The sequence below is a fragment of the Lemur catta genome, chromosome 2 (genome assembly GCF_020740605.2).
Source record: "Lemur catta isolate mLemCat1 chromosome 2, mLemCat1.pri, whole genome shotgun sequence".
Taxonomy (NCBI): Eukaryota; Metazoa; Chordata; class Mammalia; order Primates; family Lemuridae; genus Lemur; species Lemur catta.
Genome location: NC_059129.1, coordinates 81,839,153 through 81,969,321, shown reverse-complemented (window position 1 = coordinate 81,969,321; position 130,169 = coordinate 81,839,153). Strand labels below are relative to the sequence as shown.

Genomic DNA, 130,169 nt, shown 5'->3' with positions numbered 1-130,169 from the left:
ACCATCTTTTTTTGTTGTTTTTTTGGCACCAGCCTCTTATCTTTCTGCTTCCTGGTATTATGAACATACATTGACGAACAAGAGGACAATAGGCCAGTACTCTAAGAATGATGAAACAAAAGAATAAAGACCACTGATGGTATCACTGAGATGCCAAACTGCCATGATGCCATCTACTTCTGGGTTTATTAAGTCAACAATAAATATCCTTATGATTTGAGCTACTCTTAGTTGGGCTTTGTTACTTGTGGCTAAAAACATTCCTAACCAATATACAGGGAAATAGAAATAGATGGAAGACTGGGAGGAAAGAAATATATAAAGTTTACAAGCTAGCTCGAGTTCTGTAAATTAGCAGAGTTGTGTGAATATGGGGACATAATAAATAGCATTTAATGATGAGGTCACTACCGACTCTGTGTGTTTCATGTTAATCTATGGTTTAGGTTTCTGAATACCTCCCTGCCTGTGAGACAAAGCAAATTAATCCCTCCTTTGCCTTGAAGCTATATAGAATAGATGTGTGAGGAAAATAAAAGGTACCAATGAGATTTTCTATTTTTTTATAGATACCAGTGAAGCCATTTTTAAAAACCCCTTCGTTTAGTAAACTGTGGTTCCTAGCACTTTTGTAAGAAGACCTGCATCCTGACAATTCCCAATTCCACCTGTAGCAAATCATTTCTGAAAGTAAACCATGCATCCTCCTTATTACTCAGCAGGTGTGGCCGCTGTAGAGTTGGAAAGACACCTTAATCTCCTTTCCTTAGGAGAGCCGCGTGAGCGTGATGCACCCAGTGGCTGACGCAGATCACAGGGAAGAAATTCAGGAACTAGGGGTGAAAGTCACTTGCCAGAATTCTCCCAGTAAATGAGAAATGACACAGGAGTAGACCATCCCAAATTTCCATTCTTCACCCAAACTCTCTAAATGATGCTACTTATCTGTGTATCTATCTATACATAAAAACAGCTACAGAAATAAAAGTTTCCTGAATTACTATCTTAGATGAGTTTCAAGAGCTATAAAGTTTTGAATTAGAACACAGTGAAAAATGAGACTGAATGCCTGGGTTGGCTTTAATAGGTTGAGTCCATTTCCAAAAGAAACGGATAAAAGGATCCAAGCCCAGGTCTGGTGATCACAGATGTGGAAGATGGCAGTTATTTAGCAAGATGTTTCCCCAGGTTCGTGGCACAGTTTTGGTTTACTTATACCCTAAATCCTGTTTTATTATGTCTCTTAACTTTCTGGGGATGAGATGATTTTGCGGTTCGTGGTTGAAATCCACAGGACTAACAGAAAACCTCCCTGCTATTCTCTGCCGGAGTCCTGCTTCCCTTCCAGGTCTCAGCACTTCCCTGCCCAGACACACTGGCACAACTTTCCAGATCTGCGTTTTGACTATGCACATGCTTGAGCATTTATCTTTGACCCATCAAAGGCCAGGCAACAAAGTCCATACGCATAATATCCACGTGGCCGGACTCTGAGGACCTGTTTGCTGCTTTCTCTCAGCACATTGGTAGGTCCAGGACCACGCGGACAGGCACTGGAGCAGCTGGCGAGTTGCGCACTGCAAATGCCAGGGACCTAGTGCCTCTGTGTCCGGCCAGCTCTCGCCTCTTTTGTTCATGCCTCCCTCCAGTGCTCTGCTCGTTGGAAATGCCTCAGAAGTGCCCAGCCTCACACACGAGTTAAGCAAGCACAGTCCTCACCTTCAGGGGACCTACGAGGCGCTCAGTCGGATGAAGCGATCAGAGCTGGTGAAACAGGCCTACACGGCACAATCGCACAAACCCTGGACAGATGCATCAAACGTGTACTAGACTGGTGAGTCACTTTTTAACCCCAACCCAAAAAAACTTGGCATGGAATGGACCAATTTTAAGGTGATATGAGAAAAAAATACATAACATTTGGCAGCGACATAAAGTGATTCCCTCTAATTTATATATTCCATGAATTGGTAGCAGAAGCAAAGCTATTGAGCATTAGCCAGATTACAGACTATTTCTAGCGTCTCTTTTTAGTCTAAACGGGGGTAGGACAACATTGGGCAGTGTTTCCCAAAATGTGGGCTGAGAGGCCTTTTTCCCAGAATCTTTAGGGAGAGGGGGAGCTTATTTAAAACACAACGAATCAGAATCTCAGGGGGCTGGAAATACTGGGAGTTTGTATTTCAACCGGACCCCCAGATGCCTGTTACGTGTTCTCAAACTTGAGACCCACGGATGTAGGGAATATGGAATTTTACTAGCATCATCCATGTTTCTCCAATGTGCCTGGAACCCTGAGGCTCTTGTTAAACAGAGTCCCAGCCTGCACCCCCCCTTGAGATGCAGGTTCAATAGGTCTGAGTCAGGTCTCTGGAATCTGTATGTTTCACAAAACCCCCAGGCAATTGTTGTGACAGGGGCAAGCTTGGGGAATTCTGATAGGAGATGATTGCTTAAGGCACATCGCAGTTACACTCTGTAACAGTAAAGCTGACATACATTTATCGAGTTCTTACTACTGAACATTCTGCTGAATGTTTTACCATGTCAGCTCACCCCAAAACAATCTTATGAAGTAGGTGGCATTATGATCCCTGTTTTATGGAGTAGGAAAATGAGACCTAGCAAAATTAACCCAACGTCACACATCTAGCAAACAGTAAAGACAGAATTTGAACTCAAGTTATAGGATTCTAAGATCCCTGCTCTTCCCCATGGGACTAGCCTGTCTCTTTATATGCCAGACAAATGCCAGAACGGAGTGATTCCACCTGAGGTTTTCTGCTATATTTGTAACTGTGAGATTTACTTCTCCATGGTTTTGCAACTTTTGGAACCAAGACTTAATACTCCCAGTCATAAAATCTATTCCTCTTTGTTTTACAAAGTGTTTTTCTGACCCAAGCCTTATTTTTAAGTTTTTATTTAAAAAACTTGTCTTTCTGATGTTTATATTATATTAATAATACAAAATTCACTTCTTTATGAGAAAATAACACTGGAAGTTCCTACATCATTAGCTTGTCCTTCAGTGACCTTGTTGACTCTGCTTCTATGTCATAGCACAGAACTCAGAATTATTACTGCCAAGAGGCTGGAGTGGATGTCACAAATCTCCCTCTGAGCAGGTGGAACAAAGTAGCTTTGGCCTTAGGTGTTCCTGGTGATTTTTTAAAAAAAACTTTGTCTATTATTCATACATAAATTCTGAGTCATGAACTAATTTTGAAATTTGTCAAAGACAGTTTTTAAAAACAATGTTCAGAAATCTGTTTTCTGTGCACACATATTGCCTGGGATTGTGGAGCATCAAAAATGGGTTGTGTCAGGGTTAGAGAGGGACATGAAGAGGTCGGGGGCTGGGGAGGGAAGAGAGGAAGTTGCTTTTATCCCAAATTAATGGACATTATGTGTCATTTTTTTCCTTAGTCAAATTCAAAGGTAGGAAGAGGAATTTGATGGTAGTTAAAATTAACAGGCACACTAAGCCTGATTTGGAGAGTGGTCATCTTCCTGAAGGGTTATTTAGTGCTTGGCAGTCCCTGAGCAACCCAGCCCAAATGGACAGAAAAAAAAAGTTAGCAATTGTTCATAAAAAATAATTGCCTTTTCATAATCAAATGAAACAGTGCTCTAGTTATTGAGAATGCTTAATCTACAACTCAGACCTGAAACCTTCAGAGTTCTCTTTTTCCTTAACAAAAAATTTGTAACAACAGCTTCACTGAGGTATAAGTGACATAGAGTAAATGTCACATATTGAATGTGTACAATTTTGTAAGTTTTGGCAAAGCCATACAACCATGAAACCATCACCACAATCAAAATGGTAACTAAGCATCACCAGCAAAAACTTCCTTGTGTTTTCCTTCGTCCCAGCCCACGCCCCCCCACTCCCTGTCAACCCCTGATCTGCTGTCTCTCACTGCAGATTAGTTTGCATTTTCCAGCATTTTATGTAAGTGGAATCATACAGCATGCACTCTTTTTTTTGTCTAGCTTCTTTTTCACTCAACAAAATTAGTTTGCATTTCAATCCATGTTGTTATGTTTATTGATAGTTAATTCCTTTTTATTGTTGAATAGTAGTCCATTGTATGGATATACCAAATTGTTTATCCATTCATCTGTTGACAGACATTTTGGTTGTTTCCAGTTTGTAGTCATTATGAATAAAGTTGCTATGAACATTTGTTTATAAGTCTTCGTGTAGATGTATACTTTCGTTTCTCTTGGGCAAGTATCTAGGAGAGAGGAATGGTGGGGTCAGGTGATAGATGCATGTTTTTATTTTTAAGAAACTGCCAAACTATCTTCCAAAATGGTTGTACCGGTTTATATCCCTAGCAGCAGTGTACGAGAGTCCTGCTTCCTCCACATCCCTGCCAACACCTGGTGTGGTCAGGCTTTTTAATTTTAGCCATACTAATAGATGCATAGTGACAACTAATTGTAGTTCTCATTTGCATTTCCCTAATGATTTATGATGTTGAGCATCTTTTCATGTGCTTATGTGTCATCCACATATCTTCTTTGGTGAAAAATTTATTCTAATTGCCCATTTTTTTAGTTGTGTGTTTGTTTTCTTAATTTTTTGAGATTTGAAAAGTCTTTTTACATTCCAAATACAAGTTCTTTACCAATTATGTGATTTTCAAATAGTTCTTCTCAGCCTACAGCTTTTCTTTTTATTCTGAAGCCTGTTGATTAGAGAACGCAGATCTGCCAGGAGCCTGGGTGTCAAATACCCAGTGCTACAAATGTCCAGCCCCATGTGTGAGGTGCCAGAGGGAGCCACAGGACCTCTCGTGGCTGCAACTCGATGCCTCGACATGGTCTCAGGATCAAGATGTAGGGTGGGATGGGGCAGGTTGTGGAAGGAGAGATAGGAAGGGCATCTGCTAGAAACAGGCATGGGGTGAGAGGTCTTCTCCTGTTATCTTATTTCATTCTTACACTCAGCCCTAAGAATTCAGCTCTGGTTACCCTGATTTTACAGCAACTTCCCTGAGCTTACAGAGCCTACAAGTAGCAAGCCTTAAAATTAAGCTATGTCATGGATGAATCTCACAAACCACAATGAAGGAAAGACTCCAGAGTCAAAAGAATACACAGGGCATGTTTCCATTTACTTAAATACAAAAACAGGCAAAACTCAGCTGTGCTATTAGAGATCCAAGTGGTGGGTAATGGTTGGAAGGGAGCATGGGGGTTCCTGGGGAACATAATCGATTGCTAATGGTCTCTACGTTGTCACTACACATGGGTAACTGAGGCACAGTCAGTGTTTGCCAGCTGATGGATTGCTGTTTATGTTATCCATTGGCAAATGTGGCAGTTCTAGGGTCTTCTCAAATGGTGGTTGATGACCAGCCATTTTTATTTTTATTTTTTTTTTATTTCAGAATTTTACAGGGGTACAAACACTTTGGTTACATCTATTACCTTTGCACCACCCAAGTCAGAGCTACAAGAGTGCCCAACCCCCAGACATCATGCACCATACCCATTAGGCATGAATTTACCCATCTCCTCTTCCCCTCTCCCACCTGCCCGATGCCCTATGAATGTTACTTCCGCATGTGCACATAAGTGTTGATCAATTAGTACCAATATAATGGTGAGTACATGTGGTGCTTGTTTTTCCATTCTTGTGATACTTCACTTAGAAAAATGAGCTCCAGCTCCATCCAGGATAGTACAAAAGGTATTAATTCACCATTTTTTAAATGGCTGAGTAGTACTTCATGGTATACATATGCCGCATTTAATAATCCACTCATGTATTGATGGGCACTTGTGTTGTTTCCATATCTTTGCAATTTTGAATTGTGCTGCTAAGAACATCCCAATGCAGATATCTTTTTTATAGAATGTCTGTTTTTTGTTGTTCGATAAATATCCAGTAGTGGAATTGCTGGATCAAATGGTAGTTCTGCTTTGAGTTCTTTGAGGTATCTCCATATTAATTGCTAGCTTAGTTACTGGCATTTTCCTATGTGCACAAAACATGGTGGTTAAAGCATGTGAAAGTTATCTATTTTAAGATATTTCTTCTGCAATGACTGGGCCAGCCCTATCTCTGGGACATAATAGTTCCATGAAATTTCTTAGGCTTCCAGGTGCTTATTTAAGATAATTTTTCTTTTATTCCAACTCTGAAGAAGAACATTATCCTCATTAACAGCTCATAGGAAATGAAACACATCTAAACTCCAGGTACTATGGTTTAAACAGGAAAAAGAGAGGTTTGCAACTGATCCAATTAGAAGTGATTTGAAGCCTCAGCCATAATGATGAGACTAACTCAAATGTATGATAATTACCCGTGTCTATTGAACAAACTGCAGCCATAGGCTATGGGCTTTCAGGAGACAAACCCTCTCAAATCAGTGTCTGAACAGAGTTTACACCAGACAGAAAAGATTTATTGATCCTTTTAGGCAGAGTGACTTTTCCCAACTACACATGATCTGCAATGTAATCCAGACACATTGATTCCCAGTCTGAACTTATTTTTTCTACCTTCCTCTATTTTGTTCCTGTGAGTAATTTCCATTTGTAGAGTATGCTCTTCTCAGCCTTCTTCTGATCAGCTTTGATATTTATATATAGGTGGAAGGATACCCCGCAAAAGTTGTGTTTGAATGGCAGTTGTTTTACTTGTCCTAGATGTGGAAATTTTTCTTCTCTGGGCAGGATGGTCTGTCTCAAGATGCAGCCAGATTTACCCTCCTCCCTCCACCTCCAGTACTTGGGTCCAGAGAGCTGCTCACTGGGGCAGGCAGGTGCTGGGGGAAGAGGCTCCAAGTCCCTTCTCCCCACCTGGAGTCTGAAGGTGTCTAAATGTCAGCTAAGCCATGATGAATTTTACATTTATTTATTAAACATTTATAAAGAGCTTACCATGTGCCAGGCACCATTCTAATCTCTTATTTAATTTTTTTTTTTTTTTTGAGACAGAGTGTCGCTTTGTTGCCCGAGCTAGAGTGAGTGCCATGGCATCAGCCTAGCTCACAGCAACCTCAAACTCCTGGGCTTAAGCGATCCTACTGCCTCAGCCTCCCGGGTAGCTGGGACTACAGGCATGCGCCACCATGCCTGGCTAATTTTTTCTATATGTATTTTAGTTGGCCAGATAATTTCTTTCTATTTTTAGTAGAGATGGGGTCTCGCTCTTGCTCAGGCTGGTCTCGAACTCCTGACCTTGAGCGATCCACCTGCCTCGGCCTCCCAGAGTGCTAGGATTACAGGCATGAGCCACTGCGCTCGGCCATTCTAATCTCTTTAGAAAGACTCACTCATGGACTTCTTATAAAAACCCTGTGAGGGTAATACTGTTATGTTCCCTACCATAGAGAGGAGGGAATGAAAGCACTGACAGGTTAAAAAACTTGCCCAAAGTCATCCTGCTAGGAGGTGGTAGAGCCAGACCAGGCAGTAGCCTCCTGAGTCCACTCCCTTAATCCTTATCCTGTGCTGGTTCCAAGAAAAGCCCAACATGGGATAATGGGCTGTGTCAGTACTTGTGGAAAGCCAGACAGGAGCAGACGGCACTCAGAAGTCCAGGCTAAAAGACGGCATAAAGAAAGTCTGTGGGGAGGTATGGAAGGGCTCAGGCCATCAGGCCAGCCCATGTGTGGGTCAGAAAGGAGGCTGTGAACCTGTAGTGGGTGCCTGACAGTGCACACACATTCAAGCCTCATCCTTGTTTCTAATTTTTTATATAATATGCATATGGCTAAACCTGATCTTTTATTAAAGAATCCATTCACTCATCCATTTGCTCATTTATTCACTTATCTATTCATCATTTATCTGGGCAATCAGTCAGTTATTCAACAAACATTTACTGAGTGTGTTATATATGTCAGGAACTTTGCTGAATGCCAGCGGTGAAAACTTCAATAAACCACAGGTCACACACTAACACATTTAAGATTTAATAACACCTCTAAATGAAATTACTACTTCCTTCTGAGAAGCCTAGTGAATAATTTACATTTAGACTTGTTTAAAAATGAAAGCTAACAAATTGTGAGCTAGAAAGGAATAAAGTTACCCATGGACCAGTAGTAATCCACATTCAGTGTGGAACTTGACCCTGAACTTGACCCTGTTTTAATAGAATATGTCCATTTGTCCCCATTGCTACACTAATATTAAAAATAAAGAAAGGATAATAGGAGGTGAAAATATAAGTTTTGACTTCAAATTCACTAAAAAATTTAAAAAACTATAGATACTATTGAACCATACCAAACTCCAAATCAACATTATTGCTCAAGCAATTGTTCTTTTATGATAAGGTATACATTAAATTTTATTTCATTATCAGAGTATAGCTTTTTAATAAACAAGGTAAATATCAAAAAGACAGAAAGATCACAAATTAACAATCTAATGTCACATTTCAAGGAACCAGAAGAGGAAGAGCAAACCAAACCCAAAGCCAGCATTAGAAAAGAAATAACAAAGCTCAGAGCAGAACTAAATGAAATGGAAAATAAAACAAGACAACAAAACCCCACAAAGGATCAATAAAACAATAAGTTGGTTCTTTGAAAAGATAAACAAAATTGATAGACCACTAGCCAGATTAAACAGAAATAGAAGGGAAAGGACTCAAATAACCTCAATCAGAAATGAAAAAGGAGACATTACAACTGATACCACAGAAATACAAAATATCATCCATGAATACTACAAAAATCTCTACTCTCACAAACTAGAAAACATAGAGGAAACAGATAAATTCCTGGAAACATACAACTGCAATCAGGAAGAAACAAAAATCCTGAATAGAGCAATAACACGCAGCAAAATTGAAGCAGTAATAAAAATCTCCCAACAAAAAAACGCACCCGACCAGACAGATTCACAGCCAAATTCTACCAGACCCACAAAGAAGAACTGGTACCTATCCTACAGAAATTATTCCATAATATTAAGAAGGAGGGACTCTCTCTAACTCATTCTATGAAGCCAGTATCACCTTGATACCAAAGCCAGGAAAGGACACAACAAAAAAAGAAAACTACAGATCAATATACCTTATGAATATAGATATAAAAATTCTCAACATAATACTAGCAAACCAAATTCAACAGCACATCAAAGAGTTAATTCACCACGATTAAGTGGGTTTCATCCCAGGATGCAAGGATGGTTCATCATACGTAAATCAATAAACATGATTCACCATGTAAGCAGAAGCAAAAACAAAAACTATATGATCATTTCAATAGATGCAGCAAAGCATTTGATATAATTCAGTGCCCTTAGGGAAAAACATTCCCTCTAAGACCTGGAACAAGACAAGGATGCCCACTGTAACTACTTCTATTCAACATAGTACTGGAAGTCCTACCCTGAGAAATCAGGCAAGAAAAAGAAATAAAAGGCATCCAAGTCAGGAAAGAGGAGGTCAAACTATCCCTGTTTGCCAACAATATGATCTTATATCTTCAAAAGCCTAAAGACTCCACCAAAAGACTCCTAGAGTTGATATATAAATTCAGTAAAGTCTCAGGTTACAAAATCAATGTACACAAATCAGTAGCATTTCTATATACTAATAACAGTCAAGCTGAGAGTCAAATCAAGAACTCAATACCATTTATAATAGCTACAAAGAAAATCAAATACCTAGGAATATATTAATACATAACCAAGGAGCTAAAAGATCTCTACAAGGCGAACTACAAAACACTAAAGAAAGAAATCATAGATGACACAAACAAATGGAAAACATCCAATGCTCATAGATTGGAAGAATCCATATTGTTAAGCTGCCCATACTGCCCAAAGTGATTTACAGATTCAACTCAGTTTCCAGAATACCAATGTCATTTTTCACATGCCTAGAAAAAAATAATCCTAAACTTCATGTGGAATCAAAAAAGAGCCCAAATAGCCAAAGCATCATAAGCAAAGAGAACAAATTTGGAGGCATCACATTATCTGATTTCAAATTATACTACAAGGTGATGGTAACCAAAACAGCATGATTCATTCTATTCAACATAGTCCTGGAAGTCCTAGCCAGAGCAATCAGGCAAGAGAAAGAAATAAAGGGCATTCAAATCAGGAAAGAACAGGTCAAATTATCCCTTTTTTGCTGATGATACGACATTGTATCTAGAAAATCCTAATTATGCCACCAAAAGACTCTTAGAATTGATAAATAAATTCATTAGTCTCAGGTTACAAAATCAATGTACATAAATCAATAGCATTTCTATATACTAATTACAATCAAGCTGACAATCAAATCAAAGACTAAATACCATTCACAATAGCTACAAAGAAAATAAAATACTTAGGAATATATTTAACCAAGGAGGTGAAAGTTCTCTACAAGGAGAATTACTAAACACCGATGAAAGAAATTGCAGATGACACAAACACATGGAAAAAACATCTATGCTCATGGATTGGTAGTGGGCAGTTTCCATCAAGGCACCAGTTAAATAATTAGGTAAGTTAGGATTTACTTTTGATCAGTGATTTTCAAATATTTTGGTCTCAAGACTCTATTACAACTCAAAAATTATTGAGGACCCTAAAAAGCTTTTGTTTATATGGATTATATTTATCAATACTTATCAAATTAAAAATGAAACCTAAAATTTTAAAAAATGTTTAAAATTTTGATTTTAAATTTTTTTAAAATTTAAAATATTGATTCCAAAATAACACCAAGCCCATTCATGTTAATATAAATAATATATATTTATGAAAAATATGTTTCTAAAACAAAAACATTTAGTGACAAGAGTGGGATTATTTTACAGTTTGCATATCTCTTTACTATCTAGCTTAAGGACGACAGTAGAATTCTCAAATTTGTTTCTGCATTCAATCTGTTGCAATATGCTATTTTGGCTGAAAAAACTCAAACTTCACAGATACATATAGTTGGAAAGGAGAGGAGTATTTAAGTAGCTTTTGAATACCTGTGGATAGCCTTCTTTGATATAATACCAAATTTCAACAGTAAAGGTAAGCTGCATTGTGGAATCTGAAATGGTAATAAACTTTTTGTACTCCTTGTAACACTAAAATCCACTGCTCTGTCTTGCACGTTGAATAATTTTTACCCACACATATTTTTTATAAGATCACATATTGCTAATATCAGTTCATTAAGTTGTGTAGATCTTCTAAATATTGATAAAAATATTGTATAAATTAATTAAATAAAATTATCATATTTATATCAATTAATTATTAAATATAATTATTCATTATTATATTTATTATAAATAAAAATTGTATGATATTCAAAAAATCACATTTATTAATATCCATAAACCTCATAAAAATGTCTTCAAGCATTGGGAAGGTGTCAAATTCACAGTGGAAGATAAATTTCCCAAAATTCCAATCTCTTTAAAGTTAAAACTTTACCATTAGCACAAAATACAAAATCAGTGAAATTAGCAAAAAAAAAATGTTAGTCCTGGCAGTGACAGGCTACATTGTTAATTTTCCAGAAAATTTCTGCCAAATACACAAATCTGAATAACCATAGTTTGTATATTAGTTGTTCACTCAGATAAAAATGATGTTCTGTAAATAAAGTAGCTAGCTCAGTTTGCATCTCAAATTGAGTTTCCTAAGACAACCATCTTCCTTTGGTATGCAGCAGAAGTGATTTTCACCGAGTCACCGTGATATGGGAAAGTCATGCTGCTGAGATGTCTTTTACTTATGTTGCATCCAGCAGGCATTCAGCAGTATTTGATTACAAAATGTAAAAGTTCTCTCAGTTACTGTTTATGCTCCTCTGGTCAATGCTAGAAGATGTTGCAGACAGTTTTCATTTCTAGTTCAAAAAGTTGTCACAAATCATTTTTGTCATTTAAAGAGCTTGACAAGTCCATCAGTAAAATATTCAATTTTTCTTCTTCAAACTGTGAGTCATTGCCCTCAAATTTGGCCACAACTTAATTGACACTTTATAGCATCTGCAAATTTTTTGTTGCATAAGACCCAATATGGCAAAATATTAACATTTAAAATGTGAGGGAAACATAGCTCTTGTCATTTGTTTCATTTGCAGTTTTGCATGGTTGCTTTGGAGAGTCAGAGAATTCTCTGTTATGTCAGTTTTCATGTTTTTAAGCATCTTTAGACATGAATAGTGCAACTGTGGGTTGAGAAAGCAAATTTTCTAATCTCCCCTTTTTATACCAATAATCTTCCTTAAATATAAGAAAAAATATTATCATTTATTTTACAGTAAAATATTATTAAACTCTAAAGTAAGTTCTCGATAAAAATTTAAAATACAGACATGTTCAATAAAATTTTTAAATTACAAAATTGCATGTATAATATAATCTTACATATACAAAATTATGTGTGTATATAAACAAAGAAAATCTATGTTATAATGGTCACTGACTTGTTAATGGTGATCATCTCTGAGTGGTGGGATTTTAGTCATTTTTGCCTTTTTCAGTAAACTTTGTGTATTGGCTAATTATATATGGTGTTTTAAAAGCTATTTTCCTTGTTTGTGGAAGGGAGGGAACCCTGTTCCCAATGGTCAACATGTCACTCTGCAAACCCCTTGGGAATGTTATAACTTCCCTGATGCATGCTGCTTTGTCATGTCATGTGCTAAGGATAAGTGGGACGAGTCAGATGATTTGATGAGTTTGTCTGGAAGTGATTTGCGAGAAAGAACTTGTCCATGCTAATCAGAGCCCACAGATGTGGATTTGAATGCCAAAACATGAATATTTTAATTTAATTCACCAAGAGAACTATAACTGTCAAAGCCCACTGGATTATTGACTCATTCTCTTCCAAATCACAGAGCTGAATTGAGAAAACAAATTATAGAGTTACAGAAGGCCAGAATTGGAATGGAATTTAGAGATCATCTGGCCTACTGTTGTCGTATTACAGATAAGAAAATTGGGCTCCCAGAAGAAGGAGTATGTCTTCCAGGGCACCTGGAAATTTAAAACCAAGTCCAGGTGTGTGTGTGTGTGTGTGTGTGTGTGTGTGTGTGTGTATGTGTGTGTGTTGAGGAACAGTGCCATTTGGGAGCCTTGACTTGGCAGCCCTAGAGAAACAGTAGCCCATCTCTTACTCTCCAGCTCTGTCTTATCAATGTCACCAAAACTATCTGTGAGACTATTGTCACAGTTTCTAAGATGGCTGCTTATCCTGGTTTAATTATATTTTACTCTATAGACTTCCTGTATCCTTCAGAGGCGCCACCTCATTCTTACAAACATATACTATCTAAGTCTTAAGGCAGAAGGAGCAGCAGTGTAGGCTGTGGCCATGCTTACCAGTATCGACTGCAGACTAAATCTTACTTCTAGATTCCAGGGTTCAGTCTCTGTTGGATAGGTCAGATAATTATTTTATGGTCAGTATTTGCATAGAATAATATTATGGCTGGCTTTTTATGGTTTTATGGCTGGCTTTCAGAAAAAGTAGTTCTGGCTTTTATGACCTGCCTTGGGGAAGAGGGATTCTGGTTTTTATATAAGTTTTACATATAAGTTTCTGTTTTTGTGCTCCTGTTTACTTGATGTTTTATTTATTATTTTTTTTAATTTCAGAATATTACAGGGGTGCAAATGTTTTGGTTACATGAATTACTTTTGTAACGCTTGAGTGAAAGTTATAAGTCACCCAGACACTGTACATGGTACCTGTTAGGTGTGATTTCACCCAACCCCGCCTTCCCCCTCCCACCTGCATGATTTCTGTTGAGTTTTACTTCCATCTGTGCACATGTGTGCTGATCAGTTAGTTCCAATTTAATAGTGAGTACATGTGGTGTTTGTTTTTCCATTCCTGTAATACTTCACTTTGGAGGATGGTATCCAGTTCCATGCAGATTGTTATAAAAGAATTCATTTTTTATGGCTGAGTAGTACTCCATGATGTACAGATACCGCATTTTATTAATCCACTCATGAACTGATGGGCACTTGGGTTGATTCCATATCTTTGTGGTTGTGAATTGTGCTGCAATAAACATTCTAGTGCAAATGTCTTCTTGATAAAATGACTTTTTTTTTCCCATCGGGTAAATACCCAGTAGTGGGATTGCTAGATCAAATGGCAGGTCTGCTTTTAGTTCTCTGAGGAATCGCCATACTGTTTTCCACAGAGGTTGCACTAGTTTTCTGGTGTGGATGCAGAGAGAAAGGAACACTTATACACTGTTGGTGGGATGTTTTATTTATTCTAATTTACTGACACTTATTTTTGTTTAGGTGTGTCTACGTTTTTACCTAATTAAGACCCTTAAAGTTAAACATATGGGTATTTTTGTTGATAACTCAGAAGATTTAGCTATTATCATTAGATGACCAACAATATTAAATTTACCTTATCAAAAATCATACAAAAACAGGTCATTTTGTTTTTGGCTGGGTTTATAGTTTTATAACCTTTGTGTCAAACCCTGACACCTTAAGAAAATAAAAATGTCCAGTAAAACCCAGGCAAAAAATGTATACTGACAATTTGAAAACATTTTTTCTTACTTTACTTATAATATTTTTTTTCTTTTTAATAACCCAGCTTATTTACCAAGGATTACTAAATTCACGTGAACTAGAAAAGCACTTGGGTTTGTTTAATTTATTTATGAGTGCTCCGTTATTTATAAGCCAGTCTGGAACCATGTAGGCACAACACACAACACATGGATGTACACAAAACATATCTAAACATATACGCTCACATGCACACAAAGTTCCAATAGCTTTACCTCTGAACTCTAGCTATGAGATAGTAATATAAACTCACTGGTTTGCAAATGACAACTGGATCCAAATTTCTTTTTACAAAACTGGAACTTGTTCACATGGCTAAATTTTAGTTGCCCTGATAGGTAACCTAATTACACCTGTGGATCAAAGTTTTGGGTAAAGCAGTTTTCATGTCAGTTTAATTTTAAAAAACCTCTTTTATCTTTTTGTCCTTCAGTTTAAAATGAGTTTTCAGTGTTTACATAGCTAGAACTGGCTGCAAGATCTCCAAGTAGCCTTCAATTAGTGATACCATAAACACTGAATTTATCTCAACATCAGTAGAAAAAGTTAGCAGGTTCAGAGTAGATAGAAAACAGAGAGCTTAAGAGACTCAGCATTTTAATTTTATAGCGGCAGGTCGACCACTTAAGCTCTGAATTTTCCTTGATGTAACTTGCCCTGTAGTTAAAACTTGTACACAAGAATTGGGCATAACCAGCTGGAGTCCTAGAAAACCTGTCATGCCTTTGAACCTTTCCATTCAGGGGTGGGGAACCTGCGGTCTGGGAGCCACATGTGGCCTTCTGGATCCTTGAATACAGCCTTTTGACTGAATCCAAATTTTACACAACAAATACTTTTAATAAATGGATTTGTTCTGCGAAGTTTGGATTTGGTCAAGGGGCCACACCTGGGGATCTGAAGGGTCACATGGGGCCTTGAGCCTGCAGGTTCCCCACCTGTGGGTCAGAGTGTGCTGATTGTGGGCAAGACTCCACAGTGTTTCAGCACTGAGTCTCTCCCACCCTCTTACATGTCTCAGTTTCTCTCTTTGGGGGTCGACTACTCCAAGAGAGCTTAAAATACCAAGTGATCAGCTCTTATATGTGTTTCCTAGATGAGGCTTCTTTTAATTAATTTTTGTTGGGGGTTCCCTATTGGACCACTTCATGCCACGGGAAATCATCCCAGACACTCCCACTCAGGACCCTGGTCACCCAGGGACGCCTTTCAGCTGGAAGAAGTAACGCCCTTTCTCTCTGGAGCTGAAGAACTCAGCTTGTCATTTATCTATGACACTGTGACAAGGACAATTCAGTTTCCTCTTTCACAAATATGCAGGAAAGCCAATTGAGATTAATTTTGGGAAGAAGAGGCAATGGAGAAGACCCTTTAGAATGCACCTCCAAATCAAAATTAGGATCCCAAACAACAACTTCCTAGGAAAATAACCAACAGCTCAGAATAAACTAGGACCATCAACCAAGAATGAGAGGTCCAGGTCTCAGAAGGACTTACCAGTTCTGCCCAAGGAGAAGCTTGGTGTCAGGGGCCCAAAGGGGCCATGCCGGTACCTGGCACTGGCACTGAGTTCTGGCTACTCCTTTGGGGGGTCCTGAGTCTTCTCTGAGCCCTAAGTCTGGGCGCCATCTTGTTAACAAAAAAGAACCCTCATACCTGGATCTTCTGACTCCCGAGCCCATGCTCTGTTCCTTACCCGGATCTCATAAACCTCTCTTCACCTCAGCTGTGAGAGAGTAGGGGGAGGAAAGGAAATCTCACCCTTTAAGCTGTGATGCAATAAGTAGGTGCCTCAGTGAGTGGGAAGCACAAAGTCAGAGCACAGAGTCAAGAGCAGGATCAGCATAAGAAAAAGCCTCAGAATAAGCTTCTGTAAAATAATTTAAAGAGGCTTATTCTGAGCCAAGTATGAGTGACCATGGCCCAGAGCTACGCCAGGAAGCCTTGAGCAAGTGGGCTTGCTGTGGTTGGGTTACAGTTTGTTCTTATACATTTTAGGAAGACAGGAATTACACATAAAGTCATAAATCAATACATGGAAAACATACATTGGTTTGGCCCAAAAAGGCAGGACATCTCAAAGTAGGGGATTGCAGGTTATAGGTGGGTTAAAGATTCTTTGATTTGTAATTGGTTAAAGAAATGAAGCTTTGTCTAAAGGCTTGGAATGTTTTGAGTTAAGATAAGGAAGTCTGTTAATCAGAGACAAGTCACCCGATATACTCACACTCACTACATCTGCTGGGTAAATTGAAGATCTGCAGGTGTGTTTTAAGCTTTGTCTTGCGTAGCCTTAGGCATATTAATGGGTTACAAAGGATGTCTCCAAGAAGGGAGAGGTGCATGATGAGGCATGTCTGACCTCCCTTCCCGTGGCCAGCAACTCAGCTTGAGGGTATTTCTGAGGTCTCCTTGTCCAAGAGGGGGTCCATTCACCTGGCTGGGGGCTTAAGATTTTGTTTTAGTTTGTAACATAGACCTTTTAAAATGTACTATCTGCCTTCTAGATGTAAGCACCTTGAGGACACGGACCACCTCTACATCTTCACAGAACAGACACTCATATTAATTGCAGAGCTAGAGACATAGGGAAGTAGAACAATTTCTCAAGGTCACTGAGCAGCATGAGAATAAACTTTAGTGGGGAAAAAGGCTGAGTCCTGCTGTAATTATCTGGCCCCTGCCTACTCCTGCACGCTGCCCTCTGGGGCTCCCTCATCCCACCTGCACATTCAGGCTGCCCCTGCTCTGGCCTCAGCTGAGGAGATATAACAGATACAAGATCAGTGTATTAGCTCAGCCCAAGTTCTTCTGATTGCTGACCCTGCTCTTGCCTTGGACTGACTTCGTGCTCCCCGCAACTGAGGCCCCCCACTTGTTGCACCACAGCTTAAAGGGCTGGATTTCTCCACCCCCCCCATGCCCCTCCCCCACTCCCTCACAGCTGAAGTGAAGAGAGGTTTATGAGAGCTGGGTGGGGAACAGAGCATGGGCTCAGGAGTCAGAAGATCCGGGCATGAGTCCTGAATGCTCACCAGCTGAGGAACTTGGTTAATTCTGCAACTTCCCCGAGCATCTATTTCCCCACCTGCAGAGTGAGAATTATTAATGCAATGCAACTGATAGGGTTTAGCGAGGAATTAGTCATTTCTAAGTTTGGATCCCCATGGGCTTCTCAATTGCAGCACGGCTGCCCCAGAAACACTTTGGATGAGGGACTTGGTCCCAGTACACCAACCTTTTTCAACTAGAGCCAGATTAAGATTTTTATATAAACTGATGTAGAAATTATGTAACACCACATTCATGTATTTCCTAGGGCAATGACTTTGAAGCTATTCTGTTGAAAGAACGCTCAGGTCCCCTCCTTTGCTTCCCCAAGCACAGAGTGGGTCAGCTGGCCGGTAAGGCAGCATGGCCTTCTGGCTTTTGTGTCCTGAGGCCTGGATTTTTCTTGGCTGGATCAGCTTAGACCCCCATCCCTGACCACCCAGGTCTGGCTCAACTGGTGTTCCCTTCTAGAAATGACAAGGTAGGAGAAAAGGTCAGAAAATGTCATGGTCCAGATAGGGAAAGATCTTATCCCCACATCAGTCATTCAAGAGCATGTGCAGGTGCGAGTCAGGCAGGTGAGATGGGAACAGATGGCTCACTCTCAGAGTGGCTCTGGTGGAATGAGGTGGCACTGTTCTCCCTTCAGGGGAGATCTGAAACTTGGGCATGCATCTTCTGTGCTGGAAGGACCACCAGCTGTTCCAATTAAAAAAAGGTATGCTTCACCACTCATTCTCCCTCTCGTCTCCTGCCTCCTTTCTCATGACTCGAGCATTTCAGCAGATAGGAACACTAGCTCCTCTGGGCACCTGGCCTCATTGCCTTGTACAGCCCCACCAATCCCTTCTCCCTTCTGGCCTGGACTCCTCCCCAACCACATCCACTCTGAAAGAGCTTTCTCATAACCTTGGCTCAAGTCTAACCTAACCTTGATAACCTAAGCTTCAATTCTTTCTCCGGGATCCTGTTACAATTCTTGCATGCTGAGTGAGGGATTCTCTCTCATAGCATTCTTTGCATATTTCTAACGCAGCATTTATTATTATGCACCATCGTTGTTGGTCTACTTATTTGTATGCCTCACTACACTGGGAGCTTCTTCATGAATATAAAAAATTCCACTACACTGAGGGATGGAAGGATCAGCCCAGAGTGGGCTCAGAAGTCATCAGAAATTCTGAGTCACCAAAGCAACCAAAAATTGGTTGGTGACAAGAAAAGATGCATATAAACAAGCTTTTCCAAATACTTCTTTATCACTTGGGTACTTGCAGATGCTGGGGGCAGGGAAACCCATGCCATTTGTGTAGGTCTTAACTACATGTGGGTAGGGGCCCATCAGCTAGGCAAAGTGCCATGTGCTAAAAGAACTCAGCCCATGGACTGTGACTTAGAAATAAATGATATAGTCAGTGCTTTCTTATTTTCTTCTCCCTTGCCTGCCATGCTGTGATTTAGCATTAATGAGCTCTGCAGTGAATCACGGCATTTAAAAAAAGTAGAAGATTCCTTTTCTTTTGCCTCTAAGGTTGCATCGAAATTTGTTATGCAATAAAAATAACATTAACGTTCTCTGAAAACGTTCCTTTAGAACATACCTTCTAGGGCTTTTCAAATAGCTCAAAGGAAGAGTTTCAAAACTTTTCCTTTAAAGAACAACTCGAGTCTAGCACTTTTCGGAGGAAATGCCAGCCTCAATTTGTCTTGGCTTAATTTCATTTCAAGAATAGTACACTTTCTTCTTTCTCCTCTCGAGCTCTGCTCCCTAGTCCCAGGAAGAAAAGCAATTATAGTGAAGCAGCCACAGTTAGTAGATAATAAAGGTAAGAGCAAAAGTAATGAAATTGAAAACAAAAATACATTAGAGAGGACTGACAAAACCAGACACTCAGTCTTTTAAAAATGTTAATAAAATAACTAAAACTTTGAAAGGAGAGAGAGAACAGTGAATGAAAAAATGGTCTTAACTGCAATACAGAAAGAATACCAAAAACAGGAAGATACTTTGAAGAATTTTTGACAGTAAATTAGAAAAGTTAAATGAAATAAACCATTTTTTGAGGGTAAATATGTTAGCAAAACTAATTCAAATAAAAAAATCACAGAACCAAGTAGACTTATTCATTAAAATATCAAAGACAATCAGGAATTTAAAAATTTGCCTCTGGGGTCATGGGGTGGGTGGGTCATGAAAGTTTTACAAGTGAAATCTACCATTATTAAAGGAACAGATTCCTCCCATTGTAGGAAGTATGCCTTGAAATAAAAAAAAAGACAAAGAATTACCCACTCCAAAGCACACGTTTTACGATTGGTATTTCTTTGATATTAAAACCATGTTAGAATGATGAAAGAATGAAAATAAAATGCCAATTTCATTTATGACCAAAAAAGAAAAACTCCTACAGAAAATATTAGCAAATAAAATTCAATGATTAAAAAATAATAATTATTATTATGACCCAACTGGGTTTATCCTAAGTATACAAGTATGAGTTAAGTTTAGAAAAATCTATCAATTTTATTTATATGTATATTTTGCCTATTATCACATTAGCTGATTAAAAGAGAAAACTCATAAGATCATCTCAGTAGATGAAGAAAAAAACATTTTTTAAAAAATTGTTGATTCAGAAAACACAGCACATTTCTTTGCAAATTTAGAATAGAAGGACATTTCCTCAACTCAAAAGTTTTAACACAATAGCAAAATCATACTTAATAGAGAAAATAAAATAAGAAAAACATATTTGATAAAAATCAACACTATCAATAATTAAACTCTTTGCAAACCAGAAATAAATATGAACTTCCCTAAACTGATAAAATTTGTAAAACCACAGCAAATATCCTACTTAATGGTGAAACATTAGAGGCATTCCTTTAAAATTAAGAATTAAGAAAAAGATAAGGATTTTTCCATTTTTATTCTTTTTTATTTTTCTTTTGGTCAACCTCTAGTATAAGAAGAGAGAAAAAGAAAATTATAGGTATGAAAATTTTAAAGAAAGAAAGTAAACCATAATTATTCATAGATAGTATCATTATCTAAATAGAAAACTCAAGACAAAGATAGAACAATTATTAGAATTAGTAATTGAAGTCAGAATGTATACTGGAAATAAAATAAATATATCTTATTTATATGATGTAAACATAATCCAAAAATCAGTTTAATTTTCATATACACAAAAAATCAATTAGATTCCTACATAAAAAAACATGCACATACATATATTTTTAAAGCATATTATATTCAATAGCAACAAACTATAAGGTACTAGAAATAAAAATCTAATGAAAAGGTATATATCTTTATGAAGGAAATTTTAAAACTTTATTGCAAGACATTAAAAAAGTTTTAGGTAAGTAGAGACATATACCATGTTCAAGAATAACAAGAATAAATATTGTAAAGATGTTAATTTCCCCCCCATAAGCTATAAAGCCAACATAATTCAGGTAATCCCAACAATATTTCTCATAAAATTTGATGACTTTGTCTTAAAATTTAAATAAAAGAGCAAAGAACAAGAATAGAAGAGACAATTTTGAGCAACTTTAGGGTGAGGATTCCCATCCTAGTTGCTACACCGACTTTCCTAGAACTAAAAGAACCAAGTGAGGTAGCACAGCGGCAGGGTCCGACAAGGGGATCAGTGAGCGGAATGGGGAACCCAGGCATGGATGCATCATGTATGAAATAAAGATATCTGCATTCGAACGTTTATAGCAGCACCATTCACAATTGTAGAGATGTGGAAACAACCCAAGTGCCCATCAATACATGAGTGGATTAATAAAATGTGGCATATGTAAACCATGGAGTATTCCTCAGCCATAAAAAAAGGTGAACTACCTCTTGTATTATCCTGGATGGAGCTAGAGCCCATTCTTCTAAGTGAAGTATCACAAGAATGGAAAAACAAGCACCGCATGTACTCACCATCAAATTGGTACTAATTTGTCAACACTTATGTGCACACATGGGAAGTAACATTCATTGGCTGTTGGGCAGGTGGGAAGGGGGAGGAAGGGATGGGTAAATTCTATACCTAATGGGTGCGGTGTGCACTGTCTGAGGGATGGGCACGCTTGTAGCTCTGTCATGGGCGGTGCAAAGGCGATTTATGTAACCAAAGCATTTGTATTCCCATAATACTCTGAAATAAAAAAATTAAAATTAAAAAAAAAAACCTGACATGTATCAGAAGTGGCTTTGCAAATCAGAAAAAAAGACAAAGTAGCCCAGTGATTTTCATATTTTGTTTTACCAACAACCCACAGTAAGAAATGCATTTTAGGCCAGATGCGGTGACTCAGACCTGTAATCCCAGCACTCTGGGAGGCTGAGGCAGGAGGATTGCTTGAGCCCAGGAGGTCAAGACCAGCCTGAGCAACATAGCAAGACTCCATCTCTACAAAGCATAGAAAAATCATTCAGACTTGGTGGTGCATGACTCTAGTCCCAGCTACTCAGGAGGCTGAAGCAGGAGGATTACTTGAGCCCAGGAATTTGAGGTTGTGGTGAGCTACGATGAGGCCACTGCATTGTAGCCAGGGTACAGAGTGAGACTCTGTCTCAAAAAAAAAAAAAAAGTGAAAAAACAAGCAATAGGCCAGGATAAAATATTGCAACTCATATAAATTCAGAATTTTAAAATTCCTATAAATCAAGAAGAAACAGATAACGAAATAGAAAAATAGTCAAAAATAGACAAAAACATGCACAATTTACATCAGAGAAATATAAATGGCAAAAGAAAAAAAGGGAAGGAGGCGAGTGGGAGATGTTCCATCTCACTTCCTTTAGATGTACTGGCCAGGGCTCAGTCTGGAAAGCAACATTCACACCCAGTCGTTCATTACAGGAAATTTAATACTGAGGCTTTGGAAACCTCAAAGGTAAGGCAACCAAGAAATGTAACTGCGGGACCCCCTATGCTGCAAAGAAAAGAGAAGAGATGGAGATGTTTCCCGAATCCAGGGCCGGGACTGCCCAGTGGGCACTGAGTGGAGAAGGTGCCATCCTGCAGGAGTTGGAGCCACGACAGGGGCTGTACAGTGGGTGCTGGGACCTGGAGGAAGGGGCTGTCAGTGGGAGCTAGAGCCATGGAGGAGGTAAAGTACTGCCGGAGACCCCACCTGAAGCAGTCTGGGTGGGGAGACAGACTTGGCTTCTCCCCTGCAATCTCCCATCAGTGCTTCCCATTAGATGAACATAAACAGAAGTCAGTGGGCAAAGGACCCAGACATGTATCTGCAGGGATTGGCTCCCTCCAGCATAGACGAGGGGAAGGGCAGAGCAGGGATCTCAGAGCAAAGAGGCAAATGCCCAACCCATCAGGGGACTGCAAATTAGAGCTACACTGAGATCATGTCATATCCATTAGATCTGGAATATTTATAAAGTCAAATAAAAAAATGCATTTGAAGGATACGGTTTGATAAGGGCTTTCATACACTGGCAGTGAGCAGGTAAACAGACATAACCGATTGTGAAAGTAGGATTCTTTTCTTCCTAGTAACATGCACACACCCTCTGTCACTAAGACATTCTACTGTTGGGTATAAATCCCAGAGAAATCTCACATATACGCACAAGGTGACATGTTCAAGAATATTACTATTTGGAGATGATAAAAAATTGGAAACAATTCAAATGGCCATCAGTAGGAAAACTGATTTTTTTAAAAAATGTTCTATATTCTTACAATCATGGAATAAATACTATATCATAGTTAAAATGAATCAACTAGTGCTACATGTATTAACATGGATTAATCCCTCAAACCATGCCATTAAAACAAAGCAAGTAGCAGAAGACCATACGCAATATCATTCATATAAAGTTTAAAACCATAAAAGACAATTCTGCATCTTGCATGGAGAGATTGTCCTATACATAGTGAAAGTGTAAAGACATGCATGGGAATGATACACAGAGTTTAAGGTAGTGGTAATCCTGGGAGTGGTTTAGAGGGAGTTTGGGTGTAGAGGGATCCCAAGAGTCTTCAACAATATTTTATGTATTTGGTTTCTCAAGCTGGGTGGGTGATACTTGCCTTTTCATTACATTTTCTACATTTTCCCATGTCTGAAGTAGTTGATTTTTATTCAAAAGCAAGGGCTTGCATCAAATTACTTTATTACCCAACTAAAAATATCAATCCTAATGTTTGTCAAAACTCTGAAATGCGTTTATAAGAACTCATAACACACAGCTGGTGTAAGAGATAATGATTCATAAATTGTCCTTTCATTAATCATTCCTTGTTTCTGAATTTACAAATAACTTGAAAGTTTTCCTACAAAAAGCTCAGCTTCTTTGTTTCATCAAACTTACAAAAAGCCAGAACATGTTGAGATAGTATTAGTGGCTAACATTTATTAAGCAACTACTCCATGCCAGACACTAACTGTCCCCATTGTACATAGGAGAACAACATGGTACCGAGACATTAAGTTAATTTCCCAAAGCCACACAGTTAATAGGGAACACGACTGGCTCCAGAGCCCTCTCAAAACTCTCTCTTCCGCCCCTCCCAGAACAGCTTTTATTTTTCTGTCTCACTTCCAAGTGATTTTTAAACAAGTATGGATAAAATAAGAGTGTTCTGACAGCATCTGGACCTGCCCATGATGTGGAGCTTTCTAATTCCATAGACTGGAAGACACAATTGAGTGCTTACTTGGGAGAAGTGAGACTTATCAGGACACCTGGCCCAGAGGCCCTGATCCAGCTCTTACCAGCTGTGTGACCTTGGGCAAATTAATCAGACTGGCTGTATATACCACTTTATGACTTGTGATTTAGCCTCATTAAGCCTCATCAGCAAAATAGAGATAATACCACCTACCTCATCAGATTTGTCTGAGTGAGTTTAATTAAGGCATGTAAAAAGCCCTTGCAGCTGGGCACAATAGCTCACACCTGTAATCCCTGCACTTTGGGAGGCTGAGGTGGGCAGATCGCCTCAGGCCAAGAATTTGAGATCAGCCTAGGCAACATAACAAGACCCCATTTCTACAAACAATTTTTTAAAAAATTAGCCAGGCATGGTGGTGTGCCCCTGTAGTCCTAGCTACTCGGGAGGCTGAGGCAGGAGGATCACCCGAGCCCAGGAGTTTGAGGTTGCTGTGATCTGTGTTCACACCACTGCACTCCGGCCTAGGTGACAGAGCGATACCCTGTCTCTTAAAAAACAAACAAACAAAAAGCTCTCGTACAGTGCCTGGCCCATACCTTCTCTGACACTGCTACCCACTTAGAAGAGCCAATAGTGCCCCTCTCTCCACAACACCATGTTCAGCCACCTCACTTTGAAACCGGCTGTGATGCAAGTATTTACCCACAGAAATCGGCAAACTCTACAGATCAGGTCTTTTTGGGGGGAGGGGGAGTTCTGTTGTTAAACATTTACCAGCACACCACTGAAGGGATATTGGAAGGGGCTTTTCTAATTGAAAAGTACCATATAAATATGAGCCACTATTATTTAAGATTTCAAGGCCGGCCAAGAGAACAGAAAGTAGAAACTTTAGGAGTGAAAACACCTCCCGCAAGAATGTGGCTGTCCTTCTCACAGAACACCTTGCCCACAAATTTAAGGCCTTCCCCTGAAGCCCAAGTTCTCTTTCTTGAATTTCAGTTATTCACACATTGACTTCACAGTTGTCGCCTATACTATTATTTATTTCACATTTTTATTTTGGTCAAATCTAAATCAACTTACATCTCTAAGTGTATTCTTGCCTTAAGCACTAATAACTATGAAAGCACATGTAAGATTTGTCACAAATTGGAAGAAAATATTCACAAAACATATTTGGCAAAGAACTTGTATCCAGAACATATAAAGAACACTTACAACTAAACTGGAAGAAAACAACCCAATTAAAAAATGGACAAAAGATTTAAACAGCCTACAAAAGATAATACACCAGTGGCCAATGAGCATGTGGAAATGCATTCAACATTGTAGACATCGGACAAGTACAAATTAAAACCACGATAAGAAGAGCTTTGCTCTTCCTCCTGAATCTTTGGAATGATATTCCTCTTTTTCCTACATTTCTGCAGTATTCTAGGGTAAATCCTATTTTTGGATTTTTAAAATTTATTAATACTTAGTTTTGCATGAGGAGTAACCTTGCCCAGATATGGTGCTTATCAACAGTCATGGTATATGAATGGTCCTTGGCCCATTGCCTATTTGGATGATGGTCTAATTTCTTCTCAGATTTATACCTAGATGGTTCACGTGCACAACTCCTAACTTAATTCCCAGTGTTTATATGGGTTTCTTCTAGCACAGATGATCTAAGATTTTCCCTGAAGCCTGCTTTTCTGACACTGAAAAAAACTGAACATGTGAATATTCTAAGTCCTAACACTTACTGCTAACAAGACCCTTCCTGTTCCTGCTCCCCCCACTTTACTATGGGAACCACACCTTCTCGGATGCTTGTTGCCACTGATGGTCCCTCACTGGTTCGTACACAATTATTTTTGGGGCCTTAACAATCTTTAGGTGTAGAGCGAAGTACTAGTGGGTAAGAGAGAGACAGAACTGTGATTGCCTCAAAAAAATCTCAAAAAAAAAAAGAGTAAAATAGCCAAGTTTTCTCTTAGAAACAATCCTGTATGGTTTGAACCCTGAGGGAAGTAGTATTGTGGACACTTGATTGCATCTTACAGCCCGGTTCTCTAAGATTTTTAGTTGGAGAAAATTCTTCTTAAAGTCTTGTAATAGTTTGATTAGCAGAGATAGTTTTAATCCACTTCACCCCAAAGATATTTAGATGAGAAATACAAAAAGGCTAAAGATCAGATGACATTTTATTTATTTTTATTATGCATTTACATTATTTCACATCCTCAGAATAATACTAATTCAACCACTGCTAATATTAATACCACTGAAATAGTTTTAAAAAGTTCGCATATATTCTCCCCATTCTCTTCCTTTTTTTAACAGTTATATCTCCATGTCAGAGCATATATCTATATTTTTTCATTTCTAACCCCCATTTAGTCTTAGTTTTACAAGGTTAATGTTCACCACCAATCCTCATATCAGTTTCTTTAGTCTTTCTTGTTGTCTAAAGCATGTTCTTTTGTAGATTCTTTTGAAAAGGCTTCTGAAAACAGTATTTCTTCAATTCTTGCATTCAATAATAGTTCATGACTTTATATTTACACGTAAGTTTTATTGGATGTAAAATCCTTGGCTCACATGTTTTTCCTTGAGGATCTTAAATATGTACACCACTTTCTTATGTCATAAGGCAATGCTGTTGAAAAGTGCAGTGTGAAATAAAATTTTCTTTCCCTTTTAGGTCATAACTTTTTGTCTAGATGACTAACAGCATTTGCTTTTTATTTAAGGTTCAATAATTTTACTGAAATTTATCTTGGTGTTGGTTTTTTTGAGTGAATATTCTCAGGTGTGCTCTTTCAGCATTCATTTTTTTGGTTAATTTCAGGAAGATTTCTCTTGAAGTATAGTTTTTAGTACTTCTTTTCCCTTTTATTTTCATCTTCAAGGACTATTATTTATATGTTGGATATTCTTTACCTATCTTCAATATTTACTACTTCCTCTAGAATTCTTTTTATTTTTACAGAATGAATTTTTACAGGATGAAAAACGATTACATCCTTTTCACTCTTTTTAATATTTACTCTTGTGTTTTAGTTTAGTCTTAATATCTGAAAATATTTTACATCTTTATTGAGATATAGTCACATACCATACAATTCCCCCACTTACAGTGTACAATTCAATGGATTTAAGTATATTCATAGCTATGTGCAACCATAACCAGTCAACTTTAGAACATTTTCACCGCTTCAAGAACCTCCCCATACCCTTTAGTTACCGTCCCCTACTCCTGTACCTGCTAAACAACCATTAGTTACTTTCTGTCTCTATAGATTCCCCTGTTCTAGACATTTCATATGAGTTGGATCTTATATGTGGTATTTTGTAACTCCTTTCATTCAGCATAATGTTTTCAAGGTTTATGCATGTTGTAGCATGTATCAGTACTTTTATTCCTTTTTATGGCTCAATAATATTCTATTGTATGGATGTACATTTTGTTTATCCATATATCCATTGATGAGCATTTGGGATTGCTTCCACCTTTTGACTTTATGAATAATGCTGTACCCAAGGTAACACCTCCATTCCATGAGTTGCATAAGAAGGGAACTTTAACCAAGAAAGTAAACTCATTTTTGAATTTTAGGTAGATCACTCTGCCACTCTGTTTTGAGGTCTGCCAAATTGGCAACCCTGGATGAAGATGACTTCACAATAGAACCAAAGTTGAAAGATACCAGGAGACTGGGGCTGGCTGAGATTTCACTTTTCCTTTATAACCTATTTACCACAATTCTACATATTGTAGACCATAGAGAGTCTGGTTCATGTCTAAAGGTGGGGATCAGAGCTATCAACAGACCCAGCCCCAATCTGGTTCAGGACAAGCTTACATGGCTGAGAAGATGGATCATAGAGGAGGCTGTAGCCAAGCCTTTGCCAACATAATGAAGCAGAATATTCTGGTGTGTGAAAGCTCCTCTCATGTTCTATGGTCTTAAGGTAAAAATTGAGGGCCCATAGCAATATCTAGACAAAACCTTATTGTTTTACCTTGGACAAATTTCTCTGTTCTTTTTTATAGATTGTGGTAGACAAAATGGCCCCCAAAAGATGTGAACACCCTAATGCCTGCTATAACCATTGAATACATTATATTACATGGCAAAAAGGAACTCTGCAGTTGTAAGTAAGATTACAGATCTTAAAATAGGGAGATTACCCTGGATATCTGAGTGGGTCCAATCTAGCTACATGGGATTGTAAAAGCAGTGAACTTTCTCTGGCTGGGGCAAGAAAGACATGGCAGAAGGAGAGTTCGGAGAGATTCGAAGCATGAGAGGGATGTGATCCACCACATAGAAAGCATGACAAGGAATATGGGCAGTTTCTAGAAACTGTTAGTCCCCAGCCAACAGTCAGCATGGAAATGGGGAACTCAGTCCTATAATCGCAAGGAAGTGAATTCTACCAACAACCTAAATGAGGCTGGAAGAACTCTTATCTAGAGTCTCTTCCCCCTACAGCCTCCAGAAAAGAGCCCAGACCAGCTGCAAACTTGATTTCAGTCTTGAGAGGCCTTCAGCCAAGAACCCAGTTGAGCCACATTGTGCCCAGACTTCTGAGCCGTGGAACTGTGAGATAATAAATGGGCATTTTAAGCCACTAAGTATGTGGTAATTAATATATACACAAATCTTTTTTAAAAAAGCAAGCAGAATTTCTAAGCAAAAGTGACTTTGAGCATAATTCTCTTTTCTCATTGCAAATAAGTGACGTAGCAGTCTTTGAGTTCTTTGCTCAAGAATAATAGTTACACAGTCTATACTTCCATCTGTGCCCCACAGTATATCGTTGTATTCAATGAGGCTCTATTTAGAGTTTTTCCCTCCAAGTCCTTCTAGAACACACCGGAATGGAGAATGGATTTCAGTGAGAACAAGACTGCAACAGAAAGATCAATTGTTAGGCTACTGTACTAATCCAGTTGAGGGGTGATAGGGCAGGGTTAACTGGGGTAGAAAAAAGCCAGAATGGAGAGGGAGACGTTGATGTTGATTCCTAATGGCCTCAGAAGGACTTACCAGGTGGAAGGCAGAACTAGTGAATCAGACTGAGAATTCCAAGGGGAAGAATAGATTTGGGAAAAGGTGATCATGATGACAGTTTAGTTGGGGACATGTTGAGTCTGAGGGGCTTGTGGAACATCCAGGTGGTGTCCAGAAGGTAAATGGATATTGAAAACAGAGGCTCAGCTGATTCTCAAATTAGAGACTGCAATTTGGGCATTATTAATATGAAGCTGATAAAATCATGTGAATGGAGATTACTCAGAAGATGTTATGGGTTTGCTTTAAAATATAATAAAAGGAGGAATGAGGAAGAGAGGAGGAGAGAGGAGATTCTTTTTGCTTGAGGTAACTAGAAAAAGATTGAAGAGAAAAAAAGAAGGGGCTAGAAAAGGTAAGAAAAATATTGGCTAAGGTAGAGTTAAATGATATATTACTAATGAACTACAACAAACAAACAAACAAACAAACAAAAACGGTGGTAGGAAGGCAGGAAGCTAGAGAAAGTTCCTCTTAGCCCCCAGTGGGCACTGCCATCCCAGGAAAGCTAGATTCCTGTCCTGGTGAATGGTGACAGTGGAACTGGCTAAGGAAGAGGTAGGCACAGGAAAAGGTGACAGTGTTCAACCAGCCTTTTGCACATAGGGAGCTTCACAAGCTGGGCATTTGTAATCTGGGGAATATGTTAAAATTGTGTTCCTCTTGAGCACGTCTTCCATTCAGTGAAGACTTAGCTATTTACAAAAGCATTTACAGGGAAATTAGAGACTCTTTCCATTCCCTATTTCTGTGAAAACCTTGCTGCAGTATTGAGTAAGACTGAAAAATCCAAGTTAGCTTATCCAGTAGCTACCTATGCATTCAACACAGTTTCCTCATGAAAAGCTCACAATGACTTTTCTTGATGCCCTCTGCTGAATCCAATCTGTGAAAGTATTTGAAGGTTGCACACAGCAGCAGGGAGAAAGAAAAAGTTGTCCGTACAACAGAGCCTAGGAGGGCTCCCTGCCAAACTACCAGCTGTGGAGAAAGCAGCCAGCCAGGGAAAGAACCATTTAGGACAGAATGTTCCTCATTTGCCCAGCTGGTCTAGATGGGCTCAAAAAGAATTAAAATTCAACCTATTCCAAAGCACCAATAATAATTTTAGGCCATGGGACTAGATGCTAGTTTCATTCTCTTTCCTGAGTCCTTTGTTTTTGGCTAAGAATCAAAATAGCTGTCAAGGTTCTCTTACGCTCTCTAACACACCCAGTCCAAAGGTGCAAGTTTGAAGTGTGTCCAGAATCTTTTATTGCTGTTTTTAAAATCCCCCTTAAGATATTGACCCAATATTGTTGCATCCAACCACATTTCTACCACGAGGATTAAAAGTACTTAAGTATAAATAATTTTATTCTACTCTGCATCAATGCCACACACACACACACACACACACAGATGTCTGGATCACTTAATAATTTATAACATTCCATGTTTTAATATTAATAACAAGGACATAAATGATCATTTCCTGAGTTAACAGTGCAATGTAAAATTCAATCTGTATTGCTAATAAGACATTTTACAGCATAGAAACGTGATCCAAGTGATCATTTACTTTATCATGTCATAAAACACAAGTGCTTATTGTAGAACAGTTATACAATTTAAATGGTAAGGAAAGTTTTGATTCATAACAAAGAATTCTGTATGTATTTGTTGCCATGATTGACTTTCCAGGGTAAATATCAGTAGTAAAATAAGTTATGGTACAAAAAAAAGCCAAGAAGTTATCTATAGTGAAGGAACACTTGATTTCATTTAAGAAACTGAATCCTGACTTCTAGTTAACCTTTTATTATATACAAAAATGTTCTCTTAAAAAACCCCTAAGCAATCACAAATTTACATAAACTAGTTGAATAAAAGACAATGATAGTTCTTCGTTATGCTGTAAAACTATGGATCTCATCTTTGGAAAAGTTAAGATCATGCAGCAACCTGTAAAACAAAAAGTACATGTTTCTTAGGGAAAATGTTAAAAATAAAAAAATAAGATCAAAGTTTACTATTATAACCATACTACTTTTTCATTTTCTCCACTTAGTATGTTTTTTTAAAAAACACAATTATCACTTCTTAAAAATTGACACTAATTCCTAAATATCAAACATCTAATCAATGTTCAAATTTTCAATTTTCTCATAAATGCCATAATTTTTAAATAGTTTGAATTAAGATCCAATTGAAGTCTATTCATTGCAATTGGCTGGTAAGTCTTTTAGGTATCTTTTGATCTATAAGATCCCCCTCCATTTCCTTCGACCCCCCCTTGCTCATGCTCTTTCTCTCTGTTCTGCAATTTATTTGTTGACAAAAATCAGATTTCCATCTGTCGAGTCTCTCACAGTCCTCATTTTGCTGCATCCCTGTGGTATTCTTTAATAATATGTTCCTATGTCCTCTTATTTCCCTAACTTAATAACTGGATCTAGAGGCCTGATCAGATACAAGTTCAAATCTTTTTGACAAGACTATTTCATAGGTATTGTTCTTCCATCAGGAGGCACGTAACAGTTGCCTCTCTCTCTGGATGCTAGCAACCACTGATAATCTATGTATGGATCCATTAGTTCATTAGGCACTGAAATTGGTGATATTCTATTTCTATCCTTTTTTTGCTAATCAGCTGAATTCTATAAAGAAAAACTTCTGCTCATTTATTATGTGGTTATCCAGTAGTATGGCTCATGTAGAAAAGGCAGAATAAATGCTTGATTTTTTTCCCCCTTTACACACCAGTTTTTAAAGTAAGGAGTTGAGTCCCCTAGCATTCTGTTTTCTTTCTCCTCCACTGAACAGAAAAGGCAGACATAATGCTTAAGTATAATTCAATTTGGAAAACACTATAATAACCATTTATTTAGTACTTACTATATTATTTATCTGTAGTCACTGTGCTAAGCACTTCATATGGTTAAGTATTACTATTTATTCCTTCTTAAAGGTGAGTGCATTCAGCTTAGAAAGGTTAAGTAACTGGCTGTAGGATACCCAGTAAATGATTGTAAGATGCTTATAAGTGGTAGAGCTGGGATTCAAACCCCAACCGGCAGCTTCCAGAGCACACCCACATACTCACACGAAGGGCCAGTGTGGCACAGGAGTTAGGAAGCCAGTTGGGTGCAGCAGTCAAGCCTCCCACCATCTGAGCCCATCCTACCTTTCCAGCCACACATCCTGTCTCTCCCAGCAAGAGGCTTCCCTCCAGCCAAACCAGTCTGGTCTTTAGAATACCTGCACCCACAATGCATCTGCTCTCTCTGCCTGGGCCACCCCCTCCACCTCTCTCTTGACCACGCAAAGCACAGGTCTTTTCTGACCATGCAGTTGCTGTCACTCTAATACATACACCCTTGGTAAAGTAACTTGTCTCTCCCTGAATTTCCTTTAACACCTTGTTTTTATCTCTAGTGAGAATATTTATGATGTTCTGAGTCATATTTTAGTTACCAGTATGAGCATTTGTTTCTACCACTGGACAGTGTGGGCTTTAAAAGCAGAGACGGTTTTATTCATCTCTGTACTAAAGTAGATATTTAGTGGATAAAAGAACCATTATTGCCAAGTAATTATAAGCTGTTTATCTATATATTTTTTAAAAAATAGGTTTCTGAGTCTTTCTCTGTTATCACAGCATACAAATGGACAAATGTTCACCAACTATGGAGAGTATGTTTGGGATGATTATACTCATAGCATAACCTAACCTATGTAGTAGACATGAGACTGATTTTGGAAGCCCCTAGGAGTCGGCATCCCAAAGAAAGAGTCATTTTTCAGAACAGCAAATACTGTGATATATTAAGAGACTCCTGTAATTGCCAATTAAGGAAAATACATGACATCCATTAAGATGGTGAGGACAAGGAAACCAAAGAAATGAATCCTAACTGAAAGTTACAAGGGCAGCTGCTATGAATTGCAAGTACTGATTTGAAAAAAGTTACATCTCAAAAGGCACCTCTGTGCAGCATGTTCAAGAGTAATAGTAGGCATCCCTGTGTAATGATTAATAATACTCCTGAGCAATTCTGGATAAGCCAGCCAGTACAGCATTAAAGGATTCACTATGAGGTAAAACTGAGAAAAGAATATACAGGTTATAAATTTTTTAAAAATGCAAAAAAATATTCTAATCATTTAAAAGTATACTACATACAATCTATAAAGTACTCATTGAGATACTTCTAAAATAGTAGTGTCAATACAGCAGAAGACAGGATAGCTCTTAGCCTTTTTTTCCTAAAAATTATTTTATATTCAAATCATATCATTACTCTTCACTGTAATTTGAAGTTTTGCTTGAGTTTTAAAAAAGTTTAAATAGAAGAAACTTTAAAAAATTTTTTTGAAGTTGAGAGCTTAACTAGCAAAACATTCTTCTGAAAGTATTAAAATCTAGAAATAAATTTAATTAAAACACATTTAAAATATGACATGAAGAGAAATATTTTTTAGTGCCTTTAATTTATTGATTGGGAGTCAATCCTTTGCATAATTAAAAATAAAAAAACAAGATATAAAATTATTTAGAAAATGTTAGGGTTAGTCACACACTAAATAAGAAAAAACAGGGTATTTAAAGCAGCCATATTTTAAAATCATCTAGAAACCCAACTGTGGCTTTACTTAACCAAATATATTAAAGTATCATTTTAGAGTTAAATCACATCAAGGGGAATTTCAAATAGGATGGCCACTGCCATTGATTTTTCATTACTCAGGCTTCAATTATTAGTCTTACCTTATTTATGTTCTAGTTTCTCCTTTTTTGTCGTGCTACCTGGCTTTTGATCACATATTTATTATCTACTAACTTTCACCAAGTTGCAGAGAATGAAGATCGAAAGCTATAATGAGATGATATTACTTATTAATTTTTTTAATAACTATATATTATAAAGCTTTGGTGGAAGAAGAGATTGAGCCTAATGTCCAAAATAAGACTGTGACACCAATCTTGTGAAAGTATCACACTGCCAGCCATTAGCAGAGAACACTGACTACTGGCTGTATCTTACTTTTGTGTTCATATCTAACACTAGGCACAATCCTGGACTCCAACCCTTCACCTGTACGAAGATTAAACACTTTGCTACTTCCTTCCTTAAACTGTAACAGATTATTAAAGTAGAAGTTCATATGAATAAGAAGAACTGAGAGATAAATCAATTGTTCTTTATGAAGGATCTTTACTTCACAGTGTTAGGCATTCTGTTTCCTACCACACTGCCACTCACTTTACTCCTTGTTCTGTAAACGGCGTTGGCCCACAAATGCAGATGAAGACTTTGGATTTATCCAAACTTCTTTTCAAAAATTCAGAAAGAAGAGCTGATGAAATGTGTCCCCGTTTGCCAGTCCATTCAGAAGTAGGTGCTGAGAGAACAAATTCAACATCAAATCTACAGGGAAAAAAAACAGTTTTTAAAGTCTATTATTAACATGAAAACACTCCGCACAAAAGAACAATTTAATATGTAAAGATTGATATAAGTGCTAGAAAACCACTGGAATAGATTGTAAGATTTAACAAAAACATACAGGTAAATTCATATTTACTAAGGATTGGCTTTTGCTATAGAAAAGGAAAGTAATTTGCCATTTTTTTATTGAACTCATTAGAAAGAGAGCTCCAAGAGATCTCAGAGAACTCCACGTTTCTATTAATAATCTGCTCATATAAATCAGAGTAAAAAGCAATTACCCGTGACACATGCATTTTAACCTCTCCAGTGAGTTCCAGACCCTCATAACCAGTTTGACCTGAGAAGCCTATTTGACTTCTCAATGTTGCTATCTCAAAGATCCTAAACCTCAACTGTGATCTCCATGCCCCACACCTGACATTATCTCTGTGAATGGCACCATAGTCCACTTGGCTGCATGATCCAGAAGCCTGGGATTTACTCCCGAACCTCTCTCTGCCTTACCTTCCAGCTCCTAACTCTCTGGCTACTTCTTTCAGCCTTCACTGCCACAACACTGCCTGGTCTCTTTCTTCTTCTGTGGTGCTTCCACCACCCTCACGCCTCAGTTCTTAGCTCAAGCATCATTTCCACAGGAAAGCACAGTGGCCCCACCAGTCTAGGGCCCTTTGTTTTACGTGTTGTAGAAATGTTTTCCTCTTCCTTTTCTTCACAGCCCTTACTTCATTCAGGTTGTAAATATGTGGTCACCAAGATTATTTTATTGTCTGCTTTCCCCAATAGACTAAAAATTCCATGAGAGCAGGGACCATGTCTGCTTTGCCTATCACAGTATTACTAGTGGCCAACACACAAGAGGCACTCAAATACTATGGAATGAACAGATGAAAGTAAAAGAAAGGGTGCAGAATTAAAATGGGAAAGAAGAACGTCAAACGTCTAACAATGTTAACTACAGACTGTTTCTTCTTACAGGCTTTGTAGTCTATTACGTAAATTGCTTGTGAAAAGCCACAGCAAATTCAAAATTCTATGTTGCATCTGCTCTGTTTGCTCCATTTTAGCAAACATGATTACTTCTTACTATTAATATATTCAATAGCATCAGACCAAATGCATTTCTACATGTTCCAGTGAGCAATTGAGGTATTTTCTGAAGAATAGCAGGAATTGGTTACACATTAATCTAAATCTTAAGAAAAGCTGAATTGAACAGTTTCTCTTGTGAGGGGATGAGGGACCAAACATGAGAACAGAAACAAGACGTGGCTGGCATGGCTGTCCTCACATCACTGCGCCTCCGCTGGGGGAAGGTTCCCAAGAATTGAGAAGCCTGGCACACGCAGCACAGACCAAGTAAGAGCACCAGCCGGGGCTGGGGAACCAGCTCCAGCTCTGCACACAGACCCCAGCCTCTAGGTCTTACTGGTCCATTGTAGAACGAGGTCGGGGAACTGCATAATCTCTTATAATTGTAATATTCTATGGTTTCATATTCAAAACACCTACAGAATTATGTCTTATTTCTCACCTTCAAGGTTCCCATTTGGTATTAGCAGCAATTCTAATCTTCTCTGTACAAAATAGCCTCCCCAAATATATTCACTAAGTTGTTTTCCTTCCTAGCACTTAAAATTCAGACGAGTTTTAGGTAATTACAGGATGTGATATTTGCTTTCTGCTCCATGAGAGAAGGGTCCTTGTCTGTCTTGTTCAACACTGTATCCAGGCCTGGCTCAATGTAAATGCACAAAAAATATTTGTTGAATAAAGAAATTTATTTACAAAGAAGCCATGTTGGCTAAAAATAAAAAATTATACCTAGAAGAACAAAGCCATGTGCTGGCATCTATGAAATTACAGGTAAAAATGTATATGCCTGGGCATGGTGCCACATGCCTGTAGTCCCAGTTACTTGGAAGGCTGAGGTGGGAGGGTCCTTTGAAACCAAGAATTCGACACTGCCATGAGCTATGATCAAGCCACTGTACTCCAGCCTGGGTGACAAAGCAAGACCTCATCTCTTAAAAAAAAAAGGTATAAGAATCCGTAAGTTCATTTTTCTAGGAAGAATTTCCATAATCTTTCATCAGACTATCAAAGAGGATCCAAAAGCAGCTACAAAACCACTATTTTAACAAATTTCCAAATATGTGTAAATATTTGGATATATGATAGAAATTGCCCTGTTAAATTATAAGAAAAAAAAGATAGTCTCCTGTGACTCTATTTCCAAAGAGCCTATCACTGGAATAAAATTGCTAAGATAGTAAATTAATGCTGAAGTCCTTGTAAGCTTAAATAAATACCTACTGATAATTTTCCTATACTGGGATGCTTAAAAAAAAAAGCCTCATCAGTGACATATTTTCTGCAGGTATCTACTACGTAGTGATAAATAACTGAGATAAATAACTGGTATAAATTTCTCATGCATTTTGCAACTTATTCATATAATAGTCACTTGATTATAATTCTAAGTACTCAACAGAAAAAGTGAACAGGTAGCATGACTACAATTTAAGGAGAGTATAAAGAAGCTGCTATCCTGTTTATCTCCTTCACAGGAAGAGAAAAGAACTTAAACTGGTGCAGAAGCAATCCCAAGTTAAGACTCAAGAAGGATTTCTTACAATATACCAAAATATAGATGATTCTTGTGGAATTTTCTCTCCTGGGTTTTTATGATGAAGGACAACTTCTTGTCTGAAATAATTACAATACTGAGTTGCTAGAGGCACGAGGAGGCAATTAGTAAACATCCTGGAATTCCTCCATAATTTCAAAAGTATCAGAAGGAACTAGGACTCTTAAAAACGTTACCTGAAAATAAATTCAGATAACCTATAAAATGCAAAGCAACATGAGAGAGACAGAGAGAGAGAGAGAGAAAGAAAACAGACCTGCTTTTGATAAATGCCTATGTGGTAAAAAATGCCAATGAAAGTAAGTTTGTCAGAAATTTTAGTTTAAAGTAGACTGATAGTGATCTGAGATAAAATGTCTTGAACTACACATGTATCCATTAAGTCTGAATCACATGCAGAGTCTGTAGTCATCTAACAACTTATTCCCTCCTCCTCCAGCCAATCAGTTTCCACAACCTATCTCCTCCATGTTTCTAGCACATGCCCCTAACCACCCCATTGTTACTGCCACAACTCTAGATCAGGCCCTTATATGTCCTGTCTAAAATAAACACTAACAGCCTTAGCCTTTCATCTATCCGACACACCACTACCGTATAGTTCTCCTAAAAACCCAGATCCAATCTTGTAATTTCTTTGCTTAAAGAGCTTCCGTGATTGCTCATTGCCTACAGATTAGTATTTCACAATACTTGGGACCCCAGTTTCCCTGGTTTTTCTAGCTAAAGAATAATACTTGGAACTGCCAGAAAACTTGCTATTTGCTCATGGGAAAAGCAGCTCACAAAACTAGGGGTTAAATTAGATAAAATATACATAATTACAGAAACATTTTTCAAAATGAAATCTGATGAGACACTGGAATGCCCCCAAGGTGTTAGTAATTTTCCCATGAAAACAGGCTAACCTATCAAATAAGTTTAGGACATAATGGGTTTAAAAAAATTAAACACATTTCTCCAGAATTTCTGAAAGTCTTGAAAATGCTAAGTTTAGAGCAAATTTTCAAGAAGGTATATATTGTTTCCCAAACTTATTCAATCATAGAGCCATTGGGGGGAACACAAACATTTCACGGAGTACATTCCAAGAAACACACACCATTTGAGGAACATCTCCTGGGAACAGAAAGTAGTATAAAGGTCCAGATTAGGGCTCTGCATATCTGTGTGAATCAGAGGCTGGGGGAAAAAGGGGTTTCAGGTACACTGTTCAATTTATTTATGCTTCTGGAATCATCGGTTTTTGTTCCTTAAATGGAACGGATTCACTGCTAGTCCCAATACTGACACCAGAGTACAGAAATGTCATCTATTGAGCCTGTCAGTACTAAAGGGACATGAGCTGCAGAGTGCCCTGGGCCTTCCCACGTCCATTTAATACATATTTACTTAGCACATGAATTAATTCAAGGCCTTCCATTATCTGATTTTAGCCTACCCTGTTTCTTTGACTGTAAAACAAGAAGATTAGAAACAATCACCATTAAGATTCCTTCTAATAATGATATAAGGTTTAATAGGTTTTTCTTTACAGTTATTTCACATTGTTCTCCTTCATACACTATATTTATTTCAACAAAACGGCTCTGCTCTGTCACTAAAACACGAAAACATCCTGGCCCTCATGTCTTTGTTCATGCAATCCCACTACCCAAATTTCTTTTCCTATTCATAGAAATACTAATGTGTTTCCCAAAGCCCAACTCAAAAGTCTCTTCTTCCACGAAGCTCTGATATCCTACCTTCACAAACATGGAATTACTCTTTCTTCTCCCGGGACTTCTATGACATGTTATTTGTTTCTCTCAAGGCACAGACTCTACAGTTATCGATGTACTTCAGAACTTCTCCACCACTAGGATAGTCTTACTTATTTTGTACCTTTCCCCAATCTCAAGCACATTATGCAACTAGTGAGCACACAAACGCTTAAAGTAATACAAATGATTCTCTATCTTCTGTTGGTGTGTATAACTGGATAAATAATTTCCTTTCCTTTGTGACCTGTTCCCTTGCTGCCTGGAATCTTTTTCTTTTTCTTTCTCTTTTTCTCATTCTCCAACTACTATCCTCCCCATCCTTCTTATGGAAAAATAATGACACTAATAATGTCAAATGTGTTGGGTACAATATTCCGTACTAGGTACTTTATCTTTCAGAGGCTATTTGTCAAAATGTATCAACAGCCTTAGAACACTCTGGCCTAGTGATCCCTCAGATGAATTTTTACATTGTTAGAGAGAACAACTTCTAGTCATTATGTCAAATAGTAGGGGACTTGTTAAATAAATTATGGTATACCAATGTGACTGAATACAATGCAGTTATTAAAAATCATAGTATATTCTAGGGTTTCTTAACTGGTACCACTGGTATTTTGGGCTTGATAATTCTTTGTTGTGGGGAGCTGTCCTCTGCATTGTAGGATGTTTAGCAGCATTCCTGGTCTCTACCAACTAGGTGTCAGTAGCACTCCTCCCCCAGTTGTAACAATCAAAAATGTCTCCGGACATAAATGGCCCTGGGGTGGTAGGGCTGCTCCAGGCTGAAAACCACCAGCTGAAAATGTTCTGCATATACATAGAAGACACACAATACACTAAGTAGAAAATACAGTTATAAAAAGTATAGTCAGAATGACGACATTAGATTAAAACTAAAAAAAACAATAAAGTGTGTGTTTATGTTTGCTAATGGAAAGATACAGACCATAATGTTAATAATTGGTCTTTGGGTGATAGGATTATGGGTGATTTTCTTCCTTTCACTTTTTCTACACTTTTCTATATAAATATGTATTAATTTTATAAATAGAAGGGAAAAATCAACAAATGCTATTTATAAAAAGAATGTACCACTTGCTCTACTAAAATAAGGTTAATTGCCATAAAAATGACTGCTTTGAAAGGGAAGAAAAAATACTTATTATATTTATATATTAAAAAAGGTTTTCTAGAAGTCAACCTCCTTGTGAAACTGTACCACTCCTCACAACTAGCTCTGCAATAGCAGAGAACTCACAGAGCCAGTGCATTCTACTGATGGGGGGCAGGGGGCAATGTGCAAGACTGAGTCAACTGAGCCTCATAACACTGCTCACATATTTGAGAGAAGGACAAGTGAAATTTAACTTGGATTTCAGTTTTACATAGCATTTAGTTAAATCCATTACTGCACATATTTGCCTTCTGTTTTCTCTCAATTTTTTGTACAAAAAAAAAAAAACCTGTAAGATCTTGCTAGACTTGGAATGCTGTGAATTGAATCCCAACTGCTGGAATTAACAGCCAAGTGTAATAACACGTTTAGATATAATTCAGGTAAGCTAACTTTTTTTCTGTTCGAATTTCCTACTTAATGACATGAAAATTAGACTGAAAGAGAAAGAGAAATATCCTAAAAATTATTTATGAAGTACCTATATTTATACAATTGTATTGAGTGTGGCAATAAAGGAAAATAGAGACACATTCCCTGAACTGCATGAGAAAATAAGCCAACACAGTATCTTCCTACTGTTGTACTCCCATCAATAGGCGCATAGTAGATGCTCACATATATTTCATGAATGAATGAATGAATGTCTGTTACAAACATGTTAATTCTGGACTAGACTAGCTCATGGATCCCCATACCAAAATGATTCTATGATGTAGGTATTGATGTCTGTTTTATTTTTCGTTTGTTGAGATACGGTCTCATTTTGTTGCCGCTGGGGCTGGAGTGCAATGGCATGATCATAGGTCACTGCAGCCTCTGACTCCTGGGCTCAAGCAATCCTTCCTTCTGCCTCAGCCTCCCAAGTAGCTGGGACTACAGGCACACACCACCATGCCAGGCTAATTTTTCTACATTTTGTAGAGACAGGGGTCTTGCTCTTGCTTAGGCTGGTCTCGAACTCCTGGCCTCAAGTGATCCTCCTGCCTCAGCCTCCAAAAGTGCTAGGATTACAGGAATGAGCCACCGTGCCTGGCTAATGTCTCTGTTTTATAGATGGAAAAACTGAGGCTCAGTTGGATCAAGTTACTTGCCCAAGGTTACAAGGTTAAAAAGATTCCATTATACAATGTTATTTCAAAGAATTTCATTTGCTAATGATATTATCCAGATAACTCTGAGGACAAGCACAGCATACTTGCTGAAAATGAATATATTAGAACATATACCAGCCTCAGTATCCATCCTTATTATCCCTCCTTGTTCCACAAAGGATTAAGTGGAAGGCTAAGATCTACTTCTATAGAGAATAGGATATTTCACTTGTTTTAACTACTAAATTTTAGAATCTTTTTTATATTCACAATTCAATAATACTTTAACTAAGGAAATGTGTCCAGGCAATACATTTTGTCAACAGAAACTTTATTACTAAAACTAGAAGTGACATAGGGGAGTCAAGATGTAGAAAAGGGTGATTTAATATATTAACAAATTAATAGCCTTAAATGCTAACTAAAATACAGCTGTAACTAATTAAATTAACATATTAAATCTGAACTTCTACTTTCCTCTTATGTATGTTTTTACTGAATAATACTACCCAACCCATCAATAAGCCTTTAACTAGAGTTTGTTTATTTCTATGTAAAGCCTCTAAGTAAAATTTCTGACAAATGTTCCAAAGGCATCTATACAAGCAAGGAGTTTTTGTTTTCCAGCAAGAGCCTGACCTGACTCACTCAAAAAAGGCTATGAGTCCTTGGGGATCGTAAATCACACAATGCTAGAAGGCAGTGTCAACAGAGAACCTTGAGCAAGGAGAGCAAAGTCTCCAGAAAGAGGAAGGAGAAGGTTAGGGAGGAGGGGACAGAGCACACATGAGCCAGCAAGGACAGCAAGAAGAGGAAGAGAAAAGGGAGGATAAAGGGAGGCTGAAGTTGGAACACTATCACTTCTCTCAGCAAGCTGGAGAGTATCACTCACCTGGCGAGTGCTCTTAGACCCAGGCATCCAGAAGTGAAAAAAAAGGGGCCTTTCCTCATCCTCAAAACTCCAGCCTACGCAATTCCACCAACCCAAATTATGTAGACCAAAGCAAAACAAAACAAAAAACACAGTTGACTTTGTTAAAAGACACTTTTATGTTCAGAGGCTGTCATCACATTCCTTTCTACCAATTAAACTGTAAATCAAGTTTAACTCCTATTAATAGACTGAAAGCACAATGTCTATTAAGATAATAATAAATTTCTTTTAAAAATTTTATAAAATTTCTTTTATAAGGGAACTATCTTAAAGAATATCTTTGTCAGAAAACCACCAGAAATAATATATTTTTTAAAACCTAGCTAAAAAAAAGCCTATGTCTGCTTAAAGTCTTTTAAATGTTTGTTTAGGAAAACAGAAGCTCTCACAGATAAGACAGAAAACAAACACATGTATACAGAGGTCCTCTATAACTAAGATTCAAATATATAAGGGAGGGCTTCATAGTTTCCAAAGCATTTACATTATCTTCTGCAAATCTCACAATAGCTCTATGAAGTAGGAAAGATGTCATTATATAATTTGAAGATAAAGAGACAGGCCCATAGAACTAGTAATTTTTGAATAAAGTTGCAGACTAGCGAGGAGTAGAATGGCAACTAGAATTTAGGTCTTTAGGTTTCTTGATAAATGCTTCCAATTTTCTACTTTGAAAATTGGTCTAAAAGATACTTGAAAACGTACGAATTTGTATTTCTTCAAATTATTCTCTAAATTGACATACAACTACCTAAGTATAGTAAATATTCTTAGGTTTCTGTTTTTAATATGTAAAGAAGAGTAAATAATTCAAGGATGAGTAAGTTAAGGGGAGGATGATGGGAAGCAACAGAGGAAAAAGAACTGGAAAAGACCAGAGCCTTACCTTATTATGGATATTCAGAAAATACTCAGAAGAACCTAGAGCCCCTGAAACAACTAACTGAGTTCTAAGGGCTTGACCTCGAAATTTTAAAAGGCCTGGAATTTCACTTATACCATACTATCATCAACAAATATTTACTTCACATATTTTGTGCAACTTATAAAGTCCTGATATTCTTACAAACAGCTTTTAAAGATTACAGAAATGCTTTAGAAAGTATAATAGCTTGTCCAATTCACTCCCCTTGTAAAAACTTTGTTCTGAACTTTCTACTGCTTTCAAATGTTTTTAGGGGAGATGGAGCATATGTTCATTTAAATTATCTTCTTATTTCAGTTGACTATGCTGGACTCTTTTTTGAATAAAATACATTTTTACTTTGCTATATTTTCTGCCTCATTATGCTACTGAGTTCAGCTTGACTAGAAAATTTTTTTTATTGTCTATACCAGCATTTCCCAAAGTATATACTGAGGACCACTAATGACAGGGCTATTAATAAGTGTTAATGCAAACAAACAAAAATAAAGAGTATCCTGCTAAACAATGCATAAGAAATCCCTCTCTTGGAAAGTCACAATGGATATTAGCATATTAAAGGCTCTAAGAAATCCTGCATGAACCATGGTTAATTTTGCTTAATTCATCCTCACCAAATTTACTTTATCTGTCCCTCTTTACACAAGAAAATCTTGGTTTGCCAAACTGGCTACACTGGACCATTTTCAATGAAACCCAACTCAGTATAAATTATATAACATGATCATAAAGCCCAATATACATTTTATTTATACATATATGAGGTTATCTAGATGTTATTGGATAGTATTTCTTTGAAGGAGGGGAGCATTAACATTATTTACATTAAATAATTATTAATTAGTTTATTTTTTCCTTGAAGGAGCTTCCTGGTCAATTCAAGCTCCAACCAAAGAAGATAAGGCCTAGACTTACTAGATAGGTATAAATATGTAAATGCAGAGCTAATACCAGTTTAATACCTTTCATCTTTAAATGCTAATTTCTCCAATTGGCTTCTCCAAATTATATCATCCTCTGTTTTATTGAAGAACATCAGCTTCACTTTCCTTAAAAGAAAAAAAAAACTCAGAAAAAACTAATTAATAACATTTAAAATATACACAAATGGAAAGTCTAAAGTGAACTAGGGTGAATGTTTTAGTGCCAAGTAGATAACCAAAAGTATCAAAAACTGAAATGAGATAAGAACCAAGTTAATAAAATAGCTAGGACTGGAGGAGGCAAGTAAAAAATGATTAATGAGGGAATGAGAACATGTCTATTAAGGTCCACAAGTAATCAATTTAGAATATCTTACACTAATATAACAGCCTCAAAAAGGATAGTAATTAGAGATAAAATTACATACCTGAGACTAGGTATACTAGTCAAAGCATAATTCAGTATTTTAACCATTGGTGTGAAGCCTGTTCCAGCTGCCAACAAAAAGAGATCTTCTAATTCTTGTAAGATGGATATTTTAAAATTGCCCTCAGGACTGCTTACAGAAACAAAATCTCCTAAACAACGAAATATAAACTAAATCAGAAAAATGAAACAAAACACCCAGCAGGGAAACTAGGAGGCTAAAAGTAGCTGAATTTAGAAGATTGATGAGTAACAAGATGAATACTTAACTTGCAGACTATGTATCAGTCTTTATGATACGTGAGGAGTTTTAGGGGTAATCATTATGCCACTAAGTATGTCTGGATTGCACCATTATAATCAAATTAATAATGAGGTTTTATGACATCATTTCCCACTGTTATTTTCCCAAATCACCTGAAGTGTGAAATTTACAAACTACTACAAAGTATTTATCCACAAATTATCAATAAGGAATTGATTGCTAAGTTAAATTATAAGTACCTCAAAAGCAGAGTCTATATGTACATGTCTTGCATGATAAAGTGTAGAGAATAGATATTCACTATTTACATCTGATTATTAACCACAGTGACAGTATTAGTAGGCAAGAAAATTGAAATAGAAATGTATTCTAAAATCTCATGCTGGTAAATGTGATGACTTCTCCTCCATAAAATTTTTGAAAAGGTCTATCAATTAAAACAAGAAGGATTGTTTTGAGTTTAATTCCTATAAAAACAAAGCAAGATCAGAAACAGTCAACTGTACTCAGAGCATGCCACTTTCCAATCTAGAATCAACACAGTGGAAAATCAGTGCCCATTTTCTACAGTGCATACAATCACCAGTGCCCATTTTCTGCAGTTGATACAATCACCATGTATCACTAAGAAAACTGCCTTTAGGACTAGATTCAGAAACTTCCAATGTGATTTTAAAAATGAAAAATAAAGGTGTCTGTAATTTTAAAATGATTTCAAATATTCAATTTTATTATTATTATTACGTTTTTAGAAACACGGTCTCACTCTGTCACCTAGGCTGGAGTGCAGGGGCATGATAATATCTTACAGTAACCCTGAACTCCTGGGCTCAAGTGATCCTCCCGCCTCAGTTTCCCAAAGTGCTGAGATTACGTGTGTGCACCACTGCGCCTGGCTCATCTAGTTTATTTTAGAATGTTTGGATGCTCACAACTTTACCTTTGTTTTCCATTGCAGGATAGTAAGAATCTTGCAGTAACTGATGAATTCAGTATTTGAAAGTAATAGAAACTCCTTGTTATAGCTTGAAAGGGATCATAAGATCAGATTGTCCTTAGGAAAAATCCAGATAGATGGCTGGTTACTAAAGAAGCCTCACAGGATGGGATGGTATTAACTTGGTGCCTTTTATCGATAGTTCAGTCCTTTCAATGTTACAAAATTGATTAGACTCAGGCAGGGTGACTGATGCTAATCAAATTCACAAGAGATTAAAGTACACATGCCAGAATGGCAATTGATTTACAGCTGGGGTTATATGTATCTAGTGACCAGAACATTACATGTCCTATCCAGGGTATCTTATTCCTAGTATCAGAACATGTGAAAGGTCAAATTAATCATATAAAAGTTGCCTGATGAACATGGGATTGACACAAGGAGGTGGACAGTTGTATGGGGGCATTCATTTAGGCCATGATGAGGCTGCCTGAGTTATCACCACCATGCAAGTGCACAACTCTCTAAGTGACACAGTATTTGTGCCACATCTCATTTCTGCCTGCGTAAAGTTGAAATAATACTTCATCTTATTATTTGGGCTTTCCTTTTCCATGCTCTAAGCTCTCTCTACCCTCCTATGTTCACAAAATCTCTATAAACAGGTTATAATACATATTTCACTTACTGTATTACAATCATGTGTCAGTCCTTTCTTCACAAGGTGATAGTCACCTTCACTAGATTTGTAGGTATTTCAAAATATTGCAGATTCACATTCATATACAATACTTTGGTTTATGTAACTGAGGACGACTAATCACATCTACTATGTGCTGATTTCTAAGCTTAACTTTTAGAAAGTAACATAATTTTCTTTATTTTCAAATTTTAGTGATCCACTTCACTGGTACCTCAATGAACTGCTAATGCTGCCTTAGAATAAGAACACTTTTGTCATTAGGTAAAAAGCAGTGAAAATGAAATACAGAAAAAGGGGAAAAGGAAAGAAGAGGCATCTTTCAATCTTAACAGATCTCACTATAGTTCTTTATTCATACTTTCAAAGTACATTTACTGACAGCCTATTATGTGCCAACTGCCATGCAAGGCATTGCAAATACAAAGATAAGACAATTTCTGCCCTTAAACCCAAAGTCTTATAAAGAAGGAACCTATTTATTATTATAGTAGAGCTATGAACAAAGTGTTAGCTATTGGGGGGGTTCAGGGAGGAGGGAGGTTTTATAAAGGAAGTAATATTTTGTTTGGGTTTTTTAAAAAAGGCACTTGACAGGTAGAAAAAGGGTTCATGGGCATCCTAGGTGAGGCAACTCCATGTACCAATGAATGAGGATGACAAACTTGTGGGACTGTGAGTGGCACAAGTATTTTTGTATAGCAAGAGATGAAGCTGGGGAGATCATCAAAGTCTTTGTAGACTACACAGTACAGGTAATGGGGACCCATCAGAGGTTTCAAAGCTGCAGAGCAACATGATAGAATCTATTCTCAGGACAGTCTGGGGAGAAAGAACTGGAAAATGCAGATAGAGAAAGATGCCAGTTAGAGTCAACTGTAAGAGACCAGTTAGAGGCCAAGAAAGAAATGATAAAGGTTTGCTTTAAGAGAGTGACAGAAGGGATGGGGAATAAAGATTAAAAAGTCACTGAGAGGTAGACTCAACAGAACTTAGTGGCTAACTGGATTGGGACAGAGAAAACGGGAAGAATCAAGGATGACTCAAGTCTCCAGATTGGGTCAAGGTTGAACAGTGATGCTGCAAATAACGAAGACAGGTAATATGGAGTATGGATAGGTTGCGTGAGACAAAGAGAAGATGATTTTGAGTCATGTTGAGTTTAAGATATTTGATAGACTACCACATGGAGATAAGTAACTAGAAGGCAGTTTGATACAATCTAGAGCACAAATGAGGTTTAAAAAATGTAAAATACTAACCAATCCGAAGATGATCAAGCTCTGGTGTGAAGAGTCCAGCAGGATAGATTTTGATCAAAAAGTAGATGTATTTATTGTTGGGAAGAACTGGTTCTTTGAACTCTGGGAGTAAGGAATAAGATACAGGTGTATATGGCTTTACTATTTCTGTACCTAGAAAAAAATCACAACAAAGAAATTAAATTCTAAAAGCCTAAGAAGCTCTTAATAAAGATGAAACATAAAAATTTTACATTATTAGTATGCATTTAAAACTATATACCTAATATGTATATAATTCTAACTATATGTTCTACATGTATATAGTATATATAAGCATATATACTTATGTAAACATATATGTAAAAATATATATGCTGAAATAATTTTAACAAATCAATACTTTACCCATAATATAAACAACCTTCTTTTATTAAATGTAGTCTAATCTAATAGGGATATATGGTTGTTTCTTTGTTTTTGTGGGTTTTTTTTTTTTTTTTTTTGAGACAGGGTCTTGCTCTGTTGCCCAGGCTAGAGGTGCAGTGGCAGCATCATAGCTCACTGCAGCCTCACACTCCTGGGCTCAAGCAATCCTCCTGCTTTAGCCTCCCAAGTAGCTGGAACTACAGGCACGTACCATCACGCCTGGCTAATTTTTTCTTTTTTCTTTTTCTTTTTTGAGACAGAGTCTCGCTCTGTTGCCCGGGCTAGAGTGAGTGCCGTGGAGTCAGCCTAGCTCACAGCAACCTCAGACTCCTGGGCTCAAGCGATCCTCCTGCCTCAGCCTCCCGAGTAGCTGGGACTACAGGCATGCGCCACCATGCCCAGCTAATTTTTTCTATGTATATTTTTGGTTGGCCAGATAATTTCTTTCTATTTTTAGTAGAGATGGGGTCTCGCTCTTGCTCAGGCTGGTCTCGAACTCCTGATCTCGAGCTATCCACCCGCCTCGGCCTCCCAGAGTGCTAGGATTACAGGCATGAGCCACCACACCCAGCCTAATTTTTTCTATTTTTTGTAGAGATGGGGTCTTGCTCTTGCTCAAGCTAGTCTTCAACTTCTGACCTCAAGCAATCCTCCTGCCTCAGCCTTCCAAAATGCCAGAATTACAGGAATGAGTCACTGTGCCCAGTCAGGACATATGTTAATAATTTTAGTCAACCATCTATTCTATCAGCACATAAACCACAATGGGCTACAACAAAAAGGGCATCAAAGGTTTACCATGGAGATACCTAAAGGTATTAACATAATTTTAATTATATGCCAAATTTTTAATATGGCTACTGATGACCAATGGGATCATTTGGGGGAGAGAAAGGGAGGAATTTCACTTTTTACTTTATATATTTTTAATTGTTTTAATGTTTTAACATATATATTACTTTGGTAACTGAATGAAAAGAATGTTAATCCAACTACTTCTATAAATATTATTTTTAAAAAGGGTAAAATAAATAAGAATTCATGTTATATTTTTAGCTAGTCAAATTCCAAAGAGAAGAGTCATTACCCATTTAAAAAATCAAAATTTTATTAATGGCCCCTTGATGTATACAAAATTAAACTATATGTAAATTAAAATACATTGGCAATAACAGCATAGGGGAAGATATCAGATATTGAATGGTAACCTGCCACTAGTGATAAGACAGATAAAAACTTAATAGTGCCATCATAGCATACTATATCTACCAAATCCTAGCTGGTAGCCTATAAAGACTGATTGCTGGAAACACTGTGACTAACATGAGAATTTTATCTTTTGCAGCTTCAAAAGGCCAAGAAAATGCTGGACATCAATAAGAAGAGTATTTAAAACAAGTGAGGCAATTTTAGGATGAAAATGAGGGGGAAAGAATTCACATTTATACATTTATAGAGTTTCTAATACTGGTAGCATATATAAGAAAATCATTTATAATCAACTACTCATTTTGAATTTTTATAAATTCAACTTCATAAATAATACAGTACTAAGTAGCTAATAAGAGAGGCTAGTATGAGCTTCTAGCAGTTGTCTTCATGGAGGACCATTTGTGTACTCCCTCACCTCTTTCCTTTAAGGTTGTATTAGTAGTAAATTACAACGTTAGTGGAACCATCTCTCTAAGTAGCAGCAATTTCTTTGTTCCATACACTAATGTGGCACAGCTATAGTTCCAACACGTAGGAAGCACTGCATCCACAAACCTAGATTCTAGCTACACTAAATCTAGCTGCCCGGAAACATTTATTAATAACTTAAATGGTTGCTTCTGAAAGAGATTAGTATTGATTTTCAACTGTTTATAAAAGAAGAAAATGTTTCCCCAAAGCCTCTGTTTTCCTTACCTGTAACAGTTAGCTTGAGGTAAACATGGTGCCCAATGGGCACCTGAAGATGAGTGCTTGGTGGCAGCATCACACAGAAAAGCTTCGTATCATGAGTGACGTCTTCCTTGGAAATCAACTGGCACTTTCTGTAGTACAAATCTAAAAAGTGATTCATTCTCTTTTTGATACATAAATTAATAAGAATACTAGATCACCTAGAGAGAGCACATACTCACCTTCTGCTCTCTAGAGAGCTTCAATTTCACTAAAATGCCTACACATTTAAAAAATTCATCAATATTATGATTAATTTTTTTGCTTTGTTTCCTGAGACATCTATTATCTAAGACCTATAAATCCTTCTATAATTTGAAAAATGAACTTTATGAGTGTTATTTCTTCATTTGCTATTAAAGCACATTAAAACCATTACATTCTAGAAAAATAAATCTATTTCTTCTTAAATTCACTTTTTAAATAATTCCATTTCTTAAGTCTTATATTTATGAAATTAAATTATACATGTGAAAAATATTTGATAATGAACAAATTTACATTCTAAAGTCTTTTCTTACACAATGAAAAAGTCCTGAAGCTTTAATTTTTAAGGTTTAACAATATTAGTACTATTAAGCAATTTGAGAAATATTTCTTTGATAAATGCAAAAAATATATACATTCTTGTGTCTGTGTATATGTGGTATATATATGAATTATAGAATGCTTTTAACTGTCAAAAATTATTGAAACAAAAAATAAACTTTTATGTTTAAAGGTATAAGTTTTAGTATCTGGAAAATTAAGTGAAAAACTGAAGATGCTAGATTTGTTGTACTAATATATAAATAAATAAAATCAAGTATTTCTATAAATACTGGAAATATTTGAAATTAATACTCCAAGCTCAGAAAATATTATTTGTATAGAAAGCAAAATAATACCATTTAGATTAGAAGAACTTATTATAGAAGTTCTGAGAGAATATTTTCACTTAAAAATTCTCTTTTGGACATAAACAGCATACCAGAGTAGACTGACGATATTCATTTTTTTCATTATTTCCTCTCTCATAAAACAGTATTTACAGAGATATAAAGGAATTAACCCTGATAATGTATTTCTCATCCTAATTATGCTGGTTTTCTTCAACCTAAAAATATTTAAGTGGGTGCAGAAAGATTTACTCCAGATCTTAGAAAGTGAAAGCCCAACAGCTAACAACACTTAGTGAAAAACTGAAATTCACATATAATCCTAAGAAACCATTTTGGCCACAGTTGAATCCAACTTCTCTTCTCCCTTTTGTACACCAAAGATCTCAGTCACTCAATTTTCCACCTGCTACCTTGGCAGCTCAGTAAGTACATAAGTGTAGAGTATACCGCTTTACATAAAAACCTGGGGGCATCACTTCAGGTCACCTCACTCTGGTGCTAAGACATAGGCTTGGACCAGATTATGGCTAAGAACACCACCCTAAAGTTATCACGGAAGGCCTAACCTGCACTGGACCAACCAAAGGGCCAAACGACATAGGCCCACCCACAAGGAGAAATGAAGGTAGAAATGATCTCCTTATTCCTTTCTTTGGAAACTTTCTGGAACTCACGGTGAGAATGCAATCAGAGACCTCTATACAATATATGTCTAAATATTTTAAAGTTATAAATCAGACACACAGTTGTCAAATAAAGTATGTTCTATGCTGTACCTTGAAATATATACTTCATACTGTCCTAGAAGGCTAAGTTCAAATTCAGGATTCTTAAACTCAAGAGTATCACACAGTGAGACAGCAGAAGATCCCCACTGCCAATCCCTTGTGTTCTCATCCTCGGCTCTGCTGGACACTGAGTGGGGCAGAGCAGCTCCCCCTCTTGCCCAAGTCTAAGGGCCACAGTGTTTTTCTCTAATCAAATCTAGTGCATGTCATCCTGAGAACTTTACTGCTGGATGAAAATGTTCACCTTCTGACTTGACAATTTCTACTTCAGAATTTGCCAGAAAGGATTGCTACAGTTAAATATCTCTCCAACTCTACATAAAACACAAGGAAATACTGGCTTACGGTGATTTACTGATTTACCCTGTTAGAGAGTTGACACAGCATTCCTATTATCTAACATCACTGACATAATTTCAATCTTTTACTGATAAAAGGCTGACATAATTTCAAGAGAACATTCTAACTGTAGGTTCTAAACGTTTTAAGAAATATTTAAGAAAGTTTTCATCGTTCAATTGCACTGAGAAGAAAGACAGCAGAGACAGATGAGAACTGTGGCTTATGAGGAAAAAGATGCGGAAAGCAGATGCTACTGACTGCACTTCTGTCTGGACAATGCCATTATTTAAACGTTAGGCTTTTGGCTTTGTAAGCACAGATAGTTATATAAGAAAATGAGAAATTGAAAATAAATATAAGATGGTGAAACAAAAACATAAAGCAGAAACATTTCTGCCCCAAATGCCTAACTTCTTTTAATAAAATGCATATAATTAATATTGAGATACACAGGTTAACACTGAAAAACGGAGGGTTATATAATTTGGGCATAGTTTTTTCTTAAAGTTAAAAAGAAACTGTATTTTCCCCTTTTAAAAAAATAGAATTTCACAATGCTAAAATAGAAAACACAGGCAAAGTCTCCAATGGGAGACAGAAAGAGAAGACTGGACTAGGAGTCCACATTGCCCTTAATCAGGGATTTCTTCTGGCATTTAGTATACCTTTGAAGTACTTAGGTACTTTTATTTTCCCTGCTAGAAACAGAGGCTTACAGAAGTTAAAAAGCTTGCTCAAGTTCACAGGGCAGCTGGAAAAGACGTGGGATAGAGAAAAAAATTATTAGGGTTTCTTGTCCTAACTCAGTAGGCCTTGTTTAAAAAGTTTGAGAATCATGTTCTAGACTAATACATTATTCTTTAGTGTCCTCCTACTTATTTTAAGCATGTCACTCCAAGCACAAATATTTATAGATTATCCTTCCATCCTTTATAACTCCCTACTGACTATTTAATGTTCAAATTAAGGAACCAGCCATTCAGCAAGTCAAGATTCCTCCCAGGTACAGTTCTTCCTCACTATTCCCATTCTTTACTGTTCTGATACCTTTTCTGAGCATTCTTTACTACTTTCAGTTACCTAAATATCATTTATTTATCTCCTAATTTACAATCTACTTTTTCTCATTTATTCCTGCAAGAACTTCCTAAACCAACCAGGACAACCAATTGGTGAGACTACACAACTAAAAATGCAATCTATGGAAAAGAAACAACCCAAAACATCTACAATATTTAAAAATATATAAACATAAATATTTAGATATGACCACAAAGAAAAAAACCCACAATTTACAGCTTTTCAATTCAATAGACATTCCATTTAGAATTTGTCACAGTTCATACAGCAGGAGCCAGGCTGATTTAACCTTGCTAGCTGTCTGTTTCTTCCAAACAGTGGTCTTGATGAGCAGTCAACTTGACTGCAGGGATGATGTTCAGAACACTTGAAAATAAACTTTTAAAGCACTTTAAAAATGTTTATTAACCTTATGACTGATAAAATAACTCAAACTCATAAAGTCATTAGAATAGCTTCTTGTACCAAAGAAACAAAATTTGAGTTATATACCTTTAAAAATACTACATAACAGCATGTATTTTGTTGTTTTTAAAAATTATTCAGCATTTTCACTAATTTTGATAAAGTTTCCACTTAATTTCTAGTAGTATATTTTTATTAACCACACTTATATATATGAATAAGAATATATTCACAACTATTAAACAGTAGGGATGACAAATATCTATGGGTTCATATCTACTTATATATTTGGATAAAACATGATGAAGCAGAATGCTCAAAAATTAAGAATTTTCCATATATGATTTTTAAATTATTATTAATTTTTCTTTTTTTGAGATAGGGTCTTGATCTGTTCCCTGGGCTAAAGTGCAGTGGTGTCATCAGAGCTCACTGCAGCCTCCAACTCCTGGGCTCAAGCAATCCTCCTGCCTCACAGCCTTCCAAGTAGCTGGGACCACAGGTACATACACTTACACTCAGCTAATTTTTTTATCTTTTGTAGAGATGGGTCTCGCTATTGCCCAGGCTTGTCTCGAACTTCTGGGCTCAAGTGATCTTCCTGCCTTGGCCTCCCAAAGTGCTAGGATCACAGGTGTGAGCCACCAAGCCCAGCTAAATTAGTATTATTAAATTGACAATAAAGTATAGATTCCTTTTTGTTTTAATTATTATTGTTAAAAATACTCCTAAAGTGTATTAAGAAGTTTTACCACTTCAAGTAGACTGATGTAAACTGAATCTTTCTTTCAAAGTAAGGATTTTGAGTTAAACACTAGCCTTAAACTAAGAGAAAGGCAGCTCTTTCTCCAAGCCTAGGTTCAACGGGGCCTTTAGAGAACAAAACCATTTGGCAAGATTGTCACTAAGTTTAAACACTTCTATGCCTATCAGCTTTCCTCTCATGTTCCAGAACTAAATAATTCAGCCAACACTGTATACTGAAGAGCTAGATCACTTCAGTTCTAAATTTTCAAACTTCTCCTATTATATCTTTTAATACAGTAAATAATTTTTTACTCAATTATAGACTGTCCCATATATTTTGTGTTTATTCAGATTTCATATTCAGGCCATTCTGATAGAAATGAAAATAGGATAGTAAGATGCAAAGCACCTTACAGTTACTGTGCAAGCAACAACTTTACACCTGCTGGGCAGAAGAAGCAATTCGAGGAGAAAACAAAGCACAGTGAAGTTTTTACTTGCTATGCACAATATTTCTTCATTTCTAATCATTTTGAATGCTTATTTAAGGCAGCCAAGAAACATGGATGCACAGGCAAGGGTTGAGAAGAGGTGAGGGTGGTTCTTTCTACACCTGCAAGAGGATCTGCTCATTGTGAGGGCAAGCAGCTTACCCTCATGAAAGTCTGAACCAAACGACTGCTTATAGTGTGTTGACAAGCAAATTTACAAGCACAGACAATACTCCAGCATGTGTGTGTGTGTGTGTGTGTGTGTGTGTGTGTGTGTGTGTGTTTGCATGCTCCCACACACAGTGTCAGTTGCTAAGAAGCCCTGATGAAAGTACAGGTCAAACTATGTGAAAATGCCATTTTTCTAGGTAGAAAAACTGTTAAATATCAGCAATTTCATATACTTCCACTTGAATTTAAAAGATAGTTACAAAGCATATACACATCCATCTATATATAATGTATATATTTTTTTTAATTGAAAGGCCTATATACAGGCACACCTCATTTTATTGTGCTTTGTAGATACCACATTTTTTACAAATCGAAGGTGTGTAGCAACTCTGTGTTGAGTAAGTCTGTCAGTACCAGTTTTCCAACACCATGTGCTTATTTCGTGTCTCTGTGTCACATTTTAGTAATTCTTGCAATATTTCAAACTATTTCATTATTATTATAATATCTGTTAGGGTAATCCTTGATCGATGATCTTTGATGTTACTATTGTAATTGTCTTGGGGCATCATGACCTCACCCATGTAACATAGCAAACATAACCGATAAATGTTGTATTCTGACTGCTCCACCAACAGTTATTCCTCCATCTGTTTCCCCCTCCTCACACTTATTCCCTGAAACACAATATTGAAATCAGGCCAATTAATAACCCTACAATGGCCTCTTAAGTGTTCAAGAAAAAAAAAAAAGGCAGCGTTGCACATCTCTCACTATGAATCAAAAGCTAGGAATGACTAAGCTTAGCAAGGAAGGCATGTCAAAAGCTAAGCCTCTTGTACCAAACAACCAAGTTGTGAATGCAAAGGAAAAGTTCTTGAAGGAAATTAGAAGTGATACTCCAGTGAACACATTAATAATAAGAAAGGAAACAGACTACTGCTAATATGGAGAAAGTTTCAGTGATCGATAGAAGATCAAACCAGCTACATTTCCTTAAGCCAAAGTGTGATCCACAGCAAGGCCCTTACTCTCTGTAATTCTGTGAAGGCTGAGAGAGAGGTAAAGAAGCTGCAAAAGAGAAATTTGGCACTAGCAGAGATTGGTTCCTCAGGTTTAAGGAAAGAAGCTACCTCCAATAACATAGAAATACAGGTGAAGCAGCAAGTGCTGATGGAGAAGCTATAGCAGGTTACCCAGAAGACCTAGCTAAGATCATTGATGAAGGTGGCTACACTAAACAACAGATTTTCAATGTAAATCTTCTACTGAAGACTGAATACATCTTCTATTGTAAGAAGATGCTATCTAGGACTTGAATAGCTAAAGAGAAGTCAATGCCTGACTTCAAAGTTTCAAAGGACAGGTTGACTTTCCTGTTAGTGGTTAATGTAGCTGGTGACTTAAAGTTGAAGCCAATGCCCATTTACCATTTTGAAAATCCTAGGGCCCTTAAGAATTATGCTGTATCTATCCTGCCTATACTCTATAAAAGAAAAAACAAAGCAAAGATGACAGCACATTTGTTTTCTTTTTTAAGCCTACTGTTGAGACCGACTGCTTAGAAAAAAGGATTCCATTCAAAATGCTACTGCTCATTGACAATGCACCTGGTCACCCAAGAACTCTGATGGAGATGTACAAGGAGATGTTTCCTACTTGCTAGCACAACATTCATTCTGCAGCCCATGGATCAAGGAGTAATTTTGACTTTCAAGTCTTATTATTTAAGAAATAATTTTGTAGGCTATAGCTACCATAGATAGGGATTCTTCTGATGGATCCGGGCAAAGAAAATCGAAAACCTTCTGGAAACAATTCACCATTCTAGATGCCATTAAGAACATTTGTGATCCATAGGAGGAGGTCAAAATATCAACAATAACAGGAGTTTAGAAGTTGATTCCAACCCCTGGATGACTTTGAGAGGTTCAAGACTTCAGTGCAGAAAGTAACTGTAGATGTGGTGGAAATAGCAAGAGAACTAGATTTAGAGGTGGAGCCTGATGACGTGACTGAATTGCTGCGAGCTCATGATAAAACTTGAATGCATGTGGAGTTGCTTCTTATGGATGATGAGCAAAGAACATGGTTTCTTGAGATGGAATCTATTCCTGGCGAAGATGCTGTGAACATTGTTGAGATGAAACAAAGGATTTAAAATATTACATAAAGTTAGTTGATAAAATAGTGGCAAGGATTGAGAGGACTGACTCCAATTTTGAAAGTTCTATGGGTAAAATGCTATCAAACAGCACTACATATTACAAATAAATCTTTTGTGAAAGGAAGGGTCAATCGATGTGGCAAACTCCATTGTTGTCATATTTTAAGAAACTATCACAGCCAACCCATTCTTCACCAACCACAACCCTAATCAGTCAGCAGCCACCAACATCAAGGCAAGATCTGCCACCAAAAAGATTACTACTCACTGAAGGGTCAGATAGATAATCATTAGCACTTTTTTTCTCCTACGTTCGACTTTCCCATCATTACCATTTTTTATCAATAAAGCATTTTTTTAATTAAGGTGTGTACATTGTATTTTTAGACATAATATTATTGCACACTTAGTAGACTACAGTATAGTACAAGTGTAACTTTTATATGCACTGGGAAACCAAAATATTTGTGTGACTTGCTTTATTGTATACTCGTTTTATTGAGGTGGTCTGTAACCAAACCTGCAATGTTTCCAAGATATGTCTGTAAATGGCTGTTCACATATCAAAATTGTGACACAATTTTTTAAAAAATCTTGTTTCTCAAGGCTAATTTACTAGGATGTTTGCTGACAAATCTTCAAAACGAACTTTGGTGATCAAAGTCTCCATAATAAAGGTAGTAGTACTTAAAATAAAACATTAATGTTAGGTTGGGTATAGAAATAGCAATCCAATTATCTATCAATTTCTGACCCTTAATAGGCAAAGTTCCTCAGCCATCTCTCTCTCTCTCTCTCTCTCTCTCTCTCTCTCCCCCTTTTTCTCTCACTTACACACACACACATACACACACACTGCTACACACTCATAATCTTCATCTTTGGGGAGAAAAAATTAATTGGAACCAACAATTTATTCCATTCATATAATTTAAAATATTACATATTACATTTGAAGGTAAAAATGAAATAGCTTCACTTCTCTGACTGATGTTCTTTACTATGAGTCTTTCATGTGAGTGTATTCTAGATTTGACATGAGAAGACATTGTATTAAAAGTTTTTAACTTACTAAGTTTATTTTCAAACTAAAATTCTTTTAGCAAAGAAACATCAGTAAGATGAAGCCAGCATGCTATACCAAAGAAGTCAGTAATTTTAGCAATACATATTGAAAACCTAGGAACCACATGATGGGCTGTAAACGTTTGAGCTTACTGATAGCCAGTTAATTACAATGCTTTGATGATGTAAGTATTCAGCTTTGCTACTGAATAAAATAACCTACAGTTTTTGTTATGATTTAAGGGAGCTAAGGAGAAAGAAAAAATTATCTTTGTTGATTCATTCAAATACACAAAAGTATCTCCTAAACTGAGTCATTTTCAAAATGTAGAAAACCTACTTCACTGAAAAATACATCCATGGCTACAATTTCACACGAGAAAGTGAACGTTTTCTTTCTTCTTCTTTTTTTTAATAGTGGTTCAAGACTTGAGGAGAAATTTATAGCAGGAATAAAAGAGTTCATGGAAACTCTGAGGAAATTACCGAGAAGAATACCTGAATGATGTCATTCTAACTAGTACTTACAAATGGAGGTCAGCCTTGGGTTTCAGTATCATTTATTTCTTGGCCTTGGCTTTTATCTGGTTTGCTATTTTTCAATCACTAGCTAAGTCAGATAATTTCGGGGCAAGAGATTTCACTCTAATGTTGTTACTTCTTTTCATTTTCATTGTCCCTTTCCTATTCTTTTCTGACCTGCTAGATCACGCTATTCCTCTATGTCCTTTCTCCCTAATACCACAAAAATCAGACTTCCTCCTCCAGTAAAATTAATCTATCTGAACTTTCCTACACACCACTTAAATTTTTCTTTCTCTACAATCTGCAAAATGCCTGGCACAATATGTAGCCAGTAACAATATTTAGCTCTACCCACAAAGTCCTTCACAGTTTTTATTTTTATTTTTTTGAAAGCCATAGACCTCACTTTCAAAACATTGCTTGAAATTCACTTCCTTCAGGGAGTCATTCAGGATCAAATTCATCTGTGTCTATTCACTTGGGGCTACTTCAAAATATGTTCAGTTTGTACTATATAACTTGTCCTTGTTGGCCTGTTTCTTAATAAAAGTTTGCTTCAATCTCATATTTGCATATTTTCTCTCTTCCACTTGGGAAAATAACTTCTCATGCTCGTTGTTTCATACCACAGTGCATAAAATAGCCTTCTACACACAATGTGTACTCAAAATGACTGCAATGCACTTTTCTGAAAATTATCTATAAACATATTTTCATAATTCTGAAATAGTAAGAAATACATATTGGTTTCTGCCCTTAGTTCCTGACACAGAACTCCTAATACCTTTGTATACAGGGACACTAAGAGAATCTTTTGTTCTAATACTTGGTCTTCAACCCTGATTCTGGACACAGAGCTCCTAAAACCTTTTGTAATTTCCTAACAGGAGTATCTGACACAAAACTCTTCAATCCCTTCAATTTCCTAGGTGATAGGAGCATATTTTGTTCTAATGAGACTGTTGATAGGCTCCTGGATGGACTCAGGATGGGGTCTGGTTGCCAGGGAAACCAACCATGTGATTAGAGGATTCGAACCTTCAACTTCATACCTAGACATCCAGGGAGGGGAGACAGGCGGGTTGAAGGTTGAGCTGATCACCAATGGCCAAGGATATAATTAATCATACCTTTGTAATGAAGCTTCCATAAAAACCCAATAGGACAGGGTTCGAAGAGCTTCCAGAAAGCTGAACACACAGAGGTGCTGGGAAGGTGGCACACACATAGAGGGCAAAGAAGCTCCACACCCCTTTTCACATACCTTGCCCTGTGCATCTCTTCCATCTGGCTATGCATTAGTATTCTTTGTAATATCCTTTATGAAAATGGATAAACGTAAGTGTTCCCCTGAATTCTGTGAGCCATCCTAGCAAATTTTTGAGCCCAAGGAGGGGGCTGTGACAACCCGATTTATAGGTGGTTGGTCAGAAGCACAGGTCACAACCTGGAGCTGGTAACTGTCGTATGAAGTAGGGGGCAGTCTTGTGGGACCGAGCCCTTAACCTCTGGTGTCTGCACTGAACTCCAGTTAGCATCAAACCTGAGTTAAACTGTAGAACACCCAGTTGGTGTCACTGTAGAATTGGCTGGTGGTAGGTAGAAATCTACACATTTTGGAAACCAGAAGTATTCTGTGTTGAGTGGTGAGAGTAGGAAAAAGTTTGGCTTTTTTTATGTCACGCAATAATTTTAAGTATTTATAATAATTTTAAATATTTCAAGCTGATAAACTTAATACATGCAAGTTAGTTCCTTCCGAATCCCCTAAAATAGCAGCAAAGAATTTTTGTGTCTCTGTGTGTATGTGTTTCATTATTTTTTAAGGTATAAGCCCACAAATAAATAAAGAATGAAAATCAGACACAAAAGCAATAAACTTTGGGAGCTGACAAGGCAAAGAGATGACTCAGCAGACTCAAGAAAGCTGAATTCTAAGCTAGAAGTGTAGAAAGCCAAAAACCAACACACTTTTACTACAAAATCCCTTTAACACTCAGAAACTCGCAGGACCAAGTACCTCTGCAATCAGAGTCAACATGAAGCTAAAACCACTTTCTGGATGAAAGTTCATTTAAGAAGCTTGGATGTCCCGCCACCCCCCTGAAATCCTCCCCTACTTACCACAGCCACGTGACCGACACTCTTCCATTCTGGCAAAATATCAGAAGTTTGCTCTCCAGAGATGGTAAAACAAAAAGTCTCTGGATTGGGTCTATGTTATGACTGAACTGTATTCCCTCCCCAAATTCACATGTTGAAGTTGTAACCCCCAGTACCTTAGAATGTGGCTGTATTTGGAGATGGGGTCTTTTAAAAGATAGTTGAGACTTCAGAAGAGACCAACCCTGCTGATACCTTGATCTTGGACTTCTAGCTTTCAGAACTGTGAGAAAACAAGTTTCTGTTGTTAAGCCACCCAGTCTGTAGTAGTTTGTTATGGCAGCCCTAGCAAATTAACACAGTATTCTAAGCAATGGGGGTGGGAGGAAAGAAAGAAAAAGAAAAGAAATTAAGTGATGTTTATAGATACCCCAGCCATCTTTCCCCACATGGCTTCTGAAATGCTAGGTGAGAGGTAGGAGATCGTTCTCTAGAGACTCTGACAAAATACTGGTATTGAACTTTTCCCAGAGAAACAATCCAGCCATATAATCAATATAACTGATGACAAGCCACAGCCACATGTATAGTTTCCAATCAGCTTTTAGAACCCTACCCTGAAATATGAGCAGATAGTCAAGGATCAGCAAACATTCAAAGCGCATTTAATACATAAAAGACACCAAAAGAAACAAACAACAACAAACTTGGAACACACAGAGGTTACACAGGAAGAAGAAAACTCTAAAACATTTTCAGTACTTCTTGACAAGATAAGAGAAGCTAATAAGAATGGGATGCTAAAACAAAGGAATAGAAATCAAAAGAGTTCTTAGAAGTTAAAAATATGAGTAAAAATAAGTAATTCAATAGAAGAGCTAGAAGACATAGCTAAAGAAATCTCCCAAAAAGAAAAGGACAAAACCGAAAATAACAGAAAAGGTAAGATAGAGGACTGGTTAAGGAGATTAAATATAAGACTGCTTCTAGAGAGCAAAAACAGACCAGGGAAGTGAAGAAAAATCAATAATATTTCTGAGAACTGAAGGTTATAAGTTACGATATTGAAAAGATTAGCACTAAGAAGGAACACCCAGCATGAAGGATGAAAACAGACCCACATTATGGTGTATCATTGTAAATTTCAAAACACTAGGAACAAGGAGAATATCCTCCTAATTTCCAAAGAGAAAATATAAGATGTGTTCACTTTGTGAAATTTCATCAAGTAGAACACTTATATTATGCTCTCTTTTCTATATATACGTTAAACTTAGATTTAAAAAAAGCTAAAAGTACAGAAGGAAATGAATGGTATCATCTTTTAGGAGTAAACTGAGACAGTGGTTTACTTAAGCAGAAAAATAGTAAGCATGTTTTCCTTCATAGGAAAAAAAAATCAAATGTGCATACAAGGCATAAACTTAAAACTTGTACTTGCATCTTTCATAAAAGAGGATCTGAGGAGTCAATGGTTGGTCAACATTCTAAACACAAGTAGCCTTCTCTATTCAAACTATCATTACCTAATGACATTTTTTTGCCTAAACATTAGACAGTAGAGTCTGAAATTTAACTTCTAATTAAAAGGAAAAATTAAAAGGAAAAAAAAGGAGACACAATAGACACAATGTTCCTCTCAAACTTTCTAGAAGGAGATACAAGGACCCTTCAGCTAGTTCCAAAGCAGCCTTTCAAACTCTGGTACAATTGTATAACTAATACAACAATTTCATGAGCATGAAATTAATGTAATAAAATAACAGCACAGCATACCTGTATCTTTTCTTGGAATAAATGAATTATGATTCTCCAGGGGATGACCAAGACATTTCCAAGAAGTATTCTCTTTTTTCTTCAGGACAATCTCTATTTTCCCTACATTCTCAACAACCTGCACTGAAAACAAGATAAATTTCATTTGTATTCACTGATATTAAACATAAGACTTTATTTTAAAATCAATATTTCTCAAATAGTCCAAATGTCCTAACCCATTATGAATGATACCAATCATTAATGGGATAAATAAGATTTTGTTCATATATTCATCACAACTATTTATGCCTATATGGTATTAAATACAGTTCAATTTATTTTAGATTCAGATTAACTTCTCTCAAACTAATTTATCAAGGGCCAAATTAATATATATTGCTAGTTTTCATACAGGCTCAAATATAATCACAGCAACTAATTAACACACAGCTAAAAAAAATAGGGCTGAGATATACAATTTAGTCAGAAGCAAATTTAATTTACCCTGTTTTAACAGTTCTTAGTTGGAATCTAAGGGGTTCCTATGAGTAAATTCAGTGGACCAATTCTGAGCCTAATAAACACAAGAATAGCCTCAGGCAAACGAGTCCCTAGTAAATAGAGTGAATTAATAAAGTGTATGGGAATCTTTGATAATTAGAAACTTTTTGGATTATCTTTTTATTTTTTAAATGATTAAAGTAGTTTAGAATATATGGGTATAATACAAAATAGAGACTTCTATACACACTAATTTAAATTTTATAAATTGAAAATGCTTTTAAAGACCCAAAGCATATTTCATTTTTCTTTAGAAACAATGTATCTGCTCTCTCTTACTGTAAACACAGAACTCAATAACAATTTACAACTTTTTAAGATAAATAGGTCAAATGAATTCAATTCAATGAGCATTGACTCCGATTTGAAGCTTAACCATGGTCCTGACTTCGAACAGCTTAATTTATACAATTTAACAATTTATACAATTTACAATTTCTAAATACAAGATGATATAAGGAAAAGGGAAGACACTGAACCAGTGTCATATATCTGAAGGCACTTGAAAACACAAAACGACCATTCTATGATGAGTCTTCTATTGTTAAACAGCTGTGTAGAATCCACACTGCCAAGTTTATATGCAGCAATACTCATAATTTAGTATGCCCTGTCAATATTAAACAATTTTCAATATATACATGTAAGAAAAATTCTTCCGCTCTAGTATATTTCTACAAGCTACATGTCAGGAATAGGTCAGAGCTGAGGAAGGAAGGAAGAATGGAAAGCAGACAGGAATTTTTTTTTTAAGGAAAAAATAAGAAAGGGTAAAGAGATGAAAGGAACAAAGGAAAAGGAAAAAACCTGAAACCAGAGGGAGGAGTATATTTAAAAATTAATGTATTTATTTATATACAAAACATCACACCTTTGTTTTGCAACATAAAAATAAACATATGAAAAATAAGACAAATGCTGATTTTTCTTTTTTTCTCTGTGTATGTATGTGTACGTATGTACACACATAATTTTTGTCTTTTGGAAGCTTACCAGAAAAATCTTCCTGAACCTCATGGCTTAGCCCTGGGATAAAAAAATATATTTAGTTAAAATCCAACTTCAATTCATACACAGTTTATAGTTTATAAGATCATTTAAATGGTTCTCTTATGCATTATTTCAAATCCCTCAAAACAAGTAAAATGCATTCTGAGAGACCAAAGAAAAGAAATTGTACACAATCAAAATGGAGAATTAAATTATTTATCATAAATATGTATTTATTCAATTCTTCCATTTCTCTCCCTATTAACTGAACAGTAAACACTCAGTTGCCCACAGTGGCTAACCGACATTAGTCCAAGCATGGCCCCAGATTGACATTCTTACAAATCAAGAAAGAAGCAGGCTAAGGAGAGAGGCAGACCTGAAACATGCATGCCCCAGGGTGTGTGCATGTGCATATGTGAACAGAGGCCAGGCCTGGGGCAAGCTTAGTTTTTCTTTTCCTATTGTTCTCCAAAGCTGAATACTCATTCGGTTATTAAAAAAAAAAATTATTGAGCATCTATGTGTGACAGGCACTTTTATAGGTATTACAGATATAACAGTTAATGAGAAAGAAAAATCTTTGCCCTTAAGGAACTTACATTCTAGAAGAGGGAGATGTAAGAAATATTTTTACAAATGTCTGCTCTAAATTTCACTATGTTCAAATGGTTATCTGGAATTTACAATTTTGCATTATTTTAGTCCTTCCAATGCAATAGTGGCAACCAAGAGTTTCATATTTTTGACTGTGGAATTTTTGTTTGATTTTTCATATATGTGCTAGTGTAGAGTACCCCAGTTTCCCCCACTTTTTTCTCTGTCCTGACCAAAACATACAAAGTTGGTCTTTAGTCACGAAGGGACAGGCAGCTGAGGGATACAATACAAATTTGCAGGCCAGGCTGCTTTGCTGTAGCCCCTGACTTTTCATGGCAGAGTTAGCAACAGGCCAGTGTTATGGGCCACCTAGTGGTGGGTGCTCAGGAGCACCTACAGGACTCTGAAGACTTATTTATAGGTGGCAAGTACAAGACACTTACCAAAGCTGGGCCAACGAACCTTTTATATTATTGATTTTGATTGCAACTAATTACTTAAATTTGGAAAGGTGAGGTCATACTGCCATTTGCTAGCACTTTTATTAGCATAAAGAAATAACAGAGAAAAATGATCAAAAATGACAACAGATAAAATATTGTAGTTACCTAGACTGTAGACCAAATTATTGTTACATTTAAAGGAAACTGGAGCTGTTTCCATTAATAAAAATAAAATACTCACCTATATGTATAAAATATGAACAATCCTTGATAATTGTTTCTGCTCTAAAGGAATCATCCTGATGATCAACTATTATTGACTCTAAATTGATATCCTTAAACAGAAAGCAAAAACAGAAAGATTAGAAAGTAAATCTTTTCCCCAAACATCTATAACTATACTTTTAAGATGATCTGTGGAAGTTTATATGGAGCTTACTTACTGAATCCCCAAGTTAAATAAATTTTACTCCTGTTTTTTTCTCTCATATAACCCAGTTCTTCTCCTTCAAAACACATATCACAATTTTAATTACTCCATATCTGTCTCTGTTTAGTATCTATCTTACCCACTAGTCTCTAAACTCTAAGCTTAAGGGACTATCTTTAGTCCCTTAAGCTTAGTTGCTTGGCATCTAGTAGGTGCTCAAAAAATATTTGTTGAATAAGCAATGTGGGAAAAAATATTAGAATCAAACCAGAAACCAAGATATCTGTGTTCATTTTCATCTTTACACTATAGTGAGATGCTGGTTACACAACTTCTTGACCTTAGCTTATCAAAAAAATCAATTCACTAACACATTTTCAGATGTCTCTAATTTCTACATAGCCTTGGTAAAAAGTATTTTGGTATCTATCATTTCTACCATATCCTAACATATTATTCCATGTGGAAACCTTCCCCCTTCCTTAGCCATCCATCCTCTGTGCCCCACTGATATTACCAGTGGAGTGGACTCTGACCTCCCTAGGCCGTGTTCCTGGTTCTGGACTGCATAACAAGGAGACAACAGCAAGAGTGGGTGGGAAGTGGGACAAGCAGTGCCTCTGGCCCTCTTAGCTATATCAGGCAGAGGCTGGTCACCTCTGTCAAATGGCCAAATCACGCTGCAAGAGTCAGAGGAACCTACTGGCTCAGATGGTTCTGCTACTATAGAAGTAGCATAAATTCTTAAAAATACCTAGCTGCCAGAACTTGTGTTTAAACCTACATGGTTCCTCAAAGTACAGGAACCTGCAAGATGTGTTTAGAGACGTTGTGAGTTGTCTGCTTGTTTATGGATTTCTCAGCTGGACTGTAAGCCCCATGAAAGCCAGGTCTCTATGTATCTGGCCTATCATTAGATTCCCGACATCTAAGACAGGGCCTCATATAAAGTAGGTGTTACATAAATACTTAGTGAATGAATTATCTCCTTAACTTTAGTTTCAAAAGGGCATTTATTCTTCTAGTCTGTCCCTGGGAAAAAAAAAAGGGCATCTGAACACCATCAGTGGTTTAAACATATTATATTAAGCCATAACAATACAGTGTCTCTAATCCCGATATATGTTTGGGAAATTTGTTCTTATGGTGAGGTTAACTGGGATTCACTTTTGTTATCTGTGCTTCCAAAAAAAAAAAAAAAATCACAGAAAGCACAAAAAGTACTTCCCAGTCTAGTTTTTAAGAGGCAATGGCTGTTAAGAGCATATGCTCTGGAGCCAGACTCCCTGGGTTCCAAATGCTCTGCCATTTACTATGTGACTTTGGTTAAATTACTCAATCTCTGTTTTCTTTTCTAGAAAATAGGGATAATAAAAATAGTACCTACCTCATAGAGTTGTAGTGAGAAGTAAATAATATAAGAAAAGTGCTTAGAAAAAGACCTGGTATATCAATTAACATTTACTGAACATTTACTTTTTTATTCTTCTGATTTTAAAGACATATTTACCTTTTGCTTAGTATATATGACAATGGTGACTAAAGAGTCTGTTTGGAACCAGTCATAGCTGTAAAATATTAACAAAAGAATAATTTATCAATAATCATATGCATTAACATATATTAAATCATTAAATGTTTAAAATTTACAGTGAGAAATATATTTCTCTAGGTTAAACTTTTTTCTAAATAAATATTGGTCTTACCATGTTACGTTCATTATATAAGGTGATAATTATTTCCAAATTTAAAATATCTATATTTTCATGTATTTCCACTTGAATAAAAACAAAATGTCCTTAACAAGATACTTTTTATAAAGATTAAACACCTTACTAAAATCTTCCTTTATTAGAGCAATAATAAAACACAACATATTTTAAGGAGCATGAAGAAATGCACACACTTATTACCTTCACTCCTCCCTGTAACAAACATATTACCACTAAAGAAATTAATTCATCAAGGTTGTTTAATGGGTCAATAATTAATAAAACATAAGGTAAAAATAAGTCTTCTGTTTTGTTATACAGCTATTGATCAAACTGATACTGTTTTTGCACTTATTAGCCACAAATAGGCACCTATAGTTCAATCTAGAGGAGGTATCCTCAGTCCTTTAACTTAAAATTGTATATGAAATAATTGAACAAATACAGCAGGACGCTGCTATTAGAATGATACAGACTGGCAGTGAGGAAAAAAGCAGTAAGATAAAGTACTACAGAGAACACATCTGAGGGCATTTGAAGTGTCATTAACAAAATAGATATGTATTGCTTAATTTACTGTTAACTGTGTAAGACAATTATTGTACAATATATCTTGAAAGATTTCCATTAAAAATTGATAAAACAGGCCGGGTGCGGTGGCTCACGCCTGTAATCCTAGCACTCTGGGAGGCCGAGGCGGGCGGATCATTTGAGCTCAGGAGTTCGAGACCAGCCTAAGCAAGAGCGAGACCCCGTCTCTACTAAAAATAGAAAGAAATTAGCCAAACAACTAAAATATATACAAAAAAATTAGCCGGGCATGGTGGTGCATGCCTGTAGTCCCAGCTACTCGGGAGGCTGAGGCAGAAGGATCACCTGAGCCCAGGAGTTTGAGGTTGCTGTGAGCTAGGCTGACGCCATGGCACTCTAGCCCGGGGAACAGAGTGAGACTCTGTCTCAAAAAAAAAAAAAAAAAAATTGATAAAACAAACTAGATATACAAAACAGAATAGTTAAATAAATTATGGTACAGTCATATGAAGGAATGTAGAGAAAAATGTTTTCGCAGAATACTTAATGACACAGGAAAATGCTCATAGAATATACTGTAATACTAATATTATAAAAATAGAATAATGTAGAACTAGGTATTATACGAATCAAACTGCAGGGAATAAATCAAATGTTAAGAGTATATATCTAGGGTTAGTGGGATTACAACTGATTTTACCTTTTCTGTTTCTGTATTTTACAAGTTTTCTACCATTAGTGTATTTTTTTATAATAAAAAAAATTTAAATAATTTTTTCAAGTACTGGTGTTTCAAATGGATCAACCTTCAGTTGTATTTAAAATTCACATTTATGGAATAGCTGATTCTCCAACAACGTCTAATAAATGAGGCACTACAGCTTTTGTGTCAAAGAAGCATGATTAATAGTAAGCAATAAATCAAACCCACAGCTACTTTATTTTTTTTAATGTGTGCATTTTTTGTATAGAACTAATTTAGCTTTAAAAATGCAAACAAGAATGAATACCTTGGAGAACTAGGATCTTCTTTAGCAAGTGCATCTGTCACTTGGCTATTGGGAAGCAAGCCTTCACAAAGAAAAACAAACAAAATAGCTACAGTTCATCTACGTAACATTAAAAATTTTTTTGTCTTTCCAGTTAACTTATTGAAATATTACATACATACATAAAAAGCACATCATAAATATACTACTCAATAAATCTTCACACAGTGAAACATACCCTTGTAGCCAGCACTCTCCTCATGGCCCCTTCCAATCACCACACCTCCCCAAAAGGGTAACCATTATTCTGACTACTAACACCATGATAGTTTGTGCCTGTGTTTGATCTTTATATAAGTAGAATCATAAGATATGTTCTCTTTTGGTCTGGCTTTTATGTCCAGCATTATAGACATTACAGTTTTTATGTCAAACAACCATGATTGATAATAACCAATAAATCATACCTAGGGCTTTCTGAGATTTTTATCTATGCTATTGAATGCATCAATAGTTCGTTCTTTTTTTTTTTTTGAGACAGAGTCTCACTCTGTTGCCCGGGCTAGGGTGCCATGGCGTCAGCCTAGCTCACAGCAACCTCAAACTCCTGGGCTCAAGCAATCCTCCTGCCTCAGCCTCCCGAGTAGCTGAGACTACAGGCATGTGCCACCATGTCTGGCTAATTTTATATATATATCGGCCTCCCAGAGTGCTAGGATTACAGGCATGAGCCACCATGCCCGGCCGATATAGTTCGTTCTTTTTTATGACTGAGTAGCATTACATTGTATGAATGTACTATAATTTACTCACTCTTCTGTTGATGGACATTCAGGTTGTTTCTAGTTTAGAGCTATTATGCATAGTGCTGTTTTAAATATTCCTTTATATACACATACACATTCTTAAAGAACAAATATCTACATTTCTGGTGGGTAAATAACAGGGTGTGCATGCTTAGCTTTAGTAGATATTACTGAACAGTTTTCTAAATTGGTTGTACTCATTTATACTTTTCACCACCGTGTTCAAGAGTTTGAGTTGCTCCACAACTCACCAACATGTGGTATTATTCTGTCTTTTTCCATTCTACTCATTCTTGTGAGTATGCACCAACATGGAATTTTAAAGGCCCACTAAAGCTGTAATTTTCAAATCATTACAGAAAACTCTGAGATAGGGAAGACCTCAAGATCCTGCAAACATTAAGTATTTTCCTCCTTCAATAGGAGGGCATTGTTTATATCTGTAAGATTTAGTTTAGTTTAAAAAAAAAAGGGAGCACTGCTGCTAAATGACTTGAAAATCACTGCATCAATTACATTTACTATTTCTCAAACTACGTAGGGAAAAAAATTAATTGTTAGTCTCTGGTGAGTACTGCAGTTCTCAAATTAGAAATTACAGTAGTTTATATAAAATTAGAGTTGGGAAGCACCTTTGAGACAAGCTAGTTTGGAGGTTTTCAAGATTCATTTTAGCCACAGAACTTTCTACTTAAACACATGCTCAAGTGCAAGCACACAATGTAAAACAGGCATATTTTTCTGAATGAGGATGATGGTAAGCCCTGAGCCCAGGCCATACTCATTCAGCTTCCATCTCTTCCTATGTAACTCTGAAGAACATACTTAATTTTCAGATAAACAAGGAAGCCTCAGAGATGTGAAAACAAGATGTGACAATATGCCAAATTTGTGAACTAATTAGCAGTGGGCCCTAAAAAAATGCTCTACTATAAAATTAAAGGTATAACAAAAGAGAGGACTATAAGAATTAAATTTTTTTTCTTAAATGGCAAAAGAAAATATAATCTTATTAAATTATTTGAGAAGCACTAAAAGTTATTTTTATTAAGAGATTAATGTCATTTACCTTTAGAAGTCTCTTAGGTATATAAATAAAAATCAAATGCATCACAATCTAATAGTCTGTAACAAAAAGTTATCAACAGAATTCACAAATTGTAAGCCAATTTGGATCTAATTAGGACCAGAAAATCTGGATTTAAGCTCAGTGTCAGCACTGTGATCTTATACAAACCACTGTTTCCTCTTTCTCAAATTCAAACTAGCAATGAAATCGGCTCTACACAGTACCATAAAAATATAACTTATTAGAGTAATGTCATATACAGTGGAATGTGTCTTGATTTCAACACTTGTGAGCAAACAAACAAACCTTATATAAATATCCTTTTGGATAAGCTGAAAGAATATGAGGTGAATGTAGAGCAGAGGAAAATAATTAAGTAAAGTAAGGTGGACTGAATAAATGTTTTCCCTCCCTAAAATGTTGATTGAATGATGTCAATTTGAAGGGATCAGCTCTCCAATGAAATATGGAAGTAGTTCATTTCATTCAATATTTTAAGCAGCTGTAGGAATAACGACATAAAAGGCAGGCAGGTCACATTTGCAAACACAGACTTAGCACAGACTTAAATGAGCCAAATGTGAGAGACAGCTAATAAAAATATAGCGAGATATGTTCCAATTTTATATGGTCCAGGTCACAAGAGGTAACAGTGCTATCCAGACCACTTGTGGAATGCTATATTCCATTCTTAAGGCCACCTTTAAATGCAGTGCATCCAAAGAAGGGCAACAGAAAAGTAAAGGTTCTGGAAGCCAAAAGTGGGAGGAAACAAATACCCAGTCCATCAGTAATTAGTCATTAAGTGGCAGTTGTTTTGGTAGTTATCACAGAAGAGCCAATCACCAGATGAAGCCTACAATCAGTCCCTCATTTCATGCAGTGTTATACCATCAGACAAACAACTTCAAGTACCATAAATTGCATAAATCAATCTACAATTCAGACTGTTTTCTCTAGTTAAAAAAGAAAACGTAATTCATCTGGCAATCTAACCTGTTAGGTGCACTTCTATGACTTTCTTTTGCAAACAGGGAGAAAAAAAATCTATTTCTAAATGTACATAAATATAGTTCAGACCACAATACTGAACTTTTGTTGGGGGAGGAGGGAAAGTGTCTGTCACAATTGCAAGTCATCCTGAATGGCTGAGGAAGCCAGCACTGCTCAAAGACTCAGAAAAGGGTAGATTAATAAGCTGTTTGGCAGCTGTATGCAAACACTGCAGATGAGCTCACATGCCTGAGGACATTGACTTGCTCAGTCTTGTTTCTGAGAATGAAACTCTTAATCACTACAAGTATTCAAGCTGAGGGCAGATGAACATGTGTTCAGGGATGTCATAGAAGGGACCACTATAAGAGCAATAGCTAGAATAAGGGGCCTATAAAGTTCTCTTAAATCCTCTAAGTTTGGGCCAGTAAAGACATCTTTCATATTAAAATCTAAACAACCCAGACACTTCTGTGAAGCAATACTGTGCATAAGCATGTGAGTATAATTCATTTTTTTATTATAAATTTATATGACTTACCATTTAAGACTTTCTTTTCCTCACGATAGTCTGCACAGTGATTTAGGGGAAAAAAGGTCAGGTAAGAATACTATAATGTCAAAGAGAATATGAGTGCACATTACTGATTTAAAGATAACAGCCCTTCTTTCTTGAAAGGCTTTCTTCTAAGGCCTGAGGAGAGAAATAGGCCAATAAATAGATGGCTTTTGTTTGAAATAAGCAAGGTCCATTGCCAGGCCATTTCTCCAGATGTTTGTATACCACTTCACTTGGCTTTTTTCTACTTCTTTGGTCATTTTTTCTAATATCTTCATTAATTTCTTAGAGAGCATATAAACCCCAAGTTTTGTCCAGGTTATCATATCCTAAATTAGTCTAAATTAACCAGAACTTATAAGATTACATTTTATAAATGAAACACACGTTAACCCCAAGAAAGACATCTTACTATCTTTCTCTTTCACGAAGGACAGTACTTAATATGATCAAGTTTACCACAAGTTTAAGTAGCCAAAAATATGTTAAGACTTTCACATATATACACAATGCAATTATTAGTGCTACAACCCAGAAAAAAATTAACAGGTATTTTCTTTCAGGATGGCAGACAATTCACAAAGCTGTATCATATCTTAATAACTACAAGTGCCATAACATTATAGTAAAAATAACCCCCTTAGCAAAGCTGTCAAAGTTTAAAACAAAAAAAGATGATAAGCTAACGCAAAATACTCCAAGTAGTCAAATTGAAAGAAATCCCTTGTTAAATTGACATCACCTCGTTTTATAGAAAAAAGGAATTAATGCACTTAAGTCAAAGCTTTCAAATTTTTATGGTCTAATTTTTAATCACCAGAAATTCCATAATTACTTCCACTTCACTCACCCGTCAGAAAATAATAATGAGTAAGGAAGCCAAATGACTATTCTTTTTGTTTCCCCCATTTTACCAAAATAATTTTATAGCTGAAAGGGATCTTAACAACATATAGCAAATTATCATCTACTCCCCTCATTTAAGTCTGAAAATCAGAGGTCAAGGACTTGAATGAAATCCACAGCAAAGCCAAGATTAGACTTGTCTCCCCTAAAATTCAGCCTTATTTTTCTTGACAAGCGATGGCTAAATACTTCCTAAAAAGACAAAAGACCTAAAAACCATTTAAATTATATCTAAAATGGGCTTTGTTTATCAATAGCCAGATAAAAATCTAGCCATTACAGTTTGCAAGGGATCACTGATGTCCCTGCTGGATCACTTACTTTTATCTAGTGAGTTTTAACTGTCTTTGCTGTTACATTTGTGATTATTTGTTTTATCTCAGAACAGCAAATTCACAATAACAAGTAAATTAAATCTATTTTCAATGTACAACATAGCTGGCAGTTTGATAAATCTCATTTGTCATGTAAAACAATTTGTTTTATCTAAGAGGTTCACAGATTTTGAAAAATTGTCCCAGGTAATGTGTTTCTAAGAGAAAAAAAATATTACCTCATATGAATACTTCCTGCCTGATGTGAAATGATTTTAATCTGTTAGAACCTTCTGGATTCTGTTAAATTAGTAATTTTCCTGAGTCTTTTTTTTTAATACAAGTGCAAGTACGAAGAGAACTTCCATTTAAAAGATCTGAATTACCTTTAAAAACTCTACTATACTTTTGCAACTCTTCTCAAAAACTGAGTCATAGAAATAGAGGAGACTTTTTTTTTCCCCAATGTTGAGTTTATTTATATCTGAATCATTTTATTGAGGGGAGATACTTTTCTCCCTGAAAAGAAATCTAATATCTTCTCTTGGTAACTAATTCCACCATTTGGTTGGCTCTATGGCCAGTCAAACTTGTATCTTCTCATAATGCTAGTTAAACTGCATTACTCTGGTAAGAGCCTGTATTTCTGGGGAGGTCACAGTCCTTTAGAAGGCCAGCATGTTGTGATCTAACAGCACTCTACTCTTCTTTGGTAAGAATGGTAAGATTTTTAATTCTGACCCAAATCTAGTTTACTTCTGCCGAGTGGAGTCACAGAGGACCCCCTGGGATAAAGAAAGAAAATTCTGTTTCATCAATATGTTCATTCTTTTAATAAATATCTGTTGATCAGCCTCTTAATGGGGATAATGACATAATATGATATCATTTGGATAAAAAGTAAGGAAAATATGAAAATATATTCAGTTTGCTGATACATACATAAAGATAATTTGGAAGGATTCACAAGAAAACTAATAATCTCGTTACCTTCATATGTACATGGGAGGGAAAAGGGTAGATGGGAGGCAGAGGTATGACATGGACACATCTTCAATCATAGGAATGTATTACTTAGTCAAAATACTACATAAACCAAATTAAAAATAAATTATCAATATGCTCTTTTTAATACTGTGAAATAAATACTATAAATGAGGTATATAGAAGATATTATGGAAGCACCGAAGAGGAGGAGCATTTCTACTTAGAAAAACTTTGAAAGTACTCTGTTGAAGAAGTAATAATGTAGCTAAGTTTTGATAATATGTAGGCACTTGTCAGGGGTCCCTGAAGAAAAGCACTCTAGGGGAAAAAATGCTGAGCCGTTATATTTGAATGTTTTATGTTAATATTTACCTTTTAACTACATAACTCATCTCCCTTTCTTATTCCAAAAGGTTGGTATCATGACCACCAGACATGGAGCTCAGCCTTGTTACCAGGGATCTTACTCACAAAGTCCAAAATTTACCAGTCTATGTTCCCTTGACTGCTTAGCCTTTTCAGAAGGCTTCTCTGGTTCTCTGCAATGTGTATAATAATGCTTTTTCTCTAGAAATTCTTCCATATATCTAAACAGAACTCCTCCTAACACAACTTAGGCCTAATTCTTGCTTTTGTTTCAAAAGTTATGTACTCATTTTTCAAATCCTATAAAACAATAATTTCTATATTTTAAAACTACCTTTTACCTCTTACTTTCCTCTATTCATCTATGCAATCATCTTTCAATTTTATACATCTCTCAAAATTCAAGGCCCAGAATTATTCATTATCCTAGAAACAGTTCACCAGCAGAATTAAAATGAAGATTTAATAGTTCAAACACGTACTCTGAAAAATCCCAGAATTAAAAAGCTTTAGAAGTACCAGAGTATTTATTTATTCTAGGATCAGTTTTTCCTCCATTATTCATTTAGCTAATCACAGCATATACTACATTTTTAGAAGTTTGTATTTTCTCCCTAAGTTGGCTATGCTTGTCATTTTTTATTCAATTCTCCAATTTATCAGTTATTTTCCATTCCTGTCCTATCCTCTGAGGGATTAATAATTCCTTCCTTTTTTGGAATCACCTAAACATAAATATAAGCATGTTCAAAAATCTTCTTTCTCTGAAAACAAAATAAATGCTAACACAAACAAAGCATCAGTCAGTCACACCAATACAGCAAGATATACCTTCCTGTTCAGGTTTGCATCTGCCCCCTAACCAGAGTCTTTTCACCTCCCATTTTTAATTACTTATCCCTTAAGTCTTTCTGGTGGGAATCACTCAGACAATGGGCCCTATCGCAGCAAAAGGAAATTAAGGCAGCCAGACTGAGATAACAAATTTGCTCATCCCGTAAAGTCCACTTCATTTACTTCTCCCCCACAAGTTAGCCTCTGAGCTTGTGCTCTGCCTACCTAAATTGTCCCCATCTTGCCAATGAGGAAACTGAGCCTCTTTGAAGAATGAACTTTGACTGACTCTACGAAAACTGAACTTCCAGCTGGCAGCCAGTCCATTTAATAGTTGTTTTGACGTTGCTTACAGTGCCCTGACAGTAATAGGACTCTGAAATTAATGCCTTAGCACCCTGTAAAGTCCTGGTATCTATCTGCATCCCTGGTTCTACAGATGCCAGGGTTTACCTGGGATGAACCACAGAACTAGCTGTCCATTGCCTACACACCAGCTTACCTTACATGTGAAACTAATACCATCATTTTTAAGAATAAAAAACTAATGCATATAAGAGGGTTTCTCTACTTTAGCACGATTAACATTTTGGGCTGGATAACTCTTTGTTGTGGGGGTCTGTCCGGTGCACCATAGGCTATTTAGCCGTATCTCTGACCTCTATCCACTAAAATGCCAGTAGCATCTAGTTTAGTTCTAACAACCAAAATGTCTCCAGACATTGCCAAATGTCCCCTGAGGAGCAAAATCAACCCCAGTTAAGAACCACTGGCATGTACCAAAGGGAAATAAAATACACAAAGGTAGGTAACATTAATGAGGCAATTTTCTACGTTAGAAAAGCAGGCAGCTATAATTTCTTCAAATAGTGGGCTTCTCCAATTAAATAATTCTGTAGCACTTAGTAAGGTACATATACCTACAAGCCTCACTATCTTCATTCTTAAACCTCTCTCCCTCTTACATCTCTAAGTGTTCTATAAATGTTCTAAGTGCTTTATAGTTATTAACTGCTAGAGAGAGTGGGCATGAAATCTAAAAACATAAAGTATTAGAAACTATAATAAAGCAATGAGAAATTAAGCAGAAACATTCCTGAGACTGTATTATGTCATTGGAAAATATAACTATTTTTTAAAAAAGGCATGTTAAACTTTTTAAAGTACACGTATGGCCTAGAACAGTGCCATCCAAAAGAAATACAATGCAAGCCACGAGTGTAATTTTAAATTTTCTAATAACTAGATTAACAAAGTAATATGCAAAAGGTTAAATTAAATATATTTTTACTTAACTCAATATACTCAGAATATTATCATTTCAACATGTAATCAATATGAAAATTATGAGATATTTTATATATTTTCATACTAAGTCTTGAAATCTAGTGTGTATTTTACTTTCAGAGCATATCTGAATTTGCACTAGGCACATTTCTGTTGCTCAATAGCCAGATGTGACTAGTAGCTACAATAATAACAACCAAGGAGTAAGGTTAGCAAAAAGTAAGAACTCATTTTTCATCTTTACCAGAGAATGAAGTATTCCACATATATAAATTATCAATAATTGAAGCTTACCTTTTCAACTAAAATTTCTCCTTTTACTTATTATTGATAAATCTTTCTAAAGCATAATGCAAACCACAATACTTTTTATACAAAGAGTTATATTTAATAAACAAAACTGATTCTTTGCTTGATAACGATAGACTCGTATTATGTTTTATATTCTAAATCTGTGAGATTTTCTGTTTTCTTCCTAGATACCCAGGCAGTATACCACTGCCACACTAGAAACCATCAGATAAATTGAAAACTAACCTCCCAAAGCCACCCAACTGTGGGGATGCCCACAAAATGCCAATTCTGAAGCCCCCTGCATTGGGGTCTCACAGGTCACCTAATGTAAAAGACAGTTTCATGTCTCTGGTATTGAAAAGAGTCCATGCATAAAATTCCTCTTCAGTATATCTACTATCTCCCCTACTACCCTCTATGTCAGGAACAATCTCTTCTCACCCCCTCTTCCCATTTCATCTAGCAGTTCTAACTGTGGGGTAAACACAAGCCCTGATTTGCCAGAGAGAGTCACAGTTTGTCCTAGCATAATTACCAATAAAGCCTCCTCTCATTCTCAAAACCATCCTAGTTTGGACAATTACATGGTTATCCCATCTAATAAGTCTCAATCAGCAGAGACTGATGATCAAGCCTTGCCTACAGATGAAGGGCATACGAGGTACTGTAAAAACAACACTTCACCTGAATTATCATGGATATTTCTTATTTCTGACACATTAAATCTTTCTCTTTAGTTGCTTTGTCCCTTTTATATGGTCTGCTTGTTCTGGTTAGCTGGAGTTCTGACTATATCTTTCTAGATCTTACCTAATACATGACCCCAATCCACTGCTTGTTTGGTCAGACTTTCAATCTTTATGTGTGTATATCTTAAATCTCTACTGATTCAAAAGTCCCTTTTCTCACAACCAAAGCTTTTTTGATTTGCAATATTTTTATATTTGCTTCCTAATGCCTTGCAAGTTGCCTCATATTACTTCCTATTACTGGTTTCATGCTGGCAAAACACTCATGATGCAAAAAGGCTTTAGAGTGAAACACAGACCAATTCACAACCCCACTCTCATATGTTCTGTCAATCATAGTAATAATAGCAATAATATTTATAATACATTTTTCACAGAAAAAAACCATCTTTCACAGAAAACACATCAGTACATGCTAGCTTATAGCTGATAATTGCAGGGATGCATAAAGGAGTCAAAAATAACCTTAGCATTGTAGAAATGGAGGCACAATGGTAGCTACAATAGCAATAACCACTTCTATTACTTCAAGCATCTGTTGCTGCTTCTGTACTAAGCGGTTAGCAAACATTATTTAATCCTCACAATGACATTAGGATGTTTTATTCTGAAACCCCACTTTACTGATGAGGAAAGACACTCGGATCTGTTAAGTAATGCCTAAGAACACAACTTAATGAGTGGCAGAGATAAGATTTGAACCCAGGTTTATCTCTCTATGAAACTTGTGCTGTTTCCACAGGTCATGCTGCCCCAGTAATCAGTATCAGGGCTAGAGACAGTATATAAAAGGAAGCTTTTTATGAATTTATGAATACATGGTATCTCAGAGTCTATGCCACATTCTGGGTAAGAAATGTGTTTGCATTCCCCTGAACCAGGTGGATGAGGAGAAGGAATACTGATTACAGTTTAGTTCTTTATGACTAGGGTCTAGTCTAAAATCCTCGGTTCCCCAAACCCTTCTGATTTTGGTTTAATGGGGGAGTTTGGGCCAGTCTCACATACCTTTGTTTCACCCTTATTACAGACTGATTTTATTAATAAGTTGTCAGTTATTTCTCTCACCACTCATTGTCTATGGTGTTCTAAATTTCACTACAAAAAGCCTTGATGTCTTTTTATTTATCTTGTTGGGGATATGTTGAACTTGCTGAATTTGAAGAATTATGACTTATCAATTCTGGAAAATTCTAAGCCATTATCCATTCAGATGTTGCCTCTTCCTCATTTTCACCACTACTTCCTTCTTGAAATCTGATTAAATGTGTTAGGTTTTGTTACTCTATCTTCCATGTCTCTTGCACATTTTTCTATTGTCTTGTCTCTCTGTGCCACGTTCTGTATAAGTTCTGCTATTCAATCTCACAGTTCACTTAACTCTTTTACTATGTCTAATCTGTTTGACTATTTATGCTATGTACTTTTTAATTTCACCAGCTTTATTTTTCATTTTGAGAAGTTCTACGTGGTTCTTTTTCAAGTTTGAATGATTATTTTTTAACAGCCTCTATTATTTACTCATGTATCAATTCATTCCTATTTTCCTAAGTATTTAAAACATAATTATTTTTACCCTGTACATGAATAATAAAGTCCTGGGGGTGAAATTCTGCTGCTCTTTGTTCCTGCTAACTTGTTCCCTTATGTGTTCTCTAATTTTTTATTGTGCCCTTATCATTGTCTGATCTGTACCAGTGAGAATTTTGAGGGTTTTAGGTTGAAAGTATGTCCCTCCATTAAAAATGTGCATATACACCTGGCAAGCAGCCTGGGAAACCAACAATGAAAGACTATTTTATCTCTTGGTTTGAGGATTCTGAGACCACATAGGAGGCATATTCAAATTCCAAACTCGTAGGTGGGTAGGACTATGGTTACAAATTCTCGTACGAAACTTCTCTTTCCTCACCTCCATTGCCTCATACACAAAGTCAGACAAGATACCTGACCTCTCCCTTTGTTGTTGGACAGGTTTTTTTTTTTCAAGCCTTCCCATGTCACTGATCATATAGCCCTTCAGAGTCTGGGCCACAGGCAGAGGTCTCAGTGTCCAATTCCCTGCCTTTTATGTACCTAAGACCTTGTCTTCCATTTCCACGTGACAATTAAAATTCCAGTGTGGCTCTAAGTTCCTAATATCTACACAAGTGCTTGGGGAAACAAAGGCTTCAGAGCCAGCTTATTACTCTGATTGCACTCCCATCTTTTCTCTCACTCTTCCCCCCACCCCCCACACACATCTAGGGATTTCCTTGTGACATAATCTGCTCATTTAAAACAGCATTTGTTATATTTGACCAAGCATTTTGGGGATTATCTGTCTTCCATTTCTAGAGAGGAAGGTGGGAAAACAGAAAAGCCCTTTTACCAATTTCATGTCTCCTACAAAATAGAAGTCCGAGGAGCTTGGTATACTGTAGGATCATGCCATATGGTATCACAGAGCACATGACCTTTACTACCAGGTAGTGTAAACAGGATACATAACATTCAGGATGAGGTCAAGTTAGTCATTTAGAAATTTAGTTAGGACCCTATCTCCTGCTGACACTGCATCAGTGAACTTAGGAGTCAATGAAGAGGAACAAGGGATTGGTTTACAAAATCAAACTGGCTTAGAAGAATTTCCAAACACCAAAGTTCAAACTTGCTTGTTTTTTGCATATGTACATATTGCTTATTTATTTTGTAGCAGTTAGAAGAAAAAGAAATAATCCTTACTGATCATCCTTTACACTCACTGTGCAAGAAACTTTACTCATGTTAATTCTTAGACCTATGAATAGCTGTACAGATTCAGAAATTAAGACTCAGAGGTGGACACTGGCCCAAGAGACCAATAGGCCATGGAGCTAGGGTTCAAATTTAAGTATGCCTGTGATATTTCCATACTGTCAACTAAAGCTTCTGTCAATAAACCCTTAAAATACAAAACTCACTGAATGAAGTAGTGAAAGACCGGTTGAAGAAGTCAATTTCTTGACTAAATTTTAGCGTCAAGGTCAGGAGTTACCCAAAAGAAACAACTATCACTCTGCCATTGAAAAAGGTTAAGCAAAGTGCTCCTGCTACTCCAATTGCATGTCTAATATTTCCAAAGGGTGCTTTTCTGAAAGAAGCTTAGTAAAGAGATGACCTTAAATGCCACCCAGATTATAGAGCCCAAGCTCAGAGGTAAGAGACAAAATGGGCTATACTTTAAAAGAAGTTTAAAACAGTAATAGTGAGTTAACTATAGTGAGAGGGCAAGGAGCGGGAGGAGGCAAGGAGTGAGGAGGTTCAAGGCAAATGGGAAACAAAGCTAGGAGGGAAAATTTCACTGTATAACTTTCTGTATTTTTTGATTTTTGAATCATATGAATGCATTAGTTATTCAAAAAATTAACTTCTAAAAAACTATTCTAAAAATCAACTCTAATCAAGTGTTACAGCTAATCTGCCATATAACACCAGAATAAGACACTAATGAAAATCAAAGAGTAAATAAAGTTCTCTTACTTCTACAATGCTTACTCCTCACACTATGCATTTTCTCTACAATATATGGCAAATTTTTCAGTGAAAGTCACTATATGATTCTAAAGAACTACAATAAAACCTTTAAAATGACTAGACCAGGAGGCTAATGAAAATGAGAAAAATACAGTGATTTATTTAAAAATATTTGTCAAAATCCAAGTTAAAAAATATATATATGTGCATCACACATCAATGCCACTTACCTTTCAGAACCGTAGGTTTAACTGCCATTCTGCCAACCAGGCATTCTTTCAGCATAGATTCATAATTGACCCAACGATGAACCTGGTATGGAAGACAAATGACGGAAAAGCAACATGACTCTAACTCCACAGGATGTTCTTATTTTATTATAAGCAAAACTAAACCTTATTAAACTGTTCTGAACACAACACCTAAAACCTAAGAATCAGATTCAATTAGTCAACAAGGCAGTGACAGAAAGGCAGCATAGACAGGGACTGTTTGGAACAGTGTTCTCAAAGTGTTGTCCATAGACCTCTGGAAGTTCCGCACTCTTTCAGGTATCTCTGAGGTCTCAGTTTGTTTCAGGATAATACTAATAAGATGCTATTTGCCTTTTTTTAAAAACTGTTTTGACATTTGGTGGGTAAAACTGCTGGCATCTTAGCATTAATCAAGGCCGTGGCTCCAAACTGTACTAGTAACCATTATATTCTTCACCACCATGGGATGGGGGCCGGCATTTAAGGAAATTTAACAATGTCCTTCATGAAGTAGGAAAAGTATTAATTTACTTAAAATATTGACCCTTCAGTATATCTTTTTATATTTTTTGTGACCAAATAGGAAATTCTTAGAAACACTACTGCTATAAAGTATGCTTGCTTTCCTGAGGAAAAACACATAGGTAATTGTTTGATTTGCATATTGAACTGGGCTTTTTTCATGAAAGGCCATTTATATATGGAAGAATGATTGATAAAGTAATTATTCAGACTTTGGTATCTGACAGACATTTTCTTGAAAATGAACAAAGTGAGACTATCACTTCAAGGAAAACTGACGATATTTGTTGCCAGACACTACTGGGAGGAATTAAATTTAAACATTTCTGGAGGGCACTTTCTCTCTATCCTTATAGCCTTAAAAATATGTAGCTCTTTCACTCAGACATTTAGGCATTTGCCTGAGAAAATATTTGCACATATACAAAGATGTGGATACCAGCATACTTATCATACTACTGCTTAAATAAACAGACTATTGGAAATAATCTAAATGTCCAATTTTAAAAGACTAGTAATGGAAAATCATGATATATTATTCAATAAAATACTATATAATCATTAAAATAATCAGGTCAAAAATAATATTGACATCAGAATCTGTATGGTATTATGTTCCTGAATAGATACATATACACTAAAATAGCAAATGTGTAAAAAATGTATATGTACTTATAAATGGGCACTCACTAATATAAATTGAATTTCATTTACTAAATATTTAGGGAGCATCCACTAATGTGGAAAACACCATATTCAGGGGCATGGGGCTGGATAGAATTTAAACATAGATAAAGGAGAAAGCTATTCAAGGAGGCAAAGGTATATGGTTTGTTGATCATGGGACTGGTGAAAAATGGCAGGCAACTCAGTTTGCTCAAAGCAAGATGCACATTGAGAATATTTACCCTGATATACACTTTTTAAGGCCTCAAATGCCAAGCTATTGACTGTACATTTATTCCACTGTCAGTGGTGAGCCACTGAGAGTTGCACAGCCAAGGTACTAAGATGATTGTCTTTAAGAAAACTGATCAGCAAGCATGTTACCTAAATTGGTGCTGAAGGCAAAGAAATCAGGATAGTATTAAAATATTAATGACAGGGCTAGAGAAGGTGATGATGATTTGAACTAAAGCACTAGAAAGGGAGAAAAAGCTGTAATGTTTAAAGACACATCATACAATTTGCCCAGTGACTGGATATTGGGGCACAATGAGAGAAGGCAAGGATTACTCAGGGGCTTCAAGTCCTATTATAGGAAACAGGGAACAGAGGGAAAAGAAGGAAAGTTGAGTTGACATTATTTGAGGGCACACTGAATTGAACTGCCAACACGCTATCAAATTGCCCATCAGGCATTTGGAAATGCAAGACAAGAGGTCAGCCTGGGATCAAAACTGTAGGCAGAAATACAACAACAAAGAGATTACTTAATATTCTTTATACAACTCAAATACTGGACACAAGTAAATTCTCATACTGAAAGATGCAAGAAGCTTTACTTAAGTTTCTAGTTTACTTTCATGGTGAGTCAAAGTTATAAATAATTTAAATATCACTGTTCTTACTACAGCCAAGGGCAATACAGCAATCTGGTAACTGTTGTTTTAACTGCTAAAGAGCTTAGCAATATAGTAGTTCTTGTGACTTCTCCACAACAACTTTCCATAAATAAGGTCCATATAACCTCCTAATTCTGAGGGATACAAATAAGACTAGATTCTACAGGAAATTCTTCTTGTGGAAGAGTACATTCAATTATCAAGAAGTCACAGGGAATATAGACGAGAAAAGTATGGCAGACAAGTTTTTAGGCAAACATTCCTAAACTTTTCTATTTGGCTTGCATTACTAGAGAATAACAAATACCAAATGACAATGGGAACTTGCCTTAATACAGCAATAAAAACCTCCCAAGGAGAATGCTATTAGGAACAATGGGCAAGCATGACTTTTCTACAACCCAGAAAGAACATTTACAGCAAATGAGATTCTGCCATTTAAGTAGATGCATCTAAGTACCTCTAAATATAAAACAATTATAATTCTGGAAACCTGGTCAAGAAACAAATCCTAAAATGGATGAGAAAGTAGGAAGAACAGAAATCAAATTACATTTGATCAAAAACAACTATTAATATAAAATAACCCAATCTGATTCAAGTATCTCAAATGATAAAAACCCAGTACTACAACATGGTTGATCACCATTAAAACACAAAATAAAGCATACGTAAGACAAAGGCAAATTTCTATCCTTCTAAATATTGTTGTTTCAGAATAACAGTGTTCTGTATGACTTTTAAATAGGATAAGCGCTAAGGCTTGTTTTTAGTAAATTAGGTGACTAATTTAAATATCCTTTGAAATACCCATACAGAATCTTTGTTATCACTCTAGGAAAACTTAAGTTTTTACTCATTAATCAGTATTACCCAACTTTCTGCATGATATGCAGGCTGACACAGGGCACACATGTAACAATCCCCTTAAGAGAAAAGAAGCTAAGTGACTTGTTTAAAAGTGATTCAGCAAGTTAGCAGCAGATCCCAATATTCCTTCTTCCAATTGTCACTGCTTCCCATAAGCCAATCACCATCATTATTAATATTAATCAAGACTGAGTAAACACTTGCTAGCAGAGGAAGCAGCAAGCACTTAAGAACTCTGACTCGGGGGGATGGGTGGGACATGGAAAATGTATATAACCTAAACTTATGTACCCCCATGATGAGCTGAAATAAAAAAAAATAAAAAATAAATAAAAAATAAAAAAAATAAAATTCGTTGACATGATATAAAAAAAAAAAACAAACAGACTCCTAGACACAGACTTGAAATCACCTTAAAAATTTTAACAAAATAATTCAAAAGCAAATTAAATGAACAGCTGCTACTTGTGAACATCTTCCTACACCTCAAAATTCAAGCCAACACGTCGGAAATTTATGCAACTATTTTCCTTCTTTTTGCAAATGTCACATTGCTAAATCCATGAGTACTCTTCTACTGGAATACTTTCATTACTTTCAGCACCTTACCTGATCAAAAAGGTCAGTACCATCTGATCCTGCTGCTCTCATTAGTTCATCTTCTCCACCAGGATGATACTCCATATATGGGCTGACATTATAAACAAACCCTATATCAAAGCAAGGAGAAATAATATCCTAAATGAACATCTTAAAAACTGTAAAACCTGTAAGTTTCAATAAATCTTTCCAAACATATTCTATTTAACAAATCATTATTATTTTGAAATATCAAGAACTGTAAAGGGTCTGAGATTTCACCATACTTGCAAGCTAACAAGTTAACCTGCCAGTTTTATGAATCCTGGCAGATAACATGAGACTTCTAGGTCAGAGACAAAGAATAGTTTAGCATTCTCATTAATAGCAATAGCTAGATGATCTACATTTGCGTCAGTTCTCTGAACCCCAGTTCTCACAGAGCTATGTGAAGATGGCCCTGTGAAAACTGCACACTCAATGTGCTGCATCATAGGAGAGGAACCTTGGGCTTAGGAAACTATAATCTTTTATATATGCACCTGCTCTTTGTTCTGGAGGAAGCCATTGTCTTTATTATACTGAACAGTAAGCAAACCTGTCCTTTGAGAGAGAGAGAGGGAGAGAGAGAGAGGGAGAGAGAGAGAGACACTGTTGTCCAAGGAGGTTCACTATGCAAACAGCCTTGAGAAAACTGTCCAGAACAAAGATAGTGCCATTGCTCACAAGACATGCAGAAATGCAAAAGACCTATAGGAAATTGCCTTCCAAATTAAAGAAATGATGAAATATGGTGTACGTGATTTTTGAAAGTACACACATACATACATAGATTACACAGAAATAATATTTCCACTCCTCCATCCTCTACTGCCCTGGTAGGAGAATCTGATGAGAAAGAACTGAGCTCTCTTCCATGTATTTAGTCATCTCAGCAAAGGCTAAGTGATAGTGACCACTTAGCCTGCTCTGTGAAAAGGAAGCCCAACTTTTCCCTGCCATTGCCCAAACAACAAATATTATTGTTTAGATCTTAATCTTTTTATCTTCCCCAAATATTTATTTCATCAATTCATATATTCAACTATGTTTTATTTTTATCTTTTAAGAAAGAATAGGGAACAAATAGAACAGAATATCCTAATGAAGAGCATTCCCAAGCAAGTGAGCTGCTTTTTAAGTCTTTACTTGAAAACTAGATAGTAGATAAATCCAGTCCTAAAGACACCTCAAAAGTGCAATGAGACCAACTGGTTTTCTTACATCCAGGAATATTACCTCTTTATATGGTCTTCCCTGAATTTAAATAACCTTAAATAAATTAGAATGTCCACATTATATATTATTGCAAGAAAAGGAGAGGTTAGATTTCAGACCCAAGAAAGGTATCACAGTTTTTCCACCAGTTTTTGTTAGTTTGTTTTTTTTTGAGACAGAGTCTTACTCTGTCATCCAGGCTAGAGTGCAATGGCGTCATCGTAGCTCACTGCAACTTCAAACTCCTGGCTCAAGTGATCCTCCTGCCTCTGCCTCAGCCTCCCGAGTAGCTGGGACTACAGGTGCGCGTCTCAATGCCCAGCCAATTTTTTTTCTATTTTTAGTAGAGATGGGATCTCACTCCTGCTCAGGCTGGTCTCCAACTCCTGAGCTCAAGCAATCCTCCCACCTCAGCCTCCGGAGTGCTAGGATTGCAAGCATGAGCCACGGCACCCAGGCCTCCACCAGTTAAATTTTAGAAAATAACCATCCAGTCCAGACTTCTTCATAAAACTGCTTAAAGTCAAGCACAAAAGGAAATAATAATTCACAGAATTTCTCTTTCAGCAGTCCTCCAAATAAGTATGAAAAAAACTAGCTTAGTTCCCTCCTTTCTCCCTCACCATAGATCTCTCGTCACCAAATTTAGAAGAAATCTTCTCCATCACTGAATGCTCCAAAATCCACAGACAACAAATGTAAGTGGTAATGATTAGGATCAGAATTATTCCTGACAGTCTTTTTAAGACAGACGATGCGCCTAAACAAGAGTTCCTTATTTTCTTTGCAAGTCTTCACTAGAGTTCTAAAGTTTCTCAAGAACAGACACACGATTATCTGTGATGAAATTTCACGTGTTACAGCAACCAGCTGTCGCTTTAACAGCTATCCATCCGTGATCAGCACACACGGTCTGAAACACCCCACCATGTGTTCTCTGCTGCCTCATGGCCCTTCAGATTGACCCTTCACCTTTTAAAATCTCACCTCTCTTTCCATAGACTAGAGTCACTCTGTAAAACTGAAAAATATCCCATCCTCTTCAGATGGACAAAACTAGGAATGCCTATAAAATCCTTCATTATATGAAATTAAGACTGTTAGTGTCTCAGTCTATGATATGTTAGATCCAACCACACTTGGCAGTGTTAGTAACCTGCTAATTATGAGACTTAAACCCAACCCAAAAGGAAACTAGTGCATTTCCTCTGATACAGAGGCTTTCTTTCCTCGTTCTCTCTTTCTTTCTTATCTCCTTCCATTTTTTCCTTTTCAAAAGCATTTCCTAACAACTAAAAACTTGGGCCTTTAAATGTGGCAGAAGAAAACAAGTGAAAAGTACCAAACTTTACGCTTTTCCTTCATGTTGTATTACATAAGCATAGCTCAGAGATATTTCTGGTTTAATTCCAGACCACACAATAAAGCAAATACCACAATAAAGTCACACAAATTTTTTGGTTTCCCAGTGCATATAAAAGTTATTAATATGTTTACAGTATACTGTACTCTATTAAGTGTGCAATAGCATTATGTCTAAAAAATGTACACACCTTAATTAAAAATACTTTATTGCTAAAAAATGCTAACAATCATCTCAGCCTTCAGCAAGTTGTAATCTTTTTGCTGGTGAAGGGTCTTGCCTCAATATTGATGGTTGCTGACTGATCAGGGTGGTGTCTGCCAAAGGTTGAGGCAGTTGTGGGAATTTCTTAAAATAAAACAACAATGAAGTCTGTTGCGTCAATTGACTCTTCTTCTCACAAAAGATATCTCTGCAGCATGTGCTACCATTCAATAGCATTTACCCACAGTAGAACTTCTTTCAAAATTGGAGTCAATGCTCTCAAACCCTGTTGCTTTACATAATATTTTAACTAACTTTATGTAATATTTTAAATCCTTTGTTGTCATTTCAACAATGTTCACAGCATCTTCACCAGAACTAGATTCCATCTCAAGAAACTACTTTCTTTGCTCATCCATAAGAAGCAACCCCTCATCCGTTCAAGTTTTATCACAAGATTATAGCAATTCAGTCACATCGTCAGGCCCAACCTGCTAATTCCAGTTATCTTGCTATTTCCACCACATCTGCAGTGAACTTCTCCACTGAAGTCTTGAACCCCTCAAAGTCATCCATGAGAGTTGGAATCAACTTCTTCCAAACTCCTGTAAATGTTCATATTTTGATCTCCTCACATGAAGCCTGAGTGTTCCTAATAGCTAGCACCTAGAACACGAATACTGTGTTCACTTTGGCAGCACATATACTACAATGTGAATCTTTTCAAGAAGGTTTTCAGTTTACTTTGTCCTGACCCTTCAGAGGAATCGCTATCTGTAGCAGCTATAGCCTCACAAAATGTATTTCTTAACTAATAAGATTTGAAAATCAAAATTACTGCTTAATCCATGGGCTACAGACTGGATGTTGTGCTAGCAGGCAATAAAACAACATTCATCTCCTTGTACATCTCCATCAGCACTCTTGGGTGACCAGGTGCATTATATAATGAGCAACAAGAATTTCAAGGGAATCTTTTTTTTCTGAGCAGTAGGTCTCAATAGTGGGCTTAAAATATCCAGGAAACCATGCTATAAATAGATGTGCTGTCCCATGGGCTTTCTTGTTCCATTTATAGAGCTCAGGCAGAGTAGAGTTAGCATAATTCTTAATGGCCCTAGGATTTTTGAAATGGTAAAGGTACATTGACTTTAACTTCAAGTCAGCAGCTACATTAGCCCATAACAAGAGAGTCAGTGGATCCTTTGAAGCTCTGAAGTCAGGCATTGACTTTTCTGCTTTTCCTCTCTAGCTATTAAAGTCCTATATGGCATCTTTTTCCAATAGAAGGCTGTTTGGTCTACTTGGAAAAGTCTGTTGTTTAGTGTAGCTGCCTTCATCAACGATCTTAGCTAGATCTCCTGGATAACCTGCTACAGCTTCTCCATCAGCACTTGCTACTTCACCTTATACTTCCATGTTATGGAGATGGCTTCTTTCCTTAAACCTCAAGAACCAATCTCTGCTAGCTTCAAACATTTCTTTTGCAGCTTCCTCACCTCATTCAGCCTTCACAGAATTGAAGAGAGTTAGGGCCTTGCCCTGGATTAGGCTTTGGCTTAAAGGAGTATTGTGGCTGGTTTGATATTCTACCCACACCAGTAAACTTTCTTCACATCAACACTAAAGCTGTTTCACTTTCTTATCATTCATGCGTTCACTGGAGCAGCACTTTTAATTTCCTCCAAAATTTTCCTTTGTCTTCACAACTTGGCTAACTATTTGACACAAAAGGCCTAACTTTTGGCCTATCTCAGCTTTCAACATGCCTTCCACACTAAGTTTAATCATTTCTAGCTTTTCACTTAAAGTGAGAGATGTGCAACTCTTCTTTTCACTCGAACACTTAGAAGCCATTGTAAGGCTATTAACTGGCCTAATTTCAATATTGTTGTGTCTCAGGTGTAGCGTGGCCTCAGGGGAGAGACTCCAGAATGGTCAATTGGTGAAGCAGTCAGAACTCAGAACATTTTTCAATTAAGTTTGCCATCTTATATGGGCATGGATCATGGTAACCCAAAACAATTACATCAAAGATCACTGATCACAGATCACCATAATAGGTATGATAATAAGGAAAAAGTTTGAAATATCGTGAGAATTACCAAAACGTGACACAGACACATGAAGTGAGTACATGCTGTTGGAAAAAATGGTGCTGATAGACTTGCTCAACATAGGGCTGCCAAAAACCTTCAATTTGTAAAAAACACAGTATCTGTGAAGTGCAAGAAAGTAAAAGCACGATACGAGGTATGTCTATACTCTATTTGTATTATACATGACTTTTAGAAAGCAAATCTCTTGTGTGCAAGCTTCTAGCCTCTTGTAAGTTCTTACCATCTGGTTTTTAGAAACTAATTTTGTAGCCTTCTAAATTTTCCAATGACACAATTTCATTAACTTCTTCCTACAACTCTTAATTGCTCAAGTGTGGCATATCTGAGCACCTAATTGCCCATTAAATAGAAATACATAAAATATATGGACCAACAGACATAATCTCAAATTGATGCTAGGCTATTAATAAATTCTGCAAAACCTAAATCCTAATAACAACATTAATAGCTAAAATGGGCAGAAATAGATTCATGAAACATCAATCTGAATGGTGCAAAATTGGGCTGTGACTAAGGTCTTCTGGTCACAACTCAACTGGTACTTTCAGATCATTTACATGGGGTGATCTTCAGTGGCAGAGGGGCATGCATTCAGGGAGGATATCTATCTATCTATCCTTCTATCCAACCGTCTTCTCCTTTATACTGATAGTTTTTTTTGGTATTTTGCTTTTTAAATTCTAACCACAAGTAGATGCAGGGAAAAGATTGCCTTAGTACTGTTAAGAACAACTTATTAAAACAAAAATACAACAGCTGTATTAGGAAGGTATACTCCAATGTTTAAATAAATCATTTTTAAATGTTCTAGCAATATTCAGTGGTACACTGTATGTCTAATTCATCCTAGCAGAGTTGCAGCACAATTGAAAGCACATATGCAGAACAACAACTACACTGAGTTTCTTTAGGCAATGTACTGGTAGTACCCGTTCTCAGTATTTTTTCACACTAATTATCTCTTTTGTATTGTATGTCTGGAACTCTGAGCTCTCAAAAAAGGTCTTAGAATAAAAATTACCCATTTCAAAATTACCATTTAGTACTTTTCAGAAACATACACTTCAATTCAATCACAGAATGATAGTCTCTTTAAGAGTCAGAGAACTCTAAAAGCAACTTTTAGTCTGATCCCTCACCAGTACAGAACTCACCTCTACAGTATCTATAGGCAGAGCATCATCCCTCACCTGCTTGAACAGTTCCAGTGTCAAGGAGCTCACCTCTTTTTAAAAAGCTTAGTTCAAGGATCAATATCATTCTTACATCTGAAAGCTAATGTTGACATTTACACAAAAAGAATTCTTTCCATCTTCACAAACACTACCTATAGTTTTTCATGTATATTTTTATTTGTTTTAAATTTAAACCCCAACTGCCTCTGATAAAGACTGTGGGTATCTTGCAATAAAATATTTACTTTTCTGTTGGTGTAAGTTTGTACGGAAAAGCTTTTAAAACCCACAACAAAATGCATAGGAGAAAATAATCTAGCTAACAGTGCTACTGTGAGTGAGCACTTAACACATTGACTGCCATACTAGAAAAAAAATAAATTGTCCTTGGGGCCACTGTGTTTTATTACCAAAATAGAATAAAAACTTTGAAAACAAAATAATCCTTTCTAATATAATGAAAAATTTGTTATTGACTTCTATTCATTTAATCCACATTGTTAGAATTAAATTGTCAATATTAATTGTAACATTAATAAGTAAGATTTTCACAAACCAACTGCAGGGTTTTGCCCAGGTTTTGCTTCATGAGGCCCTAAGCTCAAAACTAGTGTGAATTAAATACAACTCACATGGCAGTTAATGTGTTAATATAGTCCTGAACTTCCTAGCAGCCAAGGCCAAAAGAAACACTAATAACAGTGGTCTCATTATCTGATCCTAAAAAGTATTAAAATAAAACAAACAAAAGATGGAGACTCATTAGTTCTTTAAAAGGGAAAAATTCTCTTCATATTGTGAAGAACTGAATCCTTATACAGGGCACTGGGATCACATAACAGATACTACAATTTAACAATATACAGAAATATTCCTCATGTAGCATTGCGCTCACCCTCCCCACCCCTAGGCAACCACAAATCTACTTTCTGTCTGTATAGATTTGCATATTCTGGACATTTCATATAAAGGGAATCATACAATACATGGTCTTTTGTGATTGCCTTCTTTCACTTAGCATGTCTTCAAGGTTAATCTATGATGTTGCATGTCTCAGTATTTTTCCTTTCTACGGCTGGATAATATTCCATGTATGGATATATCACATTTTGTTTATCCATTCATCAGTGGATGAACATTTGGGTTGTTTCCACTTTTTGGTTATTATTAATAATGCCACTACAAACATTCGTGTACAAGTTTTTGTGTGAACATGTTTTCATTTTTCTTAAGTATGTATACCTAGGAGCAAATTTGGTGGGTCATATAGTACTCTATGTTTAAACTTTTGAGGAATTGCCAGGCTGATTTCCATTCTCGCCAGAAATGTATCAAGGTTCCAATTTTAGAGAGCTCTTTTTTAGTCAATACTACAACTCCCCATAGAGAGACAAAGCCCTTTCCCACCTACAGAGCCTCATTCACACCACATATCTCAGATGACTAAATTGAGAACTGGATTGCAGCATGCTCCAACTCAATCTCACACACAGCTCTATATGACAGGTTTTGATTAAAGATAGCACCATGTTTTTTTTTTTTAATTTTTTATTTTGAGACAGGGTCTTGCTCTGTCACCCAGGCTGGAGTACAGTGGCACTAACGTAGCTCACAGCAACCTTGACCTCCCAGGCTCAAGCAATCCTCCTACCTCAGCCTCCCAAATAGCTGGGACTACAGGCACGTACCACCATGATCGGCTAATTGTTTTTTTATTATTATTTTTTGTAGAGACAGGGTCTCACCATGTTGCCCAGGCTGGTGTCGAACTCCTGGCCTCAAGCAATCCTCCAGCCTTGGCCTACCAAAGTGCTGGGATTACAGGCATGAGCCACAATACCCAGCTTATCTGTCTTTTTTAATGCTCATTCTTTTACAAGTGTAGAGTTTTCTAGAGACTACATAGCATGTAATACAAGATAGACTGCAGAAGGTGACATGCAAATACAGTTGTCATCTATTAAGCCACACATTAAAGATATTTGCCAAAATGTAAAACAATGCCATTTTTCTATTTTTTGTTTTGGAAAACGCAGCTATTTTTCATAAACATAGGTACTATTTATGATAACATATAGTGGGTTTATAGCTTTTATTTTTAATTTAATTTTAAATATTCCTTAAATTTCTTAATATTAATTTCTGAAAGGTAAATATCAATTGATATTATCAGAAACAAAAGCCCTTTGGGGTCGTCAATAATTTTCAAAAGAATAAAGGGATCTTAAGACCAAAAAGTTTGATAACCACTGCTGTAAATAAAAGTGATACTTTCATAATGAGATTTAAAAATAATTTTGGGTTTTAAAATTCAAACAAATATTTAACCCCAAATCCCCACATTATATTCATTCAACAAAAATTCACTTAATGTCTATCATGTATGTACCAAGCATTATGCCACTACGTTGTGGTATTCCTATTTATTTCAATTATTCACCACTGTTCATTTTGTTGGCTTTAAAATAAATGAGGAAAAAGGATGTGTTCACCTGGTAAAATGGCATATTTCATTGTATTCAAATGCACTGATCAATTATTCCAAGTACTGTGACTACTGTGCCATCTTGTGTTCAGTAAAGAAACTGCACATTATTTTCATTATTTTATGCCTACTGATTTTCTAGTTCTAACAATCGCTGACAGAAGGTGTCAAAATGTGCAATTATGTTGTGGATTCCAATTCTACCCCCCAATTATATTAATGCTTTCTTCATTAATTTTGATGTTTTGCTATCATAGGCATAAATAGTCTTCCTAATGAACTGATGCCTTTTATCATTATAAAATGTCTTTATCTCTGGTAAGATTCCTTGTTTATGCCTGACAATCCTTTTTATCTGATATTAATATAGTCCAACCAATAATGTTGTCTACTGTTTGGATAGCACACTTTTTTCCATACATTTACTTTCAACCTATCTGCCTTTAAAGTATCCATCTTATAGATATCATACAGTTAGGTCTTGATAACATATACATAGATGAATGTATATGTGTGCACACACACACAGATAATTTCTATCTTTTAATTACAATGCTTGGTTTAATTACATTTAAATTTACTAATGTAGTTGAATTTAGATCTACCCTTTTACTAATCCAAGTTTTCTGTCATGTCTCTGTTCCTGTTTCTCTGCCTTCTTTTGGGCCTATTAAATTGTTTTTAGAATTTCGTTGTATCCTATCTATTGGCATTTTTTTTTTTTTTTTTTTTTTTTTTTGAGACAGTGTCTCACTCTGTTGCCTGGGCTAAAGTGCCGTGGCATCAGCCTAGCTCACAGCAACCTCAAACTCCTGGGCTTGAGCAATCCTCCTGCCTCAGCCTCCCGAGTAGCTGGGACTACAGGCATGTACCATCATGTCCGGCTAATTTTTTCTATATATATATATGTTTTTAGCTGTCCATATAATTTCTTTTCTATTTTTTTTTTTTTTAGTAGAGACGGGGTCTCGCTCATGCTCAGGCTGGTCTCGAACTCCTGAGCTCAAATAATCCGCCTGCCTCGGCCTCCCAGAGTGCTAGGATTACAGGCGTGAGCCACCGCGCCCGGCTTAGCTTTAATTCATTGCATTGTTTTTAAGTGACTGTTGTAGGAATTGTAGTATAAATACCATCAACTTTTACCTGCTTATTTAAGAGTTAATATTGCACCCCTTCACACATAATATAAGAACCATTTACTGTTCTCTATTTCCTATCCTTTATGTAACTTCACAATACAATGTTTTAATTTTTGCTTTAAACAATCATACAAGTTTTTTAAATGAAGAGGGAAAAACGTAATCTTTTCTTTTACTCATATATTTACCATTTCCTGAAGATCTACGCCTCCATCTGGTATCACTGCCTAACAACCTGAAGAACTTCTTTTAGCACTTGTCATAGTACAAGTCTGCTGGTAATAAATCTCAGTTTTTGTTTCTATGAAAAAGTCTTTACTTCATCTTCATCCTTAAAGAATTCTGTATCTTTATGGATATAGAATTAAGGGTTGTTGGTGTTATTTTTTTCTTCAGCAGTCATTTTTACTGTTTTCCAGTATGTTTTCTCTGGCTACTTTTAAGATTTTCTCCTCATCTTTGGCTTTTAGCAGTTTGAAATGTTAGGATGAATGGTAACATGTTTAGCAGAATGAAGAAAGATGGAAATAAAGCCTATGTATAAGTTGGAGAAGAACCTCTCGAAAAGCCAATTTGTTCAACAGAACGCACCAAAAGTACAGGATCAGAGATTCCAGATAGTTCTGAAAGTTAAAGTGTAAGAAAGTCTCAAATTCAACATAAGAAGGAGAATGACCCATAAATCCCCTGCCCCTTATCTCACACAACCATGCAACAACCCTCCTACCCAACACCACGAGAAGTGTAGGTTTACTCTTTGAATAGGATGACCCAGAGAGACACTACACCTGCGGAAACAGACACAGGTGAAGTGGGAAAAAGGTCTGAACTAAAAACAAGCAAAAATCTACATGTCAAAACATTAAGACCCACCTCCTACCACCAATATCCATTCTCCAGATGGCTTCCAAGACACTTATTTGCAGATGATTGCAAGATTCTTCTTAAGGGGAACAGACCAGCCCAAGATTGATGCCAATGATGGAAGAAAAAAAAATTTTAAATAGATACTTCTCTAATAAACAGAATATGATAAAGGCCTCTAACCATTTCAGAAGGTCAACTGAAACAATGAGAAAAAACCTCTAGCACTGCAGGCCCTACATTAAAAGGAAGGTAATGGCCAACCGCTAGAGAAATTTGAAATCTGTGGTGTACTGATGATAACAATAGCAACAATATACCACAGCCCAGCTCAACTATTAATTAGACTGATTCAACCTAATTGCCTGCCAGAAAAAAAATGTACCCATTTCTAAGTGTAAAAACCTCAAGTTTTACTGTCTACATCTATATGTAATGTATGACATTCAACTGAAAATTACAAGTCACATCTTTAAAAAAGAAGATAAAACAACTCATTGTCAAGAGAGAAAACAGTAATACAACCAGACCTACAGAGGGTATACATGTTGGAACTATCAGACAAGGATGTTAAAATAACTGTAATTAATATTTTTAAAAATCTAGTAGAAAATGTGGATGACACTTAACAGATGGGAAATTTCAGCACAGAGATGTGAACTATAAAACAGTCTAAAGGAAATACTAAAAATGAAAAACATGATATCAGAGTGAAGAATTCCTTTGATGGGCTTGCCAACAGACTGGACACAATGGAGGAAAGACTCTGCAAAAGTCAAGAAAGAACAGCAGAAATAAATTATCCACAAAGAGAAAATGAGTAAAAAAAAAATAGAATGGTGTATCTAAGAGTCCTGGGACAATACAGTGTAACATATTTGTAATTAGAATGCCAGAAGAAGAAGAGAGGAAGGAGAAGAAATATTTGAAAAGATAATAGCTAAAAATTTTCCAAAATTAATTTAGAGAGCCCCAAGCAGGAAAAACGTAAGGAAAACCATACCATAAACTACTGAAAACCTAAGAGAAAACTCTTAAAGGCAGTCAGAGAAGAAAGAAATCTTACATACTATGGGAAAAAGTTAAGAATGAAAGCAGAGTTCTCATTTATGCAAACTAGAAGATGGAGTGACATCTTTAAAATGAAAAAAAAATGTCAATCTAGAATTGTATACCAGTGACAATATGGCTATCTTTAAAATGAAGGCAAAATAAAGGCATTTTCAGACGAATAAAAGCTGAGAGAATTCATTGCCAACAGCCCTGTACTACAAAAAATGTTAAAGAAAGTTCTTCAGGAGAAATCTGGGTCAACACAAAAGAATAACAAGCATTAAAAATGTTAAAGATGTGGGTAAAAAAAGACAATTTTTTTCATTTTCTTAATTTCTTTAAAATATAAGTGTATAAAGCAAAAATAACACTGTGGGGTTTACAGCTTATGTAAGTAAAATGAATAATAATGAAATAAGGCACAGAAGAGGGAAATGGAAGTATATTATTATAAAGTTTTTATACTATTTGTGAAATGGTATATTAGGTCATTAAATATGAAATGTCTAATTTTGAATCAAAAGTTTAGTTTATTATATCTCAAACAAGAAGCAGTACAATTAATCAAAGTATGAAAGCCCCTCAACTGGGTTGTGAAATAATTAAAATATCCCTACCATATGTGGTTTAAACGTCCTGCCAATATTAAAATCTACACATGATTCAAAGAAGACTTATTGAACAGTAACCATGAGCCATGACCTCTGCTAGATGCAGGGGATGTAGGGAGAGTACTAATATATTAATTTTCTAAAACTCAATTTAAGAATAAAGATAGAAATATAAAGAAGGGTCAACACACCAATCACTGAAGAAGAAAAGTCCAGAGGAAGAAGCAAAGTCAGGGAGGGTCAGAGTCAGGTTTTCAAAGACGAACAGACTGAAGGAAAGAAGCTGTTGGAAGAAAGGAAAGAACTGAGGGTGTCAACGTAGGATGCAACAGCCCAACATCATAGATAAGGCTGGAGAGGACTAGTAAGAGCACCTACAGGGACTAGCCTTAGAAAAGAAAATGTCTTAGAGAAAAATGATGTCTTTGAAAGGAGTATGTCTTTCTGATATAAGAGAGAGAAGAAAGAATACAGAGATCACTCTAAGTTCCTTATATTCACTGTGAACATCTATGAGTGTGTGTGCATGATTTCTTTCTCATACAAACACACCGTCCCCCCTCTGCATGTTTTCTGGAGCCTGGAAGATTGTTCCCATTCCTCTCTTTGCCTAGTTAACTCCCATTTATCTTTCAGACCTCAGCTCAATCTTCTGCAATCTTCACCCTTAGCATACCTCTCCTTAACACACCCTATCAGACTGCAATAACGTTCTGTTTCACAATGGGATTGTAAATTCCATGAGAGCAGAGGCCATCTCTGTTTTAAATTTCCATATTATCTCCTAGAACCTGGCACAGTGCATTACCCATAGCAGACCCTTGAGAAATACTGATTAATAAATGAACTAGAAAGTTAAAACCTCCCTTCTCGATTTTTTATGAATGACAACTACATAGTCACCAAAAAAAGGCAACAACTATGTTTTATTAAATTACTAGAGATAAAAACGGTCTCAGAAGGACATCGTATATGATTCTTAGTTAGCAATGTTAATTAACACAAGAGAACAGTTACAAGTTAACAGACATCCCATGGTTATTAATTTCTTAATGAATGAATTTATATATGTCACCCAAAGTGAGAAATACAAATGCTAAATCAGGATTAACTCTAGAGTTAAATATAGTAAAAGAGAAGGCAGTACAGGGTAATAATTTAAGCATAAAAAGCTTAGAATCAGGCTGCCTAGGTTAAAATAGTGGCAACACTCTCATCAACTATGTCTGGAAAGTTACTGTACTTCCCATTAATGCAGTGGGCATTAATGTTTCCCCTACCCAGCATCCACTTCCCTTCCAGCAACAGCATCACTTTTGTTCAGGGAGCCACTCTCTCCTGTCAGTCATGTATGCTTCAGTTTGGCCCCACCCTAAGCTACAGGACAAAGTGTGTGACCTAGGTTTAGGTGAATGCATACAGCATTTTCCCCTGAACAGAATTACTATTCCAGCAATGGGAGAATAATCAAAACTATGCCAATCAGAGCCAATTCTAAGACTTTTATTTTAGCTATTAGATAAACAGAACTGGAAAATTACTAGGGTTGGAATTCCTACGTCATCTTGGTGCTATGAAGGAAGAGTTCATCCTAAAATAGAGCACTCTCAGAAGGGAAACCAAAAGATATTGTGAAAGCAGCTCCTGGGGATATGATCTGAACCCCTGCATCTGCATCGATCCTCACCTGTAACTTTTTAGTCAATTTTTGCTTTCTGCTTAAACCAGGTTAAGCTAGGTTTCTGTTACTTATATCCGTGACTCCCTAATATACTTTTTCAGTTTCAGTGCCCTAATCTGTGAAGTGGCATACCTACCTCATAGGTCTGTTGTGAAAATTAACACTTAAGCACATAGCACATACCTGACACATTATGAACCCTGCTAAGGTATTTAAAAACAGAAAACACTTCCTATGAAAAATATTGAACCATATAAGTGGTTTTAATTTAAAATCTGAGAATTGTGTGACTGGGTAGTAAGTTCAAATGTGCAAAAATCTCTGGCTAAAAGATAATGGCAAGAACCAAAACATTAATGTAATAAAACTCACAATATTGAATTTGCCATTACCCAGTAATTCAGGCATTAACCAAGAGTATAATGAGCATTACTGCAAATGATCCTCATAAATATACTGATGTCAATGCTAGAAGAAAAAAATCTTAAAATAGCTACCTCCTTAATAAAGAGTAGAAATCAATGAAATAGAAAACAAACAAGCAACAGAGAAAATTAAAACCAAAATTTACTTTCTTTAAAAAGTTAGTAAAATTGATAAATTATTCATAAGACTGATCAGGAAAAAAAAGGAAAGAAAGAAACCAAAAATTAGCAACAACAGAAATGAAAGAGGGTAAAGAGCATATCATAGAACCTAAAAATATTAAAGAGTAAGAGAATATTGTAAGTAACTTCATGCCAATACATTCAATAAGTCAGATGAAATTAATAAATTCACTGAAAGACACAACCTATTAAAAATGACACAAAACAAGACAATTTAAATAGACCTATATCCTTTTTAAAAATGTAATACAAAATTTAAAAAACTCTCCCACAAAGAAAATTCCAAAATATTAGCTAAAGTTTGTAAAGCACTATGCCAACCAAAGAAAACACCTGAGGATTAGATGAAGCCTCCCCAAACCATCAGGTTTTTTTCCTCTACTGGATTTTTAACGAATGGGAGAAAGATACACAGAGAGGAAAAGTTAAAAAAAGAAAGAAAAAAAAAAAAGGAAGCGAATGACAGTTTAGGGCAGTGGTCCCCAAGCTTTCTGGCACCAGGGACTGTTATCATGGAAGACAATTTTTCTACAGACCCGGGGGCGGACGGGGGGTTGGGAATGATTCAAGCACATTACATTTATTGTGCACATTACTTCTATTATTATTACATTGTAATAAATAATGAAATAATTATACAACTCACTATAGGATGGGGACCCCTGGTTTAGGAGATAAAGACAGGATGAAAGTAAGAGAAAGCAAATAATCTTAGATGTCAGGAAGACAGAAAGACTGATAAAATAAACAAAGACAAGATTATTTGCATTTACAGACTAGAATAGGCAACCTGAAAAATCTATGGGTTAGAAGTGAATGAATGAAGGGAAACATACCTCTAAAAAAATGTTGGCTTGTATTCCCTAAACAAACAATTGTCAGAGGAAGAGTGTTATTCAAAAATGTGCTGTCAAGAAGAAAGTATTACGGATAGTACATAAAGTAGACAATCTGCAGAATAGTTGCACTAACTGCAATAATACTACATTATTGTTTATTTACTATATTGCTGTGACAGTGCATTGGTTTAAATGAAAACCTTAGTTCCAAATTTGAAAAACTGCTCCTAGAAGAAATTTTCAGATAGAAAAAGTTTCTCTGATAGAAATAAATAATACTTCAGTTTCTCAAAACAGAATTGAAGCAGGGAGCTAAGGAACCCTACAGAAAAGAACTTACTGTTGGAAAAATCAGCTCTATTTTTGGTGGGTTTGAATCTAACCTAAAAAATATAAAACTTACATTACTTTATCATTACTGCAGTATAAATCAAACACAGTTGATTCCTGTTAGTCATGGCAATTATGTTCCATAAAGTTGCTGCAAACACTAAATTAGTGAATACCGAACCATTGCTCCCCAGAGAAAATAGCAGGTTAGGTTTTTGTGAGCCTCTGGTCACAATATTTTTATCAACAAATCAATATGTAACCTTGTTTAATGTTTGTATCCTGTTTCAAGATACCTTATTTAATACATATTGTTGATTCATAAACACTGAACTGACAGCCAACAGCACTATAACTTATGTCTAAATGAAGCTTATTTAACATCTAGTTTCTCCTTAAGGTACACCCACAGCCTTCTTGATATAGAACGTCAGCACTATTCTTGCGGGCCATTTTAAACAATGAAAACACCAACTGAAAGCACAAAAATGTAAAAACATGGCACTAAATAGACCTTGAAAGTGATGCTTGTTTACAATATGACAGCTGAAACAAGAAGGCAGAGCATTGTCTTGTTTGACCTCAGCTAATAAAATGCATGACAGGCAACACAGATTTTTTACTTCTCTGTACATGTCTGCGAATGACTAACAGTGTTGTGAATATTGATTTTGAGGTTACAAATAAATTTTAGCAAGTAGGCAAATTTGCAAATATAGAATCCACAAATAATGAGAATTGATTGTATTCACAAAAACTTATTCTACTATCCTGAGTAAATTTTAAAAGGAAAATGAACCTAGAAATCTAAAAAACTATAACAGAAACATAATGGGACTAAATACTACTTCTTGGAATCAATTTGCCAAGTTTTTAAAAATAGTTACAAAACATTAAAAATATAGACCCATTAAAAGTCACTTTTTTTTTTACAACAGGTAGTACACCACTTTTTTATGGCTGAGTAATACTCCACAGTATACATATATCACATTTTATTAATCTACTCATGTATCAGTGGGCACTTGGGTTGTTTTCACTTCTTTGCAACTATGAATTGTGCTGCTGTTGTGTTACCCTGGATGGAGCTGGAGCCCATTTTTCTAAGTAAAGTATCACAAGAATGGAAAAACAAATACCAAATGTACTCATCATTGGTACTAATCAATCAACACTAATGTGTACATATGGGAAATTACATTCATAGGGTGTCGAGTAGGTGGCGGGGGTAGGAGGGGACTGGTAAATCCACACCTAAAGAATGCAGTGCACTCTCTGGGGGATGGGCACACTTATAGCTCTGACATGGGCAATGAAAAGGGAATTTATGTAACCAAAACATTTGTACCCCCATAATATTCTGAAATAATAAAGGGAAAAGAAAAAAGAAAAGAAAAGAAAAGCACTATAGCCAGTCAGAATTTCATCACTAGGTATATAGTATACTAAAAGCACCATTCTGGCTAAATAAAAAAAAAAGAAAAGAAAAAAAGAAGTCATTTTTTCAGTGTCCCCAAATAGGTCTCTTCAATTACTAGTATATGGCAATCAACATTAGGAGAAATCAAAGTGTGTTCATTTCTAAATTATAAATGAAACCAAAATCCATTAAATCCCATTTGGAGGACCTAATCTGCTAAATTTATAACAACAGAGATACCAGTTCTTTATAATCAACCTTCTTGAAACACCATTTATTCAAATGACTGTTACTGAGCATCAGGCCATACCTCCCTTGCCCTCACAAAGATCAAAAAGACCATCCCATGCTGCCAAATGATGACTTCACAACTATGACTTACTACAATAAAACATCACACTGCAGTAAAAACAGTCTGTTCTAGGCTCTAGTGAGCTCTCACAGATGAGGGATTTAGATGTTTGCTCAAACCTTCACGAGTTTGTAAATTATCTTTAATTCTTGAAAAAAGGACAAAGAGCAGTAAGGGAGAAAATTACAAAAGCACGAGTTAATGGTAAATTCAACAAAGTTTTTTAAAAAGAAATATCCATTCCCCCAACACATTCCTTCAACATTCCGATTAACTACTACTCCATTACAGTAATTACATATTTTATATAAAACCGTGAAAATTAAATGAACAAATTAGGAATTCCATACACCTGTCTTAGAAATCATTCCAGACCAATGCCTACATTATACAGTTTATACATTTTACAGCTTGCTACCATCCAGGCAGGAAGGTATCCTGCTATTTTACCATCATTTTTAGGTACAAAACTAGGTTCAGCATACTGAACATGAAGCACAAATGTTGCTACATACTCAAAAAGAGAAAACAGAGCCCAATATTAGCCATAAAAATCCATACCAAATTGTATATTTTCTAAGATTTCTTGAAGAAATTCATTGTGTCTCCCTCATCCTGATCAGCTAATTCAGACCTGATCTAAAAATGGGGCAATTGTTATAAAATGAAGAATTTAATACTTAAAAAAGGGGAAAACAATGACACAATCATAGCATGTTTCTCTATGGTATATTTTTTATTAAAACTTGGGTCCAAACATTATTTCTGACCTTTAAGGCTAAAGAAACTATCAGTAATATTTTAACTTAGAACAGCTATGAAGAAAAAGACAATTACACTTAGTCACATATTAATATTTTATTTTAGTTTCATTTAGGATCATGTTAGAAGTTACCAGTAATCTGTTTTTCTCACTCATCCTACTGTCATCCTGGTTCACCTCCTATTACCATCTGAACTTCTATAATGAGCTAAATGCTTTCCTTGCTCCATTTCAATTTACTACGCCTACCACCAGATTAATCTTTCCAAAGCATACTCTGATCATACTTTCCCCACATTCAAATCCCTTCAATAGCTCACACTGCATTTAAATGAACACATTTCTCAGTCTGGCTTTGACACTCATCCACAATCTGACCTAACATACCCTTCCAGACTTCTTTCTTATTCTCCATGGTTGACCTAAGCTCCAAAACACCTCAAGCTTTTCTGTGTTTGCACCTTTGTTTAGGCCTTTCCACTTGGATGTACTTCCTCAGTTCCTGTTGAAATGCGGTCCATTGCTTCAAGGCTTATAACCATCAAAAAAGCACCCCAGATTTTCCTAACAACACCAACACCCTCCATTAAATCTGCTATCACTTTCTTTGTAGCCTTCTTATGGCACTTCACTCAGCCTACTGTCTAACACGCATTTATCCCTGCTCCTAGGGCAGGGTCTAAATTGAGTGTTTCTTGATTAAAAAAAAAAAAAATCTGTCAAAAAGAAAAAAAAAGAAACATCTTATTTTGCAAAGGGAGAAAGGTCTTACTATTGATAGAGTAGAACACATTCCCCAACAAAAACTTTTCTAAAAGTCATGATTAAATCAACAACCTTACCAGAAGAAGTGCCATACATTCAATCATTATAGGATATATATAACTGGGAGCAGTGTACAGGCAAAGCACCTCAAATCCAAAATCCAAAATGGTCTAAAATCTGAAAATTTTTGAGCGCCAACATCATACAAAGAAAATGCTCATTGAAGTATTTCGAATTTTGGATTTTCAGATTTGGGAAGGTCAACTGTTAAGCATATATTCCAAAATTTGAAAAAGTCTGAAATCCAAAACACTTCTGACCCCAAGCATTTCCAATGAGGGATATTCAACCTATGTTACTTTTCAAACACAGCAATCCAATCCCTTTCCCCATCAATACATTAAATGAATAATAAAAATATAACTTTATTATGATGACTCTACTCTAAAAATGCCTCATTTATCTAATTTCACTAGGATATGAAGGTTTCATGTAATCAAGTTTTCTGCAGAAGTGGCTTCCTCCTGCAGAAACAGAGCTCAGGCACGCCTGCAGCCTGGGCCAGTTGAGCAATGCTCTTGAGAAACTGACCTTGACTTTACCCAGTCTAGCAGAAAGCACTCAGTGACAGTGAAAGGTCATTTTGTACCAGTTACTTTTACCTAGTAAAAGGTAGACAGCATGAGGGGATGATAAGGAGGGTATTCAAAAAAAAAAAAAACCTATAAAAAGGCAAAAGGAGCTTTTCATACTTGGCAAAATCCTCATTCTAGATTCCTGGTACTATTCATGTTTATTTGTCCCTGAAGAACTCTGGGGAGTTGAGCAGCTGTTCTGTCTTGAAGCAAGCTATGTCATCACATGCTGGGGAGTTTCCACATATTTTGCCATTAAAAATTTCACACTTTAATTGTGTCTGTTATAGGTTGAATTGTGTCCCCCTCAAAATTCGAAGTTTTAAGCCCTACCCACCAGTAGCTCCGACTGTGATCTTATTTGGACATAGGGTTGTTCTGGATGTAAAATGAGATGAGGTCATACCAGAGTAGAGTAGGCCCCTAAGCCAGTATGACTAGTGTCCATATAAAACAGCGAAATTCCCTGTTTTTATATGGACAAAAAATCTTCACATGGCACACAGGGAAAATGCCAGGTGAAGATGAAAGCAGATATTGGTGTGATGTTCTACAAGCCAAGGGACTCCAAAGACTACCAGCAAACCACCAGAAGCTAGGTGAGAGGCACGGAACAGATTCTTCCTCAGAGCCCTCAGAAGAAAATAACCCGCCAACACCCTGACCTCAGATTTCTAGCCTTTAGAATTGTGAAATAATAAATTTCTGTTTTCTGAGGCACCCAAGTTAGTGGCACTTTGTTACGCATCCACAGAAAACTAATACAGCATTTCTTGGTGTCTTTCTGTTGATGATATCACTGATCCACTGTGATAATCACCACACACCTCTTTTTAAGTAACCAAACTTCTTAATAATAAGTGTTAACATTCGTTAAACAAACACATATCAATGGCTTCTATGTGCCAGGCTCCAAGGACAGAGCAGTAAGATTGACAGGGTCCCTGTCCTCATACAGGCTATAGTGTAATCAGGATCACTGACAACAAATCAAAATCATACAATGATAAAATTACAACTGTGGTAAGAGCAAAAATGATACATTTCCCTTCCTCTTTAAACAGATGATAACAGACATATTTAAACACATCCAGATGACTCAAGAAGATCAGTATGGAGGCTCATTTACAGTTCAACGTCTTTCATTTTATTATAATTGCTGCTCTCCTAGATGTCAGGTTGTTTGCTACCATGAGGTCTGGTTCTATCAGCTACTCTCTTATATGCCTGCACACCTCCCCCAACACATCAGTCTCTAATTTGGAGCTTCTCATTTACCATAAGCTCAAAAATATCAGGTAACTAATACTGCTGAAAACATACATAACAAAAAATTGTTATGAGAACTGAACTTATGGTTTTAATGCAGGACTTTTAGGTTTACTCTGGATTCTCAGAGACATTTTTTCCAACAGAATTCTGTTACAAGGTACTGAGGTAGAAAGTTACTCTATATAAACTGGGTATTACTGAGTAACTTTACTGCACTACATTGCCTGGCAAACACTTGCTTCCTTTCAAAGGGAATGCAGTACTAGGATACCAGAAAAAAATTTTCATTTCAGAAGTTCACTATTTCCTGTATCAGAATGTAATGGTTACTTAAGGAAGACGTACTGTTCCAAATCAGAATTATATTATAATTTATTATCCAGTACAAGGCCTATTTTTGCTATCTAATTATGAATCATATCACCAAATAACATGACTATGGAGTTATACAGCATTATGACTAGAATGCCTAGGTGAAATTTTTTGAAATATTTAATAAATATCACCTACCTCTTATGCATATCCAACAATCATCTTTTCTGTTGTGTTTTTTCAGCTCTTCTTCAGTTACTTCAATTAACCTGCCTTTTAATCCTGTTAAATCCTTTCCACTTTTGGTCAGTCGAATCCAATCCATAAGACTTCTGCCCTGTTTCAAAGGTACCTAAAAAAGAAAAAGGGAAGAATCAAATTGGCTTCTTCAAATTACTTACTTTCCATTCTCCTTCCTGCTGCTTGTCTTCAAGCTACTTCATTACTCTTAATCCCATTTAAAAAGATAATAAAATTCAAATCTAATAATTCTACAAATCCTCTTACAGCTTTAGGAGGCTGTCAAAATTGTTTTTGCCATATTTGAATTATAAATAGAACAATATTTAAAATACCTGGGCTACAAGGTTGGGCTTAGAAATTCTGTCACACAAATTTTTATCACAATGCTATCACAGTAGTCATCCCTCAGTATACCAAAATCCACACATGCTCAAATCCCTGAAATAAAATGGCATAGTATTTGCATAGAACCAATGTACATCCTCCCATATGTTTTAAATCACCTGTAGATTACTTATAATATCTAACACAATATAAATGCTATGTAAACAGTTGTTAAACTGTATTGGTTTTTTATTTGTATTTTTTTATTGTTGTATTGTTATTTGTTTGTTTTTTTTTTTTTTTTCAAATATTTTCCATCTGCTGTTGGTTGAATCCAAAGATTCAGAACCCACAGCTATGGAGGGCCAACTGTATAATAGGAATAGTATTAAACCAAAAACCAAAAAACAAGTTCTGGTCCTGGCTCTGTTACTAATACATTATAGTCACCAATTTGAACTGAAATTTCTTCACCTTAAAAATCAAAAGAGATTTGACAGAAGAAAAGATAAGACTTGATTTTCTGAACTGTTAATATAAACAGAACATGAGAAATCATTAGCCAGCAATCTGTTTTCTAACAATCCACTGAGAAATAAAGTTTATCAAATAGTGGAAAATAATAAAACTGTAACACTGTAGTGAAGTTGGCAAACTATGGCTTGCACCTATTTCTACATAGCCTTTGAGCTAAGAATAGTTTCCACAAGTGGTGGTAAAGAGCCTGAAACCTTATGAAGCACTGAAAGTCTAAAATACTAATATTTACTATCTGGCCCTTTGCAGAAAAAATTTGCCAATCCCTGGCCAGAAAATTTAATAACAGGATGTGTGGGGGTTTTATTTTGTTTTGTTTCACAAAATACATTTTCAAGGCTTTTAGATAAGAGGTATTATTAGCATTTTAACAAGTTAAGACAACACAGTGGAAATTTTTCAAGACGTTTCTACAGAACTGTCTAAACTTGTCTAACTAGTTTGTAAGATAGTACCAGAAGAATGCTTAATGCAAAAGCAGGCACACTCAAAAAAGTTTATACATCTCACTTTCCTGAATGCTTATTTTATGCATCTATTTACCCCCAAGGTAACCAAGTTAATAGGTCTGTGGTGCCTTTCCAATTTTACATTCCATCCTACCAATCTACAATGCCCCATTCGACCATCACTGAAAGTAGGTCTCTCGGTCTCAATAAATGAAGTAAAGTGTGAGAAAATGATCTTTCCCATGCCAAAACAAAATGGCTGGTCTCTCTCCATTCCTTAATCCACAGAATAGTTAATCTTTTGGAAATCTCGGCCCTCCCTCCCTCAGCGGCTCCCCAAATTACTTTATAATAATGACTCTAAATTCCCTAGTGGTTTACCATGTCTTCACAATCTGGTCACAGTTTAGCTCTCCATTGTAACTTTTGCTCCTTCCCATTATATGACTTAGCCAAATGGGAACTGATTCTTTGATTCCTTGATTGTATTCAAGCACTTGCTCACAGTGGTGCTGCTTCTCTGCCTAGATCAACTTCGCCCCTAACTCCAACATTATTTCCTCCACTTCCATGACCCCAATGCCTTTGTGGTCATAACACCATGTGGTAGTACTTATGACATTATAACAGTGTTTACTTGTCTGTGCAGCCTATGAGACTAAACTCCTTGAAATCAAAGACCACATCTTCAGTATGGGGCAGGTTCTCAATATTTATTTACCAGTGTGAGTAGAAATAATAATAGCTATCACAGACTGAATGCATACAAATCTGTGAGGTTTGAATAAAAGCCTCAGGGCAAGTAGCATTTACTGAGTACTTACCAAGGCTGTGCTAAGAGAAACATTATCTCATTTAATCCTGTGACCAATATTGTAAAATGGGTATGTTAACACCTGAGGAAACAGACTCAAAGAGATTAAGTGGTAGATTTGGGAAAAGAATCTGGGTCTTTCTGACTTCAAAGTCTATGCTTTTGAACAATTACAGTAAGTCCTCACATAATGTAATCCATAGGTTCTTGGAAACTGAGACTTTAAGTGAATCAATTTTACCACAGACTAATTGCTATAAACAGGAATTAAGTTCCTAGAGCATATTTCTGGTCACAAAAACATTACCAAACTCTAAATAAAGACCAGAATACTTCTAAAGTTAAAATTGAAATAAATGTGAGCTATACATACCTTTAAGAGTAATAAAAACAAGTAAGATAATTATTTACCCCATTATTCCAATTCAGGATCATGCGTGGCTGGAGCCTATCCCCCAGCTCAGGGCAGAAGGCAGGAAGCAACCCTGGACATGACTCCACTTCATCGCAGCCCGTGCACAAGCACACACACACATATACACATTCTCACTCAGACTGGGGCAATTTTGACACAGCAGTTAACCTATTACACACATCTTCTGGATGTAAGAGAAAACTAAAGTACCCACAGAAAACGCACACAGACATGGGGAGAACGTGCAAACTCCACAAAAACAGTGGCCTCAGGCAGGAATTAATTTTTTTTCTCATCAACGTTAGCACAAAATGACACTATGCAAGGACCTGCTATATAATACACAACCTTTCCAACTAGGTTCTATTTTCCCAACCTCTACCCATTTCACCCAATCCTGACTCAGTTTCTAACATGTTCAAAATTATCTTGTTTCACAAAGGAGAAATAAATGAATGAAGTCTGAGTTTTTCTTTGAATTGCACGATAACGGCACTTTGTTCTCTTTTTAGATCAAAGACTCACCTTTGCCATCACCACCTGTGCGATTTTGTGCCTCTGTCTCTATATTTTCTCCTTTGAATGGATGCTGAGAACATAGCTGGTAGTATTAACAGAGAAGGGCAACAACTCATATTCTAATTCAGAGATTCTCTCTGGAAAGGCTATACTATTCAGTAAAGTATTTAGCTTAAAAAACGAGGTCAGATACCAGAGAGAAGACACACAATTGGATGACTGGAAAGATATACCTATTCATAAATGAAATTTCACAGAACCACATTACAAACCTATATGACCTAAGGCAACACTTCTTAATCAGTTTCCTTTTCTGTGATATGTAGATAATAAAAGTACCCATTTCACAGGATCATTGTGAAGATTAAATGAGTCAATACACGTAAAGCACTTTAGTTATCAGTAAGCACTTAATATATCTCAGCTATTATTATTATAATTGGGGTTACAGATCTCTGAAAAGCTAATGAAAGCTACAGATTCCTGAACCCATATTCTCATGTTGGATCAGAACTCCAGATCTAAATGGAGAAAAATAAAAAACTCGGTGGAGGACCCAAATGATGCTAAGACTCAAGAGTCCGGAAATGAAAAGAAGAAAGAGTGGCCCAAGTAGGTGGAAGGCTCAAAAACAAAATATGAAGATGAGATTACAGAATGAGGAAGCAAGCAACATTCATGTTGAAAGGAACACAGGACACAATTTGTATTAAATTTTGCAAATATAAAATACATTCTTACAGTATTCCACCTGTTGCTAACAGTAACTGTGCTCAAAAAAAACTCAAGAGTTTTATAATATCAGCTTCAAAGTCAGCAAGTGATACTAGTAGAGAAGGCAGTGATGAAACAATAAGGTGCCAGAGGAAGGAAGAAAGGCAGTATGACTTGGAGAGAAGCGTCTGTAAACCTGTTGGGACCTTCTCCAATCTCCCCTAGCTCCAGAAGTCCCCACCCTTGCACAGATGGTCACTGTCGCCACTGCCAAGCCTTTCCGTTCTGCGAGGGAACCCACATCACTCACAACTCCTTCGGACAGTGAAGAACAAAAGAACAGAGAGGATAGGTTGAGGGAAGGAAGCCAATACTGAGTACCTATAATACAGCAAGCACAATGCCTGGCCCTGTCATACAGATTTGAATTTAATTGGCGGAAAGAACTTGGAGGAAGGGAACTGACAGAGTGGGATAAAGGAGGATAAAGAAATGGGAAACAGGGACTAGAGAGAGGGAGGGAGGTTAGAAGAGTTCGAGGACGAGGGACAGCGTGGGATCAGAAAGAGGTCGCCAGCAAGGGCAGGAAGAAATGAAAGCTAGAGAGAGGCACAAGAGGTGGGAGCGGAAAGAGAGAACAGCGTGCCAGAGCTAAAACCGCCGGCGGGAGGCGAGCGCTAGGCTAGGCTGACGGTATCACCCGCTTACCTTGCTACGCCCCCCGGAGGCGACGCGCTGCTGAGAGCTGGGGGCCGGGAAAGACTGGGAAGGGAGGTTCAGCATCCTGAACCCCTTTGGCGCAGGCCCTGCCTGAGGTCCGCCGCCGGACGGGCTCGCTCGTCTAGACCCCTCTCAGCTAGCGCCTCCCGCTCCGGCTCCGGGGCCGGGCAGAGGCCAAGCCCCCGACCCACTTCCGGGGTCGCCGCGGGTGAGGCGCGTCCTGACGCAGCACGTCCGCGGAGGGCGGAGCCAACCAGGCGCAGAGAGCGCCGGCTGGGGCGGGACCTAGGAAAGTGCGCATGCTCAGTTAGTCATGCGTCCCGAACTTCAGCACTGGACGGAGGTGACAGCTATTTCATGGAAAGATCGGAGTGAAGCTGTTCACTAGCCCTAGTGCTGACCAAATCTGAGAATAAATTCTTGAAGAATCCTGTTAACCCAGAACACCAATGTCTATCCCTTGCTAAGCAGTACCATCACACTACTTGATATATAGAATAAAATAACACTATTAAAGCATTTTGGCTTCTCTGAAATTCTTTCCTGTAAAGCACTAGACTGTATAGGAAAGAGAGCTTCTCACTTTTAAGAGTGAAAGTATCAAATGCCAACAGCCACTACTGAGGGGTAAGAAGAAAATTCACCTTTAAGCACCCTCGCTGATTACTGACGAATGAGTAAAAGACTCCTTTTAGTAAAGTCTCCTTTACTAAGAGAGTTAGAAAAGCCTCTTTCTGTTCTATTCATCCACTCAAAAATTCTTCCTCCTCGTATAACTTCCTGTCTTCCTGGAAGGTACAAGGAATTGTGTACTGATGCAGCTCACCCCCAACTGTGGTGTTGAACGGCTACATTTAAGAGTCAGACAAATTAATGACTGAGCTGTCTTATGCAAGTTAGTTTGGTATCTCTCAAAGTCTCATTTTCCCTAACTGCATAATGAGCTTAGGTTTTAGTAAGGATTAAATAGTAATATGTAAACTACATAGTACAGTATCTGGTTAATGGTAGGCACTCAATAAATGTCAGTGGCCCTTTGTAATATTCCAACATATTAATGAGATAAGTACAAACACTGTTCAGATAAATACCAGTCCCTAATGCTCAAGGTCCAGATTGGCAAACTGCTGAAATTTTTTTTTTTTACATGTCCCTTGGGGAACACACAGATCCTTACAGTAGAATTTGATAAAGGGAGAAAGTTTTCAGGAAAAAAAAAACATAATTCTAAATCACCCTCCCCAACCTCCTTGTATTATTAACTTTTCCTAACTCTAAACACGTTGTCATGGTTTGAACTTGCTCTACTTAATTACCTGGTTCATAAAGTGCCTGAAAATCAAAGTTAGGTTTTTAGTACCTTTTATGTTAGAAGAAAAAGTGTGTGAATATATGTAGCCATTCAACTAGGAAGCATTTCCAGCTAGGTAACCAGCTCTGATCTTCCCCTCTACCCACTATCACTCTGAAATATTATAGGATATTTTTATTTGCAATTGAAATGTTTATTGTGAGAAGATTGTATTTGAGCTAAAAGAACAGTATGACCATCGTTTACTACATTACCTTGACCTTGCAAATGACTCCTGTTTTCTCTCTCATTAAATGATAATGTATTCTTCTATGAGTCTACATAAGAAAAACTCATCACTGAAAATTAATTCACTTTCTATGAAAAAAATTTTACATAAGAATATGAAGAGCAGGAAACTAGAGCAAAAGAAAATAAGTAATATTGAAAAACATTCCATATCTGCCAAATTTCTTAGCTCCCCTTTGGGCAGAAATGGAAAATACTATCAAATTCTGGCCTTTTGGCTCCACTTTTTTAAAATTCATGTAAATCACTTTCATTTAAACATTTTGTTTTAATTCTAGAGATCCCTTAATGTAGTACAGTGAGTATTAAACACCCATGGTATTTTACTACTGGATTTAAGGACAACAGAGGAGTATTAAAGTGAAAGTTAGTTTATTCATCATTTATTTAAAACTCCTAAAATTTAAGAGCCCTAAGATTGATACCCTTTCTCAATTATAGCTAATGATTTAATGGGTTTTTCACCATCTGCTAGCAAACTCATAATAATAAATGGGTGCTTGGTAACATAAGGGGATTTTCTTCATTATCTAATATGATAATATTAATCTGTAACTACAACATCCAATTGGGATCAGAAGGAAATAGCACATGTTACAAGATTCAGTCTAGAAAATTAAATATTGTCATTCTTTGCAAAATCATAACTAAAGATAAATTCTTAATTTAATGAAGAGAATAAAATCAGCCTTTGTAAGTCCTAATATTAATAATACAATGAAGACATTTGTAAATGGAACCTATTTTAAATGCTAACATTTAGTTCTAGTGTAGGGATAAAAAAGGCCAAACTACCATAGTAATTACAAAATATTTCATTTTATTAATAATTTATATACAAATAAATTAGTTTAAAAGGATTATGATACATTTACATACTAAATTTAAATGCTATAAGCTTCAAATGTCATTAAAAGTAACTAATCACATTAATTTTCACAGGTCAGCTCCTCAATTTCATCTTCGCTATCAGAATCTTCATAAAATGAAATTGTGGCTTGAATTGGAAAATTTTTCAGAAGAGCCTCTCCTTCCTGATATAAGTAATCATAACACTTTGATTTTGGCCAAAATAGTCTGAAAGAAGCAGACAACATAATATGGGTTTTTGTTTTTTGTTTGTTTAACATTCAGAATCCTTACACTCATGAAATGGTCAAATTTCAAGAGATCCATATATTTAACAATTGATTTATGCATTTAGACATAGTCTTGAGATAGAGAGTTTAAAAATGCAACAGCTTTCATCAAGTCTACTTGCCAAAGTATCAATACCAGGTTGATTATTTTAAATCTTTTATCCAAGCTTTAGAATGGATCAAAAAAATTCACACTAAACCCTGTGTAAGTGTAAGATCAATATTTAAGTTTCTTTAGCATTATGGATATATTTATTCTTAAAATTCCAGTTTCCAGATTCCTTTGGAAAAATGAATTCTACCACAACATTAAAAATTCTGATGATAGCCAACTTTGTAAAAATGACAAAATATTATGCACCTTACACAAAGGTGAAAGCCACCTACCATCTTGCTTAAAACTCACTTTGTAGTTATAGATGTAACCATTGTAAGCTCAGAAAATTACCAAAAAAAAAAAATTTAAGATTTGTCTATGCGTTCACAACGTGAGGCATAGAAAGGCTACTTCTGAGCCAACCTTGATCCCATCTCCCTCCCCTCTCCCCACTCAACTAAATTCGATTCTTCTCAGTCTCCTTTGAGGACTTCTCTTAGATGTGTACTGGTTAGATGCCGGCCTTCCCCCAGGGCTTCATTGAAAATGATCAGCTCTCCCCTCTACACCCACTAGGATGACTTGACTCACTGTCAGGATTTCCCCAACCCTTCATTTCTATAGACTCTCAAGTCTGTATTTCCACTTAAGATCTTGACTCCGGCCCCCTGACTTATATATGAAACTCTCTACTGTATATTTCTATTTGGATGCCCCATAGGCATATTAAATATGATAAATGGAAAATTGGACTCATTATCTTGCTCCCCAAATCTATATTAAGCCCTAATTTCAATTCTTTTAGTACAGTATTCACCTGGTCACCAGACACAAACATGGGAGCCATTCTGGCTTTTTACCTCTGCTTCATCTATCATATTCAATACATCATAAAGCCTAATCTATCTTGTCACCTAAGTATTCCCCAAGTTCAGCCAGTCCCATCCTCACTTCTAATGTCTTAGAATGACTCTTCATCATTTCTTACCTGAAAAATTTCAAAGCTTCCAATTTCACTTTTCATGTTCCAAGTAGGACTATATAACATTTCCTTAGTGATTTTTCTGATACATAAATCTGATCACACCACTCTTCTCATTAAAATCATTTAAGTAATCCTCAATGTCACCTACAGAACAAAGCCCATGGACTCCCAACACTACATGCAGAATCAGTATAAAACTCAAAGGTCTTTGAGATCTGGCCGCTGGCGATCCTCCTGGAATGACCACAGCTTCACACACATAAATTCTAGTTCCTTAGAGCTCCCAGAAGGAGCTCAGAAGGAGCCATACTGTTCCATGATCCTGCATCTCTTTTCCTATGTTGTTTCTTCTGCCCCTCCTCTCCCACCTTCCATTCATGTGGCTAACTTCAAGACTCAGCCAGATAACCACAACCTACCATGCACACTCCCCCAACACCTTCCCTCTCCCCTGACAGAGTGGCACTTCATACCCTGTCCATATTGTAAAGCTGACCAAACTAAACTCCTATACAACCCTTGCCATGTGCTGTGATTATTTTTTCCTGAGTCCTTCACTAGTGCTAGCACATGGTAGGAAATTAATCAACATATATTGACTACTGTGTGCTATTGATAAACACATACACACTTTACAAACATCATATAGCTCTTCATTTAATAGCTCTCTGAAGCAGGAAAACTGCAGAATTATTAACCTTTCACCTGAATAAAAGCTACGAAGAATTTTACAGAGAGGCTGACTTTCTGTGGCTGGAATAGTAAATTAGCTCCTTACTGTGATGTTAAATAACTTTTGACCCCTTTTACAATTATCCTTAGTAATCTTTAGGATTTTTATTATATTTTTATTATATTTCCATTTTCTCTTATATACCAAGCTTGATTTGCTGTAAAACTGTAGCTATTAATCTAAACATACACACTACGCCTGATGTGAAGTCAATTTCATTTGGACCCTTGGATTAAAAAAAAACAAAAACTGTTTTGCAGGCACAAGATGTTACCATTCTTTTCATATACCATCCACTTTCCCTCTTCGTAATATATTCCTTAAGCATTTACTGAGTATGTACTGATTAACATTTCTTTTAGGTGAAAGCGTGAGCTCCTACATTTTTCAAATCGATGAGTAACGGAACTCTGCGAGTGGGAAGGTAAAATAACCTTGAAGATTTTTCGAGAGAGAAACTGCAGGACCAACTGCTGATCGGGGCTGTGCAGTGCCCTGGCTCCTCCCTAGGGCTGGAGGGGTGGGAGACCTTTGGTGAGGCCCATCACTCACCTGACTGGGTGTCTGTATTGGGACAGCTTTCCTGAGGCTTCGGTCATTCCAGGGCCATCAGGCATCTGGGGACGAAAGGAGATGAATCGCAGTTACCACCCACCTCTTTCCAGAAAGTGGAAACGTGCAGGACCCAGCGTTCCTCCTGCCTGCAGCGAATGTGACCCCAGGGCTCTCAGCAGCCTGGCTCCCGGCCGGATTCCTGTGGCCCAGTCGCTCCGAGGGACACGTCCGCCGGGTCAGCACCGTTAGGACCACTAGCAGGCGCGATCTTAAGCGAGGGGCAGGAGGGATGCATGTGTCCCTTGGGCCCCGCGCCCCCGGCCCTTGATCCTCTGCATCTCTGCACCCCTGCGAAGCGCAGCCCGCCACGCGCGGCTCACTCACCGCCTCCGCGGCGTGGTGCGGCGCCGCTTCCTCTTTCTTGCCTCGGGCGTCAACCCAGGGTCTCCAGAAGCCTGCGGATCTGCGGGATGGGGAGCACAAGGCGCGCAGAGGGACGTGAGCCCAGACCCGGGAGAATCTCCCAAAGCCAAGCGCTGGCACCACGGTGTCGGGGGTTGGAGAGCCGAGGGGAGGAGCTGGGGAGGCGCGGGCTGGAAGGACGCGGGAGGAGGGGGTGAGGCGCAGAGCCGCGCCAGGAGCCTACCCGGAGTCCGCGCCCCCGCGCCGTGCCGGGCCCAAGGGGGCGGCGCGCTGGCCCCCTCCGCTCCCCGCGCTCTCCATAACGCAGTGGGGACGGCGGCTGCTGCCGGCTCGCGGGCAATCCTGGCCCTTTCCTCCAGGCCCGGGACCCGAGCTTTATATAGCCCTCCCGGCCTGCGGCAGGTCGCGAGGTTCGCTCCCTCTCCGCCCTTCTCTCCCCTGCCAGCCGCATAAACAAAACGGCTGCGCGTGAAGGCGCACCGGGCTGAACTCGGGGTGCGAACGCGTGCAACTCCCAAATGGCCGAGGACGGGGTTTTGTCGAGCTAGTGTTAATCGCCCTTCGACACATGGCTGCGGTGAAAAACAACATTCGCCCGAGCAGCCAGTTTCCACGTGAAAAGGCCAAGAGGGGATAAAATTAAGCGATTCTACACGTTTTGTGTATTTCTGCAAAAGGGCCAAGTGGCTGGGTAATTGCTTCACTCGCCCGAGTCTCACGGCTTGGGCTTTGGCAAATGCAACTGACTGCATCCCTTGTTCTAAAAGCTGGGATGAGGACTAAAATGAAAAAGGGAGGGACTTAATTCCTCATTCTGGAACAATTTTTTAAAAATGGACAAATTAATGGACTCCATAAGAACGGAATGTCGGGGTGGTGTTTTTTTTTTTAATGCATTGATAAACTAAGTTCGTACATCTACGTATTGTTATTTGAGATAATAGAAAATTATTGGCAACAAGAGGTGAGTTATAAAAGGTTGACCGTTTCTGGCCAAGAAGGCCAGACTGGAATCATGTGATATGGGCATATAACTCTATAGTATCTTCTCATATCTTTGTGATTTCTTCAACATTTTATCAGTATCCTTGCTACAAGAAGTCTTGAGTTCATCTATACAGCTCTGTCACTACTTAGTATTTGGTCACTTAATGATAATTAGAAAATTCATTTGGGATTGTGAATGGAATAATAATGAAATCTTGAAAACATGAAAGGAGAAAAGTGAAGTCAATCTCTCTGTGCCCCTGTTTCTCTTATTTGAGTTACCCCTCACATATCTACAGAGGTCCACTAAACTTGGTAAAAAGTATTATGCTTCAAAGGAAAGATGATATACAGATGTTAGAATTTTTTTCAGAATGTTTTTAATAAGAGACCTGAACTTTCTCTTAAAAGTTGTAGATAAAAACCTTGAGTGTAAACTATAGTGTCTCTGCTATTCATTCAGTTACTGCATAGGAAAATAATCCATCTAATTAGTATCTGAGGGCCTGTAATGATCTACCTGCCAAGAAGGTGAGATTTGGTTTGCTTCTGATAATGAAATCAGTAAGGATAGATACCTAATGCGTGTCTCAATGCCCTAGAGTTACTGTTAGGCTAAATAAAAATAAAGCTGCCTGACACAGAGTAAGCCCTCAACAGATTTTAAGCTATTTAAAAAATATAAGCCCTTAACAGATGTTAAGCTATCTGATAAAATGGCTTATCATTTCTATTCCATAAACACCTTTTTGAGGTGTCTGTAATGTGCTAAGTACTATACTTTCCAGATACGGTGAATAAGATACTCCTTTTGTCCCCACGGTTATAACCATTATAATCTATGGCCATTACAATGGCCACATAAGCAAAGATTTTCTAAAAATGACACATTCAATAGCAAAAGCACATTTTAGGCAGAGAAGTAACAAAAGGGAGGTACTTAAGAGGTCTGTTTGGGACAACCAGTAAAACCTTCATAGAGTAAATGAAGTCTAAATTGAGATTTTTACAAGGATCAAAGCATAGTACTGTGTGTTGAAAGGGTGGGAGGAAAAGGATGAGGATATCACTGGAGAAGAGATGTGGCTGAAGAGATAGAAAGGACTTGGACTCTTAAGAGCCTAGTACGCTATGCGGAGACATTTTGACTTTATTCCATAAGCACAGAATAGATTTTAAGCTGGAGAGTACAATGGTCAAAGTTTGCATTTTGTAAAAATCACTCTGGCAGCCATATGGAAGACAGATTTAGGCAATACTGATAGTGGAGACAAAGAGTCCGTTTAAAAGGTCACTGTAATAGTCTAGGCAAGAGAGAAGAAGAAGATGTACACTAAAAATGGAGATGAAAGGATCAATTTGAAGGATACTTAGGAAATAGAATTTATAAAACTACCTGAGTCATAAAATGTGGGTTGACATGAAGATGGAGTCCAGATATGCTCTCAGGTTGCCAGTCTGATTGAGTACATGGTGATGACTCAAAGATAAAGAAAACAGGGAATATAGGATTAGCAGTGGGTGAGATACCTTTATGTTGTTTTATTCTGTTAATGGTGCACAGGAAAAAAAATAATAAATTTGGTTGTGGATCTTGAGTCAGTCAGGATGGGCTGGGCTATATGGCAGTAACAGATAACTCCAAAATCCCCCAGGCTTAACATAGCAAAGGTTTATTTCTCACTCGTGCTATATGTCCATTTTTGGTTGTTGGCTGGAGATTTATTCCACATCATCTTCACTTAAGGATGCAAGCTGATGGAGCTCTTACTTCTGAAATGTTGCCAGTTGTCATAACAGGGGGAAAGTAATAAAATTATTTGTGTGCCAGTTTTCAGAGGTTTCTGCCTAGAAGTGACACCATTTCACTGGCCAAAACAAGTCACATGACATACCCAATTTCAAAGGAGCAAGAAAGTGCTATTCTACCGTGTACCTGAAAAGAGGAGTAACAGAAATAAACAGCATGTAAGAGTACCAGAATCTGCCCTTCTGGCTACTGAATATTCAGTTCACCTTCCTTCCTACATTTAAAATGCAGTCACCTAAGACAAAGAACCCATAAGTGATCTAATAGATTTGAGAAGGCTTAGTAACATGTAGGTGGAGAAGAGATCCAAGAGACAGCCAAAGATAAGAGGTCTATAGTTCAGTGGAGAGTTTAAGGCTAAAGACTAAAATGTGGTAGTTATCAGCAAAGAAGTGGTAATTAAAACAATAGGAATTGATTAGTTTTCCCAGGGAAATTTTGTAGCTTGAGAATAGGACCAAGGACATAGGTCTAGAGATCAACATCTGATTGATTGTAAGGTGAGGGGATATGAAAGATACAAAGTCACTGTGAAGGAGTGGTGAAGGTAACAGAAGGCGCATCGGTGGAGCAGGTATAGCGGGAAACTTGGAATGAAAGAATTCCAGCAAGGCAGGAGAGATCCAAGGCAGTAAGTGCTAGCAAGGGGTCAAATAAGGCAAGCACAAGTGTTAATTAGATTTGGCAATTAAGGAGTTCTAAAGTGACTTTAGAACAACATCATTTGACTGTCTGGGGACATAAGTTTTTTTTTACAGCAAGTTGAGTTGTAGATTAGAGGGGAAGAAAGGAAAACAGTGAGTTGAGGCTACCCTTTACAGAGGGAAAAAGAGGAGGGGATGTTGGGTCAGTAAAGGGTTTTTTTTTAAGGGTGCAAGAGACAAAAGTATGTTCATCACGTGAGGAGAGGAGAGGCTTCTGGGGAGAGACGGCTGGATGATGGTTCATTATCCCCAAGGAGAAAGGAAGAAATGAAACCAATAGCCCTGGGGAGGATCTTCATGAGGCTGGAGTATGTGAATCAGTGATGGTCATAATCCAGGTCTGGGAACACCCAAGAAAAAGGCTTAATCAAGTAACTAGCTCTGGGGTGGGGAAGATGGGATATAGTGTGATGATGAGAAAATATCAGTTGACTTAAAATTGTGAAAAAATGTATTACTGTAAGGAAAAAAGGGACAACCAATTCATAAAAATATGGCAAGATTTATACTTGATCGAATTTAGGTAAACTGAGAAATAGAAATATGGATTATTGGAAATAGGTCTTAAACTTACCATTTATACACTTATTCCATTTATACCATCTGTTTATACCCATCTAGAAGCTGACTTCCAGTGTGGGCAAGACTAAAATGCTATTTTTCTTTTTGTTTTTGTTTTTTGCATAGTTTATCATTTCCATCAAACATGGGATTTCCTAACTGAATCATGAAGGAAAATAATAATTTTAAGCTGTTCCAGAAGAAGAGAACCATCAGTACAATTTTCAGGGATATTATATTTATTATTTTAGAACAGAAATACGTACCTCTTAAGTAAGCTTTATGGAGTATGAGAATATAAAGTCTTATGAAATAAATATAAAGAATTACAGAATGATAAAATAATACAATCTGAGGCATAACTTATTCATGTTACAATTTAGATTTATTTTAGAATTTGATACTGAGTTCCACTAGTGCATTTAAAATATGTACTTTATATAACATAACAACCCACTTTTCATAACGCACCAATGGGGTGGGCCAACCTACATAATCTGTTAGGACTAAAAATATTTTAAAATTCCATTTATTCAAAGAGTATTTACTGAACACCTACTGTGTGCCAGGAGCTAGTCTAGGAGCTTGGGATATGTCAGTGAACAAAACAAACTCCTATATTTTCGTGGAGCTACATTCTAAAAGACATCTAAGCCACCAAGCTTTATATTTGACTAAGAGAAAGTATTATAAATTCACCTTATACTTGGTACATTTGTGTCTAACATGGTTTTTTAAAAAAAATCTTCGAATGTTTGCATGACTATAAAATGTGAGAAAGGAAGTATACCCTGGAGAGAAGGTGCTAGGTGACGGTCCCCGAGAAGGAAGAAGGAAGAAATCAAGACTACAATTAAAAACCGGATATGAGCTTCTACATTATCCAGGAAACAGTAACCAATGAAAAGAAAAATTTGAACCTGACAAAAAGAAAAATTGGAGCTTGAACTAGGCTCCCATTTTGAAGATGATGGGTGTTGCCCCACCCTTTTTGATGACCTCAGCTAGGATATGACTTATTCAGCACTTAGAAACCAAGGTGAAAAACAGAAGTGTGAAGAAATGAGAGGAATATAATGACTCACAGCTGCTGTTGCCACCATGTGCCTCCTGAATAATGCCAGCTTTGCTTGTAACAAGAGGAAGGTTAGTCTCAGTTTGTACACATCCCCTCTTATTTGTGATTTTATCTATATTATTTAAGGAAAACTGTAACACCTGCCTAATTAGCTAGATTCCTTTTTTAAAAAAACTTGTACATCTAAAATGTGCTCCTTTCTAGTTAAATTATTGATTTGCGTCTGAATGCCAACGCAGTCAAGTGTGTTAATGTCTTTGTATTCTATTTCAATTATGTGATTAGGATTTCATGCAGAAAAGTTGTAAAAAATTAAATACAGAACTCCAAACATAATGTGTATGGGCGATTTTTTAGAGGGTGGTGGAAATGCTCTAAAATTAGATTGTGATGATGGTTGCACAATTCTGTAAATGTACTAAATGTCATTAACTTGTACAGTTAAAACAGGTGAACTTTATGATGTGCAAAGTGTAGTTCAATATAAAAACCTTAGATATGACATTAAAGGATTGATTCTTAACCGTACTCAGTCTGGGCTTGAAGCACTAAACACCACAGTTAAAAGCAATCCTACTTTAAATGTTTCTGATTTGCAGGTTTCAAAAACATGTATCTTTGGTAGGGAAAGTGAGTTATAACGTCTCTTACAGCCTTAGAATTTGTTTTAAAGAATACACTGCTCTCTGGGCAGTACTAGATAGTTTTGCTGCAGTGCAGTCTTTTGGACACTGCACTTGGATGCTCTGATTCATGGTGATCAGAGTAAGTCCTTTAGAAAAGATTGCACTGGATTTGCAGTAAGGACCTCAGCCTCCAAACTAGGAGGTACAGTCATTTACTGTCAGGTCTTTGTCAGGAAAGCCTTCCCTATTGCTGACTTGCCAAAACCCGGGACCTCACACTGAAGCTGCTATAAAAGGAACATTTGCATCACTCTCAGTTGAGACTGAACTAAAGAGCAAGCAAGTAAGCTCAAGTGACTAGGAATTTCATTTTGGATTCTTAGTAGGTTAAACACATGAATATGTTCTAAACTCACCAGTAAGCCAAAAATACTCTAGTTTTTTCCTTGCAAATGGATTGGAACTTTCGTGGTCAATATTTTATGCCAATAAAATCTCATTTGAGACAGTTGATCTAATTGAAATCTTTTTTCAGCTTAAAGATAAGATCCTTAGTGAAAGGTGGCATTTCCAGGCTTCAGGCATTTGAGAATATTCCCAGGTTTAAGATAAAGATAACAGTTGTGGTAAAAACTGACTTAGAACTGAGCAGAGCTGGCGTGTGTTGTTTTAAACTAAGAAGGTGCTCACAGATGGCTCAGGGAGAGATTTAGCAAGTCTGTGCTAATCACACTCATACATGGGAATATCTCCATTGAAAACAGCCAGATTTCAATGTGCTTCTCATATAATTTTCTTATTTGGTTAATAATGACAATAAAGTATTTAATGTAGTCAAGTATTTAATAAAATATTTAAGGGCCTAAAATATTTCATGCTTCATATTATAGTTACAACTGGATGTGTATTAATAAAACCACAAGGAGAGTTCATGAGAGGGTTCTAATTCAAAGTATATTGAAGACACAAAATATTTGCAGTTCAGCTTTGAACAAATAAACTATTGTGGGTTCTTGATGGCTTCAGATCTAGACATTTTTAAGCTTCTATAAACCCCAAATAGGTTAATTTCTCATACCTAATAAATTATGTAAAATAAAAATACAGTATGTAAAAAAGTATCCGTCCCACATAAATAGATGTCTGTCCCATTATAAACTATATTTTACCATGTTTTGCCACATTTGACACTTTATGTGAAATGTTCACTAATTATGTGAATTTCATATCCTGTATCATTAAACATCATTGGACAAAATATGACACACACCAAGATTTATTTTAAAATTTTACTTCAGAATGTAACATAAAATGTTTCAATGAGAGGTGATTCAGGAAAGAAAAGTAGATTCACTTAACAAATATTTATCGATCAGCTATTACATGAGCCAAGCACTGGGTTAAGCTCTGAGCATACAGTACAGAATAAGACCAACATGTTTTCCAGCACTCACAGTTCTTACATTCTAGGTGGGAGACAGAAAATGAATAAATGCATGAAGGAGATAATTACAGATTTGCAAGAGTTCTAATTGTGTAGACAGAATTAGAGGAGTGATTTAATAAAATGTAATTGGAAGAGGTCTCTTTCAAACAGCGTGGTCAGGAAAGGCCTCTGAAGAGATGACATTTAAGCTGAAACCTGAAGGAAAAATGACAGAGGACCATTTCCTAAATCATCCAAAAATTATTCCTGCCATAGTAAAATTATAGCAGAAAGTATCTCTCTGCCCTGGTTGGCTCGTACTATTAATAGGAGACCAGACAGCTGGTGTGTGGGTTGTTCCAGAGAAAGAAGGCCATATTGGATAATATATGTCTGTATTTGTTTCTGACTTTTATTAATTACTGAGACTAGAGAATTACTTTGATTATAAACTGAAATTTATATTCTTTAAATATGTAAATGACTCCCAGTTTAATGGAATAGCCAAATTTTAACCAAAAGTGTTAAGTTTAAAATGTAAGATACTATAATAAATCAGCAATGACAAGTGCATGATAATTTCAGTAAGGACACAAAAATATAGTAGTATGAGATTGAGTAGAACTGAATGTTTGTTATTATTGAATGAAATTTATAGATTTATCGAAAACTATCAACTATGAATGAATTATCAATGAAGATTTAAGAAAACAAGACTACAAATCTTTAATTCTGTTAGGCATTTACTAAGTTCTCCATGACCACTGATTAACTGACAGAAGAAAAATAGGCAAGTATGATCTTTATAAAACTTCTCTGAATTTTATCTATTATCGTATGATAATCTTAGTTACAGCCATGAGGCCTTATTGGTTGCCTATTCTATAGCTATTCCCCACTCCCACCCTCATTCTTGTTAAAAGAAGCCCAATTTTGTGCAAATATCAAGAAATAAAGTGCTTTTGGAAAAACTGAGTCCTTCCTCAACCACAAAGAGAGAATCCTGATTAGTCTCAGCCAATCATGATAACTTCATTTTCCTTGCCAATGATTGGTTTAAGTAGTCATGTGATCCAATTCTAACCAATGGTACTTGAAAAGGAGTCAGTGTTAGGGTGGCAAGGTGCTTCCGGGAAAAGTCTTACTGTCTAAAAGAAAGCATGGGAAGAAACATTCTATTCCTCCATGTTCTACCTCCCCACCTTGTATTTATTTTTTTATGTCAGGATTTGAAGCTTATGAGGGGATCCAGTTTACATGTGCCAAGATGCTGAAACTAGCATATTGGAAGGATGTAAAAATCCTGGAAATAATTCTGATGCCATTGAGCCTATGGAATAGCCATCTATGGAAATATCCAATCTCTGGACTTGTTATATGAGAATATAAATTTGCTTATTTCAACTTTTGCCCCTTTTAGGTGAGTTTTAGTTATTTGCAGCTATGTGTATCCTTATTCAATGAATAACTTTATTCTCAAGTATGATTCAGTAGATTAAAGGAACATACTCTCCTGTAATCCAAATATGCAGTTGATGTGGTGTTTCAGTATAGATAGGTCAAACTATCCTTCACAGCAATGAGATGAGTTTTTACAATGCCATGCTCTTTGTGTACATAAATACAAGTTGTTATCATTATCTCATTAATCCTTAAAATAGTCACAGAGAAAATGTCATTTAGTAGTTCTCTCCTACGAAAGATTAAGCTGAAACTTACCAAGCAAGGTGTTGTCTAGGACAGTGGTTCTCAAACATTTTGGTCTTGGGAACCATTTAAACTCTTAAAATTACTGAAGGTAATTATTTCAAAACAACAAGTTAAAATAAAAATTGAAGATCCCAAAGACCTTGGGTTTATGTGGATTGTGTCTGTCAGTATTTACTATATTCAAAATTAAAACTGAGAAAATTTTAAGTAATATATACATACTAATTCCTTTGAAATGACAATTACCTATTGCATATTAACATAAATTTATATTTATTTCTTAAATTACTGTATTTTTAAAAACTTATTTCTTTGGCAAATCTCTGTAAATTCTGGCTTAATGTAAGACAACTGGATTCTCACGTCTTCTCTGCATTCAATCTGTTACAATATGTTGTCTTCGTTGAAATATATAGAGAAAATCCAGTCTCAATCAGATGTCTTTGCAAAAGGAAGGATTTTGTGTACCATTTAACTGCATTCTAGAAATTCCCCAGGAGTCCTGCATACTGCTCAAACCATTGATCTAAGATAACATAGTCAGACTACACTGACAAGACTTTGAAAAGTAATGTTGATTTGTGTTTTATCATCAAAAGAGACAAAGAAGAAGGGTAAAAGGACCTGTGCCTGATATCTTTTAAGAAGGCATCTTGGAAGTTGCCATATAACTTTTCTTTTTAGTCTCTTTGGTCAGAATTTAGCAACATAGCCACATTTAGCTACAAGGGAAGTGGGAAATATAGCCTTTCTTGTGAGCAAACCTTGTTCCTGCCTAGAATCAGGGGGTAACAAAGTTACCAAAAAGGAATGGAAGGATGAATATTGATGTGGCAACTAGCAGATTCTGCCACACTGTTCTGTAGTAGATACTGCTTAAAACTACTTGCAAGAAATTTTATCAGAAGAATAATTCTTAAAGTAGTTGATTCCCTGCCTTCATACTTCCAGATTCCGTGGAGTCTGGGAGCCTGGCACCATCTTGCCTTTGCTGATAGCACTGGGCATGGTTTGAAAGCAACGTTTCTCTAAGGTTGGAAATATGAAATGATACGATAAATCGATCTACTATGAAGATTCTTATATGACTTTTACCTAGATTTACCAATTGTTAAACATTTATTCCTTTTTGTTTTATTGTTCTGTCTCTACCCCCCCCACACACATATTTTTTCTCAACTCTTTGAGAATAAGTTGCAGACATGTCCCTTTACCCCTAAATACTTCAGTGTGTACATACTAAAATCAAGGACAATCTCTTTCATAACCACAGCACAACTGACAAAATCAGAAAATCTACATCGATATGATGACTATTATGTAATCCTCAGTCAATATTCAACTGTCACCAATTGCCCCAGTAATGTCTTTTGTACCTTCTTTCTTTTCCTGGACCGGGATCTAATCCAGCATTATGCATTGAATGTAGTTTGTATGGTCTTTAGTCTCCTTTAATCTGTGATAGGTCCTCAGCCTTTCTTTGTCTTTTATAATCTTAGCATTTTTAAGAATATTGACCAATTACTTTGTAGAATATTCCACAATTTAAGTGTATGTGATGTTTCTGATGATTAATTCAGGTTATGCAAATTTGGGAGGAACAACTCAGTGGCAACACTGTATCTTTTTCAGTGCACTCTAACAGGTGGCACACGATGTGGCTTTGACTTATTATTGTGATATTAATTTTATTCATGTGCTTAAGGTTGTGTCTGCCAGGTTTCTCCACTGGGAAGTTACTTTCCCTTTGTAATTAATAAGTAGTTATGGGAGGATACTTTAAGACCATATAAATACCCTGTTTCTCATTAAACTTTTACCACTAGTTTTGGCATTCATTGATGCTTCTTGCCTAAACTTATTACTGTGATGACGCTTTCAAAATGATGGCTTTCTAGCTCCATCATTCCTCCTAAATGCATTAGTTGGCATTTTAGGGCTTAGTATTTTGATTTTTAAAAATTCACCAATCTTATCCTTCAGAATTCTGCTTGATATTTTAGTCTATGGGCATGGAAAAGAATAAATCAATGCATGGCATTTGTAAATGAAGCTCTTGAAATTATGTCTTTGAAAACAATATAATTTTGATGGGTTTTTTTTAATTTAAAAAATGAAGTAAGTAGTAGGCATATTATACTATCAAACATTCAGAAGAATTTTTTTTTAATTATTTTAGATAAAGAAACTGAGGCAGTGGGAAGTTAAATAACTTGTCCAAGATTGCTTAGGGATAGACAACTACAGAGCTAAAGTTTGGACTTTAGCAACTCGACTTCAGAGACGGTGCTCTATACCCACTGTATTATAAATAATCAATGGCCAAAGCCAAGCCCTGGAAGTGCACAACTGTATTGCTGGTCTGTGGCGAGCAGGGCTCCTCTCCTGGGCTGGGGTTCATATCGTGGATTCATCCAGTTCCCAGAGCAGCAGATTAGCACAAGCAAGTCTGGTCTCACTTCTAAGAGATCCTGAAGTTGTATCTATGAGTGATAGCTACGAAAGGTTATATTGAAATAGATACCTACATATTAAAAGTTCTGCAACCTATATGGCAACTGATTATTTAGTCTATCTAAAGTTTTCAGAGTATAAGATACTTCTTCGTAATAGGTCTATTTAATACCCTTATCATTTCAGTACAGTACCTCACCCACACCTCAGCTGTGCCTGTTGTTCTCAAATCCAGAACTTTCCAGGGTTGACCTTTCCAGTCTTCAGCTGTGGTCGGGGAAGGGCATTTGCCTGGTGCATGTGCTAAGGAAGGGGGCCTAAGTGTTGCAGATACAGACTTTCAACTATTTCTGTTTTCAGAGCCTCCCCACATTCTCATCTTCAAAAGTGCCTGGAACCTCCAATTCTTGAGCCTTACCAGGGCTCTGCAGCATGAGTCAGCTTGTTTCTGGCTGTTGCCTTCTCCCACTGCTGGTTTAGGTGTCAGTTTTCTTCAGACTGATGAGTCAGTAGCTGGTCCTCCATCCATTCTTCTGCTCTTCGCCCTTGAGCACGTATGCCTTTTTTGTTTGCCTTTACCATCATTTAAGTAGGGTTTATGAGGAAACTGAGATAAATGCAGGTGTTCAGTCCACATTTCTAGATATCTCCTTAATTATATCATTAAAGTTAAATTGGATCGAAGCAGAACCAAGAAAATCTCTCTGTCAGTATAAAATCAGATGCGTATACTCTTATTTTGATCAGACTTTCACTGATAAGCTGGTGAGGCAGAAATTGGAGGGATTTTTTTTTTTTTTTGCTGAATCAATGTTAATTCCAGCAAGATGGTATCAGAGCTGATTTCTATAGACAACTCGACTTACAAATGTGCCATTAATACTCACGATACACATATGTACACATAATACACATAATACCTACTGGTTGCTGAATCCAGTGGTTTGTTACACAGATTAGTAGAGATTCACATGATGAGTTCAAACCTGATTGTTTTGGAAGGATTATGGTATCTCTTCTCCACCCTGCGTTGCTCCTAACTCTGTCTTCTATCTCGTTCAGTAATTGTTCTGTCAGAGTGTAGCCATGGCTAGCTTAAGGAAGAGGGAGTCTATTGGGAGGATATGTGAGGCTCATAGACTCAAGAGGAGGCTAAGATTCAAGCTAGAGAATGACAAGAACAAGGAAACTCAGAAAGGCTGGTGCAGGAAACAAGGAATAAAGACTATCTCTTAAAAGGGACAATCCGGTCAGAATGCTACTGCTGAGGCCATCACTATATAAGCTAGATCACCAAATTGCCCCTATCCTTGCTATACGCTCTCAAGATTCGAGGTCTGGAGATGTCCTCTACCTGGTCTAAGCCGCTACAAGAGGATGTTATCAAGTTGTGCACGACTGTGGGAAACTGGACTTGATCCTGCCAGGGACCTTCTGAGGTGTGTACAGCCTGCCTCTTAGAATCGTCCACTCACCAATAAGATGAGCTTAGGTCAGGCAGAGGCCAGATCTGGCCCCCTGAGTTTCAGCTTCTGAGAAATGGGAGATCAGAGCCAGGAATTTCTGCCCCGAACAATTCCCCATAAAGAGATCAGGTTGCTGACAGGAAGGGGGCTGTGTGTCAGACACCTGTAGGGCGCTGCCTCACATCCTGTCAGCCTCGGCAAGGTTTGCAGCCTTGGCTTTGGCAAACAGTACTGTGTGCACTTCAAATAGCTTCACACTGACAGCACCTTGCCTCCAGCATGCTCAGAGCATCTTCTGTTGTGTGCCGGGGGGGTGGCTGTTCCCACACCACAGAAGGAAACTCAGCATGCTCCCAGCAAAGCCATGAAGTCAGGGGAGTTGTTGCCGTCTAGGGCCACCCTCAACCAATGGGTGATGGACATATTTCTCCCTGTGGATCCTTCAGT

General features: G+C 36.7%; 2 protein-coding genes across 4 annotated transcripts; both read right to left on the bottom strand.

Annotated features, from left to right (window-relative positions):
- Positions 1-30,640: 30,640 nt before the first annotated feature.
- Positions 30,641-111,593, bottom strand: LOC123633038 (cytochrome b5 reductase 4). Of its 3 annotated transcripts, none has more exons than XM_045543961.1 (16): positions 111,357-111,593; positions 106,832-106,985; positions 85,416-85,516; positions 81,826-81,907; positions 72,346-72,375; positions 68,958-69,018; positions 67,215-67,272; positions 65,516-65,609; positions 64,235-64,267; positions 62,699-62,821; positions 50,119-50,259; positions 47,803-47,955; positions 44,637-44,787; positions 44,248-44,334; positions 34,557-34,721; positions 30,641-31,254 (listed from the first exon to the last, which is right to left on the bottom strand). In XM_045543961.1, exons 1-16 carry the CDS (start codon positions 111,429-111,431, stop codon positions 31,200-31,202), a joined length of 1,563 nt encoding a protein of 520 aa, XP_045399917.1. In that variant the 5' UTR covers positions 111,432-111,593; the 3' UTR covers positions 30,641-31,199. The 3 variants fall into 3 exon arrangements, 2 of the variants coding, with proteins under 2 accessions (XP_045399917.1, XP_045399918.1); XR_006733529.1 differs by lacking the exon at positions 30,641-31,254 and adding an exon at positions 42,319-42,392 and having other exon boundaries at positions 34,665-34,721; positions 111,357-111,580; XM_045543962.1 differs by lacking the exon at positions 72,346-72,375 and having other exon boundaries at positions 111,357-111,579.
- Positions 111,594-113,771: 2,178 nt separating this feature from the next.
- RIPPLY2 (ripply transcriptional repressor 2) lies at positions 113,772-117,200 on the bottom strand. Its single transcript, XM_045542228.1, has 4 exons — positions 117,124-117,200; positions 116,862-116,940; positions 116,475-116,539; positions 113,772-114,045 (listed from the first exon to the last, which is right to left on the bottom strand). The coding sequence occupies exons 1-4, from the start codon at positions 117,198-117,200 to the stop codon at positions 113,898-113,900; spliced, it is 369 nt and encodes a 122-aa protein (XP_045398184.1). The 3' UTR covers positions 113,772-113,897.
- Positions 117,201-130,169: the final 12,969 nt, after the last annotated feature.

Coding starts and splice junctions, on each gene's coding strand:
- LOC123633038 (XM_045543961.1), bottom strand. CDS start 111,431: ATGCTGAACCTCCCTTCCCAGTCTTTCCCGGCCCCCAGCTCTCAGCAG. Junction 85,517..106,831: donor TTGTTGGATATGCATAAGAG/GTAGGTGATATT, acceptor GCTTTGATATAG/GGTTTGTTTATAATGTCAGC. Junction 67,273..68,957: donor GAAGATCCTAGTTCTCCAAG/GTATTCATTCTT, acceptor AATATTTTACAG/CTATGACTGGTTCCAAACAG.
- RIPPLY2 (XM_045542228.1), bottom strand. CDS start 117,200: ATGGAGAGCGCGGGGAGCGGAGGGGGCCAGCGCGCCGCCCCCTTGGGC. Junction 116,941..117,123: donor CGCGGGGGCGCGGACTCCGG/GTAGGCTCCTGG, acceptor CCCATCCCGCAG/ATCCGCAGGCTTCTGGAGAC. Junction 114,046..116,474: donor CAATACAGACACCCAGTCAG/GTGAGTGATGGG, acceptor TGCTTCTTTCAG/ACTATTTTGGCCAAAATCAA.